At 36.0% G+C, this 110,619-nt stretch overlaps 2 protein-coding genes and 1 pseudogene across 4 annotated transcripts; 2 read left to right on the plus strand and 1 right to left on the minus strand.

Annotated features, from left to right (window-relative positions):
* Window positions 1-329: 329 nt before the first annotated feature.
* LOC109438902 (large ribosomal subunit protein uL30 pseudogene) lies at window positions 330-1,639 on the minus strand (annotated as a pseudogene).
* A 10,871-nt stretch (window positions 1,640-12,510) lies between these two features.
* PSME4 (proteasome activator subunit 4) lies at window positions 12,511-100,270 on the plus strand. The gene is made up of 47 exons (XM_019719483.3): window positions 12,511-12,772; window positions 27,316-27,456; window positions 28,096-28,212; window positions 38,551-38,595; window positions 40,447-40,596; window positions 41,835-41,898; window positions 42,465-42,539; window positions 43,711-43,833; window positions 45,951-46,043; window positions 46,595-46,860; window positions 47,408-47,594; window positions 48,351-48,440; window positions 49,130-49,194; window positions 49,449-49,599; window positions 51,174-51,272; window positions 51,471-51,540; window positions 52,008-52,075; window positions 52,689-52,904; window positions 53,496-53,653; window positions 54,612-54,707; window positions 61,738-61,793; window positions 62,924-62,980; window positions 63,193-63,248; window positions 63,346-63,444; window positions 65,548-65,610; window positions 66,210-66,305; window positions 67,310-67,441; window positions 69,752-69,961; window positions 71,034-71,170; window positions 72,417-72,470; window positions 74,937-75,066; window positions 75,606-75,687; window positions 76,896-77,049; window positions 77,609-77,678; window positions 78,608-78,733; window positions 79,291-79,443; window positions 81,060-81,164; window positions 81,704-81,795; window positions 82,974-83,105; window positions 83,779-83,987; window positions 85,704-85,789; window positions 92,976-93,104; window positions 93,783-93,938; window positions 95,946-96,108; window positions 97,261-97,394; window positions 98,109-98,248; window positions 98,780-100,270. Exons 1-46 carry the CDS (start codon window positions 12,531-12,533, stop codon window positions 98,241-98,243), a joined length of 5,532 nt encoding a protein of 1,843 aa, XP_019575042.3. The 5' UTR covers window positions 12,511-12,530; the 3' UTR covers window positions 98,244-98,248; window positions 98,780-100,270.
* A 2,897-nt stretch (window positions 100,271-103,167) lies between these two features.
* On the plus strand, window positions 103,168-110,151 carry GPR75 (G protein-coupled receptor 75). 3 transcript variants are annotated; one of them, XM_019719425.3, is made up of 2 exons: window positions 103,168-103,604; window positions 107,904-110,151. In XM_019719425.3, the coding sequence occupies exon 2, from the start codon at window positions 108,002-108,004 to the stop codon at window positions 109,625-109,627; it is 1,626 nt and encodes a 541-aa protein (XP_019574984.1). In that variant the 5' UTR covers window positions 103,168-103,604; window positions 107,904-108,001; the 3' UTR covers window positions 109,628-110,151. The 3 variants fall into 3 exon arrangements, with proteins under 3 accessions (XP_019574984.1, XP_019574981.2, XP_019574989.2); XM_019719422.3 differs by having other exon boundaries at window positions 103,346-103,604; window positions 108,068-109,760; XM_019719430.3 differs by having other exon boundaries at window positions 103,367-103,604; window positions 107,977-109,760.
* The last annotated feature ends 468 nt before the right edge of the window (window positions 110,152-110,619 follow it).

The raw sequence follows: 110,619 nt of genomic DNA on the forward strand, positions 1-110,619 counted from the left end.
CCCGCACTCTAACCAACTGAGCCATCCGGCCACCACAAGGGCAATCACTTTTTAAATTATATAAATGTCTGTATACCTGAAACTATTTTGTATCTATGAGTCTGTTTCTGTTTTGTTTGTTTATTTTGTTCTTTAGATTCCATATATAAATGAGATTATACGGTATTTGTCTTTCTCAGTCTGACTTACTATTTCACTTAGCATAATACCTTCTAGGTCCATCTGTCTGTAGCAACCCCTTAGGCTTTTGAAGTTAGAGGTAGGATCCTACTTCTCACTAAGACCTAGATAATGGGAAATTTTCCAAATCTAGCGAGTGGGTCCAGATGTTCAGTAGTCAAAAACAATTATAGATGCCCACTATTATAAATTTCCTGAATAAAGAAAATTAGGTATATTTTTAGTAGGATCATGTTCTAGCAGAGTTAGTCAAATGTATTCTTTGTATTAGTAATTATGGACTTAAAAACTGTCCATAAAACTTACTTTTTTTTTTTTTAAAGTGGTCACTGTTCATTAACTGACCAGATTAGAGAAATAACCATGGTAAATACCTTCATTCATCCTTCTAATAACCCTGTTGATCTGGTATTCCCTGTTGCCAGCCTCTCCACCTTCTACAAAATGGGTGATCTTTTTCTTCTTTCTACCTCGTGGAGAAGAAAATTTGAAGGCTGCGGGAAGTTGTTTGCTTCTCTGAAGTGTTTCCAATAGCACAGATCTCAGGAATCAGATCCTCTATTCAGGTGATGTCAATGTGCTATCTGCCGGGGCAATTTGCTTTTTGTTGACTTTGCCATAAGTAGGCTTGTAGATCAGTTCATTTACTGACTTCAGGTTTGGGTACCCCCATGCAATATATGGTTCCACAGTCCTCAGCATGTTAATTAAAGCCTGTTGAGCTTTACAAAGATGCCATTGAAGATCTGGAGAAGGTGAAGAAGCTACAGCACCTTTTGGACCTTGGGGCTCACACCATGGATGCCTCTGATCCTGATGACAAATGACAATTTGGGTACCTCAGGTACATAGAAGTTGCCAGCTTTTCTTGCCATCCTCGCCACTCGAATCTCAGTCCTGTACATCTGCCTATATTCTTTGTGATAGTGCTTAGCTAAATTTTCATAGATAAGCTTTCTTCTTGCCGTTCAAAGCATATTTTGGGCAAACTTCTATCTCAGGTGCTTGATCTTCAGCTCTGCGAAATTCCTTTGCTTTTTCTTAAGGGTTTTTGGCACACCAGGAAATTTCTTCTTCGCTTCTGTACCCTCCATGGTTCTGGTCAGATAAAAGAAGCATAAAACCTACTCTTTGCTCTTGAGAGATATGTCTTTTCATTCATGTATTCGCTTACAGTGAATGAATCAAGAATGAATGATGCCAGTGTATGCCTTTCCACTGCATATTTGAGTAAAGACTATGAAATGAAATGACTGCATTTGGGGCTCTTGGTGGTCTTCAAGTGGTGTTAAAGTAAAACTGAATTAATCAGACATTCATAGGCAAAAATATGAACATTGACCTAAATGTCATATCTCATACAAAAATTAAATCAAAAAGGATCATGGCCCTAAAAGCAAAACATAAAACTTTTAGGGGAAAAAAAAAATCTTTGAGTCTAGAACTAAGTAGAGTTCATAGATTTAACATCAAAAGTTTGACCCACAAAAGGAAAAATTGATAAACTGGACCTCATCAAAATTAAAATCTTTTACTTTAGAACAAAAGATCTTATTAAGAGGATAAAAAGACAAGCTACAAACCAGGAGAAAATATGTGCAAGCCACATATCTGACAAAGGAACAGTGTCTGGAATATATAAAGAATTCTTAAAACTTAATAAAACAAGAACAACAAAAAAACAAAACACAAGCAATCGAATTAGAAAGCAGGCAAAAAATATGAGTATACATTTCACCAAAGAGGATATGCAGGTGGCAAATAAGCTCCTGAAAACATGGTCAACATCATTAGCCATTAGGGAAATGCAAATTAACTCCATACTTATCAGAATGGTTAGACAGTAGTGACAATACCAAAGGTTGGCAAGATGCAGAGAAACTGGATTACTCATACATTGCTGGTATGTAAAATGGTACAGCCACTCTGGAAAACAGTTTGGAATTTATTTATTTATAAAACTAAACATGTATCCTGGCATGACCCGGCAGTTGCACTCCTGGGCATTTATCCCAGAGAAATTAAAACTTATGTTCACACAAAAACCTACAGATGAATGTTCATAGCAGCTTTATTTGGAATAGCCAAAAACAACCCAGATGTCCTGCAACAGGTGAATGGTTAAACTATGGTACAGCCGTACTGTAGAATGTTATTCAGCAATAAAGGGGAATAAACTATTGGTGCATGCAACAACTTGGATGAATCTCTAGGGAATTATGGTAAGAGAAAAGAGCCAAGCTCTAAAGGTTACATTCTATATGATTTCATTCACATAACAGTCTTGAAATGAAAAAACATGTAGAAATAGAGGACAGATTAGTAATTTCCAGGGGTTAGAGACATGGGAGGCATCAGGAAAGTGATGTGACTGTAAAGGGCAATGGGAGGGGTCCCTGTGGTGATGGAAATGTTCTTGACTGTATAATATAAATATTTGGATTATAATATTGGACTACAGAGGATACCAATTTTGGGAAACTGGGTAAAGAGTACAAGGCATTTCTGTATTGTTTCTGTACCAACATGTGGATCTGTAATTACCTCAAAAAAAAAAAAAAAAAAAAAAAAAACTAACTTAAAAAACTAAAAGCAACAACTGAAAAACTGATTATTCATGTTCTGAGTCCAGAAAGGCAGCCCACTTTCTACAGATGGGGATGAGGGTTTCCCCCATAGCAAATGTTTTGTGTCCACCACTGACTGTCCAGAGGTCCAAAATGAAGTGGCTGTAAACAGGAAGAGGAAGGACGTACTGTACCTTGTTCTCTAGGCTAAATGGCAATTAGCAGCCTTCACTTTCTAAAGAAGCCTGAAACTTCTGCCTTTTGTTTTAACTTTGCATACAATACACATATATTAAAGGGCACATATCATAAGTATATAGCTCAATGAATTTTAACCTTCTAAACACACCCATGTAACCAGCTCCCAGATGAAAAAACAGAACATAACCAGCATCCCAGAAGCCCCTTTCAGAGCACCTTCCATTTTGCACCTTATCCTCAAGGTAACCAGTATTTGGACTTCTAATACCACAGATTAGTTTGGCCTGTTATGGCTTATATAAACAGAATCATCTCGATACGCTCTTTTGTGTCTACTTTTGCTCCAACATTATGTTGTTGAGATCCACCCATATTGTTGCATGTATTTGTGTGTTTTTCATTCTCATTGTTATGTAGTATCTCATTGTGCAATATGTCACAAGTTATGTATTCTACTATTGATAGGTATTTGGGTAGTTCCTCTGTTTGGGACTCCTGGATAGTGCTGCTATGAATATTTAAGTAAATTTCTTTGGGTGAATATATATATATCCATTTTTGTTCTATCCTATAGATAGTGGCCACTCTACCAGATTGGATCCTGAAGTGAAGACAGTGTGGAGCAGGGCCCTGTCTTGACCTCAGAGGGAATGTAGTCAATCTTAAGCCACTGAGATTTTGGGATTGTTTACTAATGCAGCACAACCTGGAACAAGCGACTGATACAGCTACCATTCTTGTCTTGTTTCTGATTTCAATAGGTTGGCTTCCAAAGTGTCACTGTTACGTATAGAGATTGATTGAAATTTTATCAGGGTTTAAAGAAGTTCCTTTTTTGTTTTCTAATTTCATAAAAATTGTTATCACGAAGTGAATTGCATTGAATACTTTTTCTGCCTTTATTCTGCAACATTTGTCAAAAATGTTGGTTTTTCTGCATTAATGTATTGAATTTTATTGGTAGATTTTCTAATACTAGATTCAACTTACTAGTTTTTTTCTGTTTGTTTTGGTAAGAGTTTTGCCGTATGTTCAAATGGGATTAGCCTGTAATTTCCTCACTCAGTTTTGGGGTCAAGTTTAAATTAGCTCTAGTTCCTAACTGCCAACTACCAAGGCATTTTTTTCAGCCTTCATCATTTACCTCTAAAGCACTTCACTGTTCACTACTGGTTTCCCCTTCAATGTACTGGTTATTTTTGTGACAACAATGTCCAGAGATATCTTTCTAAACTACAAGGCTCTTCACGCCATGCCCCTGCCTCAGTGTTTACAGGTAAAGCCCAAACACCTTAGGAAGCCATATATAACTATCTGTAAACTGGTCTCAGCTTACCTTCTTGTCTCTTCTCTTACCAATAGCCACACTTTCTGAGCTCTTACCACACTCCACTCATTGTTCCCTGGCATACTTGGGTCACTGAAAACTCCAGGGCTTTCTACATACTGAGGCCTCTGCCTGGGCTATACATATCCACTTGACTTCAAGACCCTAATGTCATCCCCTCAGCTTCTCCCAAGTATTTGGTTACTGCCCACAGCACTGTATTTATAAATCTGAAATAGCTTATAGGATAAAATTTGAAATTCTTAACCCTACTTACAAGACACTACATGATCTAACTCTGCTTACCTTCTAAGCCTTATCTGCAACTCTTACCTTCCCTCCCTGAGCACACTGATCTTTCTGAGTTTCTCAAGACAAGCCAAGTTCTTCCCCCACCTCAAGCCTCTACTCATACTGTTTTCCTAGCTGGAGCATTCCTAATTATCCTTCTCAACACCTTATTCATCAAATGCTATTTCCTCAAAAAAAAAAAAAAAAAAAATCTTTCTAGGCCTCCCAGTTTAGGCCAGGTCCCCCTGTGCTACACAATCAGAGCACTCTTTATTCTGTTAAAAGATTTAATGAAATTATAATTAAATACCTGTAGAATGAGTTGTTGGTGCCTGCCTGTTCCACTAGACAGTGAGTTCCATAATATCAGGAACTACACAGAAACGGATCTTTTAGAAAAATATTTTATGTTGAAGTTGTTTGTCCTTCTAGTATATAAATCTGTTCTCACCTTCAACCGGTTTACATTTTATTTACACACACATACAAAACCTTGCGTGAATGTGTTGTTGTATGGAAACTGTGTAAATTAAGGGGGGAAAAGCCAGGTTCCATGTATGTATTAAAACAGTATTGGAACAGGAACAACAGAAGCCTCACAGTAAGATGATGACTCGACAGAACTAGTTTAGGAGAAGCGAAAGTTTAGAGCTGAGAGCGACCATAAAAACATAAGCTCCCATCCTCCAAAAATGACAGAACTATTGGATGAGGTATTGATTTTTTTCAGGCTGTGGAAGGGAGTTTGAATTACAGTAAAGCCCTCACTTAATGCCGTCGATAGGTTCTGCCTTTAAGTGAACCAATGTATGAGAAAACCAATTTTACCGTAGGCTACTTGATGTAAACAAGAATTACAAGTTCCTGTGGCATCTCATCAACATTATAACTAATGACATTGAGGACCTGCCGCACTTTTATCTAGAGATCCTAAGAAGTAGGAAGTTTCCAGTTGACAGTTACAATTTTAATTTATCTGTTTACTTGTCTGTCAGTTCACTAGACAGTGAACTCCTTGAGGACAAGTACTGTGTCATTCATTTTATGATCTCAAACTTGGCATTCAGAAGGCAGTTTATTGCATTAATGAATATATAATTCACTGTGGAGAATTAGGGGTTTGATATATTACTTCTCTTACGAATCTGTAAATTTTGGAAGAGATTCTGGTTAGTACAAAGAAACAAATTTCAAAGGGTAGCATTTCAAGCATCAGATAAAGTGTGAGTGTCTTGCTAGCTATTCAGATTATTCATGCAGGGGTCCTGCTGGCTGGCTCAGGTGGTTAGAGCACGTGCTCCCAATGCTGAGGTTGCAGGTTCGATTCTCACATGGGCCAGTGAGCTGCACCCTCTATAAATAAGATTGTGAATAACAGCTCTCCCTGGAGCTGGGCTGCTGTGAGCAGCCGGCAGCTGTCGAGAGCAGATGACCGGTGACTGACTGCCTCAGCCAGGGGAGCGTAGGCTCATAATACCAGCATGGGCCAGGGAGCTGTGTCCTACACAACTAGACTGAGAAACAATGGCTTGAACCAGAGTGGGGGTGGGAGGGGGGAGGTGGAAGAAAGGAGAGAAAAAAAAAAAGAAGTGAAATGTATGATGATAAAAAAAAAATTAAAAAAAAATTATTCATGCAGACAATTCTATTCTCTGTCTTTGAGAAAGGCCTATTCTTTTTATACATATAAAAACTGGGGGTAGGTGGAAAGAATGTACATCCTCTTTGTGCATTGGTTATTATCTCTCCACTGACTCTATTGTTAACTTCTCCAACTAACATTGAAAACTACAATACATGTCTTTACTACATTTGATTATGAGGGAAGCTGTGACCTCCTACATTATTCACAGCTTGTCAAAAAAGAAATACAAAGAGTTTCAGTGGTGCTGAAAAAGACGTTTTTCCCTTAAAACAGCAAATAGGTGTTTTTAAAGTAATAAAATAATATTTTTTAAGTCATTAAATAAGTATAGCTTGGTGGCTAGGTATCACCAATGGCCACCTATGTGATATAAGGGTGCTTAAAAACCCCAAAAAAACTCTTAACAGACTACAATTACTCTCTTTTGATCCCAATGAGGTCTAATATTTTAGAGTTAGAAGTTCATTACTTAAGGGTCTTCCAGGTCCAGTGGCATGGCAGCCTGAGTAAACGCTGACACCCTCTTATACAGGAATGATGCATAAACATAACAGCAACCTATAACCACAGATGACCTCACACAGAGAAAAAGGAAAATCTCCAAATGCCAGAAACAAAGAGAAAGGAAAGCCAGAGTGATAAGTTTGTGAGTTAACTCTGCATCAACACTGGGGCAGAGCTATTGGATCTGGAAACAGCAAGCAAGTTAGGTTTTAATACCTACTCAGGTACAGAAGTTGAAGCCTTCGACCTAAGGGAGTTGGAAGTGAAATACTGCATAAAAACAGAACTCTCCAAGGGTTCAATTTCCAGGCCTGAAACATGCATAGGATAAAAATCCAAATTTACACTAGATGAAAAATGAACATAACTATTGATTGGTACTGGGTCTGTGATACTTCTGCAGAACTGCAAGCAAACAAAAAAAGTTGCTCTGGGTCACATGGGATTCCGACAGAGAAAAAGCTATCTGAAGATGCCTTCATAATATCAAGAATTATAAAACGCAAATAAATGATCCACCATGAACAAAAGTCAGCAAACACATAGCACCCCTAAGAATTGGAGATAATAGAAAGCATGTCAAAATACGATTATCTGAAGTAAATAAGTATTTCTAAAATGATTAAAGAAGCCATTGGAACCATAAAGAACAAAACTCAATGATAAATAGGATGGGCATATTTATCAAAGTACTAAATAGCACCTAAAATAAAAAAATATAACCCTTGGAATTAGAAGATCAATGGATAAGTTAAAGAGCAGATCATATACAGATGAATAAAGAATTCTCAGAACTAGAAATGATAGATCTTGTAAAGTTATTCAGAATGAGGTAGAGAGATAAAGACTTAGAAAATATAACAAATATGGAGATTAGACAGAGAAGGTATAACACATGTCTAATGGGAATTCTACCAGGAGAGGAGAACAAAAAAATCATGATAATGGATGAAAATTTTGCATAACTGATGAATGATATGAATTTTTTGATTCGAGAAATACATATTCCCTTCAAGATTAATGCAAAGAAGCACACATCTAGTTACACTGCAGTAAAATAGCAAAAATGCCTAACACAAAAATGCCTAACAGAGAAAAAAAACAGTAAAATAATAAAAAATTCATTCCTTTAGCTGTGATTTCCTGCTTGTTAAAAATTGAACATACACTTTAGGTCAAATGAAGTGGATACTATAAATAGATAAAAAGGATTTTTGGATGAAATATTAAAAACGTAAAAATCGTATAGGAAGAAGAAAAAAAGTCATTTATCAGATCCAATATTCTGGTGTTTTTAATGACTGTAACAGCAAGAGTCTGAATACTTGATTACATTAGGATGACTAATTTTTAAAGATTATGCTTTTAAATATTTTTAAAGATTATGCTCTGGCAACAGAGATTCATACACTTGTCAATACAGCCCCAGTCCCAAATGCATCACATATAGAAAAACTAAGGCAGGAGAAGGCAGGAAACTGTCATTTTTGTTCACTGCTAATAAGTGGATTACCAAGTAGTGGGCCAATAACTATATCAAAGACATAAATATTTGATTGATAATTATCCCTGCCAATTCTTCCAGCTTGAGAAGAAATCTCTCTCTTTAGAATATTTTCCATGAAGGGCTATTGTACTTTCAGGGTCTTCCAAGAAGGATGATTACAGTTCGTTTCCTCCAAGAGCCTAATAAGAAGCCAATGTCTCCCTCAGGGTCTGACTAAAAGGATCATGTGCTTTAATATCCTTTGGCAGAGTATCCTGAGTTCTAAGAGATTTAAAAAAAAAAAAATGCTTGGGAGTTGTTCTGAGGAGAAAACTGACCCAGACTTGGGGTTAACTGTCTTCAGGGATGAGTAGACTGCGTATCCCAGAACAACTTAAGGTCGACCAACTTTCTCACCTGATGGGGTTTTAATAGTGTTTTCTATTAAACTTCACATAAAATAACAGAAAGACTTTATCTCTTTTGCTCCAACAATTCTTTTGACTTTTCCAGTTCAGAAATCCACTCCCAGGAAACTTGACATCACCTGGAACTGCTTCTTTGAAGTTGTAAATCCAACATTTCAGTTCTTCCAGATCCCTTGCCCAGGCTAATCCTTTCATATTGTGCTGCACCACTTCAGGGCCCGAGTCCCTTGATCTCTCTATTCTCTGCTTATAGGTCCTCTTCCGTCTTCACTTTGACTTTAAGGGGAGCAGAGTTTGCCACACCAAAATATGCCTTGTTGGGATGTTGATTATTTTAAGCTGGTTATTGTTTAAGAAACAAAAGACTCCAGGAGAACCTTTGACCTTCCCCCTAACTGCCTAAAAAATTTTAGATAGAGGGAGAACCTGCTCCAGTAAGGGAGCTATTATTACAGATAACTACAGTTTAATATGAATTAAGTGTGATAAACAGGAAGGAAAGCCTTTGATCAAAGTCTTCTTTGTGGTTTATTGTTAAAATGGGTCAACAAACATCTGTTCACCAAACATTTGCTTTCCCATCTCCATGTGAATTGCCTTTTTTGCCTTTGAAGCCCCAAACTGCCACCCGCCCCACCCGCCCCACCACAACCATACCCCTTCTCCTTAGTCCAAAATGGCATATAAACCTCAACTGTCAGATTTGTCCATGGGTCTCATGTTCTTATGGAACTCTGTATGTACATACTTAATAAATTTAGTTATTTTCTCCTATTAATCTGTCTCTTCAACTTGATTATTAGACCAGCCAGAAGAACTTAGAAGAGTAGGGAAGAAAATTATTTTCTTCCCCTACAATTTCAACCAAGTTAGGCACTCTTTCAAACATTCTTAACTCAATGATCGATATTTAGAGAAGAAAATTCAATGAGATAATGTAGGTAAAGCACTGGCTGAGAGAAGTGCTCAGCAAATGGTAACTAACACCACTACTATCACCACCACCATCATACAGAACCTTCCCTTGCTCCTTTGTCATTTTATCATACCAGCTTGTATGTATACATTCCTGGGCTGCTAAACATTATTGGAGAAAAAAAATCACTAAATTGTGCAGAGAGACGATAGTGAATTCATGCTTCCAGCATTAAGTGCCAAGCAATTCTACTATTTCTCTAATCAGTTTTCTGAATTTTGAGACTACTTTAAACCTTTCCCAATCTCCTCAAATCTACCCATCCCTTCCTCCCATCATTCTCATTCTCTTCCTTCACAGAAAAACAAAAACAGTAATCATCAAAAAGAACTTCTCCAACTTCTGGCCAACAAATCTACAAAACCTTTCTGCATTTGCATCTATCCCCCTACTTTTTCCTTCTGACAATGGGAGCAATCTTGTTTACTTCTAAGGACCAATGACTCCACCTTCTCTTCCACTGTCATCCTCACCCCCACACTCATATCTTCAACCTCTCTCCCCATTGGCTCCTTCTCATCAATATTTAAACAGATTTAAATATATCCCATCTTCAAAAATTCCTTTTTATTCCAGCTACCTCATCTCTCTCCTGCTCTTCCCACACAAAATTTTATGAAATGGTAGTTCACATTTGCTGCCTCTATTTATTTCCTGTTTGTCCTTTGTCATTGTAATCTAGTTTCTACTCCCACACTCCACTGAAACTGTTCTTATCTGCTTTATCAGTCACTGCAAAGATCCCTTCTCAGGTCTCAGTTGACCTGTCAGCCACCTTCTGTATAGGTGATCACTTCCTCCATCTGAAACAGTTTTTAGGAATGCCCACTTTCCTAGAATGTCTCCGACCTCTCTGACTGCTTCTTGTGAGTATTCTTTGGTCTCTCTCCTCTTTCTCTGTCCAGCTTCAAACATGGGGTTCCTCAGAGTTTGGTCAAGGGCCCTATTTTTTTCATATCGCTAAATTAATTAAACAGGAGACCCTTAGTCTGAGGTGGTAGCTAATGCCTTGGCAGCCTACTTCAGCAAACCAAAATTTAAGTGTAAATGCCTCAAGGTTATGAAATCTAACCGCTAAGGACAACCAATCACAAGTAGCCAACTAGGCTTGAAGCTACAGCCAATCAAACAGATTCCTTTCTTTGCTTCCACACCTTCTCTATAGTAAAAGTCTTCTGGCTCCAGTCAGTGGAGCACTCTTAACCACTCCAGGTTTGGTGCTGCCCAGTTGGAATAGATTCTTGCTCCAACAAACTCTTCAAAATTTTAATATGCCTTAGTTTATTCGTTAACAATACTCTGTATCTCATTCCCTCCGATCCACATATAGGTTAATCCATATCCCCATTTAGATCACCCTCCTCATTCATACATCGAAATATTAATACTTACCTATCCCTTAGGCATTCTGCCTTTAAAGTTGTTTCTGCTGTTTTCAAGTCAGAAAAGGTTCCACTACTTACCCAGCTTCCGAAACCAGAAATCTGACATCATCCTGTCTCTTCCCTCTTTTCACTTTTAGGATTAAGCCCAGGCCATTCTACTTGCTTAAATAGCTCTCAATCATTTCAACTGACCTCTAGACCATTGTTATGTCACATTTCCTTAAGGGGTCCTCTATTGTCCAGTATTGTCTGTTCTAATCCATTTTTAGAAATGGATTAGAACCACACAGCCAGAGTGGTTCTTCAAAAATGTAAATTATATCGTGCCACTCTTACGCTTAAAATCTTTCGGAGTTTCTTGTTGCTTTTAAGATAAAACTCTGAAAACATCCTAACACTTCCTTCTGTCTCAATTCTCCACTCCCTTCTCTTGCAAACCACCTTCAGCCATCCTTAACTTTTTGAACTCCTAGCGTGCATGCTTGCAGCCTCTGTGCTGTTCCCTCAGGTGAAATATACTTTCTCTTCTCCTTTTTCTAATCAACTCAGCACTTAAGCCTTTAAACTCAATTTATGTATCACTTCTAGGAAACCACTTGACACCCCTCCAGTTTGAACTCTTTAGCTATTCCCAAGGCAGGCATCCTGTACTTATCTAGCAATTAAGAGTGTTGTTTTGTAATTGCCCATTCCCTAGTCTACAGCTCTGACTGTAAATGCCCGGAGGGCAGAAACTTGGTGCTCTTTAACTTTCCATCTCAAGTGCAAAGGAGTCTGACACACAGAATAGTGGTGCAATTAATATTTGTTGAAAGAATAACTATTTCCTTCTTTGGAATGAGGGCAGCCAGGAGAATACCAGAAAGATGAGGGCTTAAAAGGGACAGAGTAAAAAAAAAAAAAAAAAAAAAGAGAAATCTATAAATAACAAGAGGGATGGATACAGGGTACCTAGGTTTTTCCATACACGCGGTGTGGGGAACTAGGCCGACTGCCCTGCCGAAGGCAACGGCGACTAAGGGCCCTCGAGAGGCAGACGCCAGGAGCGCCCAACACCAGCCAAGGAAGGACAATAGCTTGGAATTCGGCCTCGTGTTTCCGGTGGGGCAGCCTCGCGTTCGGCGGGTCAGGCCCGAGAGTGGGGGCTCCGAGCCCGGCCCACGGCGACAAATGCGAGGCCCCCCGGGCTCCCGCCCCCGCCGCCACCACCTCCTCCGACGCCGTCGCCGCGCCCCGCCCCGCCGCGCCCCGCCCCGGAAGTGACTTGAGGCCTGTCCGGAACCTCCGGGCCCGGCGGCTGCAGCGTCATCAGGCGAGCCGGTGCGGGGCAGGCGGAGCGGCCGCTGCCGCCGCCAACGAATTGGGGATCGCGCGGGACTAAGAGCGAGCCGGCCAGGGGAGGGGGCCCAGCTGTCGGGCCGAGAGCGACGGGCCGCCGGCGGCCGCAAGGCGACGACGACGCAGAGGAGGCGGAGCCCGGAGAGGGGTGGGGGCCGGGGAGGGTTAGGGTGGGAGGGGGTGGAGGGGTGTCCCTGGGCTCATGGAGCCGGCCGAGCGGGCGGGCGGCGGGGATCCCCCGGAGCCAGGCGGGTGTCCCGGGCCGGGCCCTCGGGCCTTCGTCCCGCAGAAGGAGATCGTCTACAACAAGCTGCTGCCCTACGCTGAGCGGCTGGACGCCGAGTCCGACCTGCAGCTGGCCCAGATCAAAAGGAACCTGGGCCGGGCCGTGCAGCTCCAGGAGCTGTGGCCCGGGGGCCTCTTCTGGACCAGGAAACTCTCCACGTAAGTGTGACCGGGCCTGCAGGATGGGTCTGGGGCAAAGGCTCCAAGAGACGGCGTTCGGGGGCGGGGGCGGCTCTTTGTCCGCCCCTGATGGCTGGACCCTCAACTCTGACCGTGTCGAGCCGGTGCAGTTGTCCCAGGGTCGCAACAGAAGCTTCGGAAGCCCTCAAGCCTCCTCCCAGCCACTTTCCTACGGGACCTCCTCGGTCCTCCCAGTCCTCTACGTCCGCCGTTGCTGCTTTTCCCCAGGGTTTGGGTTGTTGTCTCCCGACCTGCCGGGCCCCGAGGGAGAGAGATGTGCAGTCCCCCAAGGGTCCTTCTTGGATCTTTGCCCCTGTGGGAAGGGGAGCAGAAAGGAGTCGATTTCGGCGGAGCAACTCTTGATTTCTCCTAGTTCCTCCAGTGCTTTCTTCCCCATACGATCCCCGACTCTAAATAGCCCTCAATTCGCTTGTAGTAACTTTTTCTGAATGGGAAGGAGGCCGTAGGGAGCTTGCAGGTTCTACTTTTTTGGGCCTGCTCGGTCTTTGTGAATTTGATTGAAAAGATTGCTTTAAAATCAGCCCTCAGCGCACACTTAGGCTGCATACTAGACAGTAAGGTTGAGAAGGTTGAGTCTTAGAACCGGGAAAAGTGTATGTTACTTCTGTTTGGAAATGTACAATACTACGCAAAAGAGAGGAGAACTGTCAGGTTGTCCTGGGCGTTATTAGTATTGGGTTTGTTACTTTTTGAGTTGCTGAGATAACTGTCGATTACCTACATCAGTTTCAGGAGTTATGTTCTTTTATTACTTTTTTTTTTTAGCTGCGAACTGTAATTGGAGAAATGAGTAAAATACAGTTGTGGGGGGAAGGATAGAGATTTTATTTGCTAGATGGACATCTTCCCTGTGTCAGAAAAACTTTTTAAAAAAAATTTTGCCTGTCTCGTTTGGTTCGTTACATAAAATGTGGTAACATTGTATGTTCATGCGTAGGGGTATGGATGGATGAATACTTAAGACATGCCACCTATCCAGTGTTTACCCAAATCTGCTGAGTGAACTGGGTGATGACTCAGGGTTTTGTAATGCAATAGTCTTCTCTACATTTCCTCACAGGATGATTCTTATATGTCTATTATTAGGGAGCCTCTGACTAATTTCTCATCGTCACTTGGTGGTAGCGGTGGGAACAATGATCCCTTTAATTAAAAAGCAGAACTAAAACAGTTTGTTTACCGTTTTCAAAGAGTGACCATAAAATGTCAAGGTTAACATCTTTCCTCTTGGTTAGAGAGTGAAGTTTGTGGTGTTCAGATACGCAGCAGACTCGGGGGGAAAAAGAAATGCAACAGGGAGAAGAACCACTATTAGTTAAAACAGGGAATGTTTTATAAATGATTGAAATTCACATGATTTTTCAAGTGCACCTTCCTGGGTGTTTCTATTACTCAGGCATAAATGAAGTTACTTTGCCAGTTCCAGCAATTCCCCATTTTAATCACTTGTATTGGATTTGCCAGAGAATAACCATTTGGGGGGACACAAACAGCTCCTTTTAGAAGTGTAATACATAAATATACCAATTGTGAATGCATGTCTGATTTGGATTAATGAATCTAGAATCTACACAGGCATAGTTAAGTATTGTTTTCTGACATTTATTATTACTAAGCTTGGCAAATTATCACGTAGGGTTTTATTATTTTTGGCTTATTAAGTGAAAACCTAGATAGGGCAAAAAGTACAATAGAGACAACCCTTGGTGTTTAGGGCAAGATTGTAGTTATATGGCGTAATACTGTGAACTTAAAGCCATTTTATTTCTAAATAACCAGCAAGAAATGCTGTCAGATAGAATTTTACTTTGGAACAGTGGGTAAGTGCTTCAAACTGATTTTTGGGATTGCCCTATGAGACAATTTGAACCTGGTGGCACATGTTGTGATCTTGGGTGTTATTTTTCCTTCTAAGTCATGTTAAGGTGACCTGTTTATAGTTGTGCTTGTTTATTAAGTCTTGTGTGCATTGCACAAGTGTACATCTAAATGATGCCAGAACATGTGATGATAGCTGGGAATTACTTGAGTAGTGATTATATTTTAGTACTTTGTAGAAGAATGGAAAGTAGTAATGAAAATAAAATCTAATTTCTCCCACGAGTTCTGTGACTGTGGAAAGTTACTTTAATCATGTGTTTCGGTATTCTTGGGAGAGAAACAAGGAGGTTGGACTAAATAATTCCTGAGAAACAGTCCTGCTGTGGTTTTTATGATTTTATTTTTTATCCTGTAGAGCCTCAAATAAGCCAGTGTGTATTTTTCTACGAGGACTGTGAGCAGTTTGTAAAGTACCAAGTACATTCCTAAAGAAGACCAGAGTGTAAATGCTGTTCAAAGGCACTGGGGCTGGATCCCCCACCAGAAGTGTACACCCCTAATCTGAGCGTCGCAGATCTGGGTGGAGGTAGAGTTCTCCTTTCGAAGACACTCAGCCTCCCTCTTTTTAACGTTTTACCTCAGTTTTGTAGATGTCATAATTCTGTTTCAATCCACTTTGAGACTTGTGGGTCTGTTTCGCATCTCTGTGAAGAAAGGTTATTTCTGTGTGTTTTAAAAATTGGCCCTGTGAAATAACACAAATTCTCTTGTACAGACAGTTTAAAGTATTAGAACTTCCTCTTCAAAAGAGATTGTGTAACATAACTCATCACAGGGCCATTTTCTAAGAAGCAAGGAAACAAATTAGAGAAGACAGACACAAACTACTAGTGGTCTTTGGAAAACAGCAGTAAAGATAGCTCGTGGACAGGAAGTGAAAGGTATTGGCAACTGGTATGGCCCAGGTGAAGAATAAAGGGAGTTGAAGAAAGGTAGTCTTGAAAATTGCTTTTTCTGCCTTGCCTTTCTTCTGTACCTTTCATGAGAGGCAGTGAGGTCTAGTCCTAAAACCTTAGTTTATCTGTACCTGGCTTTGCCACCAACATTATTGTGTTGGTTTTCCTTAAACTCGCTTAGCTTTAGGAAAATGGGAGTATAAATTATTAGTGTTTTTTCAAACTAAAAACTTAGCAGTGGACCGTTTCATGAAAGCAAAATCTTAAACACAAAATTGGATTCCTTAAGTAGAGTAAAACTGCACTGATTATTTTTTCTGTGTTAACACTTCATTGATAATAGAACCCCCTGAAGCCTGCTCAGGGCTCCAACACATATTGTTTGAAAAACTTCACTGGACTAGCCCTTAGGGTCTTTCTAGGCTAGCTCTGTGTTCCTTGAAATTGGTCTGGAGGAAGGAAGGGGAAAAGGAGGGGCAGCAAGTGAACGGGCCTACTATTTCCTACAGGCTTACTCCATTCATGATCTTTTCTTTTGTCTTTTTTTTTTCAAACAAATTTGATTTTAGTGAAGTGTGTGGGCTTGGTGTATTATGAAGCAAATTTAGGTCCCTTGTTTGTTACAATGTTATAGTCTGTGCTGTTTTGTAATGAAATGACTATTATACTGATGAATCATTTCATTTGCAACTGAAACTAGCTCTCTTGTTTATTATTAAGAGCTGTATGTAGCTTTCCTGGATAGAAGTTGGATTATCCCCATTGAAACTACATATTGTATTTAATTTGATTATATAACCACTGGAAACTTAAATTTAGTTAAGATATGAGTTATCAAATACACTCCCCTCCTCTTGGGAAAAGTAATAATGTGAACACAGGAGCACCCAAATTCATATTATCTCTGTTTGGGCGAAGAAAGAAAATGCTAACCACTGAACCTCAGTTGCCCAGTGACATGATGGACTTAATAGTGTATCTAATGTTTTGAGTGTTGAAATTGTGAAGTACACAATACATGCAAATACTTTTTATTTGTTAAAGAATCTTGAAATCGTGACAAATTACCACATTCACCAGGGAAAACCAGTTAGAGAAAGTAGTAGAAAAGATTTATCTTTGTTATTTTGTAACCACATGCAAATGGGAACCAAAGTTTCTTTGTGATGAGAAAGATGACTTTCCATAGAAAAACAAAATAAATGTATTAAGTGATTTTGGGGACATAATTTTTTCTGACAAAGTTGTATTGTGCTATTCAGCACAATAAGCTGTCCTTCACCTTCAGTTTTTTAAAATTAACAAACTTTATTTTTTAGATCAGTTTTAGGTTCAGAGCAAAATAGGACAAACAGAACAGTTCCTATATACTCCCTATCACCACACATGCACACACTTGATTTTTCATAGCAATATCACATACACACACACACACACACACACGCGCACAAACACAATACTTGAGGCCCTTCCCATTTTCCAGGGACCTCTCTTAATCATTCATTTAAAATACTTGGTCAGTTTTCTCTTCACTAGTTAACTGGATGTTATTCTTTATATGTTTGGCTTTAAACATTTTTCTGTTATGGAAAATATCAAACATATACAAAGGAAACAATATAATGAACTCCATGTATGCATCACCCGTCTTCAACATTTATCGACTTGATGGTCTATCCTGTTCCTTTCACTACCACCCCACCACTATTTTTGAAGCATTATTTTATTCATAAGTGCTTCCAGTATGAAGCGCTAAAGGAAAAGGAATTAAACCCAAAAAGTCAATATCATTATCAGACTTTAAAAAATGAGCAATAATCCATTATCACATTGATCAACCCCGTGAAGTGTTACTTCTTTGCAAAATTTGTTATTTTACTTAAAAGTTTCCATTTCATTTGCATTGCTTTGTCAAAGGTTTACTACAAATAGACCTCATGGACATAGGTGGAAAAAAAGCTCATTAAGGAACATTTTTATATTATGGCATCCATCTTTCTTACACCCCCCCCGCCGCCCCCCCCCGGCCCCCCCCCCCCCCCCCACACACACACTTAACTTGGGAGATACAGAATCAATCCTGGTGTAACAAGAGCTCCCTTGAATTGTGTCATTTAAAAAACTAGGATGGCCGGATGGCTCAGTTGGATACAGCACGAGCTTCGATTCCCACATGGGCCAGTGAGCTGCGCCCTCTACAACTAGATTGAAGGACCACGACTTGAAGCTGATAAGCCCTGGAGATACACACTGTTCACCAGTATTCCCCAATTAAATTAGAAACAACAACAACAAAACAAAGGCACTGATATTCATAGGTTAAGACAAAGCTGGATACAAAGTGGTAAAGGCAGGAGTCCTTGAATAAAATATTTTTTGAGTGCCTTGTATGGCCAGGCACTTTTTGGCACTTGAATATCAGTGGAAGATTTCTGCCCTCTGGGGAAGTTCTAGTGTACTCTAATAGTGCGCATTTCCGTTCATTTAGGATAAATGAGGTAAGGTGTGTAAATCCATCAAGAAATTTGGGGAAAGAAAAGAATGCTAAGTCCATCACCTAAAATAAAAGAAATAATCTCACTCTGACCAGTGTGTTTTAACACACTATCGAGGCAGTGAGAAAAATTAGTAAAACAGTACCATTAGTAGTTCTTCTGAGATCTGAATGTCACTTAAAAACAATTTCCCCAAGTGGTCTTGCAGTGTTGTAAAATAAAATTGTCTTTGAAATACATGTTCTTAATTGAAGCGAAATGGAAGCAAATTCTTGTTTTTTTAAGGGATGCTTGTTTATTAGTAAATACGCACACTTCCAAACCTGCCTTATTGTGGAACTTGGGAGTTAACTTTTATTGTCAAGTGAGACTCGTTTCTAGTGAACCCCCCCTTCTACTTTTAATACAAAATCCAAATCTGTTTCCAACTTTGGTAGAAAATTAGATCAGAATCTCATTCATACTGTAAACATAGCAATAAAAGCAGCAGCAAGCAAACAATAAAACAACAACAACTAGTTCATTGAGATCACCACGGGTATGTTAAAAGTGGCACATACTATAAATACTCTCACTTGGAATCCTGAGGTTGGCCACTGCCGTATTTGGCCTGTGCTCAGCTTTTCTTCCCTTTCAGTGCAGACTCTCCATCCCTTGTTCATGCTTTTGAAGTATTTGTGTACATATCTTCTCTCTGCTGTGATCTTTCTTGAGGTCAGTGTCTTCCATATTTATCTCTCCTTGCCTCCACTCCCAGCATTTAGTACAGTGTTGTATATATTCATAGGTACTCAGTAATGTTAGAATCAACTATTTTTTTGTTCTTTGAAAACTATCAAAGCATTATGCAATTCTAAGGAATTGTTACTTTTACAGTCAAATAGAGAAAACAAATCTAGAATGAGATCTATTTTAATACTGGGTTCAAAAGAAAGTATATATTTAACCGAAGAAGTGGAGGGAAGCATTTTGGTTAAGGAAGATTTAGTGTTTCATAACCCAAAGGGGTAGGGGGGCAAGGTTAAGAAGGTTAGAGAAGAAAGCAGATTATATTGGTTGCACCGGGGAGTTTGACCAAGACTTTCATTTAAAAATAAACCTATAGGGCTGGCCCGGTGGCTCAGGTGGTTGCTGCGCTGTTTTCCCAACACCGAGGTTGCGGGTTCAATTCCCACGTGGGCCAGTGAGCTGTGTCCTCTACAGCTAAGGTTGTGAACAACGGCTCTCCCTGGAGCTGGGCTGCCATGAGCAGCTAGAGGTTGGCATGAGCTGTTGTGAGTGGCTGATGGATGACTGGTGACCCACTGCCTCAGCCGGGGGATGCGAAATGCTCATAATACCAGCATGGGCCAGGGAGCTGTGTCCTACACAACTAGACTGAGAAATAAGACTTGAACCAGAGTGTGGGGGGGAGGCAGAAGGAAGGAGGGAGAATTAGCCCCAGGTGAGCTATAATTACTTAAGCCCAGTATATTCCTCAAGATCTGCTTGTATATTTAGTAAGTTGAAAAAATGTTTCTCAGAATGTCTACTTTGTTTCATTTCTAGTTAGAGCCGAGGGCTAAATGGGTGTTGTAGAGGTGTGACAACAAGTATCTTTCAGTCATCTAAAGAAATGTAATATATACATACCTAACTATAATATGAGATAGAATGTAAAAAGTACTCAGTTTGGTGCAAGTTGCTGTTAAGGGGCAGAGAGGACAGAGATAGCATTTTTGGTTGGTTGGTAATGAAGGAAGACTTTATAAAGAGGAAAACTTAAAGGATAGGTTTCTAAGGATATGAACAAATAATTCACAAAAAAATAATTATATAGTAAACAAACATCTTAAGATATGTTTTGCCTCATGATTAATTAAAGAAATATAAATTGAAACAGATTGTGATAATATTACATTTTTTAATGATTTAAATAGATTTTTGAAAGGATATATTGTGTCCCTGTCAGTCTGCAAAGGGGCATTGGTTCTCCAACGTGGTGAGACACCTGGGAAACTTACAACAAACAACTGGGACCTGGAGCCCCATTCCAGAACAATGAAATTAATGTCTTTCATGTACGTTAATTGATTACCCATCACATAGCCTTCTGATGACACAGTTTTTACAAATACACAGAAGATTAAATTACTTGCTCCAGGGGTTAACATAGAGCAGTTCTGAATTCTCAGCAAACTTGTTGAACCATGTTCTTTCCTGCTTGCTTGGCTACTGTGTTGAAATCAATAATCTGGCCATCCAATGTTGGTTATAATGTTGCAAAGCAAACTAGAATGGAAACACAAGACATTTCCCACTTTAGATAACACCTAACTTGCCTTTGTTGCATACCAGCAGTCCCTTGGAATTAATATCCTTTATTGTTGTTTGTGATAGTGTATCCCCTTTCTTGAGTCTCAGCTTGACCTCTTTGGAAGGGAAATGGGAGAATAAGGAACAGTCTCTTAGTGTGCCTTCTTGCCACAGAAGTGCACTGTTCTTTCTTTGTTCCTCTACCTAGAGATGTCTCCTGTGCTTCTTCCCACCTCTTTCCCCAAATGGCTCAGATTGTCTTGACTTTGGGTTGCCTATTGAGAGTGATGACAGCTTTCTTAATTTTTCAAGATTCAATTCAGTGATCACTTATAAATGGTGAAACTTTGGTTAAAATAAAAAGAATCACAAAACTCTAATAATGTATCATCCCCTTAATGTATATTTAGTTTTCTTGCTATGTGTCCCTTCATCTTTGATTGTGGTGAGTTCTTGGCTTAAAGGAACTGTTTGAATCATACTCTCATCCCATTCATGTCCTTTGCTCTAGAAATACATTTTGAACAAACAGGTAGTTGAAAAGAGAAGGAAAGGTGGGTTTATGAGGAAGCCCTTCATTCTGTCTGTTTCCTCACTGTTTCTAGTAGTCCAAAGCTGTATCTGCATTTTTAATATTACGTGTAATGACAAAGGACTTAGCCCTGGAATAAAGTCAAAGAAATTCATTCCTGACCCTCTAGTTTTTTCTGCTAATTTTGCCTTTAAAATTTTTAAAAAATTTGGTGATGCCTTAGGAACAGAAAGAAAAGACAGGAACTGATATAGCTACAGTAAAGTGTGTATTTATTTATTCATTTTTTTGTAGAAGGAGGACTTGAAGTTACTGTCTAAAATAAAATTTTGGAGTTGTTCAGGGATTTCAGTGGTCATGGTAGTATTCCTTGCTATAAAATATTTGTCATTTAATCCTAGCTGCCAGGCATTAAGACACTATATATATATATCAACATTTATTCAAATAATTTACATTTTAGTACAATTTTATTGTTTTAAAATGTAATTCCTTCCCATTTCTTTTAGAGAAATTTCTAATTAATCTTTTTGTTGGTATTATGAATTAATGGAACAGTTTTCCTTCAACCACCATTATTTTTTATCTGGATCCCATACAGGAAGGCTGCTGCTTTTAAAAAACACATTCTGCAGATTTTCTAGTCTGTTTTTTTGTTTGTTTGTTTGTTTGTTTTAGTTGGTGGTTTTACATGTTTTAGGTATAATCACAGCATTGACACCATACAGTTCTACCTTTCTTGAAACAATTACTGGGTATCCTTGTTTCCTAGTTTACTCTTTAGTCTAGATTCAAAATAATGCTAAATAATAACAGTAAGAATAGTCATTATTGTCCTGAATCTGATTTAAAAGGAAGTGCCTCTTGGAGGGGTAATTAAGTGTGATATTGGCTATTGAGATTCGTGTGTGTATTTTAAAATGATTTGGTTTCTTTTTCTTTTATACTTCTTTGGGATTTTCTAATTTATATGTTATCATAATCAGTCTACTTGGCTAGAATAATCCCACAGGTTACAATTAAGTGAGGCTTTCTTTGGGGCCTAGTTTATGACCAAGTGTTCCATAGAAGATTGAAAAGGGCATAGTTTCTGTAAGCTCACAATATTTGTGTCTTTTAAAGTCAGTTTTATTACTTCTATAATTCTGATTACCTTCAGTTGAAGTCAAATTGAAATGTTAAAGACACACAATGATTGACTTCGTTGCTCCTATTCAGCACACAAAATTTCATTTTCTTTTTCAAGACTGATAGGTGGTATCAGGAAATGCGTGATCCCTGGTTCTCTGTTTTTGTGAGGTTGGTAGCCATCCTACATCCAGTAGCGATTGCGAAACGTTGGGACCTTGCATGCTTATTACCTTGAGTTGTTACAAAACGTTTACTCGCTAACTATATATTTATCCTGAGGTATAATTTCTGAGTGTCAGACTTGCTGGTTGATTGGTTCTCTTTATTTACCAGTTTTTAAGGTAATGACTTAATTCCTTGGCATTCTTCAAAGGTAGGGTCTGTGAGGTTTTCTTTTGTTTGTGTTTATATTTTTTAGTATCATTATGAACTTATGAATTTAGACATCCATTGCAGTTAATTACTGTGATTCACACTCTTACGTTGTTTTTGGCTAGTGAGAGCCATAGAAGTTGACTCCTATGCTTTTTTAAATAGGACTTAGGAGTCACTGATAAGGGATATTTTTATCAGGTTAATAGTAGAAATGTGGAAATATTGATTACCTGATTTTAAACATTACAACAAAATTGATATGAAATGTTTTTACATGTTAATTTGAATTAAAAAAATAATGCCTGTTTTCCTTAGAAAAGTTTGAATAAACAAAGGTACATAGAATAACATGAAAACCACTCAATTTCACCACCCAGAGGTAACATTTTATGGTGTTTGCATTTATCTTTTAATCTCGTATTTTTATTTAGTTGCAGTCATATTGTATATGTTTTTATCTTGCTTTTTTATGATATTCCATTTCACGTCCACTAAGAAATTCTCTGAAAACATAAATTTAAAAGAGTGCATTATAGTCTAAAGGCATAAGCTACACTTTAGCAAACCATTCTCTTATATTAGACTTTTAGTTTTTTTTTGGGGGAGGAGATTTTTGTTATTGCAAATGTGCATTGAAAATCTTTCTGGTATTTTGACTTTGATATTCTGAATTTTTACTTAGGACCTATTGCTAGATGTGGGATTTAAGAAAAATGATTTATTTCAAGTTTTTAAAATTTTCAAGCTAAAATTCCATTTTTTGTCTTCTGAGTAAAACTACCCAAAATAAAGCATTTACTTAAGGTAAAATATCATTGCGAAGTGTCTTGTATGTTTTATATTTATAGATTGTCTGAAATTCCTCTGAAATTATGCTAATTTTACTTTATTGATGGATCTAGATGGATTAGAAACCCATTTGATTGACTTAAAGAAAAATAACATGAATGACAAAACTTGTATTGAAAAACCAAGATTTTTAGCCTCTGGCCAAGCTCTAATTCTTTGTTCATTTCAATAGTGTTGAATAATTTTATATTTTACTTTAAATTTCCTTGTAATGTATAGTAACCTATCTTCAACATGTATAACAGAAAAAACCTTGACAGTATTGTATGTTTTCTTAAATCATTACTGTCCCTGGTATTCCTCTGTCTTTCTTGAGATTGAAAATTAAAACATTGGATTAATACACTAAAAGGTTGTAAGGAGGAAACAGTTGAAAGGTAGGTTGTTTTGTATTATCGTGTACTTTTTTTTTTCCTTCTTTGTGGGAGGATGGAACATAATGACCTGTCATCTGTATATTCTGGATAGTTTAAGAAGTATTCAATTCAAAAGTTCAATCATAACCGTTACCAAGGTTTTCAAGTATTTTGAGACATCTCGTAGTAATTCTTAGTCCTAAAATTTAATGTGAAAATTAATTGGAAAAAGGGAGTGGACTACCTGTACGTTTGGTCTAGTGGGATTTTTGAATATAAATGTACAGGAAAACCTACTGGAGTAATTTTTTTTAAAAAAATGAAGCTTCTTACTCTCCACTCTCAGTACCTTTTTTAAAAATTTCATTAAAAAACTTATTTGTTGCATGTAGCACTCAATATTTTTGATGGACTAGATTTAAGATGGAGCCAAGGAATATGCATTTTAAAGTCTAATGTGTAATAGACATTTACTAGGTGACGTCAAGCAGTTTTCCCAGAGTGGCTGTACCACTTTATACACCCACATTAACATATGAAAGGTCCAGTTGCTCCACATTCTCACCCAAACTGGGTATTGTTAACACTTAGATTTTAGCCAGTCTGGTGAGTGTGAAGTGGGACCTTACTGTGGTTTTAATTTGCTTTTGCTGATGAATAATAATATCTTCTCATGCTTCTCATGCTTATTAGTCATCTGTATATTGTCTTTTAAGAAGCGTCTTAAGTCTTTTGCCCATTTTTGATTGGGTGTGTCTTTTCCTTATTGGTTTGAAGGTGTTCGTATGTAATTTGGATGTAAGTTCTTTGTCAGATATATGTATTCCAAATGTCTGACTGAGCTTTTCATTTTAATGGTGTTTTATTGTGAAAGGAAGTTCTTAAGTTTAATGAAGACCAATTGTTAATTTTCTTCTTTAGTACTTTTTGTTATCTTCAGAAGAAATCTTGGACTGCATTTTGAGAAATGTGAAAGCAGAACCACTTTCTGGTGGGCAAGAGCTATTTGCTGGTTGACAGGGAGAAATAAAAGGTTTCTCAGCAATTCCACTAACATGTCTAGTTTTGTTCGCAGTTCTAGTTCCTCTAAAATCCCCCTGTTGGTCTCTTATAATTAGGACTAAATTGAGTAATAAATTAGTGAATTTTATGTCCCTAATGTTAAGCACACAGTTCTCTTTCTATTGCAGTAAAAGCAACAGGCTGTAGTTATTTCAGTGGCTTAAAGCAGCATTTCTCCAATTTTTCCATAGAAGTATCCTAGCCAAAAGGGGGAAAGAGTGAGTGTACAACCCCAGGGGCATCTGGAGTCCTGGTGAGGCCTAAAGTCGCCACTTGAAAGCAAGGAATGCTTCTTTGAACTCTGTTTTATCTTTTAAAGTGTGTACCGTTATTTTAGCGATAGGGTTTTCATTTTAAATTACCATTTAAAAGATTCTAGCTTTTCTTTTTCTTTCTTTTTAATTTTTTTATTTTATTTTATTGGGCAGGGGGAACAGGACTTTACTGGGGAACAGTGTGTATACTTCCAGGACTTTCCTCCAAGTCAAGTTGTTGTCTCTTCAATCTTAGTTGTGAAGGGTGCCGTTCAGCTTCACGTTGTCCTTTCAGTCTTAGTTGTGGAGGGTGCAGCTCAGGTCTAGGTCCAGTTGCCATTGCTAGTTGCAGGGGGTGCAGCGCACCACCCCTTGCAGGAGTCGAACCAGCAACCTTGTGGTTGAGAGGATGCGCTCCAACAACTGAGTCATCCGGGAGGCAGCTCAGCTCAAGGTGCCGTCTTCAATCTAGTTGCAAGGGGCGCTGCCCACCATCCCTTGTGGGAGTCGAGGAGTTGAACCAGCAACCTTGTGGTTGAGAGCCCACTGGCCCATGTGGGAATCGAACCGGCAGCCTTCAGAGTTAGGAGCACGGAGCTCCAACTGCCTGAGCCACAGGGCCGTCCAGATTCTAGCTTTTAATTCTAAGTTTAGAGTGAAATTGAGGGAGGCTTTAGAAGGCTGTATCGTTTATTCAGCAGCTTGAAGAACCTCATGCAGCCCTGGGCTTAAGGTCTCTGTGTGTGTCTTCACTAATCCATTTGCATTACCAAGCCCTGAGTTGTTAAGAAACTTTCACAGTAACTACTGGCAGAGACAGAACAGTATCTCAAGTCTCATTGCCTCCCATACTCTCCTGTCACATAGTACTAAGATGTAATCATGGATTATACCTTGAAGCTACAGAAAAGAGCTAAATAAATACATAACAGTTTGAGAAAGAAAAAGAGTGCTGATAGTGGACCAAGAATTTTGAAGAATTTCTGGAAAAAGAAAACAGGTATCTTAATTTTAGAAGTTAAACATAAGATTAATTTGATCTGTTGTGGAAGTGCTGAAAAATAAATATCTCTTGTGTTGATTTATGTATTTAATTGTCCATAAAATTGTCTTCCTCAAAGGAGTTTATGGTTGTAAGTATCTGGTAATTTGTTCTAAGTAAGTTTTGGTTACTTAAGTTTTAGTTACTTCTGAATCCTTAAATATGCTAGAATGATGAGTCATTCTTACTTTTTTGGAACACATTTTCTTTAAATTTGCTTATAGTTGATGCTTGTGATTACATTGGTTCTCTAAAGTTAAAAAATTGAAAATGCGTAATTTCGAGACAAAATACTACATTTTTTTATAGTAACTTTATTATAATTATGAGTTACTTCTTGGAAACATGGTATAGGGTATGTATCTTGCTGTGTTTTTTCAGGATTCTAAGTAAGCTATATGCATTCTTCAAAGATTTCTTGTGGTTAAAACAGATATAAACATATTTGTACTCTTGTTCTCTTTTCTTATTTAGTTATGTTGTGATAACGCTATGCTGTTTCTAAGTAATTTCATGGAGTTCTAAGTAGATCGTTATCTTGAGTGAGCACTTCCTTGCTTAAAAAAGGAAAGGGGGCAGAGGAGCTCTTCAGGTTACTTATGACCAAAGGCCAGTTAGGACCATACAACTATCAGACAGCAGTGTTTTAATGGGTCATTAAATATTAATGAGAATTCAATTATCATTGTAAGCCTTTTGTTAATAAAATACTTATTTCGTAATCTCTTAATTAAAATACAGAATAATTCTTTCCCACATAATGATGAGCGGATATCAAATGATTGACATCAAAGCCATTTGAAATTAAGGTGTTACAACACATATTTTTTTTATTGTGGTAAGAAACACAAATTTACCCTTTTAATTTTTAAGGGCACAGTATAGTACTGCTAACTGTGTGCACATTGTTGTACAACGGATCTCCAGAACTGTTTTCATCTTGCATGATTGAAACCCTATACCCATTGAACAACAACTCCGTTTCTCCACCCCAGCCCTTGGCAACCAGCATTCTACTTTCTGTTTCTATGAGTTTGACTACTTTAGATACCGTATATAAGTTGATTTGTGCAGTGTTTGTCTTTTTATTACTGGCTTATTTCACTTAGCATAATGTTCTCAAGGTTCACACATGTTGGAGCATATGACAGAATCTCCTAGTTTTTAAGGCCATAAGATTCCATTGTGTGTATATACCACATTTTCTTTATCAATTCATGTATCGATAGACATTTATGTTGCTTCCATACGGTTACTTGTGAGGAATGCGGCAATAAACATGGATGTGTCACCATACCCATTTTTAAAGGCCTTATTGATTTTTCTCTTCCAGATATATTCGACTTTATGGGAGAAAATTTAGCAAAGAAGATCATGTTCTTTTTATCAAGTTATTGTATGAGCTGGTATCAATTCCAAAACTGGAAATCAGCATGATGCAGGGATTCGCCCGTCTCTTGATCAACTTGTTAAAGTAAGTCAATTTCCTGTGATTTCTGATACGGTTTTTTAGTTTGCTCCTGAGAGGTTTTAGGGAATGAGAACTAAGTGTTCTTTGGTGAGAAGGTCAAGTCCAAAATTGCCAGTTTGGATAAAGATTGCAGAAAACTTTATAAGTTTAAACTATATGTGTTAACCTTTTAATTAAAATTCTGTCTCCTCCACGAAGTCTTCTCTTCTCTGGCACACATTGAACTATGTGTTTGATTGTTTCATTTATATTAATTATCTTAGTTATATAGGTTGTGCGGTCCTTGGAAAGATAGGCATCGTTTATTCTTTTGCTTATTCCAAGGCACCCAGCACAATGCTGGAAACATTACCCCATAGGTAGGTAGTGTGGGAAAAGAAGAACTTCATCAACAGTGATGGTGGTACACATTTAAATGCCCCCTTTTACCAGGTGCTCTTTGGGGTTTGAGCAACAGCAAGAATCTGGTGCATTGTTGTTCCTACTACCTACCATGTTCTGCCAGTGGGTGGGCTGTGGATGGGGAAAGCAAAACCCACTGTGATGACAGCAACATTTAGCAACTGTCCTTCCTGAGGAGTATGTGTGGTATACACACACCAGTGCATTCATATATGTGTGTGTTTACCTTTTTCTAATTAGGAAAAAGGAACTTCTTTCAAGAGATGATTTAGAGTTACCTTGGAGACCACTTTATGACATGGTAGAAAGAATATTATATTCCAAGACGGAGCACCTGGGATTAAATTGGTTTCCTAAGTAAGTATTTCCATTTAAAGTACTTCTTTGGGAGCGCTTGGGGGCTTTTAGGGGTTTGACCATAATTGAGAAATACTGCGTTATTTGAGATAAGCAAGCAAATACACATTTTCTATACTTATTTCTATGTAACTTGACTACTAAAACAATTTTTGCCCTCTATAAACTATATCTAAAAGTGTACTTAAGAATTTTTCACCAAGATATCTCTTTTAACAGATAACATCACCATACTGACCAAAGAAAGAAGAGATTTTTGTTTGAAATCTAATATTTTGTCATTAAAATAGTAATGCACATTTGGCATTCATCATAATATATCCACGTGTATTTTAATTCTTCAAGTAAAGCAAATGCTTCAAGAAGGGGAGTCTTACACATTCTGGGAGGCACCCACATCCCAGAGGGCACACTCTCAAAGAAGCATCAGTTTCGGTGATTGACTATTCTTAGAGCACAAACTATTAAAATACACAGTCCTCAGTTTGTGTTATTTTCTAGTAATGTTTAGACATATTAAGGTTATAAATCTCTGGCTGATGATGGCTTCTTGTTACATATATCCTAACTCTTCCGGATCTCTGTTTGTGGTACATTTTGTATTTTATTCTGATTTTACAGAATATAATATGATGATTTACCCTGTTTGATTAATAGTAATTTTAGGCTTGACTGCAAAGTATCACTTTTCTCCTGTAAACAGGGTTTGTCCATTTGTGATCTAGTTCTTAATTTTTTCAATTGTAGCATGTTTGGCTTAAAATACTCTGAAATTATTTATGATTGAAGTTTACTTTTAGGAAATATTTTCTTCAATTTTAATAGTTGTTTCCTCTCATTACCTATAGTTGTTTGTCATATACATATGTACTCATTTCCTGAAGAGCATCATTTTATACACCTGTATTATTTTCCTTTTTCTGTTCTATAAATTAAGTTTTTAAAGATTTTTTCCTGTGGTTTCTCTCTCAATCCTAGACATGTTTACATTGTTTCATTAGTTCTTGAAGTCTCCCCAGTTCAGTTCATTTAATCCATGATTAATCCTCAGGCTTCACTTAAGTGGGCAGCCTTTGTTATACCCTTACCGTAGAATTTTTTGAAAATTACTGCAGATGGCAGAGTTTAAGAGATTTTTAGGTCATAGGTAAGTAAATAGTGAAATGACATAAATGGAAAAAGTAGAAAAGAAAATGACTTAAGTGATCCTGAACTTAGGTCCTAATTGGTTTTCAGACATTGGTCACAAATAGAGTGGTCAGAAGCCATTTATGTCCTGAAGATTTCATGTGTTAAAACAAGTGAACCTATTTTCCAGCCATCAGAATAGCAAAATTCATCATGAAACTAAATGGTACAATATTCAAATATGTTTTTATAAATATTTATTATGAAAATCCAAAATTTAACATAAGAGCTTTGTTGTAAATGCTCCTTATGAGTTTTATTGGTGCTGGAAGGAGCACGGTGTAGACTCGATTGATTGGGCACATTTAAAATATGAGCCCATTGAAGTTTGGACTGGAATCACCATTTCATAGATTTCAGAGACCTTTAAAGTGTGTTCAAAATCAGTTATTTTTCTGAAATTTTCCTGGCTGATTATTTTGGCTGCATCTGAAAGTCTTTAAATTAGGTATTTTGTTCAATAAGTCTTTTATTTGCTTCTTCATAACCAAGTGTCATACTTCCCACCCTGACAGGTTTTACCTTTTGCAAAGGCAGCTACTTCCTTGTAAGTCCTGTGTGGTCATTAATAAATACCTATGGCTTTCCTCTTCAAGTAGTACCAGCCTTTTCCTGAAAATTTGTTAAAGCTTATCACTAAGTGTCAGTCAGTACTTATACTTCCTCCCCTGGTTCTTCTTCTTCTTGCTTTTTTTTTTTTTCCTTCCTGATCTGAAAACTAATCCAAGATCATATTTGAATTAATTGTCATGTCTCTGGTTTCATTTATGCTGGAGGAATTCCTCAGTCATTGCCTTTCGTGACCTTGACATTTTTTTTTTTTTTTTTTAACTTTTATTTATTTTAAGTGTGTTTTTCCAGGGCCCATCAGCTCCAAGTCAAGTAGTTGTCTTCAGTCTACTTGTGGAGGGCGCAGCTCACATTTGCCCATGTGGGGATCAAACCGGCAACCCTGGTGTTACAAGCGTCACTCTCTAACCAACTGAGCTAACTGTCCGCCGTCCCTCCCCCCCATTCTTGATACTATGCTAATCACCATGTCTTTTCCTGAAGCTTCACATCATTCTTGCTCTTGTGGAAACCTTGTTCCTTAAAAGTTTCACCATGGCTGTTCGTGGTCTTTAGAAGAGTGTGACTTTGCTGAAATTATTGCTTGGTTTCAAGCAGTTATTCTCAACTCTTAACAAACTCAGCACCCCTTTGTGTATTCTGTAGTTAATTATTTTTAAATGAAATTCATAAATAATATGACCTACCTATACTCATTATCTATACTCAGTGACAGAAATAAATATAAATAATGTCTTAATCATAAAAGGAATAATGGGAAAGTAATTTATTATAAAAACTGTATTTCAAACATGCAGGCATTATTAAACTAAAAGACACAGTATGGTACTCAGATTTTGCCCTGTTTAGAATGAGTATATTTGGATTTAAAAGAGAAGAGGTTGGAACACATTCTGTGTAAGACATACAAGAAAATGAAAGAGCATCATTGAGTGGACATAAAATGAATGCTAGGATAAAGGATAACAGACCAGACTTAATTAAATATGGCCAAAGAGAGGGAAATGACTTTAATTTTAGACTACTGAACTGGGAAAAAAGGAAGTTTGGTGTTCTCATAGATCAGCTGACCTTATTTATAACAGTGTCACAGTAATTATGTAGTTAATGTAGGGTAGTGTAGTTATTTTGTATCACGAAACACTGTTTTTGAACATTATTTGCGTGTGAAAAACAGAGGCAAAAGATGAATTGGGGAAAGAAGCATTAATATATGAGATCATAGAGAATTTATGCAGTAGACTTCTGGGGAGAATGTCAGAATAAGATTGAAAACTAGCAAGCAATGCCAAAATAAATAATGGCAATATATAATTTCTACAACATAAATTGTGCAATGTGACAAATGAATGACAGTAAATAATATACAGCATTTTAACAACAAAATTATTAATGAAATTCTATGATATCCTCATGTTTTGTGTCTCTTTTAATTGCCAATGTAGTGACACTTGTTCTAAGACTGTTAAAACAGTTGTTAGTCTTAGTTACATATTTGCATGCAACTACTACACATACACAGGGATATGGTCTTGCAAGTGTTGGAGTTGGAATTGCCATGATGGTGTGATTTTTTTCCAGGAATAATGAATAACCCTAGGTAAAATTTTCAGCAAAACAAAGTGGTGGAGCCTTGTTCAATTTACATGTTGTATTCCCAGAAGATACAGTGTCCATTAAAACAGTGCTAAAAATATCTAATGTTTAAAGCAGTTAACTTTTAAGTTAAAACAATTTTAACTTGTATAACCATGCAGTGGGACATTTGAAAGTTGCAACGATTTTTTGTTGTGTCTGGCTATTCCATGAATTACAGGCTATCTAATATACCTGGCTTTAATATCTAAAGGTCCATTGAGCCTTCCCCCATGATTGTGGTAATTAAAAATGCCGCATGCATTTCCAAAATGCTTCCTACATGTGGTTAGAGCCTTGTGGGGTTGCCATCTCTTATCTTGCATCCGTGTAATCAAAAGTTTTCTGCCTTATGAATCAGTCCCTCCTGTTTTCTTATCTCTGCTCTAGCACGTGTTGAGGAACTGCTTTCTTTTTTCTTGTTTTTAAATCTCTGAGACCTTGATCTTCTGGTTCCTAAAACACAATTGTTTTTCCTGTACTGTCAACCTGTCTACTTCATACCTCTTTCCTTTCTTTCCCCAGGGCTCTGAGGTACTTCATTAGGAGACCTAGTGTGAGAAATTCCTTAGAAGTTTTACATTTTATTTAAACATGCATATCTGTATTGGGCTCATTAAGTAATGTTTCCATAAGTAAAAATTTCTTTCCTAGATATCTCTTGACTAAAATTAATGCTGTTTAAGAAGATGAATCATACTGGTCCAGTGGCTTGGAATACTCACACACACGGCTGTGTATCTCCTGTAAATGGAGTGCACAGTTGCAGCTCTGTTGATGCAGCTTCTTTTTAAAAATGACAGTGTGTTCCTATTTGAAGCGGTCGGAAAGAATACTGGGGATCTGAAACTAATTTTGAGGAGACTCTTGCTTGATGAGAGGCAGCACTGTAGGACAACATTAGAAAATTGTCTGAAAAAAAGTAGAAAAAATTATACTTAAAACATTTTTCAGGACTGTAAATATTCTTTATTAATTCTCTAATTTTCTGTAATTTTTTTTGCTGTTATATATTTACCTCTACCTTTGAAAGGAGTACCTGTTACCTTATTTCCATTCAGATCACACTATATAAAGTTATAAAACTTCAACTTTGAAAGACTTTCAAATTCTTTGGCTCTTGCACTTGCTTCATCACCCTTCCGTTGATGTTAAAATCAGAGGAAACTTGCAGTCTTAGTTCTTACGCAGAAATGTTAGAGAAACCAGTTGGAGAGCTACATGTAGTACATTTGCTTTCTGTTCCTCAGAACTAATCTCTGTTCAATGAGTTTCTAAGAGGGAATCATTTAAAACATAAAATTTACTTTTTTAAGATTCTATTTAGCACGCCTAGTATAGCAAGTGTTTATGGCTACAGGCTAAAATTACAACCTTTTACGAACATTTTATTTCAGAAAACCCCTCAAAGAGCCCTGTAATATGGCATGTTTTTGGAATATTTTGAGTATTTTCATCTTAGATGTATTCTGACACATTTTGAAACAGTTTTGTCAGCAGACTGCATGTGTTCATACTATTTTTAGAATACTATTTTTATAATCAGAAGTGAAAGGTTGCTTCGTTTAACTGTCTTTCAAATGTTTAATTCATGTACCTTGTTTGTTTGTCATTGAAACCACTGCGTAAAGAGCAATGCATTACAGTATGATTTTAAAAGTTTCATTGTTTTGAGCAAGGATTATTAAACTTCTTTCTCTTCCCTTTTTCCCTTATCTTCTCTCTCCCTTCTGTCTTTTGTTTTTTAAAGATCCATTATGATTATGTTCTTTTTTTTTTTTTTTTTAAGATTTTATTGGGGAAGGGGAACAGGACTTTATTGGGGAACAGTGTATACTTCCAGGACTTTTTTCCAAGTCAAGTTGTTGTCCTTTCAATCTTAGTTGTGGAGGGCGCAGCTCAGCTTCAAGTTGTTGTCCTGAATTCAGTCTTAGTTGTGGAGGGCGCAGCTCAGCTCCATGTCCAGTTGCCGTTGCTAGTTGCAGGGGGCACAGCCCACCATCCCTTGCGGGAGTTGAAACCGGCAACCTTGTGGTTGAGAGGACGTGCTCCAACCAACTGAGCCATCCGTGAGCTCAGTGGCAGCTCAGCTCAAGGTCCCATGTTCAATCTTAGTTGCAGGGGGCGCTGCCCACCATCCCTTGCGGGACTCGAGGAATTGAACCAACAACCTTGTGGATGAAATCCCATTTGCCCATGTGGGAATCGAACCGGCAGCCTTCGGAGTTGGGAGCATGGAGCTCTAACCTTCTGAGCCACTGGGCCGGCCCTCTCCCTTTTGTCTTTTGCCTCAGGGGCAGAGATCGTTTTCACTCTCATCTGTTTCAACTTTCTACTGGAGAAACATTGTGTAGCATTTTTTATTCAATAGAAAAATCAAAATTGGAAAGGAGCTAGGTAGTTGTGAACTTCATACTAGGAACATAAGAATTGCTTACTTCATAAAAGAAGCATTTGAATTTTATGGGGATGATTTTATTTCATAAAACAGTACCTCATATGCTTAATTGGAATAGCAGTATTGCAAGTTACAAGTGGAGGCAGCACACCAATGAAGGATATTGCTACCAATAAATTGTGGGAAATTATGCATAGATTAGCTTTTACAAAATGGGCATGGACAATTCATATGTGAGTTATGTATATAAATTTATTTCGTCTTATCACTACCATTTTACTTTTTCTGTGTTTGGCGTTAAAGGTTTACATGTTTGCGTTGTGCGTAGTTTGGGCCTGGATAATGCATTTACTTTTTAAAAAAAATACATTTTAAGCATATCTATATACTTTTTAAGTATACAAGTAAGTATATTTATATTTTTAAGTACATATATTTTTCTTATGTATAGTTCTAAGGGGCTCATATAGTATTAAACTCTTTCATTTTTCATATTTATTTGTCTCTGGAAAGATTTCCCTGTTATTTCCCTTTTCTGGTACTTCTTCTTGATGGCATTTTTTCTCTATTGATCTCTCAGAGGACCATTTGAATTGGTGCTCTTATCCTTAAGATAACAGTTAAATCTTTCATTTTCCCCATCAACACATGGAAATAACATGTTCTTAACCTCTGCTAGGAACTTGACACATGTGACTACATTCTAAGCTTCAGTTAAGGGCAGTAGCTCAGGAATGATCTCTAGCTACAGAGTTTAACATGGTAATGATGTGATGAAAGTAATTTCTTTGAGGACCTGTTGAAATTTATAACAGTTTTATTAATAAATGATTATTCATATGGCATTTGCCATATGATTTTTAACGTGGTATTTGAGGAACATTCTGTGTGCTTTTTAAAAAATTATTTTATTTGGAAATTACAGACTGTTTTTTTGTGTTTTTTTTTTGTTAATGACTTGATAGTGTTTCTTCTGAAAGCTGTCTCTGTACTACAGTGATCTTTTTTTTTAGAAACTGATCTTTTTAAAGCAATTTTAACTTTGTTATGGTAAAATTATCTTGACCCTAATTTGTGTGAAGTGACTGAAAAATGACTACTTGCTGATCTAATGAAGCAATAGTAGATCATGAAAGATTAGATATAAGATGGATAGTATTTGACTAATTGATGGTTGATTTGTTTAGGTTTAGAGAAAGCAGGTAAATTTGACTTCTTTTAGATGCAGTCTTAAGTACAATCTTACAAAAAGAAAATACTGTATAAGCCATTACCATTAAATTATAAGGAGGTGAATGCAGAGGTAGTATATAGAATATACCAATGTTACAGTTTCCCAGTTCATTTATCAAAAAGTCTGTATGACTGTTCTGAAGATAAATTTTAGTTGAAGGATTGTCAAGTGAAGCTGTGAAAGTACTTCTGGCTGTGGGCAGTCCACACAACCCTCATGTTGGATATATCATTTGCTGTACATTTCTTTGGATTAGAAGTGACTACTGGCTTGATAGTTAGGTAAGAGGAGCAGGTAGGAAGCATAACCCTCCAGGTTTATCTAAGTCTACTATCTCAGTAACTGGAGGAATTGGAGGCGAAGGCCTTTGCCTTACCTCAGGCCTCTCTGCTCCATATTTGGCATTTGCTTTATTAATGTCATCATAGCGAAATCATAAAGAATGTCATCATAAGGTAATTGCAGTCCAGAGAGGAAAACTGACAGAGTCATTTGTTAAATCTAGGACAAGAGCTCAAGAACTAGGACAAGAACTTACTTTCTGCCTTAATAAGTAGGGTGGCAGTTGGGGGAGGAATTTCCTATTTTGATGTGATTTCTAAATCATAAATTAATAGCTACCGTGAGGCAGGAGTAAAATATAAAAACAAAATGAAAAATGAGCACAAAAAATTTAGTTCTTAAAATATAATTTATTTTGGCTAAGTATGAAATAATTGTAGTTAACATTTATTGTGCTTAATTTTGGGTCAGTTAACTGCTTTACCTTGTCTCACTTAATTTTTATAACAGCTTTCTGAGAGGTAGATATTATTGCTCTTACATAGATTGAAAAACTGGGGCTATACAACTTGCACTACTAGTAAGCAGCAGAACTAATATTCAAATTCAAGTCTGTCTGACTCTGAGTCCAAGCTGTGAACCATTACATGATATACTATGGCTTTCTTTTCAACTTAGCGTGCCTTTACTAAGAAGAAATAGGTATGAGAAAACCCACCCAAAGCTTAGTCCCTGTGTAGATCCCTTGTAATTAAAAAAAAAAAAGAAAGTGTTTTGATTTGTTATCACTTTAGTGTTATAAATTTCCAAAAATTGGAAACATATGTAGTGATTATTCACTCCCTCTGAAAATTAGTGAAATTAGAGTCTAGTAGCATCTAGCCTTAACCTTTTATTTTATTTTTAAACAGAAACATTGTTCCCTTCATCTTGAGAGATTACAAGAATCACAAAAGGTCACTATACAGATATCACAGGTTAGAGAGATTGTACCCTTTTCTGGATAGAGCATAAATCCAATGGCTACGGTCCTTATATATAAGGAGGGGTTGAAATTGACTTTATTTGGATGAACTGTCATATTCCCACATACCTATTCCTCTTATGAGTGAAGTGACAGCTATCAAGTATTATAATTAACCTATTTTGAAGAGTGAAGGGTACTGTAGAAAACATAAGTATGTAGCCTTTTTTATGACTTACTTTGTAGAACCATTTTTGACATAGGGAAGTTTATTGGTAGAATAGAATAGTTACCAGAGAAAATAGGTTTTCTGTGTTATGCTCTCAAATGAGTTGCCACAGAAACAGCACAATAAATGAAAAGTTAATATGAACACAAACTTTAGGAATGGTAGAATTATAGATCTTCTACTTGTACTGGTATCCTTTGACAGAAAGTTTACCATTTTAGAATTATCGTTTTAAAATCTTTAGGTTGATCTGTTTAGTTTGGAATTAGATGGCTCTTTAAACCTTGCCTATTAATTCTGTAATTTGTTTCTAAATGGGGTTCTTCAGTCCAAACTAAAAGATCCGAAGATCTGTGCTCTTTATTGCCTTGTCAGAAAATGTTTATTGAGCATCGTAAGTAAATAAATAAGTGGATAGCCTCGTTATAAACACTTGAACAATGCCCAGAAGTAAAAAATATTATAGTCGTGGTCTTCAAGGAGTTTTAATCGTAGTTGGAGAGAAGTTTGTTTTTTTGTTTTCACCAGGCAAAGTTAGATGTTCTCTAAACTAAAATCTGTGTTTCTGAACTGCTTAGCTGTTTTATGAGAGAAGGTAGACACTCTGATACAATCAGAGAAAATGCTCCATGATGGCTTTCTGGCCATATCGTTATCTTTTTTATTTTTGAATTATCTCATGAGTTGTAGCCCAGTTTCCTCTTCAGTTAATTGTTTTCTGAGTAGTTGTGAAATTAGAGAGGATTTCTACTGCTTCAAGTAATAAAATTATAGTTTTCCTCTGTTGGTTATATAATACATTGATTACGTGGTTTGTGTTATTCCTTGGAATTTCTTTGAAGATTAGTTCTTTAGCTTTAAGAGAAATTGGATAGACTTCAGGGCTTAAGAATTTCAAGAAGCTTAATGAAAAAGTATCAGATGGAAGCACTGCCTGAAAGTTACCCCTTTCCCCCATAATTTTCTTTCCTTGAGATTTGGGGACTTGCTTTATTTTTACTTGTACGTATCATACTGTAAGTAGCCACACATTAATTTGAAACTCCATTTCAAAATTACCTAATTCCCCTTTGTTTTATTTATTTGCATTTGACCTTTTTACTATGGTCTAGTTAATATTTTAAATATTCCATTCTGATTATGTGTGTTTAAACCAGTACATATTGGCCTTTCATTAAACCAGTTGTTTATTATAAATTTATAGACAAATATTTGTTGTTTTTTATATTCACTTGAGCCACCTACAAGTTGGAAAATAGGTTGTAGCTTTTAATGTTACTCAACTAATTTTTACAGCAGCTGGTCTAAAAGATGGCTGTTGCTTTTTTTTTTTTTTTGATAATTGTTGGTGGCAATAAAGTACCTTGGAGGATTATAGAACTCTCATCAGTTGGTTACAGAAAACTAGTTTTTGGCAGTTGCTCATAGAAACACACCAAATTTTGTCTGGTCTTTGTTTTTATGTAAAAGCACTTGAATCAAAATTTAAAATTAGTATTTGAAGTGTTAAGCCACCGAACATATTTTTTGATGTATTGATAAGTAGGGTCATTGCTGCCTACTTTGTAGAGATTGAAAATAATTTCTTCTTTTCCTGGTTTTCTTCCCTTTAGGTCACAGCAGAGAATGAGCAAAGTGAGGGCAAAGGAAAGAGTAGATTATAGAGTTTAGGTAGTTAATCCTTACAGTTCTGTCTGTGTGAAGGAAAAAGATTAGTTATTGTATGTACACAGGTAATACTTAAATTTATGAACAGATCTTGGAGATATTTACTAATTAAATTAGATGTGTTCTTAAAATGTACCACCCTAATTTATAATGGCTTTTTTCTCTTCCAGTTCTGTCGAAAATGTTCTCAAAACACTCGTGAAAAGCTGCCGACCGTAAGTAGCTTCTCAATTTATAAAGCTTCTTGTTTTTGTGGGCTCTCCCCCATCTTTAGTATGCTTTGAAGAGGAAATTAAAGGTATAGTTTCTGATGTTGTGATGTTAGTCACTGGGCACAACATATTGCCAACTATTGCACTGAATTTTTCAGATTTCGTTTATAAATTGAGAAATTTTTAAGTGGTGTGGGTGTCAGTCACCCATTATAAAGTAAGAATGCCATAATTTATGTATAATCATCTTTATTTGAAAGGTTATTTGAGAGTATTGTCACTTAGATCTAAAATACTTTCCAGAATGAGCATTGTAAGTGTGTTGCATTAGAGTAATAACAAGAAGGTGATCCATACATTGTTTTTCTAGTATGTCCTCTTTTATTAGAATACTTGACTCGAAATATCCCATTATTCTGATGTTTAAAGATGAATATGCGTAGAATTTAGTTTTGATTAATTAAAGTTAAGTTCTTTGGACTTGACCTGTCTCATTCATGTTTATCAGGCTGTTCTAAGACTACTTGTCCTGCTGTGGATGCAGGGAATTCTTTTGAGTGGAAGTTCCTATGTTTATCATATGCTTATAATATGAGTTAAAGTTACTTTATAAATCAGGTGTTTGTTGCTGACCTACTGTACTACTCAGTCATGGGCAAATGCATTTTCAGGATATAAAATGTCTTCTTTTTTAAGAGTCTTAAGGTTTAACTTGAGTCAAGCCACCAAGGAGCAGTGTCATTTTGTACTAGGCAGTTACTCTTTTGGCCTGTGTTTGCTCACTGAAAACTTGTGCATCACTGAGGTACCTACTGGGTTTTAGGTTGTTAGGTAGTTCATGGAACACCTAAGCTTTTATTTTGAATCACTAGGCTACTAGTTGGCTCTGAAGTATTATGAAGGGGAATTGATGCATGAGAGTTTTGATGGAGGAATATGCCCTGCTTCTTTAAAAAGACCTTCTAACCTGTGGCACAGTGCAACCTAGCAGCACACAAATGTGTGATGGCTCAGAAGAAATGTTCCCAGAAACATAATTTTAGTTTTCACAGAAAGGAATGAAGTGTGATTCCAATTACACAGATGTATAAAGATATAATAGGATCAATAATACAATGTGTAGGCCAAACCCAAAACTGTATTTGAAAGAGTTTCCTAACTTTTTGGCCATACCCAAAGCAGAATTTTTCGTATGCTTTTTGTTATTTTAAACCCCATAATTTGGTAAGTTGTACATTGACCTTTGATTTGTGTGTGTGTGTGCACATTTCAGATTTTAATTTTGTAAATCTTCTCTACCCCAGGAATGCTTCTGCCCATTTCATAGCAATTGTAGAATGTTAGAGCTGATGGGGTCAAATCCTCTAGTGCAGTCAGTCCTCTCTTGTGTACAGGAGCACTTGGTGGTCCAGTGAAGAGGGTAAATGGGTTGTCCCAAGGTACTTAGAGATTGATGTTCTCTTTCTCTTCACTGATTATCTATTTCTTACATAGACTGGATTCTCTATGACAAGATTTTTTTCTGTTACTATTACATAGCACACAAGAAGGAAAATTACAACAACCATGTTTAAGTTTGTAGGTAATCTGAGTGACTTTGTATTTTATCTGAGTTTTACAACTTTATAGCATTTTTCTAAGTCCCATAGACACGAAGAAAATATACCTTATCCTAAATGTGTCAGAGTATGTAGTTGTAAAAATGTGTGTTTCTTCTAGGCTAACTTGACATTTGTAATCTGTGATGTATTTTATGAAATCCTTTCCCCTCTTCGCCCTTTTTTGTCAATCATATGTTGGTGATGTAGAGCTTATAGCCACTGATCAGATACACGAAACCTTCTTTTTTATTAGATATTTTCCAGCAGACGCGACAGCGGAGATGCTAGAAGAATGGCGGCCTTTGATGTGCCCTTTTGATGTAACAATGCAAAAGGCTATCACTTATTTTGAAATATTTCTTCCTACCTCCCTTCCTCCAGAGCTTCATCATAAAGGTTATAAGTAAGTATATACATATGTTGACGAATTCTAGAATACAGCAAAAAATACAGATACATAGGCAAGCTAGTAAAGTCATATTAAGTAAAAAAAATTTACTAACTCAACCATTATGTTTACTATATTTGAAGTGTATGAAGGCTAAAATAGTTAAATGTAAGATTGTAAATAGAATAATGCTTGTATGTCAAGCCAGATGAGATGAGGACTTTAATTTCAGAAATCGAGAGAAAGAATAATAAATGCAAAAAGGAGTGGAAAATATCAATAAATTGGCAGTGATAGAAATGTTAAATTGCATAGAGTTTGAGAGAAAAGGAAGAGTGTTTTCCTAAAATTTTGTTTTAATCCGCATGTGTAGTTTTTCTTGGGTCTCTCATAATTTTTTTTTTTAACTTATTCTTGTCCTTGCACCATTTTTAAGAACTACTTTTTTCTAAATAATTGTAGATATATAGTAAACTCTAGAATGAAAAATATTTGGACTGTACTTTTCTAAAAAAAGAAAAAGGTATGAAAAAAGGCTGGAAGGATAATAAAAATTATTACCATGTTATGAATTCATGCTTAATCCATCCCCCCTCATGTTTTCTGTAGTGAGATGTCAAATCTTTTATTTCTGTCAAGTCAGAAATTTTGTATATTGCTGTATATTTATGAAAATTTAATTTTAATTCAAAAATTCTAAAAACTTAATTTCTTTGACATTTTTAAAAGTTCATTAATATTCAAACCATTTCTTGCCCCTATATTTTCTATTTCTTTAATTTGAGATAATTTCTCCTACTATAATTTAATTGCACCTAACACGTTGTGGCTCCTTTCTTTTGTGGAACATTCACTACAGTGCTAGTTAATGATGTAATTACTAATTGGCTTATTAAAGACTAGAAAGTAAGGGAGAGTTGCAAGAACAGGTAGTAACATGAAAACATTACCAAGTGAGAAAGGAGGGAGAGGAAGGAGAAACTTATAAACAGTATTAGGTGGGGGTGGACAGTAAGTACTTAATAATGAAGAAAAAGTTGTATGAGATTAGTCTTTTTAACATAAACAAATTGGAATATTCAGACAAAAACAGTCCTTTGTTGCATTAACTTTGTAACTTTCAGTATTATTTTTTCTGGGTTGTATAGTTATCAGTAGGAATAATAGATTAAAAAATACAAAGGACACCTGGCTTTGAACCACTTTCTATAAATCACTTGCTATTGATAAGTTGTTATGTTTTTCTTCTTCAGACTTTGGTTTGATGAATTAATTGGCCTTTGGGTTTCAGTGCAAAATCTCCCACAGTGGGAGGGGGTGAGTATCCTATTTTTTCCTCCTATACTTTTTATTTTGAAAATAAATACGTGAAATCATTTGATAAGGAACTTCAGTTCCTAGAATTGGCTATTAGCAGTGTTGTAATCTGTTTTCTAAATTTTATTTGTTGTATTCCAGCAGAAGTAGACATTTCTTGATTTTGGTTTTATCAGTATGTAGAAGTATACGCATATAATGTGAAATGCATGAATTATATAAGGCCCTGTTGTTTGTTTCCTTTTGTGCCCTCACTAGCATGTTACTGCACCCACAGTGGATGTTTTCTACATGCTTATTGGATTTAAATTGCTTTTTCTGTTTGCACTGTGGATGATGCTTTGTCATTTCCCTTTTTATAAACATTCTATCTGTAATTGATTTTTTAAATGGGTGACAATAATCAGAACTTAAATTTGGAGATTTTTAAAAACTGAGTTATAAACCTTATATTAAGGTATGCTAATAAGGATTGCTGAAAATAATAAATGAGTAAGGAATGTGACTATGTATGACATTAAAAACAACAACAAATGTATTAACTGTCTTGTTCTGTTTACTTTCAGCAACTAGTAAATCTCTTTGCTCGATTGGCTACAGATAATATAGGGTACATAGATTGGGATCCATATGTACCAAAGGTAATTAAGAACATTTGGATATATACGATAGCACTGACATCACTTTTATGTCTTTAAGAAGTGTGTTTTACATGCTAATTCCCAGCACCACTTAAAATATATTTTTAGCATTAATAAAAACATAATTTACAGGGTGGATCCTTTATTTTCAAAAGTAATAGGATCATATCGAGATATCAAACGTGTGATTTTTGTCTTACCTATGCAGGGCATGAACTGTAAGTTTTAGGATGAGTAATTTAGAAAGTGCTAAGTATGTTATTCAGGGAGTCATACTTTTTTACCTTGCAGTGAATTTTGTGTATTGTGTTTGATTGCTATTCTAGTGTGTTCTCCAGTTTTTAGATCACATATATTTTCCTAGAGTAAATAAAGCTAGAGTGTCTCTAGGTTCAGTGTTCTTAACGTTGCATCTTCGGTATTGTTTTACCTGCAATAGAATCACCGATAGAGCCTCCGGAGGGCTGGTGTAGGGCATCCAGGTGATTGTAAAACCTGTGGTGACGGTAGAGCCAGGCTGGGGACCAGCAAAGGCAAATGCTCTGTTTGCCTTTTCTTGTGCTGTATTCTGGTGTTGCTGGCCAGTGGAAACTAAGAAGTAATTTTTCTCTACCCTTGGGCCCCCTATCTGTTAGTAATGAGAGATTTAAAATATAAATTTAATTGTATTAAAATGTGATTATTAAATGACATAAAAATGCAAATTCTTAGGGGAAAAAATCAAGCCAATGTTAAAATTTAGAGAGGGAAAGGAATCTGCCAGAAGACATTTCCATTTTGTGCATCCTTGGCATGGAATAAGAATATAAGAGAATAATTTTTTCGTATATTTAGAGATAGGAGTCAAAATATTTCACGTTTAACTGCAGTTATGTACGTTTTGCCTTTTTACATTTTACTGTATTTCATTTGTCCATTTATGGTTATATGGATACAGTTGCTTCGTATCCACATGCCTGTCACCTCAGAGTATCATTTTTAAATTTTTATAGATATTTGTATATAATTTTCAAAGAATAAAGCAGATTACTAAGCAGTCTATAAATTGCTTCAAAACTGATCAAATGAGAATACATCCAATAATACTAGTATCTAACACTTAAGTTATTTAAGGAAAGAGTTACTTGATATCTGTAAATATGTATTCTTAATTCTTTTTTTTCTTTTAAAGATATTTACAAGAATTCTGAGAAGCTTGAACCTCCCAGTGGGAAGCAGTCAAGTATTAGTCCCAAGATTTTTAACAAATGCTTATGATATAGGACATGCTGTAATATGGATCACTGCCATGATGGTTTGTAATATATTTGCTTTATATGTAGTTCATTTAATTGTATGTTAACCATACAAAAATTCTGTATAGTTACACAAGTCTGTATTAGTGGCTGAGTTGGTCACTTGGTTCTTGGATATGTTTAGCCTCAGAATTGTACTCATAATGTACCACTTATAACTGCCCATAACCAATGCACCTTAAAAGTAGTCAAAAGTTTATAGAGTTTTGAGAGATTCAGAATGTAAGTTTTACAGACCAGGAACCAGACCCATAGATTAAAAGACTTAGCCGAGGCAGCCGGATGGCCCAGTTGGTTGGAGCGCAAGCTCTCAACAACGGGGTTGCTGGTTCAATTCCCACATGGGATGGTGGGCTGCGTTCCCTGCAGCTAAAGATGGAAAACGGCGACTGGACTTGGAGCTGAGCTCCGCCCTCCACAGCTAGATTGAAGGACAACGACTTGGAGCTGATGGGCCCTGGAGAAACACACTGCCCCCAATATTTCCCAATAAAATTTATATTAAAAAAAGAGACTTAGCCGAATTGAGAGTGATAAAAGGTGGGATTAGAATTCATGGTTCTACATATGATTTAGTATCAATGTTCACATGAAACATTGCGCTGAATGCAAAGTTTATTAACAATCTTAGTGAAAGGAAAAGTCTGAAGGATTATTTTACTGACAACATTGAGGAAAAGTAAAAATATATCCACATGCTTGGATTTCAACATTACTTTTTAAATAAGAATATAGAACCTCATGGTATAATCCCACAAAATTTTTCTTAACAATTTAAAAAACAAAATGATATAGAACAACTTTTTACTATGATTTTCTGGATTGTCATTCATATTTCTTCTACAGCTGTCTCCTTTAATAATTATTCTGTTTGGTATTTCCTCCTAGATTATGTTGTTTTTCAGTTGGTTGTTTTGTACTAGTTGTATCTGTGAAAAGGTCAGAATGGTTGGGAGAGGTATAGTTGTTAAATTTTATTTTAAGATTAAAAGAGAAAAAGGAAATTCAAGCTCCCCAGTTTTTGCTATTGCATTATTAAACAGTGGGAATCCGATTTTCTTTCTGATGTGCAATAAGAACAAAAACTCTTGGATGTTTACTATCTTACATAAGCAATGAGTTGGAATTCATTTTTTTAGGAGCCATAGAATTAGTGATTAGTATCAGCCTTATTTTAGTTAATGTTGCAGTTTTTTCTCACACAGTTGTTCTCATTGGCAGTGTCATTTTGTGTTTAATATGAATTTTGAATTTATTTAGAAATCAGCAATGCTAAATGTTATGTTAGAATTTTGAAAATTTTGTTGGTATTTTGCTTTGGAATTAATTATGGTCTTTTTAGTGGTTGCCCCGTTCTAGATTGGGAAATATGAACGTGGATTTCATTTCAGTAGGAAAACATTCTTAATTAAGTTTGTGTTGTTTACTGAAAGAAGATCATCTTGAGACAGGAGGTTTTTGAGGTCAAGTTTTATGTAGTCCTTTTTCCCAGGGCTGCTCTACTTGATAAGATGAATGCTTGCCTATTCCCTCATTCCCCCCGCCCCCCCAGGTTATGTTGTTGTTTGGTTGTTTTGTGTTTGTTTTGGCAATAGATTAAGAAATTTTTTTTCTTTTGAGTCAAAATGTAGTCACACATATTTTGATTTAATTATTTGAAACATTTAGAAATAATAATAAAATATTTTATGCATTTGTGTAAATCTTAACCTCTGCATGTCCTGCAATGAGAAATTCAATTCTTGAATCATTTGAGGAATGTTTTTCATGCTTGATGTTACCACTCTTGATTATTTTAAATGGTAATCTTAGTGACAAAAGTTACTTGCTTGCATAAGAGTAAAAGATCCTGTTATCCTGAATTGAGACATACCTTTTCCGTTTTCTAATTTGGGTTCAGTGAGTTGCCCTTATTTTTAATAGAATGTTTTGAATTGATTTGTGTGAAGTTCATCGGGAAATGTTATTTACTCTTATTTAGAGGTAGAATTGATTTTTGTCAGTGGAATGAACAGGAGCCAAATTAGAGATTTATATATAATCTTAGGCCTGTTAACACCTCCGATTTTACAGTATAATGTGGGTACTGATATTTTTACTCTTTTTATCTAAACAGGGTGGACCAAGTAAGCTAGTGCAAAAACATTTGGCTGGTTTGTTTAACAGCATCACATCTTTTTACCATCCTTCAAATAATGGGCGGTGGCTGGTGAGTCTGTCTGTTTTTCACTCTAGGGTTTGGAATTTTTAAAGATATTGTCACAAATAACTATTGTCTATTGTGTTACATGTAATACATTTTCTGTCCCTCAAATAAGCTTTGGCTCTGTATAAGTGATAAAGTTCAAATTAACTTAACTGTGTTCATAAATCATAAAAACAAATTAAGGTAGTACTGGTATGGTAACTGGTGACAAAATACCACATTCTGGTAACAGAATGGTAACAAAAATGCCACCAGAGCATGGAATCATGTTTTTAGTTTTATTGTGTCAGTTTTTTATTTTTTAAATGACTTCATGTGATGCAAGATTATGTGGTGCAAGATGTTAAAACTGAAATTTGAGACACATTTGTATTGATTATTATCAATAGTTAATTGGTAAGAGGATTTATTCTATCAAGATATACCATACAAGTCTTTGTAATAAGATTATAAGAGCTCTTTTAAAAATCTTTTCTTGGGAGGGTACAGGGGAGCCATGAATACTTATGTGGGAAATAGAACCTACCTAGGACTTTTTGCTTCTGTGTCCCCAGAACAAGTTAATGAAACTACTTCAGCGGTTGCCAAACAGTGTTGTTAGAAGATTGCATCGTGAAAGATACAAGAAACCTTCTTGGTTAACTCCTGTGCCTGATAGCCATAAGCTTACTGATCAAGATGTTACAGACTTTGTACAATGTATTATTCAACCTGTCCTCTTGGCTATGTTTAGCAAAACTGGTAGTTTAGAAGCAGCCCAGGCTCTGCAGAATCTTGCACTCATGAGACCTGAGTTAGTAATACCCCCTGTACTTGAAAGGTAAGTGTAGCTTTACATGTTTTGTTAAAGCCTCAGCCCTGGCTACAGTTATTCTGGTTTTCTCTTCCTTCTACTTTTCTATTCTGCTTTGGTTTCTGTGACTTCTGTTTTGCTATCTTTTTAAAAGTAGAAAATAGAAATTTCACCGTTTTAGTAAGTAAGATGATATTTCTGTAAGTGGGATAGAGAGGAGTAGTTGTAACGTGTTATTCCTAAATTCTAATAATCGTGATTAGATTAGATGCAATTCTATTAGCATGTGAAAGAGGATTAAGAAGGGCGGGAATAATGCAAAATCTACCAGTTTATGTTCTTTTTCACTGTGGAATTTGCATGGAGAAAGGTTATGAAATGCAGGGGCTTGGGGAAACATGTACCTTTCCTTTATTTGTATAATTCTGTTAACTTTGAGAGCAAATATTCACTCAAAATATTCTGCTAGCTACAAACCTTTAAACCAAAGTACACTTTATGAATTTAGTATATTTAGTGTATTATATATGTTTATCATGGAAATTTATTTTAAAATTCTGTTTTCAAACTGTAGAACATATCCTGCACTAGAGACTTTAACAGAACCTCACCAGCTCACAGCTACTTTAAGTTGTGTGATTGGAGTGGCCCGCAGTTTGGTATCAGGGGGCCGATGGTTTCCTGAAGGTCCGACACACATGCTACCTCTGCTGATGAGAGCGTTGCCTGGGGTGGACCCAAATGACTTCAGTAAATGCATGGTGAGCACACTGAGGATTCTGGTTTGTAGCTAAGCTATCATTGTGGGAATAGGCCTCCTGTGAATTTTTCTTTAAATACTTTTTAGAACATAATTCAGTATAAAATAATTCAGTGTAGATGCCCAAGTTTAGATCTGTGGACGGCTAATTGATCTATATAACATCTTCCTTCATAAGTAACTTGCCACAAAACTGTATGCATTTAATGGTCATTTGATGTTATAAAGCTCATTATATATTTACTATTTTTCTTAAGCAGAGACATTAAAAAATCCTGGCATCTGATCACTTGCTCTTCCCTTCATCTACACTGGTGATGGGGGCTGGGGGGAAAGGGGCATGATCGAAGTTACTGGGTGGAAAATGTCAGATCCTACTTTGACAACGTTGCTCACCTTCCGTCTTCCCCGGTCTCTAGCTGCCACATATTAGCATTTACTAGTCACCCCTAGTTATGTTACATTTTTAGGTGAGAGGCAAAGTAACTCTCTGTGACAAAAAGTTAGGGAACTTTGTGCTTAAACCTAATAAAATAACTATGTGAAAATAAATGTAGTATAATCTCATTACTAAAGCTAGTTCATTGTGGACAACCATAAAATTATATTCAATGCTAAGTGAAAAATTTCCAGAAAGGTTGTTGTGGGACTTCCCTAACAATAATTTATTTGGATACTTTATTGTAGATTATGGCATGCTTTTATTTTTGAACTAGAATTATGTAATTAATGCTAAATCTGCTGCATCTTTCCACAGATTACATTCCAGTTTATAGCAACATTTTCCACTCTGGTGCCTTTAGTAGACTGTTCATCTGTACTACACGAAAGAAATGACCTCACAGAAGTAAGGATGCTTTCTGGTTGTAAAGAAATTGGTTAACTGAGTTCTAATTCTTATTGTGTATGCATAGTAATAGCTGATAGCTTAAAAGCAACTTTGGGTAGGTGCTAGCAAATTAAAATTACTGTTTTGTGACTATAATGATATAAATGGAGGGCCGTGTCATCATTGCTATTTTGACATCTAGAGGTGTATTTCAGTGATTTTGTCACTTTTTAATGTTAAGCAAAGGTTGTATTTTTTTTTCATCTTATGTTAGAAATAAATCTGTTTAGGGGATTGGCATTTAATGAAGAGCAATTTTCTTTATTACTGTCGTTCTTTCAGAACTATTTTCTTTAATGCAGGCATGTTTACTACTTGACTTTTGTCATTTCGATGTTCAAATAGTGAGAGATAATCCTTTACACACACACCAGCAGTTTCAAACTTTGAAAAATGTAGATAATATAAATAGCTGCTTAGCTTCTTCTGGTTTGGCCTTTATCAAACACGTTAATTCTTATTTTGATTCCTGGAAAGTAGTAGGTCAAGATATTCTAAATTGATATGTGATTATGGTGCTGTTTCCAAAGTATGCAATACTCTAACGCAGCATTCTATCTATTGTGTAGACCATAATGGAGTTTTGTTAGTTCACAGGAAAAAATCAGAGGGTATTTCTAATTTATCTCCGCATTAACATGTTATAGGTAGAACGAGAACTTTGTTCAGCCACAGCTGAATTTGAGGATTTTGTCTTACAGTTTATGGACAGGTGAGCATGTATACCCCAGACCCACCCTTTTGCTGACATTCAAAAAAAGTAATGTTCTGTCCCAGTCTCTCCCCGCGTTGCAACCTGTATTTAACTACTACCCAAGGACGAGGCTTCTGAAGTTACAAAAGGACAATTGATTTGTGAGCTATGTACCAATTAGCTATCACTTGAATAGTCATGACAGTGTTTATCTAATCATCAAAAATGTTAACCAGCTTTTAGTTGCTAAAATTATACTTTCTTTTATTTAGATGCTTTGCACTTATAGAAAGTAGCACATTGGAGCAAACAAGAGAAGAGACAGAAACTGAGAAAATGACTCACTTGGAGAGTTTAGTTGAATTAGGTCTGTCTTCTACGTTTAGTACAATCCTTACACAGTGTTCCAAAGAAATATTTATGGTAAGAATGCATTGCTATAAAAAATTAAATTCCAATCTTTTGACTTTGTTTGATGCTTTAAAAATTGAACTTCAAATTACTTTAAGAGTGTGTATGAATGCCAGTTTATCCTTTATTTCCATACTAAAATTTGAAAAAAATATACAGTTGATCCTCATTATTCATAAATTCCATCTTTGTAAATTCACCTACTTATTAAATTTATTTGGATTCCCTATCATTACTTCCAGTGCTTTTGTGTAGGCTTATAAAAGTGGGGGAAAATCTGAGTTGCTCATGTTTCCAACTGAAGTTGAGAAAGGTGACACTCTGCCTTCTTGTTTCAGCTCTCGTACTGTAAACAAGTGTCCTTTTGGGGTCTATCTAGTGCTAGGTTTCCCACATTCTCGTGCCTTTTATTGATGATTTTGCTGTTTAAAATGGCCCCAAAAAGCGGGGGCCACTTTTTAGTGTTCAAGCATACAAGAGTTGTGATGTGTCTAACGGAGAAAGATAACATGTTTTAGATAAGCTTTGTTCAGTCATCAGTTAGAGTGCTATTGACTTTGAGTTCAATGTTAACGAATCAAATATATATATTAAATAAGGTGTCTTTAAACAGAAACGCATACAACAAAATTCATCAATTGATGAAATGTAACCAGAGGCTTGTAGGAACATAAATCCTGTATTTCTCCTAGGAAAAGTGGTTTTGTTAGCTAGCAATTTAGTATTTGATAATTAAGTGCTCACAGCAACTTTATAGAACGTTACTACAAATAACAATAATCGACTCTTTTTAAAATTTACAATTAAATACTACTTGGGAGAAAAGTATTGGAAATTGTTTATGCCATCACATGATAGAAATTAAGTCCTAAAAATACAAAAATGTGGCAAAGTATGGTGAATGAGAAATAGTTTGTCCTTAAGACATTTCTGCCAACACTCACTTGATACTGGTTGTTACCCTTTTTGTATAGTATGGTCTTTAAGACCACACTGTGTTTTCTTCTTCCCTCATTCGAGATTATCACTGTTCAATCACTGTTTATCCTCATTAAATAGCTAAACTGTCTTATAGCTGCATGAAATATTTACTAAGCTTACGTGAGTATAAATAAATTAACATAAATATCTCTTAACCAAAATCTTTTGAAAGGAATTGTTTATAATTTTCAATATTATTCATCCACATCTAGAGTTCATTATTGCATTTAGCATTTACAATTCTGTGACTTGATTATAAAATAAATTGTTTCAAGTCTTTTAGAGGTAAATGTATATTGAATTAGCCAACAAGATAATTAAATTGTATTTGCTTTCGAGAGCTCTAATTTTATGTTTAGTGTTTCTATAGCAAATGAAATCTTGAGCCTCAAATGTTTTCTTCACATTAGGGTCTTGTGCAAAGATTGTTTATAAATACAAATGCAAGATTATTAAGAAAATCCTTATGAATTCTGATGGCTAAAAAATTTCCTACTTGGTTACTTTTAGTATAGTCTGAGCATATTCTTTTTTATGTTTTATAAGATATTTAACTTTCTTTAAAATGCTGATTAGACATTTTCATTTTTTATATACCTTAACAGGTGGCCCTTCAGAAGGTTTTTAATTTTTCTATTTCACACATATTTGAAACCAGAGTAGCTGGCCGTATGGTGGCAGATATGTGCCGTGCTGCTGTAAAGGTGAGTTTGGGTTTTGTTTTGTGGGGGGGCTGATGCATTAATGAATCAATCACGTGATTGTAATGCTTAAAATTCATAGTTCTTTCAGTAGCTGCTTACAGCCCTTATTTGCCACTGAAAATAATGCTAGTGTGTAGTTTGTGACTGTTAAATATTTGTGCCTTTGAAAAAAACTTATTTATACAAATATGTTTTCAGTGCTGCCCAGAGGAATCTTTGAAGCTATTTGTTCCCCACTGCTGCAGTGTTATCACTCAGCTTACAATGAGTAAGTCATAAGGTTATCATTCTGTCTTTACAATTTTAGATAAAAAACTGTTCTTGGTTTCTAGAACTCTGTTGATGATGAAAACAGATTCTTTGAGCTATGCAGTATTTTAATTTTAGTACTAAGTTTATTGCTTAAAGTAAGGTATCACTATGCTGACAGGTCCTTAGAAATTTTACTTTATTAAGTTAATATTTTTATACATACTAGAACCATTCAAGGTTGCTGTCAAAAATGTTGTTTTATGATGTATGGAGAGTCAAACATCTTGGTTGGTGTGTTTATTTTCTTGAAAATTGAGTTTCTACCTCCTCTGGAGGTTCAGCTTCATGACAAAGGAATGAAAAATCTCCCTAAAAGAGACTTTTTCAGCTATTAGGAGCATTTAATATAAATATTTAGAAATGATGCATTTAGTTGAATACATAGGTGTTTTTTTTCCTCTGATGCTATTTTGCCATTTTTAGATGATGATGTATTAAATGAAGAAGAGCTAGACAAGGAATTACTATGGAATCTTCAGCTTTTGTCTGAGGTATTGTAAATCTTTGGAATAAGAAAATATTACTACAAAAGTGTTAGCTTCCTTTTAGGATTCATTCTTTTTTTAAAATTTGACATTAAAACATGAAAAATCTTAAGTTGTTGATACTGATACATCTGCAAAACAGGTGCATTTTCTTGTTATCAAAGGAGTGATATTGTTGATTACTTCATATTCAGTACTCTACTTGACTTTTTATTGAGTGATTCTAATACGGATAGTTCATTAATTGAAAAGTATATCAGATTTGGCAATTATTTATTTATTTATTTATTGCCTATGTTCTGAATTTGGCCATCATCAGTCACACTTCATTTTCCTTTATGGGTTAGTTCAGGAACCGAAGGACAGAAACCCAATTAAGTTTTGTCTCTTGAATGAGATACTCTTTGGAAAAGGATGTTACCATGGCATAGCACATGAAAGCCCATACTCAGAAAATGTGTTTAGATCTTAAAGAATTAATTGTGAGAATATAATTAAAACCCTGAAATGAATCAAAACGATTTTAGGCTACTTAAGTGGCTAAATATTAACCTTTGCATTAATTACTGATTCTTGATCTTTTAATCAAATTATCTTCAACGGTTCTTCCTCTTTTCAGATTACTCGAGTGGATGGGAAGAAGTTGCTACTTTATAGAGAGCAACTTGTAAAGATTCTGCAAAGAACCCTACATTTAACCTGTAAGCAGGGTTACACTCTGTCTTGTAACCTTTTGCATCACCTTCTTCGTTCTACTACACTTATCTACCCTACAGAATACTGCAGTGTGCCAGGTGGCTTTGACAAGCCTCCTCCTGAATATTTTCCTATCAAGGCAAGCATCTTTAATAATTTAGGATTCAAGGAAATGTTGGTTTATTTTTCTAAGGGATTCAAAGTGTGGGTTTTTTTCCTTCTGTGTATAAAGGTGTTACTTTTTTACAGTAGATTATTAAAACTGTTATTGGAATGTTTGTTTTGAAGATCTATTTGGCTTTATTTAGTGACTCATGATTGGAGCAGCAACCCGTCTAGCAACTAAAGGGGCCCTCCCTGGAATGTTTTGAATTCATGCTGGAGCTAACTCTGGTTTTCTTTTCTGTTTTTGTGTGAAATGACTTGGTATCCAATATCTAACCTCTTTATTTCCATATAATTTTATTGGGGAACTCAATAGCCTCACATAAAGTTACAGTTGTTCTTATAGTAAACTAATATTTGAGTGGCTCTTTAGGGAGACCATTTTTAGGAATGATAACGTAGGAGTTATATGATGTTTTCATGCCATTGTGTGTGTGTGTTATTTGCCACCACCTTAAGTTTGGATTACTTATACATTTTCTTTTAAACCTTTTGAGTGATGTGTGTATGTTTTGTTTTGTTTTCCAACTTCTCAACCTGCTGTACCAATGCTGTTCTTTTCTAGGACTGGGGTAAACCAGGGGACTTATGGAATCTAGGAATCCAGTGGCACGTTCCTTCTTCTGATGAAGTGGCTTTTGCCTTCTATCTGTTGGACTCTTTTCTTCAACCTGAGCTCATCAAACTCCAGCATTGTGGGGATGGAGAACTTGAAATGTCTAGGTTAGTTTTCTTTTATAATCAATTAGTGTTACATGATTACAGACGAAAGTCATTTTGTGTCTTTCATATTTGATGTATTTATTTTCAGTGTGTGTTTAGAATATCGCCGTAAGTAATTAGAAAACCATTTAATAAATATAGTGTTGTATAACAGAAATTTTGTCATAATAATCAAACAGTTTAAATAGAAAAACAGGTTTTTCTGTAGTTTGTTTTTACTGCCTTCCACTTAGCAGTGTCACTTGTGCATCTTTTGGTAAGTACTGGTATGTGTAGGTATGCCCCCTTTGAAAGGAAAAAGGAAATGGCTGTTTTTCTAGATTCAGCTTAGATTTTATTGTGTTGTTAACTCTTACTAATTAATTTTATTGAATTAATGTTACTTAGATAAATATCTTTGAGAGTACTTTCTCTCTCTCTCTCTAGGGGCTTTAATAAGCAACAATTGTTTGAGGCCATTAGACTTTTGTAGTTTGAATTTTTAAAAGTTCCTAGAATAATAGTAAGAAAACCACTATATCAAATACCAGGAAATTTTAATAGCAAATTCAGTAGAAGTGGGTTTGGAGAAAGAAGTATGATTGACTTATGTCGACTATATAGTATATAGTACAAAACTGCTTTTTGGAGTAAATTTTTAACTAGCCCACTTTCAAAAGATGGACTATACTGGAAGATCTGTAATACTATTTTTCCATTTTTGTTAGTGGTAGTGATCTTCAGGTAAACAGCTGATTGAATTCAGACTTGCTTCACAAAGAGCAGTTGTTACTTGAGATTATTTAGAGCCTGTTTAAATAAAAGCAGGTCTAGCATGACCAGTAAATAACTGTTGAATTACTTTGCACTATTAAGTGGGTAAACTGAGATGTTTGCCATGTCTTTGCCTTAATGTATATCCCTACTTGATCAAGTTTTTGTGGTTCATCCTAGACCCTTGGTTTTTTGTCTTTTCTAGAGATGATGTTCTACAGAGTCTGACTATAGTGCACAACTGTTTAATTGGCTCGGGAAACCTCCTACCTCCATTGAAAGGAGAGCCGGTTACTAACTTGTAAGTAAAAATAACTACTTTACATATTTTGCTGTTTTGCCATTTGGCATATATTTTAAGTCTTAGTCACATAATGAGTCATTGGTTTTATAATTATTGGTGGTGTTTCTATATCACTTTAACCTTTTGTCATTGTTAGGCCAAAAATACCTGAGGCATAATTTAGGTCTATAAACTTGAAAGGTTATTCAGATTTTCCTATGGTACTATGATAACTTTCAATGTTAATGAGTTTTAAAATATGAACTCAGAGATATTTAAGTTCTTATGTTAGTTTACTGAGTTAATTAAGATAAATACTCTTTCAAAAAGAAAAAAATACTTTTTTGTCTGAAATCAGTGTTGATTGAGGATTTTGTAGCAAAAAAGCTGGGGTGAAATTTGTTATTCATTGCGATTTTGAATTTTTTATTTTAGAGTTACCAAATTACTCTTATGAAGTTAAGTACGTTTCAGAGTATTATTTTGAATCAATGTCTCGATTTAGTCTATTGTTAGTATTACCATTTAAGTTGAAAGAATTAGGTTTAAATGAAATCAGTAATATGTAACTTTAGCTCACTTATTAAAAGTTGATAACTGCTAAGTTTCAGTAAACTATCTTTGATCATTTTCTCTCAACATCAACATCATTCTGCTGAGCAATTTAATGAAAATCACATAAAAATAAGTAACTCCTACACCCTCAAAAAACACAGAGGAGAATTAGTTATTAATTTTGCAATATAAATCTTAAAAATGTTTAAGGAATGTTTTTAAAAGGCAGCTTGTTTGTCTTTCCCATATTTTGTATAGTCAATGTTTAGAGTCATGCTTTTTCATAATTCCCACCTACTTCAATCTAAAAACTATTTCTAGGCATTGAACTTTAGATTGCTCATTAGATTTAAGAGGGACAAATAGGGTCATTTTGGGTAAGGAAATCTGTTTTAAGTTTACCTGGGAATTCGTTGAATTCTTTTAAAGAACTTCTGTTTTTCATCAGTTTTATAGTTTGACAACAATTTTACCAAAATTCATTTTTGTGAAGAGAGATTGATTTTAAAGAATATTTTTAAATGAGACCTGCAGAAATGGTTTTTATTCTCCGATAATCTTTACAGTGTGTAATATAGTAAGAACCTAACTCTTTTTATGGCATACTAAAATGTGATTTCATATGCAATGAATTTATTACATTAGCACATTTAGTTGTGTTTGAATGTGTTGACAATCAGAAGTGTGGTCATTTAATCCAGCAGTTTATCTAAGAGCAAAAGCATGTATCTTCTGTGTATATGATTAGAAGATTTTAAGTATTGAGGGTTCATTGGGATGTACTGCTAAAGGGTCAGCTCAGGAGGCTTAGAGGTTTCCGGTGCAGTTCTTATCAGCATGTAACCATATTTATGCCATGTAACTATAATAGTGAATTGAAGCAAAGTCTTTTTATCCTTTGAAGGAAATGGGCATCAGGATAAAAGTTCCATATAGTTGGTTATTATAAAACCAGGTAGATTTACATGTAATAAAATGCATTTTCAATAAGGAAAAGAATACCATGTTATAAAAATTTCATTATTGCCATGGATTATAAGTAGTTTGTTAACCTACATTACTATATAAGTTATAAAATTGATCCTGAGTATCCTTTTTCTCAGAAAAAGTGAAGAGTTAAGATAATTTAGACTGAAAAGTTTTGTTTTAGAATTTTCACTTATAAAGTGAAAATTTAATATAATTAAATATAATAGAAATTATATCAATGTATCATGTTTATATATTTTAATATATTTAAAAGTATACATATAAAATGTGTTCTTGTATTTATATAATGAAATAAAATAAAACAATGAAAACTATTGTTTTAATCATTGAATAATACACATTTTTAGGGTTCTTTATAATTACATACATCTATGCAGGATAATGATTATACAAAATAGAATTAAAGATGAATGAGCAGCCCCGTTGCTTTTGAATTGCCAAAATGGGGAGTTTGTAATGTCTTCCTTGGCCCTTTAAATAGTTTATAACAGAATCCTTTCCTTTAAAACTAATTTCTAACTGGTATCATTTTCATCTGAAATTTTAATTTATTTTGGTAATGTGTGCCTTTTTATGTGTATTTTCTTTATATAACATTCTGGCTTTTTTTGAGGATAGTAAATTAGTTCTCACCAAAGTATCATAAAATAAAGTTAGTATTTTAAATTTCTAATATGCTTATTTTAATATGTCAGTAATTGTTAAAATCTTCTAAGTGTAAATTGATTTGAAAAAACTAACTTTAATTGATGGTACCGTTTTCTGTGATATTAAATCACACTGCCTAGTGTAAGGAAAGAATATCTGTAGCATAATTCTCAAATAAATTGTCAGCAGCAGGCAAATTTGAAACTAGCAGACAAAAACTCTTTACTTTGGACATTAGTTACTCCAGATGAAACACAGTAAAATGTACCAGGTGAGGGAGAAAAGGAAATGCATACTTGTAAGAGATGCTTTAATGTAATGCCAGAGATGCCCGAGGAAGTCACTCCTGTCAACAGCAAATAATTTGGCTGTTATATTACGGGACATTATGCATTTTCTGAAATACCAGAGCAGTTTTTGGAAGCACATAGCAACTCAAACAATTTTTTAAAATTTGAACAGTATTTTTATTTTTTTTATGTAAATCTCAATTAGGCAAAATATTCTAGCTGCTTTAATTGTTTTTTTTTTTGGTTAAACCACTTATTAAGTTCACCTTGTGCATTTATTATTAGTATTTGTCTTCTGGAAAATTGCAGTAATGAGAAACTGGAAGCTTAGTTTCATTCTGAGTTTTCCTGTAAGAAAATTCTAATTTAGTTCTTAATAGAGTATATAGGATGGTCTTAATCCCATTATTCAGGGAAATGGCTACTATATGTGAAAACCAATTTTCTGTGTTATGTGATTAGAGACAAAAAGACAAAAAGCTTACTAAGTATATAGTAAATAATAAACCCAATGGTATCTACATTGTACTTTTTGTCTTTTAGCAATGTAGTTTACTAAGTACCTTGTACATGCTATAAATTTAACCGTTACAAAGGATGGGTAAAATAAGGTCCCTTGAGGGTAATTAAGGGTAAATTTTTAAAATCTAGTACAATTTTAATTTTTAAGTTTTGTTAGATACCAAGGTTGCTGAATTGATTATAAAATGGAATCTCTCTATTTTGCTCTTGGAACCTTTAGTTAATGATTTAATATAAATATTTGTGTGTAGTTTATACTCATAGTTCTACCTTTATAGATGTGGAAGTTGGATTGTCTTTCCAGAGTCACACAGGAATACTGGACACTTGCCTTTAATCCTCAAATCGTCATTAATTTCTCCTTTTGCAGTCCACTCTATAATCCTTTAGGTTTAACCAGCTGTCACAGAATGTAAAAAACTAATAACACGCATAAAAACAGGGTTACTCAAGGTAGAGGAGTCATCATTTTTCATCTGAAATATTTCTTCTTTACTTTGTGCCCCCTTTCCTCTGATAAACCGGTTAAGTCATTCTTAGTTAAATCATTCTTAGGACCTCAGCTTTTACTAACTTTTCACTCAAAAAAAAAAACCAAACATCACGCTTAAGGTCTAAGAGTTGAGACCATTTCATTAATATGTGAAAGGATGTGTTGTTATGCGATGAGGGGCAGGGCTAGCTAACCTCTCTTGGCACCTCCAGGGAACTACCCAGCTCTGCTGGGGGAGCTGCACACAGAAAAGGAAACAGTTACTACTCCACGGTGAGTAATCCTGTTTTCTCCTTATTTCACCTTCTATTGTTTTCATTGATTTTTAAAAGCTTGTGTGTCAGACATGGAAATAGTTCTTATGCTCAGCATTAATTTTAAACCTAGCTCTATGTAAAATTTCTCTTAGCAACCTTTTGTTCATATGGTAGAGTAGAGCCAGCTTTTCATTTGTGTTTATCCTATTGATGTCTAGGATTGAATTGGATAACAGAACACAGCAATAGGCCAGTTGTCTCTTGTGAAGCACTTGTAATCTTGAATGGAAAAAATGTCTTAGTGGCTTGGTTTTTATACCCTTTATATTTGTTTTTATTTGGGAGGGGAGGGATTATTGGAAAGGATAGCTTGTTCTTTCACTTATAGAGAGGAAGAATTATTACTGTTTGCAGTTATTTCATAACAATTAACCTAGTCTTCATTTGCATATTTGATTTGTATTGTATATTCGTTTTGATGTTATTAGACATTTCTTCCTTTTTCACCATCCTATCTTTCCCACCAGTGATTTCAGTTTTACCCTAATCAAATATAAAGAAGATTGCCATCTAGTGGTACAAATAACATAGTTGTGGGAAACTGAAAGGTTTTGTTTTGTTTTTAGTAGCACACATATTGGACACATTTTGTTTATGAATTAGGTGGTAATATTTAGTTGCTGTGAAGCTAGTTTAACTTTGTTATTGTATAGATGGTATTATGTTTAATAAGTTGTGTTGAAATTACTTGTCAGAATCTTACTTAGTTCCTAGGTCAGTTTATATCAGTGTTTGTAAAATGAACCAGTGAATGAGTAGAATGAATTTCACTTGGGGGGTGGAGGAGTGATGGTATTTGATTTAAATTGTTTATATTGCTACTATAGCTTTTAATCAGAAGGCAGATCTATCGGTATTGGCAGCACTTTAAGTCTACTCAGCTAAGATTTTGCACATAACTAAAAGTTACAAGAGCAGTTTTATGTATTAGAGAGTATTGCACACATAGACTTACAATGTGGCCACAAAGAGATGCAATCATAAAAACTTAGGTAATGAATAGAGGTTTCTTTTAGAAAATTGTTCTTTTAAAGATAAGAAGAAATATTTAGTATAAATATGTATTTATACTTGCTGAGAAACATTTAGTGTAAACCATGTCAATTCAATGGAAGTTTAATTGATTTGTTAGATAAGAAGAGATTAATTAAAGCTGAATCTTAGATAAATAAGCATAAAAGGAACTTGTGATGGAGGAGAGCAAATAAAGTAAAGCTGAAATATATGTCTAACCAGATACCTTCTATACGCTTGAGCTATGGAAGATGAGTTTTTTAATTCCGGTTTTAAAAATAAAAGCCTAAGTCATTTTCATTTAAATGTATTTCTTAATACTTAAAAATCTCATATGGGTTGATATATTTTTTAAATAATTGTAATAGGTGAGACTTGTTTTTAAATGTGATTACATTGTAATTGGTGTTACTAGGATCAGAGATGTGTACAAGAAAAACATTGCAAATTCCCAACTGATACTCTTTTTTGTTTGATAGGGTTTTGGACTTTTTTTTTTTTTTCTGTATGTAGTAAAAATTATTCAGAATAGTTTGTTATAGGTTGGTTTTTTTATGTTGCTCCTGAGTAATTTTGTGACAATAATTAAAATGCATGCTTGGTTCAATTTTATTTGGTATCAGATATGGACTGGGTAAGATAAAATTGTGTTCCTTCTTTAGAAAACTGCTTGTAGTTCCAACAGCAGTGAAGAAACATGTCCTCTCATGTGATAGCTCATAACAAGCACTTCCCCATGCTGTACCAGGATAGCGCGGGGTGGGGTGGGCAACAGTCTTACGCTTTATGCTTGTTACTGCTTGAACACACAGCCTTTTTCTCTGTGGTGGTGAAATCTAATTTCAGTAGACATGTTGGACTCTCCTAGAAGTTCATTGTAAAGGAATCTGATTTTACTTTTACTGACTAGATTCTGGATACGTATTTTATTTTTCAGTCATGCAAAATTTTACCAAATGCTCAAGATTGCAAGCTGTTGTCAAAGGTTGAAGCTTTATAGAATGAAAACCAGGTTTTAAGAATTTGAACTTGAAAATCTCTGAAAAGCAAATCAGCATTTTATATTATAAACTATTACCATTCTTTGTTTATACTTTGTAGGCTTGGTTTTGAAACTTGAGGCAGCATTATTGCCATCATAGGCACTAGATTATGGGGAAGAACATCATTTTATAATTGGCATTTAAAACTTAATGTTATTACCAATTACATAATTCCCAAAATTTATACCTACTATTAAGGAAAAATAACTTACTTAACTCAACTTAAAAAATGCAATATAGATGGGGGGGTATGTTGATTTTAAAATAGTGTTTTATTCATTACAAGGCTGTGTAATTCATGAGTGATGAGTTATAACTATAAAATTTCTATTTATTACTAATTATAATTACCCTGTATTAGCTATGCTTACCCTGTGTGTCTTTGGCATTTGTGCCTATATTTCTCCTGTTAGAAAGTATTATCTCTTTGTAAACAGTTACTGAATTAAATCTCATTTTGATGTAAAATGTTGAAAATTATGTTTTTCATTGAAGAAAATTTAGGTTTCAGATATAAAGGTTCGTATTCCCCAGTAAAATCTGTTCTTAACATACCTAAAAAGTGACTTTTAACCATTTAATGAGTTTAACTAGTTTGGTTTGTTCTGATAATATAATTCTTTGTGACGAATCTTTAATTAGGAAATGCAGTGTTTCTACATCTGAACGTCTTCAAAAGTAGTGGCACTTTACTGCAGATGGTAGGAGAAATCATTTTGGCTGGTTTTGAGAGGAAGGGTAATGATTATCTAAAGCTTGTCTGCTATATATTCTACAATAAAATTGGTGGGTTTTTGGTGACCAGTTTTAACCTTTATTATGCCATTACAAAGCTGACTTTTCTTTGTATAAATGTATAAATGTTTATCATGAGATTTAATTAAGCTTTTATACTATCATTACTATGCTCATTTAGGCACTGAATTCCCCCCTGCCTCCAAGTCATTAAATTAACATTTTCTTTAAGATGAATAATATTGTCCTTACTGATAAAACAGATAGCATTAATCTTCAAATGGATAGAGTAAAGAATTGAAGTATGAAGCCTGGAAATCTGTGTTTGTTAAAAGAGCACCATCTTTGTTTTGATTTGAACATTCTAGCAGTGACACTTTTTCCCTTTAATCCTTCTTATTAGTATTAATAATAAATACAAGCACTCTTGTTTTTATACAGGGTACCAAGTATGGTGTCCTTGGAAGAGACAAAGTTGTATACTGGACTTGAATATGGTATGTGAATCTTAATCTGAGTAAATCTGTGTGGACAATTTTTTCAGTTACTCTAAGGTTTAATAGAATAAGTTTGTAGTTATAATATTCCTAGTCTCTTTTTATATGTAAATGAACATTAACTACACAATAGTTGTATTTGTTTTTTCTGGAGAAACTGAAAATTATTATGTAAAGAATAGACAGTAAAAGATAGAAATTGGAGGGCAGCCGGATGGCTCAGTTGGTTAGAGTGCAAGCTCTCAACAACAAGGTTGCTGGTTCAATTCCCACATGGGATGGTAGGCTGAGACCCATGCAACGAAAGATTGAAAGCAGCGACTGGACTTGGAGCTGAGCTGCGCCCTCCACAGCTAGATTGAAGGACAACGACTTGGAGCTGATGGGCCCTGGAGAAATACACTGTTCCCCAATATTCCCCAGTAAAATAAAATAAATTAAAAAAAAAGATAGAAATTGGGTCCGTAAGTAAATACTTGGATGTTTTCTGTATGCAAGGCACTTTCATATATTGTAATCTTCATTTATATTTAGAATTGTTTTAGAACTGTATATTATATTTGATATGAATGGAAAATTATGATCTTTATATATTCTGTCTTTGTATTTTTCTATCATAGTTAAATTTTATGTAAATGTTTATGTACATTTTCTATAATTATTTATGTAAAGCAATTTAATATTCAGAATCTAACATTAATAGAAATTGGGCACTCTTCTGAATTGCTAGATTAACACTGGAGTTAGTTGCATCCATGAATTGCTAGAGTATAGTTTTAGTTTCCTAGATTTGGGTCACCCATAACTAATTAGAGAATCCTGTGTATTTATGGTCTCTAGTTAGTGAATAGAGCCTTAGAAATATTGGCAAGGATGGTTTCTTTCTACCTCCTCTTTGCCTGCTCAATAAAGTTTTATAAGCAGGTTGTTGTAAATGTGAAGGTTATAAAATTTATTCTGTACAATGCCTAGCCACTAATCCAACTATGATAAAGGCTGACCCATTTGTTTTTTTCCTGGATATATGATCTCTTCTTGACACAAACTGTTGATAGAAACTTGAACAGTCTAGGGAGCTCTTTAGTGTGTCTAAAGTGTCTAAAATGCCTTCTCTCATTTTTCTGAAATAGATCTATCCAGAGAGAATCACCGAGAAGCAATTGCTAGGGTCATAAGGAAACTTCTTAGTAAGTACATATATGCATTTAACTTATTTTTAATAGATATTTAGGAATTTTATTCTATGGTGTAGGTGCTTTTACTTAACTTTTTTTTTTTCCAAATGGTGAGAATATCAGGCAGTGTTTTTTTACTTAATTAATAATATTTTTACTAATATATTAGAAGTCCTATAGTAATTAAAAATATTTTAACCATAATCCTTTTTCTTCTATTATAGACCATATACTTAATAATTCAGAAGATGATACCAAGTCTTTGTTTCTTATCATAAAGGTACAATCATTTAACAGTTGCATAATTTAGTATGACTGGGTTTGATATGATCACTTTGATGTGATGTAAATATAAAATTTGAAATTCTTTGACACAGATTATTGGAGACCTATTGCAATTCCAAGGATCGCACAAGCATGAATTTGACTCCCGTTGGAAAAGCTTTAACCTAGTAAAGAAATCAATGGAAAATAGGGTCAGTATTTTCTCTACAACTTTGAATTAATATTTTTAAAAATACTATATCAATTATATAACTACCTGATTGATTGTTCAGCATACAGAGGAAGTTTTCCTGTAAGTAAAAATAGTAGATTTTCAAATGTTTTATCCTGATTTAATCAAAAGGATCCTAGAAAATAATGTATTTTTCTGATACAAATTCTTCTGTCAATTTCCATGATAGTCTCTGAGTATTTGGAGTATGATAACTCGGCAACAGCATTTGGGCTACCTTGTGAGAACCTGAAGGAGTAAAAGATGGGGAGGAATTGTCCACAGGCATGAATTTAAAGGATTTGTACTTTACGTAGATCTGAGAAAATACATTGTATGTTGTGTTTGTGCTCTAGGAGAGTCAGTACAAGCTTCTTTGGAAGCGTGAAAGAAAGAATACTTAAATCAGCTATAGGCTGTTCATAGTAGTGTTACTTTATAGATAGAGACTTCTGTTGAAATCGAATCTAAAAAGGTTGTGTAAGTTCATTGTGTAGACAAGAGATGCTACCTGTTTTATTTTTTGTTTTTTGGGTTTTTTTGCTGATAAATAGATTTAATGATACATTCCTCTTTACACAGATGGCTACAGAGACTTTAATCTAGGAATATACACCTATGCAACACAGACCAATTAGCCAGATCTAAAATAAACTGGCTTCTGAAAACTACCCCGTAAACATTACATCCCTTCTCACATTACATCACTTCTCCCATCCAAAATGACCCTAATCTCGAATGAAAGCAGTTATTGTAGGGGAACCAGAAACCTAGCTTTGGGGTCAAAAGGAAGAACCAAAGGAAAAACAGCACTTCAGTGGTTAGTTGGGCAAAGCAGGGAATCAGGTGCCCTTTACTGTACTGCTTTGGTCTTCTTACTCTTGCTCTTTTTGTCCCTCTTCTTCAGTCCATCCATGTTAGCTCTCAATAGGTTTGAATAAGCCACCTGAAACTTACTCACTTCTTTGGAGCTCACCACAGTGCTGATCTTCTTTTTCCCATCAGTAGCTCTTAACAGACACTTGTTGTCTGAGGGCTGAAAGCCCTCCACAGAACCTTTCCTTGGAATGGGTTTAGTTCGCCCACCATCTGCTCGCTCTCCAACAGCACCATCCCGGCTCCGCTAGCTCCCCTCCGTCAGCATAAGTCCCACGCAATTGTAACCGGTGCTACCTGTTTTTGACAGAGGCAATAGCATATAACGGTGCAGGGAAATATACAAATATGGTCTGCTTTAGGAAACGGTGGCTGTAGGGAAGAGTGGCAGTGGTAAACTAGGTCATTTATAGTTTGTCCCGAGAAAAGTGCTTCAGTTTTATATTCAGCAATAGGGCAGTCATTAAAGGTTCTTAAGTAGATCTGATTTGACTATTGGAAAGATCAATATTTATTTCAGTGAATTTTGGAAAGCTCACCAGCCACTGTGAAAATTAAGCAGTAGGAAATTCACTCAGGAGGTAGGGAAGGTAGGGAAATGATTGTAATAGCCCAGGTGGAATAGCCTGAGTCACGTCACCGGCATTGGGATGGAGAGCTGTTTTGAAAAAGAAGGAATTAGGCAACTTGACTATTGAGGTAAAGATGTGAAAGAGAAATAATCTTTGAGTGACAGATAATCTGCCCTTAGTGACGGGGTAGAAGATTGGGGGTGAAGGAGACTTTAAAAGATAAGTTTTAGAACGATAAAAAGATACTATGTTCTGTAGTAAGCATACACAATTACCCAGAAAGTCTACTTATAGATGTAACAGTCAATGTTCTTTGTAGGCTGTTTTGTATTTTAGTATTCATCTGAATAAGGACCAGCTCCATTACTCACCCATGCATGGATCCATAAACTATCAGAAAAACAGGGTGTTGGACTAGCCATCTAAAGAGGATATTTCTATTAGTCATAAAATTAATTGAAATAGTATATTTTACTATAAGTCTGATGTCTTCAGAAGAATAAGTGAAATACCTACTGTACCCACCAGGACGCCTTGGACTTTGTTTAAACTAATTTTTCATTAAGGATTCAGGGGAATCCATTATTGAAGTCATTTAGGGAAAATGTTGAAGTATTTGCTACTTTGTCTTTCAGCTCCATGGGAAAAAACAACATATCAGAGCACTGTTGATCGACAGAGTAATGTTGCAGCATGAGGTAAATATCTGTTTAAAATAACAGTGACTTTTTACTTATTTTGAAAAAGACTTTTATTAAAATATAGCCTACATACAGTATTATGTTAGTTTCAGATGTGTAGGATAGTGGTTAGACATTTATATAATTTACGAAGTGATTTCCTTGACTAGTACCCATCTGACACTACATGTAGTTTTTACAGTATTATCGACTATATTCCCTATGCTTCACTTTACATCCCCATGACAGTTTTGTGATTTGTGACTACCTATTTGTACTTCTTAATCCCCTCACCTTTTCCACCCAGCCTCCAAACCCCTCCCATCTGGCAACCATCAGTTTGTTTCCTGTATCTATGAGTTTGCTTCTGTTTCATTTGTTTATTTATTTTGTTCTTTAGATTCCACATATAAGTGAGATCATACGGTATTTGTCTTTCTCTGTTTGACTCATTTCACTCAGCATAATACCTTCCAAGTCCACCCAGGTTGTTGTATCATGATGACTTTTTTTTTAAATCACAGTTTTCCAGACGAATATTTAATTATTTGTGTTACTTCATAATTAAATGAACTTTTAGTACAAACTTTGAGATTTGATTTACAATGTTTTCATAGCTACGGACACTAACTGTTGAGGGTTGTGAATACAAAAACGTACATCAAGATATGATCAGAGATCTTCTTCGTTTATCTACAAGTTCATACAGTCAGGTAAGGCTAGTGTGAACACTGCCCTCCCCCATTCTGATTCTATTACATGCACTTGAAATATCCCCATTTTAACAAGGGCGTTTAAATAATTTTTTGGCATAGAAAACACCTTTCAAATTTTGAATATATTCAAACTAATTTTGCTAGTCTTTTTCAGATAATGTTTATTTTGCTGTTTGTAATTCTCAAATCTTTTTAAAGAAAATTAAGGTGCTATTGTAATGTTGTTGCCACTTAATTAAATCTACATTATGAAGGCCATGTAATCCTCCTAGGTGTTGTTATGCTTGGGTTTCAGAAAGCTATTACCATTCTTAAGGAGGCATAGGACCAAGAGCTTATCTCCAAGGATAGAGAACTGGAAAAAGTAAAGAGATTCATGTCCAGTCAATTATTCTGTATTTATAAAATAATATAATTAGGAAACCTATCTTTAACCCAGAGAGTTCACCTAAAGTAATCTTTAAAAGAGTTTGAAATGTGTACAGTGTGTTGCTTTTATTCTAATCGGTTAATGAATAATTATTTAGTTCATGGATTTTACATTTATATTGAATCTTTTGTCTGTGTTCAAAATATGTAGGCTGTAACTTAAGGTCTGTATTGAAAAGGTTAAGTTGTTCTCTGTTTTGGAAAGTCTTTGATTTTCCTCCTGTAGACACACAAAATCAGACTTTCATCATCAAGAGTAACTCAGGATAAAGTTTAATAGTTTGAAGATTATGTTACTGATCAAATACATATTGGTTCCATTCAGGGTCTCCTTTATCAAAAATATTTGAACTAATGTAACCTAACCCATGGAATATGGTTGGTAGTAATATGCTTTCTTTTGTGATAAAAAAAGATGATTTATTTGTTTTTGTTAAGGCATGTGCTTTGATATATTTTTCTGTTATTACAACAATATTTAAATTATCATCACTTTGTTTTTGATAATTTAGAAATCATTGTAGTTTGTCTACCATGTAATATAAGTCCTCTGTTAATAATACTTTCTCCAGGTCAGAAATAAGGCTCAGCAAACATTTTTTGCTGCCTTGGGAGCATATAACTTCTGTTGCAGAGATATCATTCCCTTGGTTTTGGAGTTCTTAAGGCCTGATAGACAAGATGTCACGCAACAGCAGTTCAAGGTACAGAGTTTTTTGTTTTGTTTTACTATAATTTTTCAAACATACAGAAAAGTTGAAAGAATTCTACCGTTAACATGTTCACCATTCAGGTTTTATATTTAACATTTTGCTATATTTTATTTATCACATCTTTCCATCTCTTTATCTTATTTTTATGTCCCGGGGTGCCAAAAAATTGTATGCAAGTGGACACTGGTCAGTGTTGCTTAAGCAGCAGTTTTCTGTAATTAGAAGTGTCTGGACGGTGATCGTAACCACTTGGAGCATCTCTTATAATTGCAGAAGTCAAATGTGACTTGTATTCATCTTTTATTATTGGTATATATTATTACAATGTTATTAGGTTGGTGCAAAAGTCATTGTGGTTTCGCAATTATTTTTAACCTTTTAAACCACAGTGACTTTTGCACCAACCTAATAGTTTTTTTCCTTTGTAACAATGTGTATACATTTTTTTGGCACCTTTGTATTTCAAAGTAAGTTGAAGATAGCAGTATACTTCATCTTTAAACAGATACAGTCTTTTTTTCCTTCATAATTATTTACTTATTTACCTATGTTTATGATCAGTGTTGTGGTGGAGAAAATGTAGGATGCAATTTGAATTGAACACCAGTTAGTGAGTACCTCTCTGGCCTATGGGAGAAGAGGGCGAAAGACCAAAAACCATGTAGAGTAGTGTGACCAGCATGAAGGAGGACCTGAGACACGAAGAAACATAAGTTTGAACAACTGAGTGAAAGTTTGTGTGATTAGAGCAGAGAAGGAAGGAAATGACACAAGATAAGGAAAATCCTACATCTCACAGGGATGCTATATAGAGAATAGGTGAACTATAATGATTGCTTATACCATTAGATAAAAGTGGGTTGAAAGTGATTTGGGAGGGAGAATTGATTAGACTTAGTTAAAAATATAGGGGGACTTAAACAGGAGGTATCAAAATTATTAAGGTTCTGGATTGTGCAACTCATTGTTGGTACATCAGAGAGAATAGGGAGAATAGATTAGAAATTAGTTTTTTTGGATAAGTAGGCAGTTAGACATCTGAGTGTGGCATTCAAAAATACCATTTCAGTATGCGTTGATGATAATTGAAATCTTTGGGCTTGGGTAAGGAAGCCTAGGAGGAGAATGAGAAGAGGATCAGGAGGCAAGTGTTGAGAAAACTATTCTAAAAAGAAGAGCTAACCTAGAAGGGAAAGGTCAGAAAGACATCAAGAAATGAGGAGGAATTACAGAAGACAAGGAGAGATCTTTCTAGAAGGAAGACTCAATCAGCAGTGTCAGTTGCTTTCTGGAGAGAATTAAGATGAGAGCTAAACATGTTCCTTAAAGTTAGCTTATAAGGACAGGTCAGCAAACCTGTAGTGTGGGCTCAGTTGCTTGCTTTTGTAAGTAAAGTATTATTGGCACACAGCCATGTCCATCGTTTATGTATTGTCTATGGCTATTTTTATGCTACAGTGGCAGAGATGAGTAGTTCTGAGGGGAGTACTTGGCCAACTATTTACTGTATCACTCTTTACAGAAAATGTGTGCTGACCCCTAGTGTAGATGTATAATTCAAGAGTGTTGAAGAAGGTTTAACTATTTGGGTGGTATGTTGTTGACCTTGAGAGCATTTTAAATGGACAGAATCAGATAGGTTAAATAATATCAAAATTGAAAAAGGTGTATTAGGTCAGTAAAATTGAGCTTAACAAATCTGTAAAGAGAACTAGAGCTTGGGTGGGTAAGAAGCCACAGTGGAATTTAGTTATGGTGAATGTTCAGGAAATAACAAAATGTTTTGGTACTAAATTGCTCTTTTCATTAGAAAGGGATACCTACTGTTATCAGTATCATTCTGATTAATTGTACTTTTATGAGTAGAGAGTACACAGTATAATGAAGTCACCTAATTCTTATATGTGCTTAGGAAAATACTTGGCAAACAGATCTTAACTACTATTTTAGAAATTATTCCAAACATTATGCCCTAAAATGCTGAGTGGTACAGTTCCTGGCTTTTATGATAAAACTGTAGAAGAGAATTGGAATGGAAGCTATGTTCTTTAAAATAACATCCTTATATTTCTATATTATTAGCCATTCTTTGAGCTAGCCCTCTATTAAATGACTTAGAGAAAATATTACTGGATGTCAAGTTCAAGTTTCTAAAAGTTAAAATTCAAGTATGTGAACCTATTTTATTAACCAGTATCAAGCATTTAAATAATAAATGTTTAGTAAATTTAAAATATGTAGATAGTGGGCTACAACTAAACAACACCTCTTTATTTCCCATATTAATCATTTTTCCTGCAGGGTGCCTTGTATTGTCTCCTTGGAAATCACAGTGGTGTATGTTTGGCAAACCTTCATGACTGGGACTGTATTGTACAGACTTGGCCAGCAATTGTTTCTTCTGGTCTTAGCAAAGCAATGTCCCTGGAAAAGCCATCAATAGTGAGACTGTTTGATGATCTTGCAGAAAAGATTCATCGTCAATATGAAACAATTGGCTTGGACTTCACAGTAAGCATAACCATTTTGTAATTCAGATTTTCTTGGAAATACTGCCTTGTTAAAATGCTTTTCAGTCTTCTTGTCTTTTTTACAGTAATATTCTTGATATTTGATTGTAATATACTTTTTGTTTTGATTTGTTTTTTGTTTCCTTTATGATCGTTACTGTAAATAGCAGGGTGGAATAGGAGGTTGGAGCATGGCCAAGAGACAGCTAAATTGTTCTCTTCCAAGAGGCCACAAAGAGCTAATACACTGTTGCTTTAAGCATTATTCCCTGTATGTCCATGGTCTAATTTTTCAAAGAATTGATTATATTTTAAGAGGTCACTCGTACTAGCCAAAGTCGCAAAAGATTGATGACAGGGTTCATAATTTATAGTGAAGAAAATTAAAACGGAATGATTTGACAAATGGAAAAAATAGAGAATATCATTTTCTTTGGTGCTGAAATGGAGAGATGTAACAGAACAGCAGGTCATCTATAAATTTTCAAACACATATTTACACACCCATCAGAATTGGGTGTGGCTGGAAGAGGTGTGAGTGCAGTTGAATGCCCCACTTCTCTAAAGTGATTGTGTTTGACATCCATCCTTTGGTTTAAAAACCACTGCTCTAAATGTATTCCTTTTCTATAAAACGTAGTTTTGCTATTTGCAACTGTCACTAGATTAAGCTATCTCTTAAAAAATCTTTTAAATTGAAATGTAATTCACATTCCGAAGAATTCACCCTTCTAATATAATAGTCATGTGCTTATATATTCACAATAGTATCAATATATCCACAGTGTTGTACAACTATCACTGCTCTTATTCCAGAACATTTTCATCATTCAAAGACACCCTGTACCCAGCAACAGTTACTTCCCAATTCTCCCATATCCCTAGCCTCTGGAAACCACTCATCTACTTTCTTTTCTCTGTTAATTTGCCTATTGACATTTCATATAAATGGAATCATGTAATATGTGGTCTTTTGTATCTGGCTTCTTTCAGTCGGCAAAAAGTCATGATTCATCTATTTTGTATTATGTGTCAGTACTTCATTTTTACCCCTGGCTTTTCTTTTTAATAAGATTCCAAAGTCATGTGTTGGAATAGCAGAACTGCTTCAACAATCAAAAAACCCCTCTACCAACCAGGTAATGCTTAGCTCAGAAGAAATAAAAGAAGGACTTAAACGGCAACAAGAAAAGAATGCTGATGCCCTAAGGTAATTCTAAATGCCTGCTTGTCAAAATAGATTACATTATAGATACTAGGTTTTAAATATCTCTAAAATACAGATGAACCATAACTACATAATGAAATCTACACATTGATTCTGAAAAAATACAAACTTGTTAGGAAATAATTATTGTGAAGATTCCCTGATTGTTAATCTGTAGCTGTGGAGGTGGTGGAAAACACCATCTTGCAATAGTTACCTTAATAGCGTATCTTTTTTTTAATGTAAATTGTCTTTGATTTTTTAAATACACATATCAGTCATTAAATTCTAAATCAAGTTCAACACATTTATTTCTTCATAGCTCTTATAATAATTACTTTTTGATCAAATTTATGTAAATTTGGTATCAGGATATTAGTAAACTGTTTTTAGGTTTTTGGAACAAAAGCACCTCAGAGCTTCAGTGATAACACTCAACCAAGAGCCTTCCTAACTTGATTTTTTCCTTGCCTTATGAATATGCTTATTAATTTTTTTCTAACATGTCTATATATAAATAATAAACTCTCATATTATAGCCTACCTCATGTGTACCTTGAATGCCATATAGGCAGACTACTCCTAACTAATTGATTACTACTCACAGATTTACTTTTTTTTTTAAATACATTTTATTGGTGAATATTGGGGAACAGTTTGTTTCTCCAGGGCCCATCAGCTCCAAGTCGTTGTCCTGCAGTCTGGTTGTGGAGGGTGCAGCGCAGCTCTAAGTCCAATCACTGTTTTCAATCTTAGTTGCAGGGGGCACAGCCCACCATCCCATGTGGGAATTGAACCAGTAACATTGTTGTTGAGAGCTCACGCTCTAACCAACTGAGCCATCCGGCCACCCTTCCGGAAGCTCAGCAGCAACTCATGGCTTTCAATCTGCCCATGTGGGAATCAAACCAGCAACCCTGTTGTTCAGAGCTCACGCTCTAACCAACTGAGCCACCTGGCTGCCCATCACAGATTTACTTTCGAATGTCCATTCACGAACAGTTGACTTGCTCATTTCACCTAGCACTTTTTTGGTTTTCTTTCTGTCCTTCATATTCTTTTCCCAGAGTCTCTGTTTACCCATCTGTTTTATTTTGGCTTGCTTCTCACCAGGCCCTTCCTTTACAGTCATGTGATGAGAAGTAAGAGAGGGTACATCGGGCCAGAATTGAATTTGTTAACATTGTCTGATGTTCATCTTAAAATTGTATTAAAATTATACCTCACCTGAATTTTTTTTTTTTTTAAGGAACTATGAAAATTTGGTAAACACTTTGCTAGATGGTGTGGAGCAAAGAAATCTGTAAGTGCAAGAACTTCTTTTTAATTTTCAAAGCTTTTATCTTACATATTATAGGAGATTTCTGCCTTGGAAACCATGAATGACTATCAAAAAATATTATAGTCTGCTTCATGAATTTATAATACTAGGAGGGGAAATTTGGGGCTAATGATATTAGTGGTTCTTCAATGTACTATATTCGCCGTGTATAATGCGCTCCCGTTTATAATGTGAACCCACATTTTTGACCCAAACTTCAAGAGAAAAGAATCTTTTGTTTTAATTTTTTAACTCAAACTTTATTTATTTACATTTAGGTACATTTATTTGTTCACATTTAGGTACTTGTTTTTTGTATTGTAAAGGAATTTTAGCATTTATTTTTTAATGTATTATGGTACAAGAAATTTTATGTACCGTTAACAAATTTACGATATTTATGCATGAGAGAAGGCCAAGAACACATCATTGTTGCAAGTCCATTGTAAGTTCAACAAAACCAGTTACCATATTCCAGGGTACTATTCTGCATGTGGATATTGTTATTGATTTCTAGAGTTACACTTTTAACTCATAAGCATAAATAAAAGAATTAAAAACATTTATATAAAAAAAGTAGACAGACAGGTTCACTTAAGTTAAAGATTGACCTTTGTCAAGGAGGATACAGGGGCCAAAGATGTGACTTCCCGCCATGACCCACAGTAGTTAGGAATTTTTATGTTCACACCATCCTTTGTGGTTATTTTCAGTCTCCTGAGCTTGTTAGGTTTAACATGTGGCCCCTTTTCTGTCTGCAGTTTCCCCTTTTGGTTATAAATCCAAAGGATGCATTGATGACCAACCTTTTGGTTAGACAGTGTGGTCCCACAGTGCTAGGAAGGCTCATTCTTAGGAAGTCTTCGTGTTAGCATTTATCTTGCTGAATGTTGGAACATTGGGGGTGGGGCAAGACCATAACCTTAGATGGAGTCAAGGCTAAATTATTTATTTATATTTAAAAGAAAAGGTGAGCAAATGGGCAGTCAGATCCTGTATGTCTTCATTAAATATATTCTGGATCATATCTAATCTTTGAGCTATCATAATCTGAGTTTTCCCCTCTGTCTGTTGTGTGTTGCTTTTTGTATCTACCATGTTTCCCTGAAAATAAGACATTAGAACATCAGCTCTAATGTGTCTTTTGGAGCAAAAGTTAATATAAGACCAGGTATTATATTATATTATACTATATTATATTATATTGTATTACATTATATTATATTAGACCCGATCTTACATTATAGTAAAATAATACCGGGTCTTATATTAATTTTTGCTCTAAAAGACGCATTAGGGCTGATTGTCTGGCTAGGTCTTATTTTCGGGGAAACACGGTTATAAAATGTACACACTAGGACCAAGAGCAATAGTATTAAACCAGTAACACCGATTAGGAGCAGAGGAACAAACATCTTAGACAACCAAAGAACCCTTTACATGCATTATCATAATTTTTTATTAAGCTAATAATGTGTTTTTCTCCCTCGTCTACTGTTATTTGTACCTTATGATAAGTTTGGTCAGATAAATGAAGACTATTATTTCATGATCTAGAAGTTCTAATTGTTCTTTTGGGTAATTAGTTTCCATAGAAAGGACTTCATAGGGAGGATTAATTTCAATTTCCCAATACATTGGATTTTCAGTATCAGTGTTATGGGTTTTATTGACCTCAGGCAAAGTTAATTTGCCTATAATTTTTGTATTATACTACTATATTCCCATAGCATTTACTGTAAACCTGGTGTCATTACATAGGTAGAAATCAGTTAGTATGACAAGAATTTTCTAACCCTTCCCAACAAAAACACCCCCCTTCCCATATACCATATATTGTTTGTTGTGGTGGATACGATATGCCAGGATTGGGTAAATTCAGAATTCCATTTTGATTGGGAGCATAATCATTTACCTTTTCGATTTAATAAGGCCTGTCTACTTTACACTGGAAGCAATCAAGTGTCATTTATTAAAGTGATTTCTGCAAGATGTGTAACTGGGATCTGTAACTTTAAGTTTAAAAGGGGCTAAGGCTGTAAGAACACAATGGTGTCAATTATAATTACTACCTGAAAATATCTAGAGGCCAGGAGGACAGTAAGAATTTCATAAATAAATTTTCTGTGCCTCAGCAGCCATTATAGAGGGCCATTTTTAAATATATATGTATATTTAAATACATAGATACACACATCCACTCTAGAAAAAACAAAAACATTTATATAGATAAAGAATTAGTACTACCCATGTATAATGCGCATCCTTATTTTTCCCTCACAAATTTGGGCAAAAAATTGTGCATTATACACCGCAAAATACGTATCTATTTTATTTCTTAGGAAACTTACAAATGGTTCAATGTGTGTGTGTTTTTTTTTTTTTTAAGTGATTTTATGAGCGATGTGTTTTGTGATTTTTTTTTTCTTCTCCTTCTCCCCTTTTCAGGCCCTGGAAATTTGAACATATAGGCATTGGGCTTCTGTCTCTACTCTTGAGAGATGACCGAGTGTTACCTCTTCGTGCCATACGTTTTTTTGTTGAGAATCTCAACCATGATGCAATTGTAGTTCGAAAGGTAGACACTTTATTTTAGTTACAATCTTGGGTTTGAGATTCCTCACCTGAAACTTGAAATTCTTCACAAACAAGACACACTTAATGAATACCTTGAAGTGCATTGATTTGAAATCTTCCTCTTTTGGTTGAGAGATGAATAAGTTATCTAACAAAGTTTTAGAGGTTGGGTGCAAGATGGGGCTGACCTAGCCTGCTGCACTAGAGAAAAATCCTTAAGAAATGTTTAGGCTAGGATTTAAAGAATGAGCAGGTCTTGGTTTAGCGAAGCAAGGATCAAAGTTTTCTAGGCAGAGACTAGCACGATGAAGATTGAATAGTAAGAACTGTGAATGACTCCTTGCAAGTCAGATTTAGCCCTCTGATATCTGGTGGCATAGCCAGGTGATGCTCACCTGATATCAGTGGGTTTCTCTGCCACCAGATATCAGTGGGCAAGGTATTTTAAAAGAAACAATACAGCCTTTGCTTTGATCAAGGCAGGCAACCAGTTAAGAGATTTCACAGTTTTGATTCATACCTTACCTCTTCCTTTTCTAGATGGCGATCTCAGCTGTTGCTGGTGTTCTTAAGCAGCTAAAAAGAACCCACAAAAAGCTGACCATCAACCCCTACGAAGTCAGTAAGTACTACCAAATGTAATTAATTGTGCTTCTCAGCAAACTCAGAAGTTTCTTTGAAATGTATAAATTACAGTTCTTGATCTCAAATATTTTTCTATATAAACTATGAAAGTATAAAAAGATTTTAATACAAAATATGAAATAATATTATAAAGAGAAACAATTGGCTTAGTAAAAACTAGTAATAAAAAGTATACTCGTAAGAATACATTGACTGTATGTCTTCGTAATACACGTACCTTTTGCACACTTCGGACAAATGTCATCTACTTATGTATCTCACCAACTAAGCAATTATACTAGGTATTTATCAAACTGTACTTCAAAGACTTAAAATACAATTACCATTAATACATCAATATGATGAGTGATTCTGTCTGGGTGGTAGGATTAGAGGCAAGGTTAATTTCTTCTTTATTCCATACTGTAGTATTAAACTTTTTGAATAATAGTCTCATAATCAGAAAAAATAATAAAGTAACTTGATTTTAGAGAAAACATGTTATTTTTATTCCTTTCTCCACCAAATGTTTCTATCTCTGATAACTCCTCTGATATTCAAACAGCTGTCTTTAGTTCTTCCCCACCTCGTTTTTGGCAGGGGCGTATAACTGTGTAACACCATCTTTATTTTGGTCCACTATAAAATGGTGTTAACTAAATGCTGGAAAGACTCATTATATTCCTTACTGTTAATCTTGTTTTATCCTCACTTGAAACACATGTTTGTAAGTCTCATATTAAATGAATATTTAATGGTTCAAAAAAACCCACAAGTGTCTGTGTATGTAAAGAGAGAATGTCAAAGTACATATGGTGAAATGTTAAATTTGGGGGCATCTGGGTGAAGACTACATGGGAATTCTTTAAACTCTGTGTAAGTCTGAAATTAATTCAGACCTGAGAAAAGTTTTGACAAAATTAATCCTTTTAATTTTGGTGAAAGGAATGAAGTATGGATCGTACTTGATTTTCTGCTCCCAAATAACTATCCCAATACCATTCAATGGGTAATCTCATCTCTTCCCCTCTGATTTGAAATGCCATATATATATATGTGTGTGTGTATATATATGTAGTCTTGCCCTGAGGGAATTTTCGTAGTCTTTTTATGTATATAAAGTCACACTAATCCTATTGTTTGAAAGTTGAGAATAATTATAGCATGGATATTTTTAAGTTCATCAAATGTAATTGTCTTCTTTAGGTGGTTACCCTAAATCCACTCAAATTCTTGCTGGTGATAGGCCTGATAATCGTTGGTTACATTATGATAGCAAAAGTATACCAAGAACCAAAAAAGAATGGGAGTCAAGTTGCTTTGTGGAAAAAACTCACTGGGGATATTACACCTGGCCACAGTAAGTTGCACCTTGCCATGCATCTTACTATTAAAGAGGTTATCTTTGATATGATTTGTTTTGTCATCTTTTGGTTTCTGGGGAGGTTCAGAAGCACTTGAAGCAATTAAAGAGACTCTGATACCAAAGATACACAATCTCCAAGTGTTTTTCCTTTTCCCTCTTTCTCTTTCCTTTTGCTCCTGCCAATGCTATGCGTCAGTCCTGCCTCTTTTTCTTGTTTTTCCACTGAAACACTTAAGACTTCCTTAGTTCTATCATTATACGTCTAAGGTGTTTGTTACTAGCTGCTCTAAATGATATTCCTACCTGTTGATACTAAATGTGCCTAAACTAGTCCAGAGAAACTTCCTTGTCTTTTTATTGTTGACTCCAATAATTTTTGTCATCAGCACACATTGATCTGATAGATTTTTGAGGCCAGGACTGTTAGTGATGTGCTCCTATTCCCAAACTTAGCAGCTAATAGAATTCATTAAAAGTGCCTTCAATGCTTTCTACCCATGAAGCTCTAATATTTTTTCTATGTGTATGACAAATATAAATTCTTACTGTGTAGGAATATGGTTGTTTACGCTGGTGTGGAAGAGCAGCCTAAGCTTGGCAGAAGCAGGGAGGATTTGACAGAGGTAAGCATTCCGTTTTCAACTTGTGTAAAGTTTACCCTAGTTCAAATGCATCTTTTAGCCATTGGTTTATTTCAAACTCAGTTCATGTTTTGTTTTTCCCCCAATTCGTCTATTTCAGTATAGCACTGGGTTAAATATTGGTAAATATATACTCTCTTACTTCAGCCCTTCATCTTCCCCAGCATCGTGCCCCCCACATTCTATTAGGGCCAGTGGGCAGGATTCTTTTTGTATCTAGGGTTACTCTCAAGTTACTACCCTACGCCACTTGGTACCATTTGGGTCCTACTTTATGTAGTTATCTACTTTTTTCCTATACCATTTCTGTCTGCTAGCAGACTTCTTGAAGGCAAAGATAATGATTAGCTTTTTAGTTTATTGTATATAAATAAATCATGGGGACTCAGTAAACAGATGTTTGTCGATTTAAATCTTCATAAAACATTTGTCATTTTGAAAGTTGATTTAAGAGCTTTTACGTTTGTGTCGTCCTCAGTTAAATTAATGGAGTTGTAACATTTATTTTCTGATTCTTGACAAAGTTTACATTTTAATGTCTGATGTTTATATATATGGAAATAATTTTCTGGGGTTTGGTTTATCGTTTTGGGACTTTTTGTAAATTGCACACAAGATGGCAGAGTAGCATTAAGTCTTCTCTTCCCAAGCAGATAATTCACAGTTTGAGAAATGGAATCCAGACTTGAAAATCTGAAGAAAATATTTAGCTATTCCTAGGATTTAGCATTCTTAGGAGGCAATGTTATATTGGTTCTAGAAAGCCTCTGTGAGAACTGAAAGTTCTTTAGAACAAAAACAGTAGCCAACTGTGGGATATCAAAACTTTTAGTGTTGGATTTTAATGTTTTCAGAATAATGTATTTAAGTGGATTCTTAACCCTGATGTTCTTTTTTTTTTCACTTTATAGGCAGAACAGATTATATTTGATCATTTTTCTGATCCTAAGTTTGTTGAACAGTTAATTACTTTTCTATCTTTAGAAGACAGAAAAGGAAAAGATAAATTTAATCCTCGACGTTTTTGCCTCTTTAAGGTAACTATGTTATTTATATACCTTCTTCATAAAGCTTAGTCACTGTCACTTGGTAGGTTCATAAGTTTTAAAGTATTTTATCAAAGTTTGAGTTTAGTCATGTTATTTTCATTTAAAATGACTCTGGAAGTGAGGCCAATCATACTGATCGTGACTTAAGGTCGTAGGACTCTTTATTTTTTAAAAAGCCCTTTTTTTTGTATTTATCTTTAATATTTGTAATTAGCAGTAGAAGCCAAAAAAACCCCACAAAACTATGCATTTGATGTTTGATTTTTTTTTGGGGGGGAGGTGTGCATGTGACCTTTCTAAGGTCAGAAAGATTATTAATTTCTATTTCACTGATTATATATTTTGATGTGCTATGTAAAAATGACTGTATTCTTAACCATTTTAACTTAGAGATATTGTTAAAGCAGTTGAGTTCTAGAGGGAGAACTGTTGGGGGTTTTATAAGCCCAGTAGTAATGTAGTAAACAAATACAAGCATATTATAATTATAATGGAGATAATAGTCATTTAAGTGCTGAAGGACTTTCTTTTCTTTGTTTTTATAGGGTATTTTCAGAAACTTTGATGATGCCTTTTTGCCAGTTCTGAAACCTCATTTAGAACGTTTGGTTGCTGATTCACATGAAAGCACCCAGCGATGTGTTGCAGAAATTATAGCTGGTTTAATCAGAGGTTCTAAGCATTGGACATTTGAAAAGGTGATGTATTTGAACAGCACACTCTCTGTTAGAGCTGCATTATCCGTTTATGTGGCCATTCCCAAAACGTTAGATATTAATACTTAAAATACGAAGTGTTCCATTCGATAATGCTTTTGTGTATAGGTTACAGAGTAGTTAGTGGTCTCTAGGTGACATTCACTACATTTTAAGATTTGAATTATTTGCCAACATTAGTGAAAAGTCAGAATATGCTACATAAAAATGATTTCAGTTTCTCTTTAAAAAATAGAAAGATCTTGGAACAGTGGTAGTGCACTATTGCACTGTATCATTTGGCTAGTGCAGTGCAGGGGCTTCTCCTTCCACACAGCACTCTCTAGCTTCTCACTAAATCCTTTCTCTTAGTCCCCTTGCTCATCTACATTACTTATTTGGTCTTCTAGACAGTTTGTGTTTGACACCCTTTTTGTTTTACTATCACTTTTTTAAATTGTGAGATTAATTTTTCATTCTGCCCTTAGGTTAGTTTCTTAGCAAAATGCACTAGACTGAAAATAACCTGGCATTATGTCTGGAATGCCTGAATAGAAGGTGGGCCACCATTTCCTCAAACAAAACAAGTATTGTTTTTGGCAAATTTAATTCCACATAGTTTTAGGTGAAGTATGAATGCTTTTTAATATACTTATTTAGTTATATGTGTTCAATTCACGTATTAAGTAAAAGTATGTGTTAATTTGTAATAGTGCCTTTTTCCTGTACATGGAACATGGTTATTTAAACATGTCATACATACCCATACTCTTGTCATCTTTTCTCTGTTATTTCTGAGTTACTTCTTTTTCAGACACATCTCCTTTCCTCAGAAGTTGTTTAAGATACAGCTTTCTTCTTCCTTGTAATCATTGCCCAGTGCTACCACCGGCAACTTCATCCCAAGCCCTCCCCAGCATTCATCCTGTATGGGTCCTTTTCACTCAAGTGCAGTCAGTCCATGGACCGACAGCATGGGCATCACTTACTTGGGAGTTTGTTAGAAAAAGTAGGATCTCAGGTTCCACCCTGATCTAATGAATCATAATCTGCATTTTATCAGGAGCGCAAGGTGATTAATATCTCATTGAAATGTGAGAAGCATCTGTACACATGTATTTGCAGTCTCTGTACAACGGAACATTTAAAAAAGCTATTGATAGTAATCCTATCCTAGGAATTGGAAGATTATATTTCAGGCTAATACTAAATTGTATTAAAATATCATTGCTTCCTGTATTAGAATTCAATCAAGTGACCTCTATAAGGATGCAAAACTTAGAAATGATTGAGAGTTTGTTTCAGCCTAGTATACTAAAATTTTAAAAAGAGGACCTATCAGTAATATGAGAGATTTTGTAAGGAACTATATAAGGTGTCTCTTTTCTGAATAACTTTTTTTTGGGGAAAATATCATCTTATACCTGAGTATGTAAGATGATAATATGGTGGTTACTTTCCTGGACTATTTGGGTGTTCTGAGAAATAGTTTCAGTGAAGTGTGTGTGTGTGTGTGTGTGTGTGTGTGTGTGTGTGTGTGTGTGTGTGTTTTCCAAGAGAAGATAGTTGAAGAAAAATGTTCTGAGCATCATTAACTGTTTCCCATGTGTTTTGAGCAGGTGGAGCAGCTGTGGGAACTCCTGTGCCCTCTGCTTAGAACAGCGTTGTCCAACATCACGGTTGAAACATACAACGACTGGGGCACTTGTATAGCGACATCCTGTGTAAGTGCTCCTGCTCATGTGTGTTCAGCTGCTCTATCCAGACTTTTATACCCTGTCTCAAAATCTGTGAAATCTCATTACACCTCTTGAATCTTGAAATTTTATTCCTAGTTTTGTCATCTAATTGGAGATGGCTCTGGTTAGCCTTTCAAATTACCCTTGAATGATAACCTAAGAGATTATTATTATGTCTTCTCTGCCATGATAATGCATTTTTTTTAGATTAAATGACAAGCCAAATCATACGTAACTTATAAAAGCCAGATGATGCAAAGTTATAGGTGTTTTCAACACTAAATATGTCCGTCGCTTTTATACTTTGATATAAAGACAATCCACTTTAGCTAAAACAATTTTCTCTCTTAATCTTTCTAATATGAGCTATGGTAATACATTTGGACTTGACTCACCTGTAAGTTTGAGTTTGATTTTCTTCCTCTATACTTATATTTATTTATATTTCTAAAATAACAGGATCTGACTTCTTTACAGAATTGTAGAACCCCTATTTTATTTGTTAATTTATATTTTCAACACAGGAGAGCAGAGATCCCCGGAAACTTCATTGGCTTTTTGAGCTGCTGTTGGAATCACCATTGAGTGGTGAAGGAGGATCCTTTGTAGATGCTTGGTAAATAAAAACAAAACTTATGCAGTTAAAACATTTTACAACAAAAGATACCATTTTTGTTCTTGATGTATGAATGGAAGTAAACTCTGTGCTCATAAAGGCTAAATAATGTAACTATAGTTGACCCTTGAACAAAATGGTTTGAACTGCCCTGGTCCACTTAGATGCAGATTTATTTCAGTAAATATACAATCAGTCCACTGTAATCCCCAGGTTTCATACCCACAGATTCAACCAACCTCGTATTGAAAATACTGTTGGGAATCCACGGATGTTGAGGGCCGACTGTGTGCATTGTTTTATACCATTTTATATAGGGGACTTGAACATCCAGGGAGGTGCTGGGACCAATCCCCCTGCAGATAACTAGCAACAACTGAAGTTCTGGGAGAATCAAACCTTATGTGCAAATTTTTTACAGCACTGGGGTTGGTGCTCCTAACCTTCGTGTTCAAGGGTCAACTGCACGTTCTTCTGTGAGATGGTGTGATTCAGTTCAGTTCAGTACAACATATGATACTAAGTAGAGTTATTTCTCAATTTGGGACAAGTAGGAGAAATGGAAGCAACCTCAGCAATTCATGCTTAAGTTAGATTCAGCGTTCTCCACTGTCAGAGCTTTTATATTGCGACTGCCTAAAAAGTACCATGACAACATTAACTTCTTTATCACATCTCCTTTTTCATTCTTTCGTATCAGGAAAGAAGAGAGTTATCCTTTTAAGGAAAAATATACTTGGTGGGGTATAAAGAGTTGGAAAAAATTAGTGGACAAGAGAAACAAATGTAGATAATTTTGTTAATAAGAATAATTATTACTGAGATCTATGTAACTTTACTAACACTCGTCACCCCAATAAACTTTAATTAAAAAAAGAATAGTTATTAATTATTTTTCTTAGGAAACTTCTGGTGCTTAGAGATGAACTCAAATAGCATTCTAAAGTCAGTATTTCTTTGGTGGTATAGTAGTGTGATGAAATGAGAATACAGAGAAAATGATACAGGAAAAACAGTAAAGTCTTCATTAAGAGGCTGTTTTGAATTGTCAGTTTTATTATTTATTAGGTGAGAAAATGAAATAATTATCGTTGGATTCCAGACATCATTAATCCATACTGTCAATATGTAAAGACGGAGAGGAACTCTAACACACCTCTCCTGTGCTTTCATTTTAGTCGACTCTATGTTCTGCAAGGCGGCCTTGCCCAGCAAGAGTGGAGAGTGCCTGAGCTATTGCACAGACTACTGAAGTACTTGGAACCCAAACTCACCCAGGTTTACAAAAACGTCAGGGAAAGAATAGGGAGGTAGGTATTTTCTCTGTGATACAGTGTACCTCTTGAGTTTTTTTATTATTAAATTTTAATACCTAATAATACATACTGGTTATGTTGCTACTGAGTTTCATGGTGTCCTCTTCAAATTTTGTTTTATATTTTGTTGTGGGACACTAGACAAGAGGCTCTGAAGGTAAAATAGGCTAGCTGTTCCACACCCCAGTTTTGTTTTAATTTTTTTATTGGGGACTATTGGGGGACAGTGTGTTTTTCGAAGACCCGTCAGCTTCAAGTCAAGTCATTGTTTTCAATCTACTTGGGGAGGGTGCAGCTCACTGGCCCACGTGGGAATTGAACCGGCGACCTGGGTGTTATGAGCACTGTGCTCTAACCAACTGAGCTAACTGGCTGCCCACTGGCAGCTCAGCTCCAAGTCAAATCATTGTTTTCAATCTAGTTGTGGAGGGTACAGCCCACTGGCCCATGAGGGAATCGAATTGGTGACCTGGGTGTTACAAGCACTACGCTCTAACCAACTGAGCCAACTGGCCACCCTCACACCCCAGTTTTTAATACCTCAGAATTGCAGGCACAAGCACAAGAGACCTCCAGGAATTGTGTTGGTCGGGTTATTATAACTTTTGAACGCTAGTTTTATTTATAATGTGGGATCTCTTCTTACTATACATGTTTTATTTTACAGTGTGCTGACCTACATATTCATGATAGATGTTTCTTTGCCAAACACCGCGCCAACAGCATCCCCTCGTGTCCCTGAGTTTACTGCTCGAATTCTAGAGAAATTGAAACCCCTCATGGATGTGGATGAAGAAATTCAGAACCATGTTATGGAAGAGAATGGAGTTGGTGAAGAAGATGAACGAACTCAGGGCATTAAACTCCTAAAAACTAGTGAGTGGCTAAAATTAGTAGAAACTTGCTTAAAAACAGACATTTATTTAGATTTTCCTAAGGATTTTTTCTCCTATTTTTCACTGTGGCAAAATGTACATAATATAAAATTAATAGTTCAGTGGCATCAAATCCATTCATATTATTGTCCAGCCATCACCATCATCTATCGTTAGTATTCTTTTCATCTTGCAAAATTGAAACTTACCCATTAAGCAGTAACTCCTCATTTTCCTGTTCCCCCAGGCTCTAGGAACCACCATTCTATTTTCTGTCTGAATTTGCCTTAGACTAGGTACCACATTTAAATGGAATCATACATGTCTGGCTTTTTTCACTTTGCATTGTGTTTTCAATGTTTATTCATCTGTTGGTGGGCATTTAGGTTTTTTATACCTTTTGGCTATGGTGAGTAATACTGCTATAAGCATTGGTGTAGAAGTACCTGTTTTAAGTCTGTGCTTTCTTTTGGGCATCCAAAGTGAGTTGCTAGACCATATGGTAATTCTGTGTTTAACTTTTTGAAGAGCCCCCAGGCTATTTTCTACATCCTTGCCAACCAACACTTGTCTTGTGTTTTTATGACTATAGCTATCCTAACTGGTATAAAGAAGGTATCTTGTGGTTTTGATTTGCATTTCCATAATGATAAGTGGTTGAACATCTTTTTGTTGATTTGCCATTTTTGTGTCTTCTTTGGAGAAATGCCTATTTAAGTCTTTTGCTCATTTTTTAATTAGATTGTTTTGTTGTTGAGTTATAGTTCTTTATAGAGTCTGGATATCAATCTCTTATTTGATGTATGATTTGCATATATTTTCTCCCATTCTCTGGGTGAATGGGAGAAAATATTTGCCCTTTATATTGTCCTTTGATGCACAAGAGTTTTTTTATTTTGGTAAAGTCTAATTCATTTTTTTCTTTTGTGGCTTTTTTGCTTTTGGTGTCATATCCAAGATATCATTGCCATATCCAATGTCATGAAGTTTATCCCTTAAGTTTTCTTTTAAGAATTTTATAGTTTTATCTCTTACATATAGGTTTTTAATCCACTGTCAGGTAACTTTTATATATGGTATAAGATAAGGGTCTAGCTTCATTCTTTTGCTTGTGGATGCTTTGTTGAAAATACTGTCATTTCTTCATTGAATAGTCTTGCCACTCTTTTTGAGAATTAATTGGCCAAATGTGTGAGGGTTTATTTCTAGTCTCTTTAGTCTATTCCATTAGCCTGTATGTATTTATGTCAGTACCACATTGTTTTGATTACTGTAGCTTTGTAGTAAGTTTTAAAATCTGGAAGTTTTAGGGCTTCCAACTTTGTTCTTTTTCGAAATTGTCTTGGTTATTGGTGGTTTCCTATTGTTATATCTAAAAAGTTTTCAAGGATTCTAAATATAAACAACTAATATAGTCATTATTTTTGCTATGTTAGGATTATTGAAGGCTAGTGTTAATTTGTATAGTTATATGGCAGACTGTTAATAATTTGCTCACTCATTCTTTGAGAGTGGCTTCAGTACCCTAGATTGGTTGACACCCTTTGTGGGTCCTGTCTACTACTTACTGATCAGTGTCTAATTTATGAAGTAGTATAGACAATCTCTTTGTTAACATTGAAGAGCTGTCAGAGTGGATGTCTGACATTACAGTATTCTGCTTTGTGGTCTCTAACTGGATAGCAAAGACTGATTCTGCATGTTCATTTCCAAATAGTATTGAAATGGCTGATGGCGAGTGCAGGAAGATCCTTCTCTACAGCAGTCACAGAACAACTTCAGCTTCTACCTTTGTTTTTTAAGGTAAGTCTGTAGATACAATTAACAGTGCATCTCCTTTTGACCTTCACAATGAATTTATATTTGTCATCTGATGGTTGATATGTTTTTAGACTGTGTATGATTTTCATTAGATGAGAGTGGTTTAGTATTTTTTGAAATAATCTTTTTAATATTAGGTTAAGAGTAGGATCTTGACAGATACAAGGAAAGATTACAGACAGTGTTTCACTGATAGCCAATTTCCAAGTAATAATTTAGGAACATACTGATCGCTGAAAGAAAAACCACAATAAAATTTTTGAATATAGCTATTTCTGACTTTTTAATTTAACGTATAATCTGAAGATCAAGATGTTCAGTATGTTTTGTTTTACAGTTTTAAATGGCACCATAATTGGTTCTAACAAATATCTGCAGGAAGTAACTTGTCTCTTGTAATCATATAATGACATTGAAATTTTATTTGATGAAAGGTGTAAGCTGAGGTGGTTTTAATTGCTTGTCTAGTCAGGGAATGGAGCCAATAAAACTAAGATCACAGATTGATATATTAGTTTCCAGGATTATAGTTTGCAGTCATGCGATGGTTGGCTGTGATTGTTTTACTCATTGCACGTTTGGAAGGCTTGGCACAAACATCACCACTACTTGACAATTATTGGTCAGTATAATATATAATAGATATTATTATGTCAGGAGGGCGTTTATTATTGTTTATTTACAAATAGCATGCTAAACTTTTGATTTGCCACAGTATGCTTTGTCTTTAGGATATTTCAAAAAGATGGTGCTATCAGTAATTGTCAAAGATTCACTACTAAAATGTTTTTAAGAATGCTGTGTAGGGCCTGATAAAAGTGAACAGTAACTTTTTAGTTCGTGCGAAAGTATTAGTTTGGTGCAAAAGTAATTGTGGTTTTTGAAATTTTTAACCTTTTAAACTGTAATTACTTTTGTACCATCCTAATATAAAGGTCCTTGTTACATGTAGATTCTTGGTGTAGATAGGGTTTGTCTTTTCAGGCAGTGGTGCTTAAACTTTTTTCCACTGCCACATGCACAATGAACATAAAACATGATCAGGCAGTGAATGTTGGCATAGCTGGAGTTCTACCCCTATTCTTTCACTCAAAAAAAAAAAAAAAAAGAATCAGAAAGCTAATATATGAGAAATATATAGAAGAATGATTTGAATCCACTTGAAATTTATGAAAAATGGAAATCATTAGAAAGCTCTACCGCATAAGTTGCTAGTGACAGGGCCCAACATTTAACCTGAATATACAAATATTGAGGTTGAGAATCTGCTTTAGGCCATATTGGTGAATGGCGTCTGAGGTACGAAGGCATCACAGCACAGATGAACAGTTATTTTGAGACAGATTAGACATGAAGGATAAAAAGAGGAATATAAAACAAAGCTATTTGCTAAACTGTAGGAAGAGCACACACGATGGAGATAAAATCAGAAAATTCATTCTGGACATATTTGAGGTGCTTATTAGAGTCTAAATGAAGTATTATGTATCCTATTCTATGAAAAGCAGTTTTATATGAATGAAAGAATCCGTTGAGCTAGATAGTGTGTGTGTCTATCGATTTTTTTATATATCCCTTGATATATATATATATATATATATATATATATATATATATATATATCAAAGTGATATATATGTCTCAAAGTGAAAGCTTCAGTTATATGCCTGTTCTATGTCCTAGCTTAAGAGTCTCCATGTTGCTCAATATTAACACGTTGCGTACGGCGGGGTTTAAATCCCTCGTGAAGATTCTCGTGATCCGTACGCAACGTGTTAAGGAAAGAGGATTTCCAACCAAGAATAGTTTGCAGAGCACTGACTTTGGAATAAATAAAGACCTAGTTTAAAATCCTGTCTGTGACAGGTGCTTTTTTTTGTGTGTGTGACCTTGTGCAAACTACTGAACTTCTAAGACCGTTTCCTTATATGTTAAGTGTGGAATAATAGCAGTATCCCTCACAGAGCGGTGACAAGGATGAAATGAGATAATTCCTATAAAGCAGAGAGCACAGTGTAAAATATGCACGTATATTATTTTTGTTACTAGTCTTTAACTGAATTTTAATTTGGAATAATTGAGAGCTCAAATGATAGTGGTTAGGGAGAAAGAGGGGTCGTGTTGCATGCCAAGTTGCATGCTTCACTAAATGTTCATCAAAACTCACCACTGTAGAATAATAGTTTTACATATGTCAAACTTAGAGAAAAATTAGCAGATGTTTGATAATTGGTATAAAATTACATGCCAGTGATAGCATTTCTTCAGAAAAATTATTTTTCTCAGTAATTAGAGAAGACCCTGTAAAATATTTTCTTTGCTAACTAAACGGACAGCATTTTCTACATGTTAACACAGTTTAATGTGAGTTAAATTTTATCTGTGATACACTAAAAATAATAAATTTGTATGAAAATAAGGCAGAAGAAACATTAAGATCTCTTTTTTACACATCGGTGTATCTGTTCCGATTCTTTGATTGCAAACACAAGAAGCCAAATGGCTATGGCAGCAAAAGCAGGAAGTTAATTAGATTATCTAGACGTGCTAGGGTATTTCACAGAATGTAAGTAAAAGCTTAAGGACTGGGTAGGAACCACAAAAACTACGGGGACCCAGGTAACAGAAACTAAGCCTCTGCAGGGTGCTGTCTCCGTTTATCTCTCTTCAAGATTCCAGTACCCAGAGGAAAAAGTCTCACTGGCCAGACTCAGGTCTCTTGCTATGATCCTTTGATTGACAATCCCGCCAGAATGACAGATGAGAAGAATGATTTCCCAAAAGTTAATCAAGCTGTCATCATCAGCAGAAGGAGGAATGGATATTGGCTAGAAAATGCACATATTTATGCTGCAAGTAGCCATTAAAACATCCTTATTTCAGCTTTTAAGGAAAACCTAAATCACTATAGGTCAGTCTGTTTTATAGTATGGCCAGAAAGCAAAACAAAATAATAGGTAACACATGAAGAAAACCTCTTAATTTCATGGGCATAGACTTTTTTCCCCAAACTTTTTATTTTGAAATAATTGTGGATTCACAGGAAGTTGTGAAGATATTAAGAAGGGGTCCCATGATCTCTTCACTCAATTTTCTCTGTTACATTTTTTCAAACTATAGTACATTTCAAAATTAGAAAATTGAAATGGGTATGTGTATAATTCTGTCATTTTATCACATGTATAGATCTGTGTAACCACCACCACAATCAAGATACAGAAATATTCCATCATCACAAAAATCTCTGTGCTACCCCTTTATAATCATACATACCTTCCTTTCCCTCACCATCCCTAACCTCTGGCAACCACTAATTTGTTCTCCATCTCTATAATGGTCATTTTAAGAATGTCATATAAATGGAGATATGTGACCTTTTGTGATTGGCTTTTTTCACTCACACAATTCCCTTAAGACTCATCCAAGTTGTTGCACATAAGAAATGTTTTTCCGTTTCTAATGTTAGACTTTTCTTTCCCCCCAATATTGGAGGGAAGATCTAGGCAGATTTTTTTAATGAAATGGCTGGCTAATCCACCCCGTTCAGTGGCAGAACATTCCCAGACTTTAAGGTTGTCTGATTCCTAGCTTTTCTATTAACAATACATGTGGTTCTTAGAAAATTATGACAATGTACCACATGTGTTGTTTTAAAAGTCATATGATATCTAGAAAGAAAACTAATACTTTTAGGAAAATACTAAATTTGAAAAGTTGAAGGAGTTAGATTCAGGCAAATGTACCTAAAAAGCAGTTGCTAATAGGGATAAAAGGTATTCTTGTGATTTCTTGAGATGAACTAATGAAAGTACTCTTCCAAACTTAGAGGCTTTACTTTGTTAACAGAAAGTTTCTGTCCCACAAACAGTAATGTTGTTGATATACATAATCACTGCAAAATAAAACATCTAAAAGATTTTGATCTCACTGGCACATGAAAGTAGTGTATTTCAAATGAGTTAGTTGTTGTCCAACATTAGTAACTGCTTAATTTGCTTTTAAGAGTTTTGGAACATGGTACTCTGAATGGTGTGCTTGGTCTATTGGATTTCAGGATTTTGCTCTTTTTAGTTTAGCATTCTAAACGTGAGAATATTATGTCTTAATTGCATTCATAACACATTTTTTTCGTGAATGGTAGGAAGAGAGACTGCTTATAAAGCAGGTGAGTGAGTCACCTTAAATTCTTTTGGTAATATGGTAGGTAGGCCTGCCAACAAATGAATATAGTCTTTTGTATACTACAGTTCAATTAACTAAACTCTAAATCACTTTGTTTTTACTATGGGTGAATTGCCTGGAGATTTGGACTGTTAAGTATTTGTAATAATTTTAATCCTGGCTTTGTTTGTTTGATGTGTATCCTTTTATAGTTTTGTCTGTGAACACAACTGTGCCAAACACTGCATTGAGGTGTGTGTGAAATTTGTTTTACAAAAAACAGAACTACTTTATTCAAGTTGATTTTTTTTAAAAACCTGATATATCATGACCATCTTCCTATAATTGCCTCTTTTTAATGATTATATTATAATGTCATTTATTTAACCAGTTTTCTATTGATGAACACTGGTTATTCCCAGCTTTTGTCTGTTAAAAACAATGCTAACAATATTTTTGCAAATATGAGTATATTTGTAAGATAATTACTGTATATAAAATTGCTGTGTAAAGAGATCTATCTGCATTTATAATTTTGGGGGATACTGCCCTCCAAAGAGGCTGTATTGTGTTATCTCTTTCCCTACGGCTCTGATGTTTTATATATTTAAAAAATCGTTGTACTTCTTTAGTGAGACTACACATATGTTGGCTATTTGTATTTTTCTGGCTATTTGTATTTATCTTATTTTACCAGTTTTCTGTTATGGTGTTTATAAAGGAGTTCCCTTTTATAGTTGCCTTTATTTTAAAATGATGCTTTGAACTATGTTAGTCCAAGATTATCTTTTTAAGCGGTTCTGTGGTTTCTCAAACATTTTATGGTGATACATTAAATTTTGCATCATGTGATAAAATTTATATGTTACTTTATGTAAATTTTATATAATGTTATAGAGTTGCAGCTTAATTTTCAAGATAATCCATCTTTACTGATTTGAAATGAAATCTCATACTTGTTTTAATAATGTCTGGTAAGGGAAATTACTTCCATGAAAAACTGGACAAATTATCACAGTGAATTAATATACTCAACTTGGTGGACCAGTTGTTGAAGAAACAGTTATTCTGACTTGTTAAAATTATAAGGAAGACTTTATTCAGGACTGTTGTGATGTGTCATGATTTTTGGTATAGGAGAGATTAGGCTCAACAGCAAAGACAACTGGGGCCGTTTAGCAAACAAGCAGAATGCAGGTGAGGGTAGTGGACTGGCCAGGATGGCAGTGAATGGAAAATTAAGAGGAGACCTCAAGGATAGAACCAACTTAATGAAACACTTGCTGAAAGCAGACCATAATGATCAGATAACAAGGGTGGGGGGTAAGGAAATTAAAACCATACTTTAAAAAGAAGCAAGAAAATACATTTAGAATATTTTAGAGGATATTTATTTAAGGATTGGGGACAAAGAAGGTAGAGTGAATATACCTTGTTTTATGAATTTTTCTTTGGAACCCTATAAATACTTTTTATAATCATAGAACCAAATTAAATGAAAAAAAAAATCCCTGAAAAGAAAAAGGCAAATAAATGAGCATTACATCATTGTGTATCTGGTTGATAGAATAAATATACAGAGCAGTGGCTTTAAAAATTCATATATGCCTTGTGGATGATATCCTTAGTAATAATATTGGAGTGAAGCTATTGTGTGTATTGTATAATAAAGAGCAATAATAATTGTCAGTAGTAACCAAGATTTTTAGCATGAGAGACAAGAGAGAAAAATCCAAGCTGTTTAGTAAAATCATAAATTTGAAACTATTATTTTTGTCTTGTAATCTTTGTATTTAGAAAATATGCTTATTTTCTAGCTCTGTTCTCCATAAAGCCCAGAAACGCTAATCAACCTAGTAACAATCAATACTCCTAGTGCCCAGATTATAATTTCTAAGTATCATTTCCCACTAGAAGAACCAGGGCTCCTTGGAAAAATGGCTGATTTCAGGTTTAGACCAAGAAAAGTTTAAACCTAGGTCATCTTGTCAGGCCAGTAACCAAGGATGCTACAGTGTGTTAAAGGACTCAGGAGTTCGACCACCGGTAAGAAGAGTAACTACAATAGATCAAAGCCATTAAATTTGTTGAAATTTATTAGTTCATAATGGTAATTAAAGAAAAAAAATTCATTGTTTACTTTTGGGGGATAGGGAAATCATTCTGACTGAGTAACGGGAAGTTTTCTGTATAAAGTAGTACAGGTAACAATGAAGAAAGCATGGTGTCACCAATTTTCAAATCTCTGTTTTTATAATGGTTCATCACAAAAAGAGACAATTGAATCTAAGTGAAGGAAACACACAACACCACTTATGTTGTGCCTAAACAGTCAGGCCTGAAGCCATTGAATACCACCACAGGGGTGCCATCAGAGAAGGAAAGCCACAATAGGGGAGACTATAAGACAGAAGGTCTAGATTCCCACCCAATCCCCTTGTTAAAAAAGGAAAAACAAACAATGGATTTTAAAAAAAGATGGGGGAATCTGTAGAATATTTTAATACTTTTAAAAGAATCTTTAGATTTCAGAGACATACCAACCAAATACAGTTTACGGTCATTATGTTGAACCAGATTCTAAAAATCCAATTGTAATAATGTGTGTGTGAAATAATTGGGGAAATTTGAGCACTACTGAATATCTTATATTTTAACTAATGAATTTTTATATTTGATGTCATTGTTGGTGTTTTATAAGCGACTTTATCTTTTAAAAGTACATAATAAAGTATTTATGGATGAACTATATCTGGGATTTGCTTCAAATTAATTGGGGGAGGGGAATCAAAGGAGAGCAAAAATGAAAGGATTATCCAGTTTTGTCATTGTTGAAGAAGTGACTGACTAATGGGGATTCATTATCCTATTCTCTGGTATTGTATATGTTTGTTTTCCACAGAAGTTGATAAAAGTAAAAATGTGATTTCTTCCATGTAAGGTTGCCTTTGTATTTATGGCTGTTATTTTTCATTTTATGTCTTTGGTGTGTTTTATTGTTCTCTAGATTGCCCCAGTGGAAAATGACAATAGCTATGATGAACTGAAAAGAGATGCAAAGTTATGTTTATCACTAATGTCTCAGGGGTTGCTTTACCCTCATCAAGTGCCTTTGGTACTTCAGGTGCTAAAACAAGTAAGAGTGTATAACAAATATTTATATCCTTTGGTTACAATTTTGGCTTACCATTCTAAGAATTTCACAAATCAACTGCAGTGCACACAGTACCCGATACTTGTTTTCATTCTGAAATTTTTTTTTTTTTTTTGGTATGAGAGAAGTCATGTACTAACCAAAGAAACACACCTAGATTCTGTACCTGGCTCTACCACCAAATTCTATGAACTTGAGCAGGTCACTCAACCCCCACATTTTCTGTATACACAGAGTTACTTTTTAAGTTTGAGTAACACTGAAAAATACTTTTTAAGAGCTCAAACTGGTATTCTTTTTGTAGTGGAATATAGTTCTCAATCTTTTTTGCTTTCAATACCCTATCTGCTACTATCAAAAGTAAAATAAAACAATGTGCAACCCTTGGAGGAGTTAGTCATTAATTATAAATAAGTCTCTTAAAATTGACTTTTATCTGTATGCTCCTTTCCCTTTACTCATAACCATTCATACATCCTGAATACCTTTACCTGAAATAGCTCATTTCATTTGGAAGGAAATATAAGACTAGCTTGCTCTAACTATACCTGTAAAATAGGTAGAATTACATTAGAACATACTATTTGCATGTAATTTTGGAGTCTGTCATCTCATGTTTCTGTCAGCACTCTCTTCATCGTTTCTACTTCTCATTCACAGACAGCAAGAAGCAGTTCTTGGCATGCTAGATACACAGTACTGACCTACCTCCAGACCATGGTATTTTATAACCTCTTTATTTTCCTAAACAATGAAGATGCAGTTAAAGACATCAGGTGGCTGGTTATAACTCTTTTGGAGGATGAACAGCTAGAGGTAAAATTTAAAGCAAATCAAAATGTAATAAATTTAACGAAAGCCTCATGGCCTCCTTTTACACAATGATAAGATGTGTTCTGTTAAAGTGTAAATTACTAAAAGTAACTTTTATTTTAACATAGCCCTACATGATTAGTTTTGATACTCTAATGTGATTTCCTGGAAACAGATATCGGGCAGTTCTTGTTCTGGCTTCTCTTTGCAGTTGGGCAGATAACATTACTTATTGGGCAGATTTTAAAAGCACTAATAGGAAGATACATGAAGGCAGCAGTTTCAAGAGAATGAAAATCTACATGTAAATGCTGTTATCCAGTAGACTTAAGACAGGATTGTTGTCCCTTTTTATTTTCTTTGGTAGAGAAATTAAAGGCAACTTTTGTGGTGAGGCTACATTAATATTTTATACAGAAAGATAAATTTATTAGTGAAATAGTCTAATGTAAGAAAAGCATGTTTTAATAAATGTGGAATAAGACATAACTTTCTAAATTGGCCTTAGAGAAAGAAAATGTAATTGAACTTCTTGTAGAATTTTTGCTTACTTTATGGACTTAATGGGTTTTCCATGTAGTGGAGCATGCCCCAAAATTACCATATTTTGCCATGTATGATGTGCACTTTTTTGCCCAAATTTGTGAGGGGAAAAATAAGGATGCTTGTTATGCATGGGTGGTACTAATTCCATATCTATATAAATGTTTTGAATTGTTTTATTTATGCTTATGAGTTAAAAGTATAACTCTAGAAATTAGTAACAATATCCGTATGCAAAATAATACTCTGGAATACGATAATCGGTTTTGCTAAACTTATGACACACTTGCAACAATGAAGAGTTCTTGGCCTTCTGTGATGTGTAATTATCGTAAATTTGTTACTGGTACATAAAATTTCTTGTACCTTGTATCTGTTCGTGTGTTTTGTAATTATTTGTTACATAAAATTTCATATACTATAATATGTTAGAAAAATGCTAAATTTATTTATAATGAAATGAAGTACCTAAATGTAAACAAATAAAAACTTGAACTAAAAAAATTTAAATGAAATCTTTTTCCCTGAAAGTTTGGGCCAAAAACGTGAGTATGCATTATACATGGGAGCACACTATACACGGCAAAATATGGTACATATTTTATTTGAGAGCACTGAAAATAGATTGTATCTATCGGAAACTGGGAATGGAGATTTCTCCACCTCTCTAATGAGCCCATTCATTTTGCAATCCGGTTTCTTTGTGTTCTAGGAGCAGCTATTGTCTAGTCCCAAGGGTACTCACACAGGGGTTACAACAGCTCCAACCGGCTTCAATTAAAATATTTACAGCTATCTGTAAAATTCTTAAAACTTTTTCTTGTATTTTTTAAATTAAGAAATGGAAAGGTGGGAATCTCGAAAGTCAGTGTTTTCTATATTAAAAGATTCTAGCAATTGCATTAAAATCTATTCTGGACCTTGTTTAGAACACTTTTATAGATTATTTTTATATCTTCTTCCATGTAGTAGGCTTAAACATACTGTAAACATAACCATGATGCTTATTAAAACTATAATATTTTTAAAACAGGTGATACTGAGTATCAGTAATACTTAGCTACAGCTATTTATGATAATATTTGAAAAAACTCTGTAGTCACCTAAATGCGAAATGTTTAAAGAAAGCTTTATTAGATTTAATGAGAACTGTTGGTCATTGGGAAAATTTATGGAGAAGTTTAATTTTGTATAAAATTAGTTAAGTATTTACTATCTGAAACCCTAATGTAGTAGCTTTCATCCATTTTTAGGCGACAGACCCTTTGACAATCTGGTGAAGTCTCCATTAAGAAACTGCAAAAGAGCAAAAAAAAAAAGGAGTAGGATGGGGCTGCAAAAGAGCATTCATAAATTTCATACAAATGCCAGGGAACGTCCCCACCCCAGTTCCCACACCACTTTTCTAGCCTCGTCATTCCACCAGCCTTGGGAGCTCAGCTCTAATAAAAATGATTGTCTCTACAGGTTCGAGAAATGGCTGCTACCACCTTAAGTGGTCTGTTACAGTGTAACTTTCTTACCATGGACAGTCCTATGCAGATTCATTTTGAGCAACTTTGCAAAACAAAACTACCGAAGAAAAGAAAGCGGGACCCTGGTTCTGTAGGAGATACTATTCCTTCTGCAGGTAACAGTACTCTTGGTAGAAAACATCCACATTCATTTAGGAATTAACCAGGTTACTCAACAAATATTTATTAAATACTTGTATTTGCGCTGGGTCTATGCTAATTACTAAGAATAGTTGTCTGGTTTTGAGGAGCTTTGCATAGAAGGCAAGACTGGAATGTAAAAGCAAAAATTGAGATAGTACAAAGGAACCTGTATACTAAGGTAACAGGTAAGAGAATAAGATCTGGTTATTATGTCATGTTTAAAGAGAAATATAAACGTGATTGTAAAGAAGTACCTGATCTTGCCACTGCTAACTACCGTCACAAAATAATGGAAAATATATAGAAAGATTATTAGTAAGTTGGAAGCTTATTGAATTTGCAAGAAGTGCTTAGAATATGAAGCTTTTAAGTGCTGGTTATAGTAGGCTCTTAATTATGTCATATAGTGACCTAATAGCAATTTCCAATAAAATAGTATTACTGTATAGTTTCTTTGCTTGAGAACTGTATTTTTTCATAATTAAGCACCAAAGTAGTTTCAGGTCTTTGTTATCCCAAGTGGCATTGGTTACAATTCTGACTACTCCAAATTCCTTTTTTCTTAACTTCAACTCCCTACACCATGTTTCATATATACCATATAATATAAACACATACATACACATATCTCTATTTAAAAATAATGAGAATTGGAAAGCACTTAAATGTAACTTCTATCACCAAAGAAATAACATAGATCCTGGAGAATACAGACACATTGCTGTTCTGTTTTGAGTGTGTTTACCTCATGAATTGATACATTCTGTGACGGGTAGTTGCATCTGGAAAAGTGACGTCTAATTTTGATTGGAGATTGTTTTAGGATCAGGGATTGTACCTTTGCATATGATATGAATTGATCAAAAAAGCCATAATTTAGTTAGTTTTAGCAAATGTGTGACATTCTGACCTAGATATAATTACGTGTCATTGAGGGACAGCTATAGGTTGTCTTTTATTCAGCCTCAAAAGTCATGTTTTCAGTGTGTGTGCATAAAGATTCATTTTAAATGCAGAAATTTACACGTTGAAAACAACTAGCATAATCGAAATTTTTATTTCCCTGTCACAAGGGCAGTGAAGTCCTATAACTATTTGGATGTGTATCACTGTTTTCTTTGCAGAGTTGGTCAAACGTCATGCTGGGGTGCTAGGACTTGGTGCATGTGTTCTTTCTAGTCCTTATGATGTCCCCACCTGGATGCCCCAGCTGCTTATGAATTTGAGTGCACATCTGAATGATCCTCAGCCTATTGAGGTAAAGTTGTTCCTTGTTAGTTTCTCCGCGCACATATTATCAGTGATGTTTTGTAGCAAACCATTTATACTGATAATTTCCTAGACACTCTGGACCATCTGCTTTAGTCCAGCCACTACTACAACCTCTGCCAAGACCAAGCCTACTTATCCATAATTATTAAAATCTTGCAGTGATCTTGCTGACATGTATATTTAAGATCTTTTGGTAGCAAAAAAATTACTAAAGCTTCTGTCCCTCCCAGTCCAGTGCAAGTAAAGTATTGGTAATATGTCAGTATAGTTAAATTTATACTATTTTATAGCATGTTGTTACATCTAACAGGTATCTTATCTAACTGGAAGCTAATATTAAACAGGAAAGTGTGATGGTATTATTTAGTGAGCACCTTTTTTTTTTTGCACCTATGTTCTTAACTCAGAAAACCAATGACTTTTTCCTTTTCACCTTGGTAAATTGATATTCAGTATATATTGAAACTGGCTTAATAGTGTAGTATAAATTCCGGTAGCTTGTCCTACAGTGCAGCTAGTAATTTCTAAAATGAGCTTGGTGGCTTTGTGAAGTAAGATTGACTTGTAGGTTTTGTAGTATTTTGTGAAGAGTGAGATCTGAAGTCTAGAGGGTTTGTTACTTAGCTAAAAGTATCCTAAATATAACCCTAGTTGTTCAGAGAGGTTAAAATAAGATGTATGTGGGTTGTCTACACTACAGATGACTGTAAAGAAGACCTTATCCAATTTCCGAAGGACGCACCATGACAACTGGCAAGAACACAAACAGCAGTTCACTGACGACCAGCTGCTCGTTCTCACTGATCTCCTCGTGTCACCATGCTATTATGCATAGCGGGGGTAAGTCGGCGCAATTCTGCGTTTAAAGAAGTCCCACGTCCTCAGGAATGTGTCCTTTGGTTTGATGACTGAGAAGTGGGTATTCATAAGTGTTTTCTTTTTGCTGGTATTCTTAAATGTCGTTTAGATAAAGAATTTTTTTAAATATGACTTTTGCGATTGGTAGTGGAAGTTCCCAGAGAATTTTTCCTTGCTTCTCTGCTTCAGGTATTAAGCAGAGAATTCATGTGACCGCTTTTAGACTTTTATAAATGAGTAGGCTTAGTAGCTTGGAAATGGTTAGATAAAAGAAATCTTAGTCTTAGTTTCCTCCAGAGTGGGGCCTGGGTATCTTGGATTGCCGTGAGGACTAGGTTCTATATAGTTGTGAGAACGTTTCATCTAGGTTATTTTATTATCCAGTATGTATTAAAGAGGGAGGACCCCAGGCCTTTCTACTGGGATAGGAAGCATAAGGAAAATCTCACTTATGGGGCTTTTAGAGTTGGGTGTCCTGTTGCCTGACTGACATTTTTTTCCTCCCTGATACAGATGAATAGTCCTCACTTCAAGCTCTTTGCATCAAAAATTCCAGATCCTCAGGTACCATCTGTGGTGACTCTGCAGGTTTTAAAACTCTGCCTCTGTTGAGCTCTCATCATTTTGGTGGTTTCTGTGTTTGGTCTCATTAGTCTGCGTTCCACAGGTTTTCAGCTGCCATTTTGGTTTCCTGACTTGTCCGTAACTGTTTCCAAAATATTGATCCCTTTTTCTTGGAGGCATCTGACAAAGCCACAATGTCTCAGAGTAGAGTTTATTACCCAGTACGATCATGGCATCCAAGACCAGACAGAGTCTAGAGACTCATTACAAAGCAGTTTACTTGGTATTGAGAATACCCATCTGTAATACAGATCCTGCCATTTCATCTCAAATTATTTTGAATTCTTTCCAAATCGCTGTTGGGTTTAGATGGTAATAGGGCTGTGGGCCATAAATCTGAGGCCTGGAGAGCCATGAAGATGGAAGGAAAAGAGGACAAGCCTGCAACCTAACTAAGGACCTGATGGATTGCTTGACCAAGACACAGAAGTGAAGTCTGTCCGTGTGCTTCCCACAGACTGGAGTTTTTGGTGCCGAATAGAAGAGCAGTTGCTAAAAAACTGAGGGTTTGGTGAATAAATTTTTGATTGATTGTTGTGTGTGAATACAACGTGTGATTTTGAAAATAAACAGCAACAATAATAAAAACGTTGACTGGGTGATTTTTACCTGTTTTCTTTGCAAATATTGTTTGACCCCCTGGAAACTGTTAAGGCTTCACTGAATGGAAGACTGCTGTGTTTGTGAAAATTCTGTAATTTTTTCTTTTTTCCCTTTTTGTTTTTTTTCTTTTTTGCCTGCAGAATCGTTGAGAGACTAAGAAGTCTTGATATTTAATTGATTGTTTAATAAATGTTATATAGATGTAAAAGACTGTATAAACTGTAGAGATAGCATTGGCAAGACTTTGTACAGATGCAACCTTTTACACAACACCAGTGTGTAATTAATTTGTAAAGATTCACAAGTAGCTATTATAGTGATTTTGGCTTTTGTATCAATTGAATGCCATTTTTTGTTTTTAAATTATTTTCTTTTCATGTTACAAAAGCTGAGGTGTGGGGTTTTGTTTGAGTTCACTTAATGTTAGAATGTCTGAATTTTTTATGTAACCTTTCTGTGTGCATCTCTGAATGCGAACACCACATGTTTGCCTATGACAAGTTTATAGAATGCAAGTTACCTTCTAGGTTAAAGTAATTCACAAGTTGGTGAATGTCATCTTACACGCTCTGTACAGTCTTCCTTAAAGGAACACTACAGCATATTTTTTAGTATCTTATTTGCTGAATGACTCAATACAGACCTAAGCACAGCAGAGGTCCTGGTACAGTGTTTTAAGTGTCAGCATACACAGGAGTAATCCCTGTATAGAGTAGTGCCAAACTGATTATTTCATTGTGTAATTAGTTTAAAACCCAATAAATGGATTGTTTGTAACACCCGGCTTTTGTCTTTATTAATAGGAGAGAATATTTCTGTAGGCAGTAACTCTGGTGGATTCCTTTTGCATCCATAGATCTGGATCTGTAAATTCATGCCTCCTGACCAAAATGAATTATCTAGATTAAACCTGTCTGGTACAGTAGCTAGTAGCCACGTGTGACTTTACATCTAAATTAAAAATTCGTTTCCTCAATCTCAACTAGCCACATTTTAAGTGCTCATTAGCTCCTTGTGGCTAGTGGTTTACCCTATTGAGTAGTACAGATCAATGTTTTCATCAGAGAGTTCTACTGGACAGCACTGACCTAGACGGTTGTTTCTCAAACTAATGGGAATAAGAAACGTGGGGATTTTGTTGAAGTTTTTAATTCATGCTCCCAGCTCATAATATTGATGCCTCATCCCGAGACCACACTTTGAGTAGTGAAGGTTTATATTGACCACTTCAGCTTTTTCTGACTAAGTTGCATGAAACTATGCCTTTGCCAAGTGGAACTTTAAAAAATATTAAGGTACTGGACCCACTGTGTTCCTCAATCAAAATTTCTCTGGTTGGGGCTCATCGTCATCTTCAAAAAGCCCCATAATGCTTCATTTGTGCAGCCAGGATTGAGAACCACTTGGAAAACTCAGACCCACTATAACATAAAAACAGTAGAAATCTGAGTTTCTAACGTGCCCCATGTGATTCTGATACCAGGTTTGGAAATTGCTTATTACCTTGATACCCCATTCTGGTTATACTGTGAATTATTTAATTCCCTAAATTTTCTACCAGTGGCCTCAAGAATGAAAGGGAGGAGGGAGAGAAGGGGTGGGTGGCTACTATTGTCTAAGGTAGTTCTTAAGTGTATGTTGCATTAAAAAGAATGAAGAAAGACAGAGCAGGAGGAAATACAAATTTGGCAGGGTAGGGTGGGGTAGTATCAGGCTAATGTTTAAAAATCTGCCCATTGAGTCAAGATAGGTTTTTAGATGGGAGCTTGGGGGAGAGTGATGAGTGGTGAGGACAGAGGAGAAAGCCTGTATGTATCCTTGAGATAAGAGCTATTAATCTAGTTTCTAAATTGGATCCTTTAAACAAAGACTACAAAGTTTGTTTGAAAATTTAGGAGGAAGATTTACCCACCATTTTTGAGTATTGCCCCATTGTTGAACATCAAGGTTGTTTCAGTTTTCCCTACTGCAAATGACACTGCAGTGAATATTTTCGTAACTTCATGCTTAAATTGTTTTCCTTCAAGCATTTCGATAGGATGAATTGCAAGGAATGAGATTTTTTGGGTCAAGAATCTAAGCATTTTAATGGCTCTGATAAGTATTGTTTTCCTCAAAGTGCACATATATCAATTTGCATTGCCAATGATAGCGTGTGTTTGAATTCTGGTTTCCCGGCAAAGGATAGCACAGTAATATCTTAACATTTTAGCCAGTCCTGCTTGTGGGGTTTCTTGCATATTTTCCATTTTTTGACTACTAAGCCAGTGTTCTTTCTAATTTGGCACACTTGGCTGGTACACTTTGTAAATTATAGCAGCTGTAGCCTTGCCGATGGTACTAACTAGTTCTGGAAACTCGGTTCCTGATTTCCTCGTCTAGATCTCTGGAATCCTTTACAACTGTGAATTGTTTGTTTGTTTGTTTGTTTTTCCAGTATGAGATAATTTCTCCTGTAGGTGTAACTGCCTCATTCCAGCCCAAACATAGGTACTATAATCTATTGTGGCCAAATGCCTGGAAATGAGCTGGCAATTACTTAAGTAGTAGCTAAGTAATATGGAAAGGGATATAAATTGAGTTTCCACTTTCAGTACTAATCTTTTTCTGTTGATTATTTCTAGGGTCCAAGGTCACCATTATAACATTGATTAGAACTGCTGCATTGCAAGTAGTTGGTAGTGGAGTATAAGGTGGGAATTAATTGGAAAATTTTCTTGAAGTTATTTCTAAACAAAATTCTGACAACATAGTCAACTCCTGGACTGAAGTTCTGCTTCATAAATTATCCAGCCCTCTTGTTTTTCTCTTGGTGAAAGCACAAGGGAACTCGGAAAGATAAGTTAATATGCATAAATAAAATTATTTGGTACCTGTTGGTACCAAACAGTGCTTTTTAAAAAGATAAACTTAGCAAAAATAGGATTTCAGTAGTAATATTCTCACTAAGTATTTCACTTGAACGGAATTTTCTGGCACCAGGGTGAAGGAAAGGGCATTTCAAATAGCATTCTGATTATATCGAAAGAGTACCCCCGAGGTTAGAAAAGGCCTAAGGACCCTAATTACCCAGAATAGCGAACATACTTAGGAAGGTTACTTGATGGTTCTGAAACTAAAACCCATTTTATGAGTTCGTTATTTGGGACATGTGGACTTGAGAAGGAGAGGATGGTAGTTTTTGTTTTGTGTTCTTCCTTACTAAAACTTGCCTGGGAGCACACCTAGCACCATTGCTCTTCAAGATTTTTTGCATTCAACATTGTCCCTGGTGTCTTGGCTTAAGTATTTGCTTGGGTAATTTTTTATTTTGTATTTGTTTTCTAGTGATTCCCCTTGCTGAAGTCCCTCTGTAAATTCATTAATACTTTCAGAGAGCTGAAGGGGTGGGGGGGAGTGATTATTTTACATAAAGTTGGTTTGATTTAAATTGTTATAATGAGTTGCTTTACAAATTATACGTATGTCTCAAGTACCAAACTGGACGCCGCCGCCAGTTAATCTAGGAGAAAACGTGTTAGCTGCAGCCCGGAGTGGACCGAGGCGGGCGCCTTCCTGTACCCGGAGCGCGGGCCGATGGGCGGCGGGCCTGGCGAGGCGCCAGGGAGGACGGCAGACGCGGCGACGGGGCAGCGTGGGGCCGCCACCCCGCCCGTTCCACGGGGTGCCACCCTGAGAGGCCAAGCCCCCCGAGGGTCGCTGGGTGCCATCGGTACCGCCGCCTTTCTCCTCCTTGCTACCCGGTCCGCTTGCCCGTCTTCCTGGCAGCTGTAAGCTACCCCAGGGAGCCGGGACTCCCGGAACCGCCGATCCGCGAGCCGGGGGCACCTCGCGCGGCGCGGAGGACGGAGGTCGGGCGGCGGAGCAGCAGCGGTGAGGGTGCACAGCGCAGGCTGGGCGCCGGGCCTGAGTGTCCGGCGGAGGGGGCGGCGCCCTCCGCGGCTCCGTGACGGCGCCTCCGCGCCCCCGGCTCGCCGCGGCTCCCGGGATGCGCGGAGGCGGCGGCGATGGCGATGATGCCTCTAGCCCTGCATCATTCTCGGAGGCGCGCGGAGCTGGGGTCTGGGCTGCGAGATGGAGGAGGAGGGGCGGCGCTGCGGCCACCCGGCAGGTGAGAGGCCGCGCGGGCCCCTGGAGGAGGCGCCTCTGCGGGACGGGGAGGCCGGGCCCCGGGAAGCCAGCGGGTTAGCGAGGAGCGCGCTGCGCGGGTCCAGGCCTGGCCGCCGCGCACCTGCGCCCCTGGCGCGGCCTGTGGGGCAGCCACATCGTCCCTGCCGGCCCGCTCCCGGGCTCCTGGGCTCCGCGGGCTGTGGAACCCTTCCACACCACCTGGCCTGGCCAAGCCCTCCGTGCTCCACCAACCCTCTGCAGACTCTTACCAGCTTCCCTGCCCGGCAGAGGCCCTCCTTCCCTACCCCAGGGAGGCCCTATCCACCACAAGCCCCTGGCGGGGGTCCACCTCTAACCCCATCCCATTCCCAGGCTGTGGGGGAGGGGGGTTCCATAGCCTCCCCATCTCCCTCATCCACTGACCCTACCCCACCCCATCAGCTGCTCCAGGCTTCAAGAGGTAGTTCAACTGGGGACAAAGAGCTTGGGCTCTGAAGTCAGATAAATCTGACTTGAATCTTAGTGACCTTGGGCAAGTCATCTAACTTCACTGAGGTTTTCCGGATCAATACAAATACAATGGGAATAATGATAATACAGAACCTTGCTCTCAGTGAGGGTTAGACTCTGAAAATACCTACCCTCGAGGAATTTAAGGCATTATGAGGGAAAGAATGAGTGGGAAGAATCTAGGTCATGAGATGACTTGTGAAAGCTCATATAGAATGTTCTCATATGTATTAAAATATGAAGACGGCACACTGAATTGTCAGAGGCTCTTCACACATCTTAATGAGAAATTATTGCCGCTGTACATAAATTTTCATTTACTGTTCCTGGCCTACTAGTTACTTTAGGATCACTCTTCCTTAGTCGTAACAAGAGGCGTAGGATATGAATTCATTCCGTGTTATTGCGGCTAATATGCCTGCTTAAAACTGGTTTTCCAACTTAAAATTTTTCTGATTTTATGACTAAATCACATCTTCCTCCGGGACCTATTCATAGGCACGGAACTAGAGTAGCTTTTATGCTTGCACTGAAAAGAAAGTTGGTAACCTTTATATAATATTTAGGCATAGCCAATAGGTATTCATCCCCCTCCCCCCACCAAATCACTGAGTGTTATAGTTCTGCCTTCATAACTTCATTGCAAATTGTGATCTCACCCTCCTCTTTTTTATTGTCCCAAAGTTAGTGCTAACACCTGGGTTTACTTTCCCTCCATTTCCTTTATTGCTTCTCACCTTTCTCTGGCAAAACCTTTACTTCTGTCTTCTGCTTTTCCTCTTTTCTCTTCCCAGCTTCTTATTCCTTTTTCTCTAATTATCCCAATAGGAGTGACTTATAATTACTTTATACCAGAACCATAATTATCAACCTTGACAAAAAGGTACAAAAAAGTGTATATATGTATTCAAATTTTGGGTTCCAGGAACTTGGACTTGTGAAGAGATTGCAATACCTACTCTACTTCATAGGATTATGTTGGGAATGAAACAGAGTTTGATAATTTATGAGAACGAAACGGAGTTTGATAACTTATGTAAAGCTCCTAGGATAAGTGCCTGGCATAAAATAACCACCCAGTAAATTACAGCTGCTGTAACTACCTCCTGACCTGGCGATTCCCGGACTCCCATCCCACCAGCACCCCTGCCTTCATCTCTCTGCTGTTCTGTTTAGCATGGTGGTGAGGAATGCAGGCTTTAGAGAGTAACTGCTTAGGTTCAAATTCATGCTCTACCACTTTAACTTAGGTGTACTCTCTGACTCAGTTTCCTCATCTGTAAAATGAGGGTAAGTTACACTATCTCAGGGCTGTTCTGAGGACTCAGTAAGTTAATCATATGGAGCACTGAGAACAGGGCCAGGCACATCATAAGCACTCAGTCAAGTTAACATACTAATAATGATACTGATAATTATCTTCCTGACCTAGAGTTTCCTTTATTTTTTAATCTATTGAAAACAAATTTATTGCAAAAAGTATAACTGTACCACAAGGGAAATTTGCCCCTCCTCCAATTTTGTTTTCCTCCTGCCTCTTACCCTTGACGAATGTTGGTGCCTCATCATATCATTTCCCCCTTGAAAACTCCCTTTCTCTCTCCTTGCCTGGGGTCTTCATAACTTCCATCACCTGACTTCTTCATTATTATCCAGTTAGTCGATATTTCTGTTAGCATCCTAATTCCAGAGTCTTCATCCTTCTGATTTTCCCAAACTAAATTCCTGCTTCCCTCTTCACCCCTGCTCTTTTCCCTACTTCCAACCCTTGCTTTCCTCTTTGGAAGCAGGAAAAGAGCAGGGGTGAAGAGGGAAGCAGGAATTTGGGTTAAACTTTGCTATAAACAGCAGTATCTCTTCTCTGCTCTTCCTGCCTCCTCCCATTGGGTTTTCTCTTCTACTTTTCTTTTCACCAGTTAACATCAATCCTCGAATTAACAATTAAAAAAAACAAACAGTAAAAAGATGTCTTTTTCACTACATAGGTATCAAAAAGGGTTCAGAAACAGGACACAATCTTAAGTGAAAACAATAAGCTATCCATTGTTATTTTTAAAATTCTAATCATCAGGAAACAAAAGGTCAGGATTTATATCTTTCTCTCACACAGACTTTTGTAAGGAAAGTACAGAAAAGTTGGTCTCACTTCCCAATGGAGAAATTCATCATATTGTCATGATCTTCATTATTTGTCCATTGAGAATATGAAAGAGGTTATCCTCTTCCTTCATGAAGGACAACAGCTAGTTGTATGGATCTCCCCAGTATTGAAATTTGCCTAATACTGACTGGCACGACCATACCTGTTATTGAATGCTAGAGGCTTCTCTGTTGGGGCTGCTTCTTGGAGCCCCCAATAATCCCTCACTGACCTGGCCCCTTCCTCTGCACCCCATGATCCATCACTAAAAGGCTTAAACTCTGGGCCCTAGCTTGACCTGGTAGTTAAATATTCTGAACATCACCCCTGGACTTCCCCAGTGCCATTGGTTATTCCTAAAATGATGGATTAAAACAAATACTGTTTTTGTTGTCATGAACATGGCACCAGTCTCCAAGGAACAACTTAAGCTGTCCCACTTGGAAACATCTTTGGAAGCAGGGTGGACACCAGGTCACTCAGGGCCTTGGGGTTTGAAATAACAGAGTGTACTTTAAATCTCGTTGAAAATAGGGAGAAAAAAAAATGTTAAGAAAAAGGAGCAAGAAGAAAAACAAGTTATTCTTTTAAAGTAGAGGCTGTGTTTTCTCATCTTCCTACCCACATCACCTAGCATCAAGCTGGCATATAGTATGCACATGATAAATGTAAATTGAGTGAATAAATTCATGAGAGGGTGCATACCTCCTGCTTCATCATTTGGAATAATGATAACTCACATTTACATAGCAATTTAGAGTTTACAGAGTGGTGCTTTGCACCTTGTAAATCTCATAAAATATAATTCCGATAACCCTTCATTACTTTCATTTTCCCCTTAAATGTGGTCCTATACAAAGTTTTTTTCAAGGGAGGGTATGGAGTTGGCCAAGAAATCACAAGCAGGGAGAAGAAATTATAAGTACTGGAAAATAAAGGATTCTTCCTCAGGAAAGAAATAGGATTTGTTGATTTGTGGGGATTGTTTAAAGGCCCACAATATACTTCAGCAATACCCTCTGCTTATATTTTAAGCACGTGCTGTTTCTCGCCTCAGTCCTGCTGCAAAGACCTACTCCCTTTCTAGGAGCCTGTCTGTCTCTCTCCTTGCCCCTCACCTTTCACCCAGCTAGCCCATCCTCACCAAGACTCCCTGCAGCCTCTCTCAGCCTCCACTCTGTGTTGGATTAAGTTCCCCTTCTCCTTCTTCCATATCACCCTGCTGTCATCTGATTTACCACATTAGGCTGTCATTACAAAGGCTGATCTCCAACTAGATTGTGATCTCTGGCAGAGAGGTTGTATTCTTGTGTCTCCAGTATCTGGCACAAGAGTGTTTCTGAAAGTAACATCTGTACACCCTCCAATCAGAATCTCAATGGGGGAGGCCCAGGAATCTGCTCTTTTTAACCTGCTCTCCAGGAGATGCTTAAACTAATTTGAAAACCACTGTGTCATAAAACCTAAAATTAGCAGGATGAATGTATTTCGAGGTGTTTGTGTCTTTTCTGTGCTGGGCTTTGAGAGGAGAAATGTTGTCTGTGCACTGGGTCAGAGCTGAAAACTTCTAGTGCTTTTGTCAAAGATCATGAGGTCACTGTTTTCTACATTAATTCCTTTCTGTTTCTGGGTATGCATTTTTGTGTGCAGGCTTTTCTGCCTTGGTTCTCTTTTGTCACATATCGCTCATCTGTGAGTTGAGGCCCTGACTCCCTTCCCACAGAAGGAAGAGTCCTTTCTCTCTGAAAATGAACTCAACGGACCACCTTCAGGATGCTGCCAACACCACCTTGCTCCATGTGCTTCCCTCGCAGGGAGGAAATAGCACAGCTGTCCGGGAGAATCTCCAGGATTTCATCCATACGGCCACTCTGGTAACCTGCACTTTCCTCCTCGCCGTCATCTTCTGCCTGGGCTCTTACGGCAACTTCATTGTCTTCTTGTCCTTCTTTGATCCAGCCTTCAGGAAATTCAGAACCAACTTTGATTTCATGATCCTGAACCTGTCCTTCTGTGACCTCTTCATCTGTGGCGTGGCTGCCCCCATGTTCACCTTTGTGTTGTTCTTCAGCTCAGTCAGTAGCGTACCGGATGCTTTCTGCTTTACCTTCCATCTCACCAGTTCCGGCTTCATCATCATGTCCCTCAAGACGGTGGCCGTGATTGCCCTGCACCGGCTCCGCATGGTCCTCGGGAAGCAGCCGAATCGCACGGCCTCCTTTCCCTGCACCTTGCTCCTCACTCTGCTTCTCTGGGCCACCAGTTTCACCCTCGCCACCCTGGCCACCTTGAAAACCAGCAAGTCCCACCTCTGCCTCCCCATGTCCAGCCTGATTGCTGGAGAAGGGAAAGCCGTTCTGTCTCTCTATGTGGTCGACTTCACGTTTTGTGTTGCTGTGGTCTCTGTCTCTTACATCATGATTGCTCAGACCCTGCGGAAAAATGCTCAAGTCAGAAAGTGCCCCCCTGTAATTACAGTGGATGCTTCCAGACCACAGCCTTTCATGGGGGCACCCGTGAAGGGAGGTGGGGATCCCATCCAGTGCACCGTGCCGGCCCTGTACAGGAACCAGAATTACAACAAACTGCAGCATGTTCAGACCCGTGGATACACCAAGAGTCCCAGCCAGCTGCCCACCCCTGCAGCCAGCCGGCTGCAGCTGGCATCAGGTGTCAATCTCTCCACAGTTAAGGATTCCAAGGCAGTGGTCACCTGCGTGATCATCGTGCTGTCGGTCCTGGTGTGCTGTCTTCCCCTGGGGATTTCCTTGGTGCAGGTAGTTCTGTCCAGCGATGGGAGCTTCATCCTTTACCAGTTTGAACTGTTTGGATTTACCCTTATATTTTTCAAATCAGGATTAAACCCTTTTATATATTCTCGGAACAGTGCAGGGCTGAGAAGGAAAGTGCTCTGTTGCCTCCAGTACATAGGCCTGGGTTTCTTCTGCTGCAAACAGAAGACTCGACTTCGAGCCATGGGAAAAGGGAACCTCGAAGTCAACAGAAACAAATCCTCCCATCATGAAACAAACTCTGCCTACATGTTGTCTCCTAAGCCTCAGAAGAAATTTGTGGACCAGGCTTGTGGCCCAAGTCATTCGAAGGAAAGTGTGGTCAGCCCCAAGATCTCTGCGGGACAGCCCCACTACGGTCAGAGCAGCTCAACGCCCATCAACACGCGAATCGAGCCGTACTACAGCATCTATAACAGCAGCCCGTCCCAGGAAGACAGCATCCCATGTAACTTACAGCCAGGAAACTCTTTTAAAGGATTTGCCAACTCATATATTGCCATGCATTATCACACCACTAATGACTTAATGCAAGACTATGACAGCACTTCAACCAGGCAGATCCCAGTGCCCTCTGTTTAGTCTTAGAGGCTGGAGAATCTTGTCTAAACTGCTTTTGTTTCTGATACTAATGGATTTTTTTTTTCTTTCACTTTTGTGAGACCAGTACTAGATCAAAATGTAAAGATTCAGCTAAACAGTTGGCAGTGATGGTTTTCTTTTGTCTGAAGTATTAGCATCTATTAATTTCTTTGTGGTTTCTTAACATTTTAAGAGTTGATGTAAAAGGTTATTATTTAGATTTTTACCCTGACCCGTGCTCCAATCTTTTGTACTAAATTTTTAAATAGATGCCCAGGAATGATCATGCTACTATGTTAAAGAAGAGAATGAACTGATTATGATCATTTGGGTCAGTGTTATGGGTCTTCAAAGTCTAGATGAGCTGGAATGTTTCAAGAATGTGAAAGTATGATCTTTCCTGAGGTGTTATTTTTATTAATTGAAGTATAAATTTTGATTCTTTGAAGTGTTGAAATGGGGAACAATACGCTTTTTTGGTAGCAGGCTCATTTGAATAAATAATATATTGTTAAAGCAGAAAATCAGAAATATTATCTGTAGCTACCTTTACCAAAAATCCATAAGCATTGGGTACTTTCATAAGACAGTCGACCAGGAATATGGCGTTATGCTTATTACCACTTCTTATCATAGACATTATTATTTTGTGTCAATTGAGTAGCTGTATAGTTCTTTTAAAAAAGATGTTTTTGCTTGGTAAAAGTGAATTATTCCATTTTGGAATATTCTTATCCTGGTGAAGAGGACTGCATCTGTGGCAGAGGTATGCTATTCCTGGGAGAGTTGGTACTAAATGTGGTCATCTCAGTCAGGGTGTTATTATGTGGGAAGCAACCTAGACTGCTATGTGTTAGACGATCCTTATTATTAAGAAGGCACAAGGATGAGATTGGCAATGTTTTGATTTGTGCTTTCCTTCTGTGTGACAATGGTTTGTTAACAACTTGACAAAAAATATCCAAGTAACTATTTATATATATATATATATA

The sequence above is a fragment of the Rhinolophus sinicus genome, chromosome 2 (genome assembly GCF_057876585.1).
Source record: "Rhinolophus sinicus isolate RSI-liver-muscle chromosome 2, RSI-T2T, whole genome shotgun sequence".
Classification (NCBI taxonomy): domain Eukaryota; kingdom Metazoa; phylum Chordata; class Mammalia; order Chiroptera; family Rhinolophidae; genus Rhinolophus; species Rhinolophus sinicus.

What these genes read in the sequence shown, in the direction of transcription:
- PSME4 (XM_019719483.3), top strand. Translation starts at nt 12,531, where the DNA reads ATGGAGCCGGCCGAGCGGGCGGGCGGCGGGGATCCCCCGGAGCCAGGC. An exon ending in GAGTAATGTTGCAGCATGAG is followed by an intron (nt 65,611 to 66,209) that starts GTAAATATCTGT and finishes ATGTTTTCATAG; the next exon opens with CTACGGACACTAACTGTTGA. An exon ending in AGCATTGGACATTTGAAAAG is followed by an intron (nt 79,444 to 81,059) that starts GTGATGTATTTG and finishes TGTTTTGAGCAG; the next exon opens with GTGGAGCAGCTGTGGGAACT.
- GPR75 (XM_019719430.3), top strand. Translation starts at nt 103,501, where the DNA reads ATGGCGATGATGCCTCTAGCCCTGCATCATTCTCGGAGGCGCGCGGAG. An exon ending in GCGCTGCGGCCACCCGGCAG is followed by an intron (nt 103,605 to 107,976) that starts GTGAGAGGCCGC and finishes CCCTTCCCACAG; the next exon opens with AAGGAAGAGTCCTTTCTCTC.